This window comes from Anoplopoma fimbria, chromosome 12 (assembly GCF_027596085.1).
Source record: "Anoplopoma fimbria isolate UVic2021 breed Golden Eagle Sablefish chromosome 12, Afim_UVic_2022, whole genome shotgun sequence".
NCBI classification, from domain to species: domain Eukaryota; kingdom Metazoa; phylum Chordata; class Actinopteri; order Perciformes; family Anoplopomatidae; genus Anoplopoma; species Anoplopoma fimbria.
The window spans coordinates 11639753-11779291 of record NC_072460.1 but is presented as its reverse complement, the minus strand read 5'-3'; the positions used below and the strand labels follow the sequence as shown (position 1 = coordinate 11779291).

The following is a 139539-nucleotide window of genomic DNA, read 5'->3' as shown; positions in this document are numbered from 1 at the left end:
GACCTCGACGGTCGCAAGCCTCCGAGGTGGGGTCGATCTGAACCAGTCCTTGGCACTGTGTGCTATGCTCATCATTGATGTGCTAGCAGTGGTCGGGAACTTGGCCGTGATGATTGTCATCACCAAAACACCACAGCTGCGCAAGTTTGTCTTCGTGTTCCACCTGTGTCTGGTGGACCTGCTGGCTGCGCTGGTGTTGATGCCTCTGGGGATGCTGTCAGACCGAATCCTGGTGGACGAGGCGCTGTGTCGGAGCTACCTCTGCCTGAGTGTGTGTCTGGTGAGTGCTGCCATCCTCACCATCTGTGCCATCAACGTGGAGCGCTACTACTACATTGTCCACCCCATGCGTCACGAGGTGAAGATGACGGTGGGGGTGGTGGTGATGGTTCTGGTGGGAATCTGGATTAAAGCCGTTGTCATGTCAGTGCTGCCTCTCATGGGATGGCTGCTCCAGGGAAACCAGGCTGTGGGGACTCCCTCAGTTCTCATTCAGGGTCAGAGACACTGCTCCCTCCACTGGACGGGAGGCAGGACCACACAGCTGCTTTTCATGGTCTTCTTTACATTGATCTATTTTTTGTGCCCCGTGCTGATCATTCTCGTGGTCTACTGCAACATGTTCAAGGTGGCGCGAGTTGCAGCCATGCAACACGGGCCCCTTCCCACCTGGATGGACACGCAGCGACAACGGTCCGAGTCCATCAGCAGCCACTCCACCATGATGGCAAGCCTCGGTGGGACTGGCGCCCGCACCACCCTTCAGAGGGCCTTCAACGGCGGGAAGGCTGCGGTGGTGCTGGTGGCAGTGGGAGGCCAGTTCCTCTGCTGCTGGCTGCCGTATTTCTCCTTCCATCTCTACTCGGCTGTGGTGTCTACCTCTCCCGCCTCACTGGCCCAGCTGGAGGATGTGGTCACATGGATTGGCTATTTCTGCTTCACCTCCAACCCTTTCTTCTACGGCTGCCTGAACCGGCAGATTCGCGAGCAGCTGGGCCGCCACCTGGCTTGCATCTTCAAGCGGGCTGGGCCCAGCGAAGGAGAGCAGCTGCCCAGCCGTGAGGCCTCTATTGAGGAGAACTTTTTGCAGTTCCTTCAGGGCACTGGATGCAATCTGGAGCCCTGCAACTCTCACAGCCGAGCCAGCCCAGAGGAGCCAGAGACTGAGGGCCGTCAGGAATCAGCTGTTCAGCAGAACACGCCAGCTGACTTCCACATCCCAGGGCAGATCCTTGAGGAAACCTCAGAGTTCATACAGCGGCAACAGCGGAACAATGAGCTTCATGTATCAGAGAACTGCTGCAAAACTGTACCAGAGCTGTAGCTGCCTCCCATGTACCGTCTCTTTTGCCATCTATAATCCAATAAATGTAATTAGTTTCATTCATATTTTCTATAATGCGTTGAATTAACTAACTATCTGCAAAACATGATGTCTTCTTTGAGGAATTCAAGTTGTGTAGCTTTTCAGAGAAAGACAAAGCCGAATATATTGTGTTCATCACCTCACTCGTATACCCAACAGTCTGTTTTTAGAGCCACACACGTCGGGCTGTTTTCTGTATGTTAGCAGATGGACACTAAACCTTTGTTATGTTAATCACGGGGTCAGTGGTGTGACAAACATCACATTAACATAAAGAAGTGCTGAAACTCTGGGAAAGCAAAACGTTAGGGGAACACAGTTTTCGCAGTTTATTGAAAACTACAAGAGCCATTGAAAGAAAGTTGCTCAATGAACTGTTATTTTTGATATGCATTTCTTCATTATTTCCTCATTAAAAGTTGGGTTCTCCATCAGACATTAGAATATATGTCCATGTACATAAAAAATACTGTATTTCCAATCTTTTTGTTTGTACTGTACTGGACAAAATGTTCCCTCATTTTTGTGTTTTAAGACTTGAAAAAGCCCCTCGACAATCAGTCCAATTGACTCAGTGATTCAACAGATTCTCTATTTATTACACTTTCATGTCTCCTCATAACACCAGGGAATTAATGCAAACGTGGCTGTTTCCCAGTAGAAAGGAGTGATTATTCAGAGCCATTCTTAAAATCATCTTGAAATATTCATTGTGTTCAACTGGATCATTTCACAGCTGGTGCTGCTGATAGTATTTATAATAAACAGGCTGACACACCAGCGTGTTTTTAAGCATTTTTCATGAGCATCATTATCATGTTTATCTGCTCTCAGTCTTGTGATTATCACCTCCTCACCAAATAACTCGTGATTTCACCCCCTTCTCCTCAAAGAAAAACATTGTGACTGGTTTGGTTTTTTATGCCCGTTCTGGTGTTAAGGATTTAAGCTTTGTAAAAACATTGGTTAACAGCACAGTTAAACTGTCTATTTGTTGACACAAGGGCTGAATGTGGACAGATTCGAACATCGCGACCAGTCCCGTCAACCCGTAATGTCTGTGCTGTTTACAGGTAAACACGGGAGCAGTGTGGGTGTGCTTGTGTTTGTGCTCTAAACAACCAGGCTTGTTGTGGCTACACAGCAGCACACAGGTGAGACAATGCTTACACATGGCAAGCTTTGCCTTTGGCCTCATTTAGGAACAAATGGAAGACTCTGGTGATACTCTCTCTGATCTCAGGTGGAATACAAACAGTTTGCACAAGTCACACGAGAAGTGACAAAAGTTCCAAAGAAAATAACAAGGCACAAATCTCCTACTAAACACATGTTTTTTGTCTCTTTTTATATTTGCTCTCTCTTGCTGCATTCGTCTATTTTGGACTGCCTCATACCGGACTGCTGGCATGATCACAAGACACCCAACACAAGGCGTACAGGGAAGGCTCATATTTTGCTGGGGGTCAGAACTAAAAAAAAAGGCCCCTTTGTACGGAGAAGACATAAGGTTCCTAATTTTCTTGTGATCTGACTTTGTTGCTGACTGTTTTTCAAATGGGGATGTCTTGTCATCTTGTTTTAAAATGTTTATTTTGTGTCAAAATGATGATGCAGTATTGCGAAGCCCAAATGTAATCAAGCACAACAGTGAGCACAAGAAGAAATCACTGCCATAATCCTTAGTGATCTGCAGTATGTATTCATATTTATTTTATTTTTCTTAGTAATTTAAAAAATATATTTAGTATAAAAATGATAAATATTCAATTTATGCAACAAAATAACCACCAGCGTGCAGGAACAAGGGTTTAATCTCTTTAGATAATCTGAGCTCTTCCTCATTGAACATTATTGATCATCTCCTCTTTAGGAAACAATGTTGTAATAAATTCAGGGATATTTGACACAGTCTGGGGTGGTTACAAAGCCCCTTATGTTGATTGAACTCGCCATTCAATCAGCTGGATTTCCGTTACCGTAGCAGCAAAATTGCCCCGACCAATCTGATTAAATGCTTTAAGCTCTATTTCTGCCACCATCTGTTGATTATGCGGACGGAGAAGTAAGCCGTTCTGAAGGTGAATGGCAGATAATATTCCCAGCTTCGGGAATTTCATGGACATTGCCAGCTACATTGTAAATCATCAATTCAGTCAAAATGTTATTTTCCCTTTCATTTAATTTTTTATTTAATTTCCGCTTTCCCCTCTATTTTTTGTACCTGAGTTGGAAAGACTGTTTGGATTCTTCATTATTAAGGTTTATTTGTTTTCCTTGTTTGGATGTCCCTGTGTATTGGTTACCTATCAGTTGAAATGATTAAAGACACAGCAAGAACATTAACTTGAGTGTTGTGGGTGTTGTCATATTTACTTACCAGAAATTTTCGGATCAATACCAGCATCTATAACATGATCAATCCCATCAATCATGCCTTTCTCTCCTGCCCTCTAGCTGCATGTGTGAGTGTGTGTGTGTGTGTGTGTGTGTGTGTGTGTGTGTGTGTGTGTGTGTGTGTGTGTGTGTGTGTGTGTGTGTGTGTGTGTGTGTGTGTGTGTGTGTGTGTTGCAGACAGGTGGTGCAGCATCACAGAAGTGAAATGAAGCACTAAGAACAGGATGAAAGAGGAATGACATTTGGAGGTTGAAGTTTGTCAGTGCACATTGTGGATAACACAGTAACTTCTCGATAACTAACACCCAAAAACACTGACCACCTTAGGGCACAACGTCAGGCCCTACATAATGTAATTACACCCCTATTCAAATGCTTAAGGTTAAAAAAAAAAAAAACACTGGGGATGTTCACTCTTTTTTCAATAAGTGCCCTGATTGATGAATCAAAGCCTTTCAAATATAAATCTGAAATCTAGGGATGAAAAAAGCAAAAACAATAGAAATAGGAAGGAATGCAAGATTGTTTAGTTATGGATTGTGCAACTGAATGCTAGAAATATGCTCTCAATCTTTTGCTTATTTAATATCTAGGTTATGATCAATGTTCAGCTTTTGCATGTGTAGCTTCAGTTGTTCATCACCAGAAAAATCCCAGATTCCTCCATCCTCTAAGCAGCACCCCGGCTCGTCCTCTATTTTCTGCTCATCCCACTTCATACCCTCTACTGTGCTGCTCCCAATCGGACAGAGTGACTCATAGCTTTCATGTTGAGCCGTGGAGTGCGCCTCACGTAGCGCAAAGAAAAAAGTTCAAACAGCCTGACTTTTGTGATGGGCTTCAACACGCCCAGTAAAAGGGCTCAAGGCCAGATGTGGGGGGGCGCACCGTCATTTGCTGAGTCGTTTGTGTTTCTTATAAACTAAACACCTAAACAGAGAGCTTGGATCAATGTTCCTTTACTGGATCCGAAAAGAACTCAAACACTTGAGTTTCTCACTTACTTCTTTCAATCCGGACTCTTCTGAAATCAGCTGTTGCCTTGGTAACCTGCTGCTGATGACAGCGCTGATGGGTTTGTTTGTCAGAAGACTACAGACAGAAGCAAAGACAGAGATTATTGTTACACGTAAAGACATAAAGTAATAAATAAAGACATACAGTATAAAGTAAGTAACTAGTCTATGAATAAATGAGCCATTCTTTTAAATAACATTCGTAATTTTCTTAAAATTAAATTTCAAAAAATTTGAAATAAATTAACCGTTAACCGTATGCACTAACCACATTCAAAAAAAGAGTTTATATTTTGTAAATAACATCTTTAATAGTGGTAAATAAATAATGTCATGGAATGATTTAGTTACAAGCCATTAACAAGAACAAATTTGGAGTTGTGAAAATTCCCTTTTGTTGCTTTCGATCCATTCAGTTTTCGGATTATGTATACATAAATGTTGGAAATGCATTTAAAAAAAAAAAAAAATTGTTTATGAATAGATTTTAATCCAGAGGATGAGTGGTCATCTGGTCCAGTAAGTAAATATATTTGTTTAGCCCAAAATGTGTACTTATTAAATGATCTATGAAGCATTAGTAAATTATTCATTCAGTATAAATAAAGTTGATTTATTTAATTTATAAACCCTGTATAAAGGGCACCTTATTAGGGTTGGTACCAGTGTGATTCATCGCTGCATTGTCAACCAGAAAGCTGCATCAACTGTACAACAAAGTCTATAATATGTACAGTGACTGACATGATGTGTAGAAGTTGGATAAAAACGCTGCACGTTATTAAAATACAATGACATTAAAGCTAGTGTGGAGAGAACAAAATAATATAATACCCTGTTGTGAAAGGCTCTTACAATAGTAACTAGTGTCAAATGAAATGTGTGTTACAAACCTTTTAACTTGCACACAAGTTCACGGTCTGACAGAAATACTGCAGGTAAATTCAGAGTAGTGTGGGATACAACATTAAAACCACTCATGTCTAGTTCACGTCGCTGCATGTTTGCATTAACATGATCGACTCAAAGTTGTCTGTGGATCCAATAGCAGTTCTAGTTTGTAATAAGACGACCTGGATGGATATAGGTTTAAAATAGAGACAAAATATTAAAACTGAACCTGACCTTTTGACCGAGGAAGTGTATCGTTTGGGCCTGTTTGAGCAGTAAAGTGCAGGTGAGAGCAATCAAATGTGCCCCTGCAGTTCAGCAGAAGAACCACTGGGGGCGCTCCTACACCACACAAAGCCCATGCTCCACTGCTGACTTTAAACTGTAGAAGACCGCAGAGGAAACCTTCACACGTGTGTCATGAGCCTGTTTACCACCACATGAAAAATCAGTTCACGAGAGCTTGTGAGGATCGTATCAAACTCCGACTGTTAGCGTTATTTAGACCACACAAGCAGAATCACATATCCGGCAGTCCAGAAGCGACTACATTACCCATCAGCCCCGTGGGGCGCATCGGTTTTCTTATTTCAGTGCCGTTTTCTTGGTTTGCAGCTGGATCAGCTGGATGAACGCGCGGCTGCGCAGGAGCTGCGGACTTGAAGGAAAGAAATCTAATGATTGTTATTGCTAGTTTTTATCTAAACGCGGTGCATTATAGACCTGAGCCTGATTTTTCTTCAATTGATTAATATATATTTTTTCATTTCTACTTAACATACTTTTGATTAGTTTTTCCCACAATCGTAAGTTCTTGTGAGAGTAGGCTGCAAACTTCGGATGATCTTTTCTTTTTTTTTTTTTTTTTTTTTTAACTCTTCGGGGATTTTGTTTACTGAAACCCTGCAGCTGATCGGCTGTACAGACTGGAGTGTGTGGACTGAAACAGTGTAAACTCAGCATCAGACTGTGGCTTCAGTTGGACCGACGAGCCTCCGGTGCCAACGCCTTCCCCCCTCTCTCTCTGTCTCTCTCTCTGTCTCTCTCTCTCTCTCTCCGCTGCTCCAGCTCGCACAGGGCTCGTTTGACGGCGTTTTCCTTCAACTCATGAGCTGCTGAAACCACAATCCGACACTAGAGAAGTGGTGTGAGAGATTCAAAATGGGCTGCACGATCAGCGCCGAGGACAAAGCTGCGGTGGAGAGGAGTAAAATGATTGACAAAAACCTGCGGGACGACAGGGAGAAGTCCTCCAGAGAAGTGAAACTGCTTCTGCTTGGTATGAACTGCGGTTTGATCCGTGAAATCAGTTTAATCGTCATGAATGTTTGGGTACTTTATCACTTTTTCCCCCACTGCAGTGTTTTGTTTTATGACTCTGAACGCTCCTCCTTCAGTTGGTTTAATGCAGCTGTGGCTCATCATGGCTCCACTGACAGAACTTCGTGAACCAGATGTTAGTGATAAAAGGAAAACTACCCGTCCTGTGCTGCCTCAGAGCTTTTCTATCGGTTATGGATCGTTGAAAGGTGCTCAGAGGACACTATTTGGCACTGAAAGTGTCCTCACTTGTCACAGAGCACGACGTAACTCACGCAGGCCTGTTTTACTTCAGTGTACAAACAAAACTTTACAGCTGCAAGGAAATGCTGACCTCTGTCAGACTGTTCAACAAATTCAAAGACCTATAAGCACAAAGTTTTAAGAAGTAAGGGCTTATTTCTGCATTGGTGCTGGTCAGTGTTAATATGCTGCAGCAATTTTACTTAATTTAATTGTTCCACATTATGTTGGTGCCTAAGCAAACAAAACAATGTCTGAATCAGATTAGCCTCATAATGACCACTGAGATCATATAGCTTCATATTATAATAAATGTAATGTGAGAAGTGTCAACCATATAACTTGCTCTTTGTTGCTGTATCTCTACATAGTGTACATCATGATAAAGCTTGTACTGATTTTTAAGGCTGCAGCATGCGATTCTGAATAGCCTATTTATAAATAACATAAACCAATTTCATAAGGCCAGTGACTTTTGATAACTGCATTAACTGCTGGTTGTTACCAACACAAATTTGGTGATACTGTCGCTTTTGACCTCTCATCACAGGTTTTGACCTTAGTGTGGGCGGCATATTTTGTGTACATTTGATGAAACATTTCCGGCACAACATCACAACATGTCAGAGGAACTGCTGTTTGAGAGACAGCTGTATTTTCTTTGTGTGAAAGGCAACCATACTGTTACACTTTTTATCCCACCACAGCAGTTAAGTGATACTGTAAAGGCTTTCTAGCAATCATGGAAAGGGCTATGTGTGGGATTTGAATGTTCCCGACTTTGGCATGCTGACACGCAAAACTGTTAGACAGTTTGTATTTACACAACTAATGGTACCAAAGAAGAATAGACCTGTATTTTGAATTTTGTTTCTGGCAAACTGATGAACTTAAGTCCAATATCCACTCTCTTATAGCTCTGTTTTGTTCTCCACGGGGAGCTATATGGCTCTCAGCTGATCGTTAACTTTGTCCGGTGGTAGTTTAAAAGCGGGTTCTTCAAGCTTTTTCAGTGAAAACAACTGCCTGCTGCAGCTAGAATTGACGCTGATAAGATGAGTAAATTGTTGGCTGTGAAACCAAAACAGAGCTGAAAATGAACAAAAACACTCTGTAGAGCAGAGAAGAACTGCAGTGTTTGGTGATAATTCTCTGAAAGTTCATCACTACAAGCCTTTCAGGGTCAAAAATATTTTATCTCTCTCCAGGGTCCTTACATACTGTTGTCAGACATAATAACAATCTGAGCCTGTCAGCGGCAAAAACAAGCACTCTTAGTGGATGTACATTGATGCTGAGAAATTGCCCAGAGCGATTAAGCGCCTCACACACAGGACGCCGTTTGTGCAATGGGCCCATGCTTTACTTAACGCTGTGAAAAGCCGGTGAGGTGCAAGCCAGTAGAAATAATTTGTGTTTCAGAGGGCAGTGGTGTTGTTGCCACGTTTTGTGTGAAAGTCTCTTTAGATTGCAGCCAGTTTAGCATCCCGTGTACCAATACGTCACTTAGAACCAAAAACATGCAACAGTGGGGAGAAAAATACGGAAGTTACCCTTTAATATAAAGATATTGATTAGAGCACTTAAGCTAAAGCTATCTCTGAGCACTTAAGTGGAATGGTTTATTGTGAAATTAAAATATAGATGGTAACCTCTTACCAACATATCAGCTGAAACTAAGTATAAAAATGATCAAAAAGTTTGAACAACAGCATCTGCTATTTGTTGTATCCACAAAGTTTTGCACTGTAAAAAAGTGTGAGCTACTAGCTGATTGTTCTGATGCAATTGTGATGCAACACTTTTCAGATTTTGGTTGAGACATTGCTTTGTACTTTCCATAAAATGTTATGAAAGATAGTTTACAGTTCATGTCAAAAGAATGATATGAAGAAGAAAACTCTGTGCTTTTGAAATGCTGTGGTTTTATGAGATGGATGACTGACCAAAACCTTTAAGTACGTGAAGTCCTCACTTTTTCTTTTTATTTGTCCTGTAACTATCTTATTAAGGTTTGAAATGTCTTAGAAAGAAAAAAATCCCACTAAACTGATTTGTGTCATTCTTTACAGTATGTGAACTTTGATAGTTCAGGACGAACAAGATTTTTATGCCTTGCAAATCTCCAGACGTGATTAATTCAAGTGTTTTCCTGCCTTTTCCTACTTGGTTTGTGTTCCCGATAGTGGCATTATTCTCAGAATTCAAAGAAATGCAGTTGTCCCTTTTTGTTTGCGGTGACATTTCTTGCATCTTGATCTAGAAGATATGTTGGAAAAAAACCATGCTGGTTAATCTGCTTCCTACCATTTCAGAGCCACTACCCACAACTGTAAGGTGATTTTTATCAAACTGTGTTGTTGATAGTTTGAAGCCTGATTGCGTTGTTTTGTTGTGTGGAGCTATTTTAGGCAGTCGAACCCTGAATGTTATGATAGAAGTAAAACCTGAGGTCACATAGATAGTGGTTGTTGGGTCAGTTTGTTGAGGATAAAGTTGAATCCCAGCAGCAGCTAACTTATTTAACATATTTAAGTTTAGGCTGATACGTCTGGCGGTGTAACATTACAATGCCGGATAAAATCTTGTTCTATGGACACATTCAAGTTCTGACCACAGAGTTGAGGGGGAAGCGATTTTTCCAGGCTGTGGCCTCCACTCCCTGTCTGTGCTGGAGCAGGAGAGTATTAGGAAAAAAAACAAAGAGGAGTTCGACTGCTGCTCTTTGTACCAAACCACAAAGCTGGAGAGCCAACGCACTCTTCCGATGAAAATGGTCTACTATTTGACCCAGAAAAGTAATGAATTCCAAAAAAATCTGCATTTCAGATTCTTGTTATATGAGGCCTGGTTTGGAGTCTGACTCCTGCATGGGTTTGGACAACTCAGTGAACGTCTGTGCAAAGTTGGTTTGTGAACTGGCAGGAAGCCACGGTTGATAATCAGCCAAAAAATTACATGAATGAGAGAGTTGGTGCTGACAGAACTGAGGAAAGGGATCAACACAATTTGTCCTCCCCTCCCCGTCTATGTGAGCGGGTGTTAATCTCTTTTTGGTGACAGCTTTACCAAAGAATTTGTGGATATAATTCTTGTTGGCCGGCCATCTGAACATATTACTCTACTGTAAGCCTCCTTGACAAAATGAATCTGCTAAGGATTCTTCACTGGCAGTGGAAACGTGTCTCGCCACCTTTTAGGGAAACAACAGCATTAAGACAATGTATATTTCTTTTTTTAAAAATGCCACACATTCAGACTCATCCCTGGCTGCTTTAAAAAAGAAGCAGGTATCCATATTTCAAGTTCCACTGCCTGAATACTTCTTCAACCTGCTGTTACTGATAATTATCGTGGTTATATTAGGTAAAAGGTGGCTCTGCTGCCAGTGTAAACTCATCCCACATGTTTATGGAAATAATTTCTCACTGGTTGTGAGTTTGACATCTAATGTTTCATGTGCACACATGTTTTCATGCCTCTTTAATTAAACCTCAGCTAGAAAAAAGCTGATTCTAGAGTGAGTCAACGGATGGCACAGAGGCAAAGCACTGTGTCGCCTCCACTGACACCTGGGTTCAAATCTTAGCTTGAATTGGTTGTGTTTTTTCTGGTTCTGTTTTGATAGCTATATTTGACAAAGCCAATCAATCTTGGTGCAAGATTTCCCCAGAGGCCAACAATGGTTCTGCAGCAGTGAATATGATACTTGAGCAAGAAAAAAAGGTTAGCCTAGCTTAGCATAGAGACTGGAAACAGGGGGAAACAGCTAGCCTGGCAAAGGAAGTCTGCCGAGCAGAACCTTTAAAGCTCTATAATTATCTCTTTATAAGTGAAAAAACAATGCGTTGGGTTATAAAATTGGTCATGCGCCGGCACAGACTCTTCCTGGTGACTTTTCTGTGCTTATCCTTTTTTTAGGATATTGGATCAAACAACCAATTTGAAGAAGTCACTTTGAGCTTTAGGAAACACACAGGATTTTATAGACAATAGAAAAAAATATGCAGATTCATGATTAGGAATCAATTGATAAGGTCCATTATCATAAATACGTTCAATTAAAGGGGTTCTGTTAAAGGGAAATAGGATATCATAAAATCAAGAATCTGTCTTATCATTGAAGAAACATTCTGTGCTGGTTAACGACACTGCATGTTGTGATGATGTTTTTTTTTAGATTGCAAACAGACTTTTAATCATACGTGGTGTGCCCCTCTGCACTCTAACGCCCAGAACAGCATGATATCTGGGATTGTCTCTCCACTGGAAAAACACTGACTCAGACAGAAGCATAACTGTTTCCTGTTTGGCCAATCGCTGTAGAAATACTGTAAAGGTTCCTTGTGTGAAATTATTCCCCCACTCCTCATTATTACACTGGCCTTTATTGCAATGGAGGCTTTGATATCAACTGTGCTAGTAATCAGTTCACAGATGGACAATATTGTGAAAGCTCTCACTTCCCAAAGAGGGGCCTCAGCTCTTCACACTCTACTCATTATTTCCCATCATCCTCACTGTGTTTCTGCACAACCTAAACTCTGGGGTGTGGTATATACATTTTATGATGAGTAGTGAGCATCTGATTCCTCCATGTGACACTTCACAAACATATACTGTACATTCTTCAGGCCATACTTAAATCCCTGCCATTAAAATTCATCACAAGGCTGCTTTTGCTCTGTTGTTTTGACAGAAACATACTGCACATTGTGTGATGCGTGATTGAATTAGATAAGATTAAGTTCAACCTTTATGAAAAGCTGGTTTGATCTAACGTCCATGTGGTAGGAGTCTGAATCTGTCAGATACTGTTATGTGGTGATGTTTTGGCTGCTGTCGTCTAACTATTGTGCCTCTTTTCCAGGTGCTGGGGAATCTGGGAAAAGCACAATAGTGAAGCAGATGAAGTAAGTTACAGCTTCTGGATAACACTACATATGACAGTGATAAACTCCTTTATCCTGTAAGAAACGTTGATGCTTTTTTTGTATTACATTGACAAGAGACAGTTCCTCACTCCCACTTTCAGCTGCAGCCTTGGTTTCAGAGTTTAGAGCTGTGGTTATAAACGGTGCTCATCTTTTAAAATCATGAAAATACTGTGAAAGTAAAGTAGGACCATCATTTCACTCGGCAGTGTTGGAAAGCAACCTTTTTGCACAACATGTTAAACAATGGCCACAGTGGACGGCTGTAGCCTGGCAGGTCCTGAATAGACTCCCCCAGTTCCCACATTAGGCACGCTGCATGCTCACCGAAGCTCAAATTCCAGCACTAATGACAGTGTTGCATGAGATTTTTTTAAATCTGTCATTCGTCCCACATATGTTATAGCCATTGTTCACTCCGTCAACTATTTATCTGGACTCTCAAAACCTCTTTTGGATTTGTTTCTGTGTCAGAATCATTCATGAAGATGGCTACTCAGAAGAGGAGTGCAAGCAGTACAAAGTGGTGGTGTACAGCAACACCATCCAGTCCATCATGGCCATCATCAGGGCGATGGGCCGGTTAAAGATAGATTTTCGGGATGCTGCACGGGCGGTAAGTTAACTACATCCAGTCTGCATTAAATCTGACTTTTAAAGAGCTGCATCCTCATTAACAATATGAATCGCCACATGAACAATGACAGCAACTATTTACTTTATTGGCAGGACGATGCCCGCCAGCTGTTTGTCCTGGCAAGCTCAGCCGAGGAAGGTGTGATGTCGGCCGAGCTGACCAGCGTGATTCAGAGGCTGTGGAGCGATACCGGAGTTCAGGCGTGCTTCGATCGATCACGAGAGTATCAGCTCAACGACTCCGCTGCATAGTGAGGACTTTATTCGCTTCTTTACATACAGGCCCGCGACACAGACTCACCAAGTGCCAACTATAAGCATATTAAATGAGTCAATTCACAGTTGACTGCATTGGGATAAAAAAAAAAAACGTCAAAAGAGCTTAATAAATCGTTTTAGAAACAATTTGTCGATAAATCAGTCAGTCAAATGACAGAAAAATAATCAACATCCTCTCTGTTGTGAGGATTGGCTCTGTACTTTATCATATTGACATTATATTTGACAATATAATGAATATCTTTAGGTTTTTGACTGTTTGACATTTGATGACATTACAGATTGCAACATTATCTGACATTTTAAAGACCAAACTATTAATAGACAAAATGATCTGCAGATTAATTGATAATGAAAATAATCTTCACTTGTAGCTATAAATAAAAGCTGAAAATTCCAGAAGGAAATGAAACTGCTTCAACGATTTATAGGGAAGTTTGAAATTGCATCATCCATCTTCCTACTATTAAACTGGCACAAAACATGTCTTGTGATCTTGTTTGCCTTCTTCTCTAAGGTTGGACAAGTTTGACTCAGAGTAGTTTTCCTCCTTCATGTGTGTAACATTTCCACTAGAGAAAAAAGAGGGGGCAAGATGCGTCTTGTTCTTCATGGTCTTGTGTCAGCTTGTTGTATAGCTTATTGCATTCCTGAAAAAAGGAATAACATGAAGGAGAAGCTGACAAAAAGAAAATGTCTCCGTCAACGTGCAGCTGTTTATGTACAGTTTCATTTGACAAAATGGTTTCAGATTATTATGATAGTCCACCACTGGATACAACTATCCGATGAAGTTCAGTGAAAAATGCAAACACAGTGGTTTGAGCTAAATATAGTCCAGCCTTGTCGACATGGATAAAGCATGGTTTTGTGTCTCTGTAGCATATAAATCTCACTCTCCCTGAAAGAAAGTAGCTCAAGGACGCTCTCTTTGTTTTGAAAACAGCCGAGCTGTCATGGTGCACTGTGTCCACACTGGGAGGCAAGAGGAACCAGTGGAGTTGGTCTGTTTTTACTCAACCACCAAGGGGCCGGTGTTTATCATGCACCAAAATATGAGCCCATATTTAGTATCATTCTGTGGAGTCCTTAGATGTCTCTGTGCAAAGTAAACCACTCAACCAGACATGTGTCCAAAAAACATTTTGTCTTTTTGCTTATTAAAAAAAAACTTGGATTAACTGATTTTACAAAAAAAAGACAAACATCTGTTTTTTTTCGAGGCACATGTTGGGAGCTGTCTGTACTTCAGGTACTGCTGCAGTAAATTTGTTCTATGACATGTGTTTTTTCTCTGGGATTGTCTTCATAAACTCACTTTCTGTCTCTCAGCTACCTGAATGACTTGGACAGGATCTGTCAGCCGACCTACGTCCCGACTCAGCAGGATGTGCTACGTACACGTGTGAAGACCACTGGCATCGTGGAAACTCACTTCACCTTCAAAGATCTCTACTTCAAGTTAGTACCGCTGTTATTTATCTGCTCATGAAGGGCCCTGGCCTCAACATAAGTTATGAAGCTTTACAGGCAGTTGGGGCCTGAGCTGGTTTACTGAATCGGTCAGCATTTAGATGTCTGCATTAACTTTATCACTGGGGCAGGATTCACTTAACAACTTAATTCAACTTGACAGTTATATATATATATATATTTATTTTATTTTATTTTATTTATTTTATTTATTTTATTTATTTTATTTATTTTATTTATTTTATTTATTTTTTACTTTTCTCAAGAGTTTGAGGTATTTTTTCTTTCTAATATTCTATAATAAATACAGGATAGTTTTACGTCTTCATATACAATTTGTGATGAGGGGTCACAATAAAAAGAGGTTTTTAGTCGCTGACATCACAAAGGCTTTTTATTTAACGAATGTTAGGTTGTTTTCCTTTTTCATTATCCATCTCATTATATGAAAAATGAGAAATAGTCATGAAAGTGACTTTGAAGTAGCAAAATCTTGATTTTACATGTGCAGTATCTTGCCTATTTCATACTGTATACTGTATCCATATGCATGTTGGCTATTCCCCCGCTGTCTGTTTATCATATGCTGTCATAATGCTCCTTTCATCATATTGAATAATTCTATAGTTAATTTTTTTGACTGATGCACCTGGTTTCAGATGATTACACTTGTTGTTTCTTTTTAGAAACTGAATATTGACCTGCTGATTTTTGAGCCTCTTTTATAACTCACAAATCCTGCTGAATATGACCCACCTTTGTAGCAATAAATGTGATTACATTTGTTTATTCCTTTTACATAATGTTATCATCTAGCTCCTGTACTTATAAATATTGGTGAAACGTTAACTGTAATCACTCCCTGCCCTGCATGTGTAACCCCATTAAAAAAAACGCTCAGGGTCTTCAAATGTGCAATCACTGAATTGGTGTTGTCTGTTAACAGCTCAATGCAGATTCAGTTTAGCTCTGAGGGACTCAGGTGGAGACAGAGGCAGCCAATACAAACACGTGTGTATGTGTTTCTGCTTGTGTTTGTGCTCTTGCCCTGGATTTACAAGAACACTTGTCCTCATAAAACACGGGTATTAAATTGACATTACAATTAAAATGAGCACATTCACTGTACATGTATTTATGCTGTGTGTGTGTGTGTGTGTGTGTGTGTGTGTGTGTGTGTGTGTGTGTGTGTGTGTGTGTGTGTGTGTGTGTGTGTGTGTGTGTGTGTGTGTGTGTGTGTGTGTGTGTGTGTGTGTGTGTGTGTGTGTGTGTGTGTGTGTGTCACCAGGATGTTCGATGTCGGGGGTCAACGCTCGGAGAGGAAGAAGTGGATCCATTGCTTTGAGGGAGTCACATCTATAATTTTTTGCGTAGCGCTCAGTGATTACGACCTTGTGTTGGCTGAGGATGAAGAGATGGTAAGTGATGGATACACTGTGGTTTAGGTTCACTTCTTGTATCTTAGACCCTGTCTCCATTAACCCAAATTGAAAACGGGGTTTTGAAACAAAAACGATCTCCGTCCACACATGCGTTTCAGCATCGTTTTCGAAATGATTTGCATCCAGACTTGCTCCCCTGAAAACGAATATCATGCGCGTGCCGGTGTAAACAGGAAGTACATTGGTTGCCTGGTTACAGATAATACGATTACAATACTCTTTAATAAAAAAAAACGGTTGTGCTTGATACTTAAGAACTTCCTCTAAAATCTTCCTCCATAAACTCAAACAGGCACATTTCGTGGAAGTTTTAGAAGTTTTATTTTTCAAGCTTAGTTACAACACTGCAGGTCTAACTCTATCTCTCCCACACAGACAGCAAATTTACTTTAAAATGAACAGTTATATAAAATGTAGAATTGAACTTCGCAACAGCTGCTTGCAAAGACAATTAACAGCTAGCTCAACAACGCCTGGAATCAGTTTTCCATGTTAAATTAACCTGGTAGTCGATCGGTAATCAAGGCTGTTGTTGTTGTTCTCTTCCCTAAAACTCCGGTATAGTGTGGATGCTTGGTGCAAATGAAGCAAAAGATACGCGTTTTCATACGAAAATGGGATAGTGTAGACATGCCCTTAACATTTTAGTTGAAACAGGAAAATCACAAGAGGCAAATCATAGGTGTTAATAATAACAATAATGATGGCTCTGTTCTATTCAAATCTCCCATTAAGTTATGACAGTGGGCCATCTTTTATAGCTTTTAAGTGCTGGCAAAGACACAACAGCTCCTTTTCCATTAAGATTCAGCCACTAAAAGCCATGTAAAATATGTTTTATTAGTCTGTATCGTTTACGATGCTCTTGGTACATGTGTTGTTTTTTTTATGTAAGTGTCGTTCAAATTGGAGTAGACACCAGGCCCAACTGGCACTAACTGGCACTGTGTAAAGTTTCAGGGTCTTTCACCCAAAGACCCTGAAACCAAAGGAGCTAGATGAAATTCAATTATCAGTAATTTTATTATTTACACCTGTGTCAAAATGTCTTGTCTGTGAAAAAAGCTGATTATGTGTATCTGCTCTTTCCTCAGAACCGGATGCATGAGAGCATGAAGCTCTTCGACTCCATCTGCAACAACAAGTGGTTCACGCTCACCTCCATCATCCTCTTCCTCAACAAGAAGGACTTGTTTGAAGAGAAGATCGAAAGGAGTCCGCTCACTATCTGCTACCCTGAATACCCCGGTGAGACAAACCCGTGTATTAGTCATTTATGAATTTTTTACTTGATAATGTCAGACGTGATCAGACAAGATCTTTATTTTCTATCTGATGTATCTTAGCATTAACTTCTTCGAAATGTGTGATCGTGCTATCTGACATTTTAACCTGAATTAAGAACAATGGATCTCACTCTGTCCAAGGATGCCGTAGGATTAAGATTCTGCAACAAAACCCAGTTTTAAAGTTGCAGTGTGTGTTGATGAGCATTGTATATAAAATGTCTATTCATGATTTTTGAGCTAATGACATCTTGTTTTTTTCTATTTTATCACCTGTGAATTTCATCACTGTAGCCTATTTTACTTGTCATTTTTTTTAACCCAAGTAATTATAATGTCAGTTATATATTTTTATAGATCGACAAAAATAGTGTATTCCTGGCTTCATCATTTTTTACTTCTTAAAAGGGAGCACCACTTAACTTAAGGTGCTTCTACACCGTAGTCCCAAACCGAATTTAACAGCCGCTTGCAGAACAAAATGACCATCAATAATTAGGAGCTCCCTGTTTGTATTTCAAATGTTTTGTTGATGAATCATAACATTTTTGATTAAAAAAATAAGCTCAACTCAATAGCAAAAAAAACCACAAATATTAGTCAAAAGTGACCAACCAATGGGCAGACTGGAAGTAATCCACAGTTGCAACTGGTCACAGCTTAATTGCATCTTTGTTTTGCTTTGTGTTTATCCCACAATGATAAGATTAATGGAGCTGTTTTCCAGAGATCACGTAGGATTGTTCCATCTAAATTATAACCAACTTCTTTTTATAAATGATCTTTTAAACTGCAGGTGGGCACTCATACGAAGAGACTGCAGCTTACATCCAGTGCCAGTTTGAAGACTTAAACAAGCGAAAGGACACCAAGGAGATCTATACCCACTTCACTTGTGCCACAGACACCAAGAATGTGCAGTTTGTGTTCGACGCTGTCACTGACGTCATCATCAAGATCAACCTGAGGGAGATCGGGCTCTACTAAAGCTTCAGGCCCTTCAGGTCAGCGCACTGACTTTCACCCATTGGACAGTTTTTGCAGAACGCTACAGATATGTGGCAACATGGTGTTGTTGTCGAAGCCAACATTTTAAAATGTTAACTTGTTGCATCACCGCAGAGACAACAGTCAACTCTCTTCTGGGATTTCCATCATGAGTCAGCCTGGCAGCGCCATAGAGTTAAATAGCTTCATAACTATTGGAGAAATGCAATGAAATTTGGCTAAGACACTTATCAGACTGCAGTCATCACCTGAGTTTTCATTTAGTGCTGCTAACATTTTTCAAATAGAGTGCTGCAAGAATGATTTGCAAACCTTTCACGTTTTGTTCTACGATATAAAATGACAGTAAATATCCCTCCCCTGAATGTTGACGTGACTTTAAAAAGGCGGTTGCTAACAAGTGGCTAGATGACACTTCAATACATTATCATGCCGACTACTACACCTTTACAGCCTTGTTGTTAGATTCCCTCTCATGTTACCATCATGCGGTACATTTTTAGCCTGACGTTAGCTTTTTATTTCTACTGATTGCTTTCACTCTTTAAAAATCCTAAAAAAAATCCCCATTGGCTTTTCTTGAAGGAACCAGTTAATGCTAACTTCTGGAGGATGCCAACATACATCAACCCTTCAACACTTGATTCATGACAGGATACTTACATAAATAATAGCCAAACTGTCGAAACACTTGAGTATGACAAAAACGCCACATAATCAATACTATCCACTAATGAAAGTCATATGGTTGGATGCTCTGAAAAAAGCTAGTAAGTTGAATCCTAAATATCCTAAATAATCCTAAATAAGGATAATTTTGTCAGACTGCTTGATATTTCAATTATTGAGATCATAAACAAACTGCAAACAAAATAGAATGCTTACAGTTCATCTGAATTTAGAGAGCTACAGTACAATATCTAAACTTCAAGCCTTTTATACGGTCTTTGCCTCAAACCTTTTAATCATTAAAACTCAGGTGTTCCCTTCCACACACATGCCCGTGTTGCCATGGTCACTTTGTACCCATGAGCCAACATTCAGCGTTTAAAGTCTTCAGCTAACGTCAACAGTTGTTTGTTTTACACAGTCAGTGAGGACGTCTCCAGAATAAATCAGTGATGGTATTTTAAAGAGGAAAAACTATATGAACTCAGATTAAAGAGAACGTTTTGGCATTACCAAGAGAAGCTAACTAGTTCCCATGACAAAACCAGTGTCAAAACCGCTAATAAAACTAACGTAAATATAACCGTTCTTAGCTTTTTACTGTTGTGTGCCTGAAAGCTGACCATTAATGTAGCTACATAACCATAGTTAAATAAGATTTTAGACTTGATGAGTTAAGAAGGAAATATTTGTGTGTAGATGTAAAAAAAAAAAGCTAGCATGCTAATCTTAAAAACACCAAACATTTTAACAGCTAGCTAAATGTAACATTCACAACATTAGCATGTTTGGCACCTGTTACCATGCTAGTGTTGCGCATATTAGCATATTAACATTAGCATTCAGCTCAAAGTAGAGAGGCTCAAAAGTAAAGCGTAGCCTTGTGAACCTTATTACCAGTCTGACTACATAGTATATATATAGTATAATAAGAAGTTTCCATACAACTAATTGTTCTGGTGTCTAAAAAGAGAAAAAGCATGTCCATAACATGTGTTTCATTATTAACAAGCAGTTTATGAATGAAAGTTTGAATGACATGTTTGGGGGCATAGCATTCATATTAAATGATGCATTCATTGTTTCCTGTGGTCATTGGTATTAGTGCTTTTTTTTTCTTTACCTTGCAGGTGTCAGGAGAAGAATCAGAACTTCTGGACTGGTATGTCTTGTCTGCAGAGGGCAATTGGAAAGTAGGTGATAACTAAGGACTAAGCTGGAGGCCACGCTGCATGCAGGACCTAAATTCCACAATTTGGGGACTTGATGCTACAATTATTTTTGTCTTAATAGATGTTATGAGGCAAAGCACACTGAGAGAAAGTGATGAGTGGGGGAGGCTTTTGAAACAATCACTGTGAGAACTGTGGAGTCTTGTCATATTTAAGACCTTTACATCAGTCAGGAGGCTGGCAGGTAAAGCCCCTCTGATGTCTCTGACACAATTATAATTTGTCTGTCATATGTACAAGGACCAAAGCAGAGAGTGTATCAAATCGTTCACTGCATTTCACAGTTTCACAGTGGATATGTAAATTATGTTCACTTTTATTTCTTTTGCATCTTTTCCTAGCTTGAGTCTATATCACATGGCTTTTATTGAATATTTGTATATGTTATATTTTAATTTTTGAGTTGCAGTTATTTAGTATTTCCACTTTTGGATGTGTGAATGCAATAACTTATGTATGGAGAAGCGTTTTGTGTGAGCAGTTTTGATGTATATAGCGTAACCTTTTGGGTCTGGGATTAGTTAGCAAGAGTGTAATGAACTCCGTAGCAACACGGCTGTCTACATAGTTAGTTATTAACTAGACAACATTGTATTGAACAATTTTTTTTATACATGAGACACATCACTGCAAATCAATTTGTCAAGGGAGACTTCATTTCCCTGCATTTTTTTCCATAGGAGTTTGAATATGACTTGTATAAAACACTCAGTGGAGGTCAATATAGAATATTCTTTATTTCAAGGTATTTTTAATCCTATGGATATCAGTGAAGATGTAAATACACACATTGAACATAAAGAGTGGGAAAGTTTGAAATAGCCAGAAGCTGTATTTGTTTTCTTTGGCTGCAGCGATCCAGTAATCCTGAGGAAGTCTGTGGCTTATATACAGAATACTGTAGTGGAGCACTGTTTGGGTCACATCAGTCACTTCCTACACAGAGTAATCCTGGTAGATAACATTCCTGAATGTTTAAGTCTAACTTTTCCGTACTTTGCTGCAGTTGTTTTGGTTCGTTTTACATCATTAAATGGTGGCACAAAGTTGTATTCCTTTCTTTATTTTAAAGACTAAACCAAAATCTTACCACAGGCAACACCAATCAGATGTTCTCCTCTGGTCCAGAATTATAAAGGTCTAGTATCCCCTAAACCATGCAGGGAAGGAGGTCATGCAAATTGAAAATACTATATTTAGACTTTAGACACATCTGTATGCTTGAGCTGAGGGCTCAGTTTGTTCCAGCGACTGCACACAATGCAGCTCTCTAATACGTCCTCATTGTCCTACCTTTTATGTTGTCTCTCTAGTATAACACTCCATGGCAATGTACTGTATTTCTGAACATGAGTTATCACAACATATATTTAAACTGCTTTCAATATTCAAGTTAAAAGGAGACAAGAAGGGATAGATTCTTTAGTGCAACATACTTTTTGAGCCCCATAACCTCAATTTGTGTAAGGTTCAGTTTAAAAGATGAGGCTGTTGATATTCTATGTATCCCATAATAAGACTAAAACAGTGTGTTAGTCCTTCTCTCAAGACTTCCTGACTTCCCAACCCTGTCTGTAGCACTCAGTCCCAAGCCTATTCGTTCCTACCGAAGACGTTACTCTTTTAAAACAAGTCACACATGTATAGTTATTTTATTTATTTTTTTAAGGGCTAAGAAGTTTCCTTAAACTACCACTGTAGTTGTGAGCAAATGTTACTTAAAAACAGGAGTAAAAAATGGTTGGGAGACTGTTCTCTGCTGCGGATTCATACATGTTTGGTGTGCTATATATGGCTGCAGGACAATGTCTGTGAGATTGTATCAAGATAAACTCCAGAAGCATATTTTTGGGAGCAATAGTTTTCAGACAATATTGGAGTTTTTTATGGCTCAGAGGAATAATCGTTGGATAAATTTATCATTGTTTTTTGATTTTCATGGGGTTTGTTGACACTTAGAGAAAAAGTCTGCTAATATTCTTTATTTTTCTATTTGTTTTAATGGTTGCTTGAGTTTCTAAATTTAATTTCTGGCTAAAAGGCCTCAGCAGTACATGTCCATGTCTTCCTCTAAGGGTGATACTGCATCTTTTCACAGTTAAAATCTTGATGGACAGATGGAAATACTAATGAACCACACTGGGAAGAAGCTAGACAGATCTAACGGATTTTGCAGTACTTCACCCTGGAGTTTGAATTAAAATACCAAAACTGAGAATATGCAACATTAAATCCGGGAGCAAAAAAAGTTCATCTTATCAGCTCCACACACTGATTACACTCTCAGTTTTGTCCCTGCTTGCTGTGAAATTTTATGAATCTGTCCCTGCACAATCTTCCAGTGAATCTCAATGTGCAGATTAATTCCTGCTTTAATTTGTCTTTCTCTCTCAATAGGTTTATTGTTAATTAACTTCTATTCGCTGCCATTTCCCGTCTGACTAGAACAGGGAACTTGTACAACAGCGGCATTGTTACTTGAGGCTTTCCTTCAGTGTTCAGAGCTCTGTTTCTCTTATTCCATAAACATTATTGAGTGACTGATTCAGCAGCAAAGAAACAGAGACAGGAGTGATGTTAATGCATCTTTATTTCATGCCTCTACATTTCATAAGAAAGGACAAACTCAGTAGATTTTCATTCCCTTTTCATAATAAAGCTTCATCGCTCTAGTGTTTCACTCTCTCATATAGATTTATCTTTCAAAATATATTGAATAACCTACTCTTATGTACAAAGTTTCTCTACCGTGTTTGACCTTCTGAAATTTATTCATCACATTAACTTGTTATATGAATTGAACACATTAACACTATTTAGATTAGATACATGTACAATTTGGTTTGTCATCTGGATATACTGCAAGCATTGGGAATATCTGAGATATTTGCTCAGCAACTTTTTACAGTTTAAATATCAAGACCACAGAGACTACTGTACTCAAAAACAAAAACAAGGTTGGAGTGTTGCTATTCAAAATATTAATATTTCCCCCCGATTTTATAATTGTACTTATTTTTTACAGAGATTGGTTTAAACGATAAATACAACTCACAACACAGTAGCGTTAGTCGAAAGGAAGCAAAGAGGATCGAATTAGCAACTATTTCATCTTCATACCTTCAAACCAGCAGCGTCTGGTGTGAGCCAAATACTGTACTTTAGAAAACCTTGTAGTAAAGCTGTCCACAACAACAATATGGTGACTTGATGGTTGTTTCAACCCAGTTTGGACGTCGATGTGTTACAGGGATGTAATATTGGAGATGATGTGCTAGGAGCAGTCAAGGACCGGGACCTGGCAAGGAAGCGATGGCGTGAACACAACAAACGTGATCTTCTGTGCTCCAACGATACACTTCTCAGTTAATGCCAATACGTGAGGGGTTAAGGTAGGAAAGGAAGTTCTGCAAAGAAGAGAAAAAACAAAAAATGAATCTCACACATGTTGAAATCACCTTAATCATTTGTAAAATCTGTTGCTTCTGTCTTTTTGAAGATACAGTATGTATTTTGCTCCATTCACAGCTGTATAATTAGGTTGCAAAGTTGCTAAATTGTGTGGTTTGTGTTGGTTCATGGTATGGTAAGAAGTTGTTGCTTGGCAACACAGGATTGCCTGATATGATTCGCTGTACTAGAGTTAAATTGAATCATCGGGGTTCTGCCTCATCTGGACCCTATTACTGTGTATCATCTAAGTCCCTGGGAGGGATGTGATGTGGTCACCGCGCACCTCTTTTCACTCTGGAGCTGCTTAGAAGAGACCGCAACTTTTAAGGTTTTCTTTGATGATGATGTCTGTCACAGCGTTGAACACAATCTCAACGTTCCTTGTGTCTGTGGCACAGGTCAAGTGGCAGTAGATTTCTTTCACACCCTTCTTCATGTTCAGTTCCAAGAACTGCGTCTTGATGTAGCCGCTGGCGTCGTCGTACGAGTTGGAGCCTAAAGAGAGATGAAGGGTGAGAACATGGGAGTTGGTTTCTGAGAGTTTCTGAGTTTTGTTGTTAAAAAGAAAAAAAAGTACCCTTATCCTTAATTTAAGCACACTGCATCTCTGTGTCGGTCAGCTGACATGACACTAGTTTGATATACTGTAATTTCTTGCATCACATAAAAGTGAGGGAGCAACACTGAGCCTCTCGCTGTCTGCAGTTATAATCTCAAGATTCCTCACTTGTTCAATTTAGTCTTCCTTTATCATTTTTACCGATTAGTTTGCTTATCACACATTCTCCTGTGTCAGTCTCAATCAAAGCTGAGGGATGACTTGTTGGCAGCAGACTGTTCCACTCTAACGGCATGCCTGACAGATTGAGTCCCAACATTTTCTTGTTCATCTAGCCTGATATTGTCACTGCTACAACAAACTTTGTCCTGTCATAGCAACGTTTGCAGCAGGTATAGCTAACGAACCACTAAAGCAGCATCAGGCTGTCGGTCTGTCTTACCATCGTAGTCTGGGAAGCAGATACTCAGATGGACTTTCTTGATCTTCTCTTCAAAGAGATCCTTCTTGTTGAGGAAAAGCACGATGGAGGTCAGTGCAAAGAATCTGTGGTTGCAGATACTGTTGAATAGATGGAGGGACTCGTGCATGCGATTCTGAAAAGATCAGAGAAGACCAGGTTAAGTTTAGTCGCTGACATGTCTGTCGTCTCATGCTGTACGACCAGGCGACGGAGTCTCAACTCACCACTTCATCGTCCTCTACCAGCACCATGTCGTATGCACTGAGGGCTCCGCAAAAGATGATGCAGGTCACACCCTCGAAGCAATGGATCCACTTCTTTCTCTCTGACCTCTGGCCACCCACATCGAACATCCTGTTCACCACACAGAAAGTCACAACAAAGTCAGTCCCGGATATCTCAGTGCTGTCAGTTTTCGCTGGTGTCACAGACATTTTTGTTTAGGGCCCTGTTGTGACTCACCTGAAGTATAACTCTTTGCAGGAGAACTGTTCTTCAATGATACCAGTTGTTTTGACGCGAGATCGCAGCACGTCCTGCTCAGTGGGGAGGTATTCTGGCTTACAGATTCGGTCCATTTCATTGAGGTAGCTGATGATGGCAGAACACACCGAACATCAGTCAGGCCTCAGATACAAAATCACCTTTGTCTATAAACATTAAACCAGCTGCCTCTTTAGTTTTACATGTAGCACCTCTACTGTATTAATCAAAGTAGCAGACATGAACTCACTAGCCAGCAGAGTCGTTCAGTTGGTACTCAGCAGCTCGGTCGAAGCCGGCCTGCACACCAGTGTCTTTCCACAGCTTCATGATGACATCAGACAGCTCAGCAGGCATTGTGCCTTCTTCAATGGAGTCTGACAAGTTCTGCAGCTTCTGTGCATTCTCCTGTGGTTTAAATGCACACAGAAAGATCCATCAGCTCTGGCACAGTACTTTAACTATTTCATAGTACGATTTGATGTCAGTGAAAATGAATAATTCTGCAAGTGAATCAGGTGTACATCTTAAAAGTGTCATATGAGACCTGTGCAGAGGATGAGCCAAAATCAATGGCCAGAATCTCCATGCCTCTGATGATAGCCAGAGCAGACTGCAGGATGTTGCCATAGATGACTGCTCTGAACTCCAATTGTTCCTCTTTTGTGTAACCACCTTGATGCAGAATCCTGTACACAGATGAAAGTGTTTAGTAGCATAGGAAAACATTTGCAACATTAGTCCTCTGCTAGGCTGAGCTGATTGGTCATTTATATATCCCTAATATATAAACAAATGTTATATAAAGAGACATTTGTGGAAAGTATATGATTGGTTTTGATTACCACACGTAAAAAGTCCTGCAATATAGAACATACTGGACATCCACTGGAGCTGGTACTCGCAGCACCACCGTGTGGTATATTTCTGACCTCACTCAGCTTGAACACAGCGAGACTAACAGCACAAAACAAGTGCTGACAAATCAGAGTAAGCGGATGTTTGCCCTATTGACCTTTTGCTAAAAGGCTTTACAGCAAGTAAAATGGTCAGAGATTAGGGAGCTTTGGCCTGCTAGTTGTATGCCTGACCTATGAGATTGAAAACAATTTGTATAGCACCAATGTCCTAATAGTCTTTCTTGATTTCTAGACGCAGGGGAAAAAATCGAAGTACATTTTGCTTCTATTTTTTAAAATTGAATGTATTTGTTGAGTATTTTTTTTAAAACAACAAAAATTGAAATTCTGCAAATTCTTTAAAGCACTCTGCTCTCAAGTCTCTGCAGTATTTATATTATAAGTATAAGAATAATAGCAGTAGTTAATGTGAAAGTCTATTACTTATTTTTAGTTTTTAGTATACTTTCAACTCTGGTCTCTAAATTTTTTACAAAGTGCTGTATTGAGTTTAATTTCAGATCGTTGTGTTAACTGCTCAACCTGCAAACTTATCTCTCGTATCTGCCTCTACTTTACTCTTGCTAATTCCCTCTTAGTTTGCTCAAACAGTCCTCCCCTCTTTTTAATAAACTAATGTAGAGTTTATTATTATTATTACACTTATTTTAATACTTACTTCATTTGTTTCACAATGGTGCTTTTTCCTGACTCACCAGCACCTGTAAGAGAATAAAAAGATTAGCAACAACACACATAACTGCTGTGTTTATCGTTGACATGCCATTGAGTCGAAGCACACCGTAAGCCATAAACAGCTATGAATGTGCTTTGATGATGCAGTCAATTTAAGGAAGCAGTCTGGCCAGAATAGACAAAAATGCTGAGACTTTCACCAAAAGTGCTATATATCTGTTTGGTTAGTTTGCAGATATCTGCCTTCATCACATGGGAGCAAAACTCAATGACAGTTATACTAGAGAAACCCATAAGTAACATTTATCTTTATAAAAAATCATGACAATGCTCTTCAAGAAAATCCATTTTGAAGTGTTTCCACAAACCACTGTTTTTGTAATAAAGTTCCCCTGTCTATCTCCATGCAAATAGATGTGTGTCAGCATTAGATCATTCATCAAAAGTAGACCTTTACATCTGCCTGAGTTTGCTTTAAAAACAGTTTCGCTTGTCTGAGCAAAATGTAAATGAGTATAAAATATTAGTGCAAAATTCACACATTCATATAAAACAGACACAGACAGATGCTCTATTACATGCACGTTAGGCAGAGCAAACAGGCAAATATATTTGTGGCTCATGTAACAGACAAAATCAGCTACAGTTGAGAAAAAAGCAGTTTTAGGTGATAAAAGCAAGACAAGACAGTGTTGTCCGTGGACATATTTTTTATGTTTGCATTCATTGCTGATTGTTTCAGCTGCTCTGTGAAATTATGGTGATCATGGAGTTGTCTGAAGTGTTCTGGCTCCCAGTTTCACATGATGCCTTGTGATGGTTTAAAAGAGGACACTAAACTGGCTAAAGGCTCCGCTGACAAGAAGAACCTAATCTCCTCGCAGCACAACAACAAAGCTCTTGCCTTTTTTGTCTTGCTAAGCTATAATGTAGTCTAAATTGGTCTTCCCCAAGCAATTCATGCTGGATTATCAGAAGGTTTTTGTAAATTGAGCACCTCAATCTGTAACATGCCACTGAGCTCCAGTGTGTCGGCAGACATCTCTAAATTTAAGCAAATTCACACTGAAAGTGAATGAGGCAATCCAGACAGGACAAGAAACATGTAGTGAAATGTACCTTGAGCATACATTGTACATTGATGCATAATGCAAACTGTGCTGTTATGTACAATTCAAGTCACAGTTGGATGTGCCAGCTAAAGATAGCAGGCGGATCAGTTGCTCTGTAAGATATCTCATATCACAAAGCAACCTAAACTGTCTCTCTGCTCTCACTGGAGCCACATTGAGCTCGATCCTCACACTTTCAGCATTAGCATTTAAAGACACTTGTGTGGCCTCATCCAACCTTCTCAGGAATAAACTATTGGGTTTACCCCACTAGCAGTCATTTACTACCTGATCTTGTGATCAGGTATTAAAGGTGACACTGTGACGGTATAAGACTGGTTTTCATCAGCTGTGATGATTTAATTAAGAGCGCCTTTATCCTCTCTGAGAGTCATTCTTTCACCTTGTGTTCATTAGGAAATGTGCCTTTAGGCTTTGCAGTGACATTACATATGGGCTTTAGTTAATTAACTAAGTGAAAGGGTTCATATATATATATATTTTTTTCAGTTATAGTATCCAAGCTGTAGCATTTGTCCTGTTCTTGAAAAGCTAATTCCTCTGATTTCATAGAGACTCAAAGGGGCAGACTTGCAGTGTAACACTATTGGAAGTTCAAAGTAACTAACTACATTTAGGTTTCTTTGTTATATAATCTTGATGAAGGTAATACAATGTTGTGAAAATAGTAATAAATCTATTTATTTCTACAACTATTCTGTTTAATCATGTTTGTTGACCCTAGATTTTCAATAATTCTAACGTCCGTGGCAATGAAACACATTTTATACTGTGCAAGTTGAGGGATCATCAGAGACTTCACCAAGTTGATCTGCACTAAACCAGTTAGCTAATCGGATTGACATATCACAGCTGGCCTGTGATTCATTTAGACCAAAGGCTAGGATTGTTTTAAGCACCAAAGTCCTAATAGTCTTTCTAGTATTTCGAGTATTTTTTTTAAAACAACAAAAATTGAAGTTCTGCAAATTCTTTAAAGCATCTCACTTTTATGGTAAAAACACAACTGAAAAACAGCTGAACAAGCTCTCAAGTCTCTGCAGTATTTATATTATAAGTATAAGAATAATAGCAGTAGTTAATGTGAAAGTCTATTACTTATTTTTAGTTTTTAGTATACTTTCAACTCTGGTCTCAAAACTTTTTACAAAGTGCTGTATTGAGTTTAATTTCAGATCGTTGTGTTAACTGCTCAACCTGCAAACTTATCTCTCGTATCTGCCTCTACTTTACTCTTGCTAATTCCCTCTTAGTTTGCTCAAACAGTCCTCCCCTCTTTTTAATAAACTAATGTAGAGTTTAATCCAGAAACAAATCCTCTGAGCATACCATATCTTACATCCAACTAATTAGTGAACAGCTGTGTCAGAGAAGTTTAAGGCACCTCAGATGGCTCATATCCAAGATTGGAAGAATATGCAGCAAATGAGCCAATAAAAGTGAATTATCATTAACTTATGAATACATTACTATGAATTGAAGAATCTGTCACATAAAGTAACTCTCATCGTGAAACTTAGATCCAATCGTTTTCCTCTCAGGGTTCTATGGAAGTTCACTAAAATATCTTCCCACAACTTAGTCATTGTTAATACCTGTGCATTGTCTTATTTATCAGTTACACTTGTTGATTGTTGGCTGACTACTAGACCCCCATTCTACTTTGAGGACAGAACGTTTTCTTCAAACAGAGAAGAAACATTAAAAATTAGAATTAGTTTAGTACTGAATCTTTTAAAGTGAACCCCCTTTCAGTCTGAGCCCTTCGCATCACCTCCAGCCTGGGACAAGAAGGAAAACTTGCAACAAGACTATTAATAAGTTCACTTACCAAGCAGTAAAAGCTTGACTGTTTTGGAGTCCTTATCAGCATCTTCTTGGAGTTGTTTCTCCAACTCCTTGGACTTTTTGTCCTCGGCGCTTGCTCCCGCACCCATGCTTTCTTCCTCCTCAAACTCAAGATCCTCAAGGTAGGAAATTTTGACGGTTGTCTGTGAGCAGGAGAGCAGAAAATCTGGTCGCAACACTAATCGTGCTGAAATGCGATTTCCGAGCGGATAGGGATTGGGAGGGAGGTGCTTGAGCTTCCTGGCTTTGTTGGCCTCTTTCGATTAGGTGATCAGAGAGACTCTCCCAAGGTTCAAATCAATTCAGGAGCTCTGTCCAGCAGAGATCCTCCCTTTAATTCCTTCTGCTTAAACCCCTGACTTAGAAGGTGCCTCTTCCTGATTGGTCAGCCAATCCAATTATCGTAATAAGGGCAATAGTGAATGATGTAAAGAAAAGGAGAAAATAAACATTCTCGAATACTTGGGCTCAGTAAGAGTCATTGATCTAATCAGTTATTGATTTGATTTGTCCTTATACATAAATACAAAATTTGTGTTGTGTGTTTGCGTGTATATATATATACGAAGGAAGAAAGTACACTATATAGCTCTATATATAACTGTTTCTACAGCTACGGTATATACACACTAAGAAAAAGTATAAACTGTATTTCTTGTCATCATAGAACCTCATATATAGATATTTCTTTGGCTAACCATGTTCAAACATTTAGACCTACAAAGGTCTGACTGGGATCAAGACGTCCATTTACATTATTGTGTGGTTTGCAGTCAGAGTTCATACATTTGATCCATGCTGTATTTCCTGTCGGACTCTTGACTTCAGTGTCAGTCACATGGACAAAGCAGGGAGGCATTAACCTCTCCTAAACGTCTTACAGCTAAGACGTTTAAATCCCAGGTGGTGTGGTGCCTGCTAAATAAAGCAGCTGACACTGCTGTGTGCTGGTTAGTGGGGTCTCAGGAATAACATGACCTAAATAAGTTTCCCAAGTTACATCCAACATAACTTAAACTATCTAAAAAATATGAATGTATTTTTCTCAGCCAGAGCAGACGGTTTCATGACAGTAGGTTGAATGTTACGTGCATTAAGCTTGTTGTTGCAGAATTGGAGCAGCTGATCTTTAAGCAGGTCAGCCCTGTGGCACTGATAGGTGGAGGTCAGTGGGCCTTGTCTTTAGGACTGTTACCGCCCTGCGTGTTAGAGGATTTACATAAAGAAACTCTATTGCTGATGTATATTATTTCCAAAAAAGCATATTAGAATCCAGCAGGGTGTTCACAAAATGTTGTTTGGTTTATTTATTACCTTAAATGTCCCACACTTTTTAGTGACGCGTTTTAATTTATCTTCTACTTTACATACTTTTTACATTGCATTTAAGAGTTGTAATCAAAGCATAAATCATTGCTGGTTGCTGAAACATTTGTAGCAAACAAAAAACATCTACAGTAAATTCTTGTCTGTGTGTAGATATTCTTCAACATGCTGTTGCATAAACTGGCATATTAATTAGGAACATGTGATTTTATATATACTGCGATAAGTGTATGGCTTCAACATTTGGAGAATATAAAAAATACAAAAAGCTATGTTTTATGACTAAAGCATGTATGCTATTCATTGATTAGTTTAATTGTTTTCTTTGTCTACTAATCTTCTAATAAATCTAAGATTCTGTTTTTAATGTGTCGTGGTGATTATGGCTAAAATGAAGCAGCGATCACAGACATGTTTTTTGTGTTCAACATCCGCAGTAGGTGTCTTTTAATCAAGCTACAGCTGTTTGACTCCACAGTCCTCTACGTCACCCCATAAAGCTTTTTTTTACCTCCGCACCGTCAACAACCGTGGCCGAAGGCATTATGTTTTTGGTTTGTCTGTCCATCCGACCAATTATCATAAATCTGTGCAATCCAATACCCATACTACCATACTATTTAGTATGCCAGAAAAAGATGAAGTATTTCCCAATACATAGTATTTAAGATGCAGCATGCCAAAAATACCAAGTTGTCCTACTGCATCTGGTTTCATTTAGCAGTATGTAAGCAGCAAGAGTTTCTGGCCATTCTGACCCACTAACCTCCACACTGCGGATTTATGGGCAAGAAGGTCATAGTTGAAGCTGCACTGTTATGACGAGGTAGTATGTCCCAACTGAATGCCTACTGCATGCAACAGTACTTACTTTGTAAGGGCAGCTGCAGTATGAAATTAAAGCAAAAACAATAAGTGTGTGTTTGTGAACACAATGTATATATCAGGAACACCTTTAACATTTATTTTTTTTCAAATTTGGCACAAACGTCCACCTGGACTCAAGGTTGGACTGATTTAGAATTTGGTGTTCAAAAGTCACTGTGACTTCACAAAGAATGTTTTAAGCCATATCTGAAGATTTCAAATGCAATGCTTATGACAATTTCACACAAATGTCTAATAGGATAAAATGAAGACATTTTGCACTGACGTGAATGCAAATTGCAACTTGACTGGTTGCCAGAGCAATTTAACCACAAGGCGGTAATTCTAGTTTATAAAGTGAAATCTAATGAACTAACCGGGAAAAAAATTGTACATGTTGCACATATTGTTCTCAGGTGTTTCTAACTTTCTCTGTACCTTAAATGTAGTAGGAGCAGGTTTAAAAGATGTTGGATCAGACAGTCCAAGTGCCAGTTCACTGACGTCAGGGTCAAATAGGCTCAGTGGGCAGCTAAAGGATTGACAGACTGGAATCTCTGAAGAAGAAAAGTGTGTCATATGAATGAAGGTGAAAACAGAAACAATGACTCCATGAAGTTTCAAAGTGCCTTTAAAATAACTTATTTGTTTCCTGTTTTAAGTAAATTCAACCTTACAGGTGTTAATATACTTGTTTATCATTTTACTCCAGAATTTGTTGTCAAAGTTTAACAGCCGCACAAACATAAAAGAAAACAACTCTAATCATTAACGTTACTTTTTAGATGCAGAAATTGTACAATCAATGCATCAAAAAAAACAATCCCACTTTCCTTTTCATACTGCCTCACTTTCACCATGTCTGAGTCCAGTTCTGTGCTGAGATATTGAGCATTAAACTCAGGTCACTCTGCCTAAGCATATTGTGCTAATTGCCTGGGGCAGGGTGTTTCGGGTCTAAATCCCTGAACGCTTCCAAGCAGGCTAATCGCAGTAGCACATCTAGTGACGGTGGCCAATCTCATTAGGGGGTGGATGGCGTAGCCCCACTTTGTGCTCAGTCCCTATGTCTCTGATCTGTTGACGAGATTACATACAGAGCCACAGATCAACCGGAGAGGCAGGGGCTTAAAACATCGTCTTTTTGGGTGGAGGGTGCAGGGAAACTGAACATGTAAGCCTTTAAGTTTTTTTCAACATACTACTACACATTGCGGTACAGAAAGAAAGAATAAGGATCCTACATTTATTTTTCAAAGTAGGTCCAGCTGGAGGCTCACTGATGCTTCATCCACATCATTAGTAAAGCACCAACACTCATGATCTCAGTGAGCATTTACCAGTTAATGCATCTTCAAACACCTCAAAATACAGCTATAAATACACAATAAAGAGCTGCTTCTCCTGCTTAAATTTGGGGCTTCACTAAGGTGGAAATGTAGAGCCTCTTAGGAGAAACATAGGCTGATAAATAAGCAGATAAATAATCAAAGATTATCGATCGCTGTCAAAAAATCTAATCATTCCCCTGTCAGTATCCAACTAACACTAAAGTTAACTTGTGTTTGATACATACAGATGGATCCTCTTTACTTTCCTCAGTGTGACGTGTGGTGATGTTACTTTGTAATTCCTCAGCAGACTCCATTACAGGAAATCTGAGCTCATGGGGTTTTACTCTACAAGCTTTTCTACAAGTCTGAAAAAGTTAATGAGCGTACTCCCTTTTGATGACTCATAGGGGAAGCTTCGAGACCTCATACTATAGCAAGATGTTGTGATACTCGCTGTTAATCCTCTTACACAAAACATCTTGAAAATCCATCTTAAAGCAACCATTACCTCTACAGAATTATAATTCTTCTAATAATTATAGTTATTTTTTTGTAAGATTTTATGTGAGTCTTACATATATGTATATGCATGAACATAAATGTATCAACCCGCTTCATTTTCAAACAGTAAAAGTGCAGACACTGTGGCATATATACTTGTAAATTAATTTTTGAGATCTACGTATGTATTTCCTAGCTAAAATCAGGGGTCATAATTCAAATGATAAGAGACAGTGGGAAATTGCAAATATGCAGAAAAAAGAAATTTTGAGCATTTAAAGTATTTTTCTTTGATTTCCTTTTTAGTTATGACTTATGCATCATTAGATGTTTTTTATTGCAGATTTAGTTTCGTTGAATTTTGTCAGTATTTCTGATTGAATAAATCTAAACATGAGAACAAGAATGAAGATGAGAAAATGAAAAAAGTTTAATGATAAAAGCTGTAGAATAAAAAAAGAAAATCAAAATTTTGAAGAAGTTTCAGCCTTGTGCAAAACACAGATATTATGCAGAGTGTTTCCTGCTGTTTGTGCAGTGCATGCTGGGATACACAGTAAATAGAACATAATCCAAATTCTCTCCTAATGCTTTCGTCAATGGCTGCATGTATAGATGTGTCTTTGCCATAGGAGGAAGCTGTGTGTCCAAGGTCAACGTTTATTTTCCTGAGGGGGGATTAACCATAGACAGATTAACTTCAGAGGAAACTAGTGAAAAGAAGTCAGATTAAATAGGTCAAAACTGACCTTGATCTTCATTTTTACAAACAGTAGTCTGGAACATCCCCGTGTCACTATATTGGAACAATTTTGGCCTTTTTGTTAGACATCTTGTCTCATTTGATCAGCTGGTGATGTGACAGAGCTTCCATATAGCCCCAGTCATTGATAAGCATCTGATTTTCAGAAAGATAAATACCTGGCAATCTTTGAATAACCCACAAGGTCGTCTAACAACAAGTGTGAAGGTATTTCCAGAATCTTAAAAAAAAATGTCAGCATCTTGATACAAAATAATCTCTCAGCGGCACAATAAAAAGCCAGTTTCCTAAATTGTGACTGTGTTTTCTAATCCAAACAAAGATGGCAGCTGAAAATATATGTGTCCTTGCTCAATTTGTATAGTTCGAACCAAGCTGGAATTGAACTATTACTATTTATCTAGATTAGTGTTACTTTCTATTACTATTAAAACTAAATGTTTGACAAAAGTGTTTATATTTTCATTGTGTTGTCCAAAACAAGCAGGGAGATATGTCATTTTCCGCTTTCTTAATAAGAAGCAGATCATGGGTTTAAAATCTCATGTTTCCATCCAGAATTGGATATGTCTGGTACAAAAATACTGAAATGATTTTTCAATATATTTTTTGAAATAAACAAGATTTAGAGTCATGCTTTTAGCTGGATAAACATTTTTACATTGAAACTTTGTCTTCTGTCCCGAGATCAACAACTTAAATCTGCAACAAAAAAGGTTCCATTCCTATAACACAGCTCAAGTTGTTTTTATAATCACTTATCCTTAAGAACTCATCATAAATGAAGAACACATGGATAGACATTAGTTATTGTTAATGATGCATTAGCTTTAGTAATGATATATATATAAGTACTTCTGGTTAAATTCAGCTCCATATGTAGTGGACTTGTATTCAATAAGACATCATGTTTAAATTTTGGGTTAGAACCGAACATTGACCTACATAAGGAAGCCTTTGTGCTGAGTGTCATGACTATTACGCTGACACTCATGACCTGCTTTAAAAAAAAAAAATGCTTAATTATTCCTGGAACAAAGTATAATTCTGAGGTTATATACTATGTGCCCTTTCAAAGTCCCTAATTTCAATTGAGATTAGTGTTTGGCGATTTTAACACATCTTACCATTTTAGTGATATCACTGGGCAGCACTCTCACTCACATTCACAGACTGCAGTGAAATGATGTACGCCTGTTTAACTACTGCCCCTATAAATACCACTAGAGGGCGCTCGATCCACAGTGCACACACTTATTTTTAAATGTGAAGGATTGTACAAGGTCATTGTTTTGCACTTATATTTCTGTGTTTTTAAGCAAGGAGATGACTCTGATATCTGGGTGTTTCAGGTGATTATATCAGGACTGAATAGCTGGGGGTTTCCATCATCCTGTCATATTTTTCAGTGAGCTCCTCCTGGTCTGTATTCACAAAGGCATTGTGATGTAAAACCCATAAACCCTGTAGAGAGGAAAGATGGATGTTAGGCAGATTTTTGCTCTCATCTGCATTTCTAGTCTCTCGGGAATATAAAAGGACTTCTACTCATCCTGCGTTGACGTCATGTTTATTATTCCTGACAATACTTCAGTCCTTTAATAGTGCAGCAAATTTTTCCAGTTGTTTACCTAAAGATTTGTTTTGGCGTCATTATAATGATTTAAAATCTTACAATTATCTCTCCATTTATTCTTCTTTATATAAAAATATAACAAAAGTGCGTCATAATGAAACTAGAAAATCATCAAGTGACAAAGGGGATTGCATGTTAAAAAAGCGTAAGTTTAGTGTTTCATTCATTTAGATTTTGTCCCTTAATAATTCTCCACTTACACATGATGATAGAAATGATGATGTTTGTAAGGAAGTTATTCATCAAATCTATTGAAATTGTGTCAGCTGCTCCCTGTGAATATCTTCTTCTTCTGTTTATGTTTTCTTTATCACTTAAGAAACTTTTGGCAATCATAGCCTGCAGTTTCATGTTAGTGAGCCGGATTCTAGCTTTTCCTTTCAGCCCTTATTTTCATGCTTTACAAATGACACCATAAGCTAGCGGCTCTGTTAGGCTGTACTTATATTTTGAGTTAAATGCTAACATCAACTCTTGTTAAAAAAAAAAAATGTATTAAGCACGTTTTGACCTGATGTTGAAGCCAGATAAAAAGTCGGAGTATTACCAAAGTCAGTGGATGAACGACTATAAAATGATATGACAATGCATAATGATTTTAAGGCCAAAGTGGTGGAAAGACAGACAGACATTGCCATAAAGCCAGTCAGGATAGCTACAAATGTAACATGAATGTTTTTAGTTCCAGTGTTTTTGAAGCCTAACATTTCTTTTTTCACTTAAGGCTTCACCATGGACAGGGTAGGATTATTATCATGATTATTATTAGTTTTATTAAATAGGAGAAGTCTATTGCACCTAAAACAATTTGTCACATTTCTTTGTAGCGTTTAATTTGACTATCCATTTATCTGAAAACACAACTTTTCTCCCCAATGATTTGCTCAGGATTTTGGTTGTCATGGCAACAGCAGAACTGCAGGCTGCCGTGTGTGTTTTGTACCCTGTGTGTGTGTGTGTGTGTGTGTGTGTGTGTGTGTGTGTGTGTGTGTGTGTGTGTTGTGTGTGTGTGTGTGTGTGTGTGTGTGTGTGTGTGTGTGGTTTTATGCGTGGCAGGGGGAAGCCCAGCCCCTCCATCCAGCCCCTCAGCCTCCATCAGCGCTGCAGCTCAGGCACGAGAGAGCCTTTCGGAGGGGGCGGGGCCTGTGTCGCTGCAGAGGGATGCTCTGCTGGACTAACCAGTCTGGAAAACCCTGCTCACAGGCACGCAGCACACATAAAAACACACACATACACACTTCTAAATACACACACTGCTGACTGCAGTCAAACCCCCTCAAGCTCCCAGCATCTGTGCTACATCTCCTCCCTCTCCTCTCTTTTCTCCTCCTTGCTCCGTCCTCTGCAGCTCTGATTCACTCAGCTCTCCTTTTCCCATCACCGCCAAGCTGAACCACACAACCTGGGATCATGTCCTCCAACCTGCCCCCAGGGACCGCCACCGGGGCTAAAAACAAGTCCCTCTCCCCCTTCAAGAAGCGGGGAAGCCTGCAGTATGCAGCCAGCACAGGTGAGTCGAGGTTGCATGTGGATGGAGGATGTATCTTACATGAAATGAGCCTGAGGTACTGTGGCTCTACACTGTGCATTATCATGTGATTTCTGACTACTAAACCATTATGCTCTGATTTATGATGATTTATCAAAGAAGAAAAGCATTCAACAGAGGAAGACACACTGTGCAATACTTTTTCTCTGCGAGTAGTTTGGGGAAATGCAAACCTGTTGATTGAGGAGGTTTAGCTGAGGATCCTCTCTGTGGAGGAATTCTGCATACCTACGCTGCAGTTTCATGTCAGTGAGCAGGCTTACCGCTTTTTTTTCATCCCTTATTCTCTTTCTTATTTTTATACGGGACACAACATGTATACACGCATTCTCTAGCATCAGCCACAGGTTAATTTACCGTGGGATCAGCCAGTGCTGTATGAAACCATTTTAACCTCGCTGAAATGTTACATAACTCGTTGTTGTGAGGGGAAAACTCATTTGGTCAGTTTTCATGTTTTAACTGTAATGATCACATGATCCTTCATGTGTTGGTGACCCTTTTGGCTTGTGACGCCCTTTCACAACATGTTGCAAGGTGAGAAAATGTACCTGAAAATATTTTGTTATAATTAATGTGTTGCTTAGATAAATGTGATGACAGTGTTTTTCATGTAGCCTGAAGGCAGTTTGTGGCCTAGATAGGATATGTAGGTTGGTACCTCAGGACTTGATCCTCCACTGAATGAGAGGATTAGCCTCCAGCCTGATGTATGCACACGCTGGTCAGCCTTTCATCCAAACTGCAAAGAGTGTAGAATGACCCTATGACGAATTGCCAGCCATAACCCTCCCTCTGTTCATTCTGTGTCGTCTCCTAATCCAATCAACACTGGTGTACGTTTTACGTAACAACATACAAGCGTTGCCTTAAAACATGCTGTATCTTTAAAAATCACCCATGTCACGTTACCACATGTATGACAGACGGTGACATGCTGTGACATTATGATGACTGTCAAGGTGGTCAGAGATTGATTTGTAGCCCTGACAATAAATACAACAGTTGGAGGTCTAAGTGATTCACCAACCCTTCCAGTCAGGGTGCTCTCTGTGATTACCCTAATTTATAGCTCGTAGCTGACAATGGCTATTACAGAAATTGCTCTGGTGGAATAAATATTCACTGAAATGATGAAAGGCAGTATTGGCTTTTTTTAACTGACAGACAGATTTATTTTTCAGTTTTTTTAGATATAGAGGACCACACAGATTTTTCTCTGGAGTTTGATTTAAATGTAAATAGTAATATGTGCAGTAAAAAGCAGGCTGCAGATACACTACCATTTGATTGTATTTTGACGGACTATGAAGAATTGCCAGTGTCTTGTCTTTAAATGCTTAATGAAAACTTGATAAAGTGATTGCAATTATTGAATCTGCTGCAGTCGATCATAACAGGATTATAAAGGGTCTTCAGACACTTTAATATCACTCGTCTGCTTAACGATTGTTAGCATTCTGGAGGAGCTTTATCTTGTGAATCAATAAAGTTCCTTAACTTTTGATCCAATCTAACGGCCGATCAATCAGCACAGCAGAGTGGAATAGACGTGAAGGCTGCAGCTCATCTTATCAGTATAAAAGCAGTTTGAAACACTCACATCTAACCATTTTTTTTTTAAAGATTATGGACCAGCTACTGTTGTCTATCAGACAGCCCTTTGCTCTCTTGTGCAGTTATCGTGTAAAGAGCTGAGGCACAGTGTTGTTTGGTGTTGTCCATATTTAGACATTATTGCAGGGTTTGTGGAGTGAACTCTGCAGAGAATGGCAGTGTGTGAATCACTTCTCTGGCTGTGAGAAAGGTAGTTCTGAGATTAGAGCGCAACCCACTCACCAGTCAGCCTGTTCTGTGCCTCGTGCTGTTTTACACTTGTTGAACCACTTAAATCCGCAACAAGAAGAACGTAGCAATATTTTTTCTTACTAAGGAAATGCTTTGTACAGTAAGTGACATAAACAGTCAATATAATATTCATCAAAAGCATAAACACACTCTCTTGGAAAATATAATTATAATCATCATAAATTAAATTATATAGCACTATAGTATTAAACAAATATATAAACATATGGATTTATAATGTCAAAGACAATGACATTATAACTAATCACAAGAGCACAAAATAAACGATGAATAATAGTTTATACAAGTAAAATATATATTAAATAACTTATTTGTTAAATAAGGGTTCTCCCATATCCAGGACAGCCACTTTACTTAAGTAATTGTAGAAAAATACTCCATCAGTGAAAGCACAAAAGTACTATATAGTGAAAAGTATTACAAGTAAAAGTGCTCATTATGCAACAGAAGGGCTACTGCCATTGTTATATATTATCATATAATCATTAAATTATTATTGCTGATGAGTTAATGTGTAAACAGCATTTTTAATGTTGTAGATTCATATTCTGTTGGCTAGTAAAACCTGTTCCAATCTATCATATTTTATAAACTGGTCAGATGTTTTTCCAGATAAAATTTGTAATCCGAAAATTAACAAGTGATTATAGCTGTCATAAAACTGAAGTGGGGTAAAAAGCACAATGTTTGATAAAAGTATGGAATTACTTTCCACCCTCGGAGGAAAGCAATACTACAATAGCATACAAAACAATGATGGACCTTTGAACACATTGTACTTTGCCCACATCTTGTTTACACCTGTTTTGGTTGTGTCACTCCTTCTCATAGTCTTGTGTCACCACATGTCAGGGTCTGTGTCATGAACAAATACAGTAATTACCGTAGAGAGACCCTGTAGGTTAAATGTTAAGCCTTGTCACTCCCCTCAGTAACGCAAGCTGTACGAATAATGATTGACTGAGCCCCGGGACTCCCACCCACACACACCTTCATCTGATAACCTTCAGTGAGTCACATCTACACTTCATTCTGTTGTTTAGTTGTCTGTGTCTCTTATGAACCAACATCTGGCCTCTAAGAGGTCTCCTGGACTTGTGCCCTGTGGGTGGGACCACCTCTTATTGTATCGTTGTTCATACTTAATGGTGTGGTGAAAGTAGATGTAGAGTTACTTGAAGCCAGCTGCGCTTTGCAACACATCGGCCTGTGGAGAGCCAGAATCTTGTTTGAAAGGTACGGTGTATGCTGCTATAGACATGATATGACATTAAAGAAATATCTAGTGGTTGAAATATTGTAGAGTTTTGTCTGTTGGCTCTATTTATTCTCATAGGAAAATATTAACCTTTTAGTATATTAATCTTAAAGCCATAGTTTATAGCTACTTTTCAGATAACTTTTTATTGGAGCTACAATAAGTCGATTCATTGATTAGGCAATTGACATAAAATTCATAGGCAGCTGTTTTGATAATCAACTCATTGTTGCTGATTTTTTTTATCTTGTGTGACAATAAAATACTTTTAGCCTTTGGACTGTTGGTCAGAAAAAAACAATTCTTATAAATGGTCTTCTAAGAAATTTTTAAAGCCATTTTTTCACAGCAGATTAAATGATTAATCGTTCAATTCATCACCTAAAATCAAGTTGATTGATAACGAAAATAATTATGAGCTGCAGCCCTTAACATTTAATATAAAACATAAGTATGATGCATTGCTATAAATAAAATAGCTCAATACCATATAAGCAGTTAAAACTAATTCAATCTAAACCAGCTGCGTAATCAGATTTTTATTTACTTATTATTTACATGTGATATTTGCATTATTATTGTATCACAATAATAATGCTGAAAGGGACATTTCTGCATAGTGAATACTTATATCTCAGTATAATTTGGAATACAGGACTTTTGCTTTTACTCTAATAATGAAATTAAGGTAGATTCATGCTTTGCCGGCATCTACAGTTAAATTTGTTCTTTGAACACTATGACAAGCTCCTGCTGGTTTGTGTGTTATGCAGCATTCAACCACTAGAATCAATGAACAGCAATCTTGTTTATTGTGCTCCTCTTGAGGCCTCATCAATTTGATTAGATCTCGTGAAAAGCTATTTTGGCTTTAAGTGCCTTGAATAGAAACACGATAATTTAACCTTGAGAGGGACAGCGGTAATTTGCTCGAAGTTGGATTGCGACTCTCTGTAGCACTCAGTGTTTTTTCTGTCCAGTTTGTCAGCAGTGCTTTCAAACTGGATTACTCCAGTTTATCAGCAGCTATCCATGAGTCTAAAAGGTGGAGAAAAATGTGTTTTATTTGGGGCATATGAAGTTCTGACTGTAAGGAGGATTTTAGACATCCGCTTGTATGTATGATATTATATAGAGTTCTAAAACAGCTTTAGAACTATTATGTATCGTTTCCATATTGTCAACAAATCTCATCAAATTAATTGATCTGGTATTTCCAAAGCCTGATAGAGCTTCTTCCTCTTTCTCATAGAGCTCCATTGCTGTCCAACAACTATTAAAGGCAAATCAAAGAACCACACCGGTTACACTGCGTAACGTGTTCCTTCATAAAAATAAACATTGGAACTGTTGCTTATTGTGACTCTATCCCAAATACAAAGTCCGGCTGCTGTTAATACTCACTAGCGCACACTGAAAATAGTCCCCAACAAATTCACTATTTACTTCTGTTTGTGTAACTTTTGCTAGAAACTACAGTACCCGAAATTATTTGGTGTTTTAAAAAAGGAAGAAATATATTTGTGACACACTTTTTAAGATTTACCTCTTTAGTATGAAACAATAGGCTTAGGGCTGAGTACAACAGACAGGGTTGGGACAAAAATAACAAATATATAGACTGTAGCTCGTTTTACCATTTGTAAGAAAAGTGTAAGAAAAAAAGTGCTTAAATAATTCTCTGTAAGGGTAAGAGATGGTTTGGGACTTCTTATTCAGCTTTGAGTTGCAAGTAAAGACAGCTTGAGTTGAACTCTAGACAATATTGAGCAAGAGAAGATAAGATGGGCTGGAATATTGGATACATATCTCATTGTTTTGATCTGCTTGACTGGGTGTTTTTATCCAGATCTTAACAGCATTTAAAGTACAGTCAAGTAAACAATTTTTCATTACATATTATTGAAATTAAAGCATGCAGCTTTTATCCATAGCAAATTTACACTCAGTGTAGAAGTATAGAGAAGAGAAGAGATATGACTGCAGAGAAACCTGCACACACACTGACAGATTTCAAAAACGTCAAATCAGTTTAATGAATTATGAATATGTTACTTCATCAGTTTCAGCATACACACGGTTCTGTGTTTATAGCATGAGAAAGTATGTTCCAGAAATTACTGCAGCAATCATAATGGGGACAATGTGCTGGCCCTTTAATTTAATTCGTGTGAGAGGGCATCGAGGCAAGGTCTTGTTTATTACACGGTCATCTCCCTCAGACTGCAGCTATTCAGTCAGAAAAAAAAAAGAAAAGACCATGACATCTCAAACCTTACCGCTGAGCCAGCACCATTTTATTCACACAGATGACACAAACATCCGAACACATGGTCCCCTCAGCAAAACACAGCACAGAGGATGAAGTAGAGGACAGCGGGGGTGTTGTTGGGGAAACTCACAGCAGGAGGACCCACATCCTCCAGTGATGTGAGTTGTTCCTCCCCCTGCCTCCTCTTCCTCCAGTGGTACATTCCAGATACATGTCAGAGGCATTTAAATGAGGAGGATCAGCTCCAAAGGCAGCTAGTGCAGCGACAGCTGGCCTGAACCAGGAGGCAGACAGAGCAGAGGGGGGGTCACCCACTGGGATGTGAGGGGGAGTTCATGGATCTGCTGGACCAGCTCTTTGTATGTATGACAGGGATAGATTAAAGGAATAGAGGAGATGACTATTTGACTCTGTGAGAGCGTGTTCATGTTTGAGTGTTATTGTTTTGTCATTTGACTGAGTCTTTGAAGACTTTCTTTCTTGTTATCTATCTCCATCCTTCCCTCCCATCATGTTTAACCCATCTGAAATGACAGCAGACGCCATCCTTGGCCGTTTGCTGTTCGGCATGCTCCGTCTGTCTGTCTGTCTCTCTCTCTCCTCTCCTAGCTGCTGGTTAACGCAGGCTCTGAGGAGACAGGTACGCTCCGCTACCCTTGTCCTGTGCAAAAGCACAAATACGCTCTCCTCTCATCCCCACTAACCCTCCCCCTTTTTCCTTTCCCTCTTTCACACTCACTACCACTCTCCTCTGCTTGTCCCTTGACAGCTTTGTGTGAAAGCCCTGATCAGTGCTGTCTTTAGTCTGCTTTAGTGTGTCGATTGATTGCCCCACAAACTAGCTTTCTCATATCTTTTGGAGATGGTGTAAAGGTGCAACTGTGCACAAAGAAGCGGATCAGATCGATACCTTGTGCTGACTACACCTGCAGCTGTAGGATCTGATCAAGAGGATTGTTTTCAGGATTGTTCTGGCATTCCTTTTTTTTATGGTTGAAGTGAAAAGGCTGACGGTAGTAAAGAAATTGCATGAAAGAAGTTTCTACTTGAATACTTACATCAGCCATGAGCAGACATTCAGTTTATGCATCTGCAGAGACCAAACCAAAGATTTTGATTACACACTTGAGAGACGTCAGCTGCTTGATGTAGAGCCATTGAGAGATGCAGGAGTAGGCATCCTTAAGAGGAGCAGAGGAGCGTCGTTAAATCCTGCCCCCCTCTCCTTTCTATGCATGTGCTTGTCCTATAACATAGACGCTCCCTATGTGATAGTGAGCAGCCAGATTTAATTGTTGTTATGTTCAAAAGTGTTTTTGCCATATTTTCTGGAGTGAACGATAAGTGACATGTTTTTTTTTACTGATTTCATAGATGTGTTAAAGTTGTAGAAGCCAAAGTGCTAGCTTTGAAATTCTCGCACTAAAAGATTGGGCCATGTTTTCATCTTTGATCGTATTTGGGGTTTAAAGCACAAAGTGTCAAAAACTCTCAAATACTGAAAGCTGGCTTCAATTGCCTGGTGAGATTTGCAATCTTGTTTCTATATAGTTCCTGAATTAAACTCAAAAGGTAGATTATTTATGGAAATTTTATGTTTGCAAACTGCCTGAACACCTCCTTGCGTTTAGATAACGTGGAACATTTGAGACTTTTTCCTTCTTTTGTTTGATCAAAAAAAGGGGTTTTGCAGGGGAAAAAAGTGTATCATTCAAAGTAAGATACTGAAAAATGGAGGTGATGCAACAGCAGTAGCAATTCCATATTTCTAAAGATATCCGATCTTACTAATAACATATCAAAATTAACCTCCAGTCCTGCTTTGTTTATATTGTTATTCCTGCTTTCTCAGAAGCACTGAAACATTTGAGCTGTGAGTAAGTATTGGTTCTCGCTGTGAGACATTTGCCACAGAGGCTGTGAGTCACTGGCATTTCTTGTGGACTGATTAACAAATCTTCCCGGTCAATGGAAGCAGGTAGACAGTTGTTGACGATGCACGGCCTGCCTGATGGCAGAAAACACAGAGAGGAGAGAAGAGGCGGCAAAAGAAAATGAATCACTTCAAGTATAATCATTCAGACATGAATGTTATTTTGCTTGGACAGGGATTCTTCTTGTTCCTATTAATGACAAGTTTTCTGACAAAGGCCCAGGGGTGAAAGCAGTTCTGTAGAGGAAGTTCCACACTAAGTCTCTTGACCCCTGACCTCCCGTTCCCCTATGGTCTGTAGACTTTCCACTCGTGATCTCATCCCCGAGGACCTTTTACAGTGCACCATCCGGTTTGAGTTACACTGGAGTTAGGGCTCTTTACTCTGTGTTGCTGCTGAAATATACATGCAGTGGAAGTCCCAGAGTAAGCTGATACTATTTGACCTCAGTTTGTGACTCTGGAAGAAGATGTGTTGCATTTTCTTTGCTTCAGCACGTCATTTTACTCTCCAATCCGTTTTACTCAGCTTGCATTTGGTCCTCGTGCTGCTCTCTTCCTGCTTGATCAATAAAAGCTTCATACAACTACATTATGTGGTATATGTTCAATTGAAACATTGCTTACTTTAATTTCTGAGTGGTTTACTCTCAAATTGTGGCGGGATGAGCTGTTATGTAACCATAGATGCTATGATCCAAATATAGCAGACATTAGGGGATTAGCTCCGAGCCCAGCAGGCTTGGCTAGGCTCGGCTTTGCTGTGGCCCCGTATGGATGTCTTTGCCGCTGGTTGTCTTCTGCCCTCCACACCAGTGTCCACTGGTATCACGAGAAATTGATGTGCACCAAACCGACAGCAGAGATAACATCTTAGCTTGCCATTGCATTACACCGACATGCTCCCTCCTATAAAAGGAGGATAGGATCTATCTGTGGCTTGACTCTATGGACTTTGTGACTGATGAGACTGGAGGACAGTTTGGCATCACAGCATGTGTTGTCTTTATAATTCATTCAAGCCACAAATTGTTTCTTATGTATATGTATGATGATTTAACACATGTCCAGTGGAGGTTATTCCATAATGTTTACAGATGACTCAACAGTTGTTCTTTTGCATATAAAAGTTGACTTGTGCTGCAACTAACTATTTTCATTATCGTTAAGTCTGCTGATTATTTTTTTGCAAAATGTCCTTCGTATAGTATTTCCTAACTCCGCAGATGAAGTCTTCAGATGTCTTGTTTGGTCTCATCAGAAGTTCAAAACCCCAAAATAATACATTTACAATCATATAATACAGAAATAAAGCAACAAATCCTATATCCTAACTATATCAATTGTCAATAAATATTTAAAAGTACACCCGCACTACTTTATTAATTAGTACCGTGCGCACATTTAATAATGTTTCAGCTAATACATTCCTTGTAATCAATATGATGGCAATTCAAGGTCTACAGAGAACCCTGCATATGTTGGTAAGTGCACAAACAAAGTTTTGATCTGTGTTTATAATATATATATAAACAAAGTTTTGCATAGGTTCATACTATACATGTTTTACAACCCTTTGTAACATTTTCCTCAAAAGTTTAGTTAAACTCTTAGTCTGTTAAAGTTCTTGCTTATTTTATTTCAAAATAGTATTATGACTACTTGTACTGTTGTTTACGTTTCATATATATTCTTTTCTATATCTACCATCTTTTTGTGTTTTATTTTCCAACTACAGATTAACTCTCCTTGGACATTAACTACTAATATTATTTGTCATTTATAATTTTTTTGATTTGAACTTACTCAAACTCAAAGCTTAATGTTGTAGCTCAACTATTCAACCTTTTAAAGGTCAAAGCATGATTCGACTTGATTATATATACACTGCAGAAATGTGTGTTTCCCTCCGTGTTTGCCAAAGTATTTTAGTCCGAGATACTTGTGAATGTTTTGGCGTTGCTGCCTTGTGGTTCAGGCAAACTTGTTCAGCGTGTTGAGTGGGATGTGTTGATTGGACAGTGTTAAGCAGAAGGTGATAAACAATGCGGTGAGTTATGGCCAATGATTACATCATCACCTCTTTTCTCTTCGTCTGCCTCCTCAAGTGTTTTTGTACCTTTAATGAAACTTTTAGTTGAGTCCTAATCAGTCCAGTTAATTGACCTCTTTGGTATCCTCTACTGTCCCCTAAGAGCAGACAGACTCATACATGCTGTGTTAAATAAATCAGGCTCTTAATTGAGACAGGGCACAATAGAACAAAGACCACACAGACTGCAGGCATCCTACAGTGTGCCCTCTTTCACCTTCTTCTGTGTACGGCCTATAAATGCCCACAGACACCAGGATCAATGACACTCTAGCACACACAGGATGCAATATTTAGCAGGATGATGAATATTTCAGTGGCAGGTGCGTAGTTTCGAGGGAAACCTTAATATCATTGCAGACAGACTGCTAAATATACACCCAGAGGGGAAAAAGAGCAGTGAAGGCATTTTCTCTCCTCACTATTTGTTTCTTACAGACGAATGCTTCACATCTTTGTTTTCCTCATCGCTGCTGACAACCTCCTCTCGAAGCATCCACTCACCAGCCGTCTTTATCCCAAGTCCTTTTTCAATGACCATCCCCTTTCTTTTTCTTATCTCTCCTTTCCATGACAACTGTGTTTGTATAAACTTGAGTCTTGAAATGTCAACAATGGAGGGTATAAGACCTCCACTGTTGTGTAAAGGCCCACTGACAGAGGAACAACAATCTTCTGCAGACTGTTTTGGTCACTGTGAATTATATGTTGAAGAAATGACAAATCATAAAAAAAATCATTCTCCAATCAGAGGGTCGGTGGTTCGATACCCGGCTTCGGCAGTCGATGTGTCCTTGGGCAAGACACTTAACCCCAAGTTGCTCCCGAAGGCTTGCCATCGTTGTGGACTGGATGTTGCATGAATGTTAGTTAGAGTCTGATGGTGGCACCTTGCATGGTAGCCTGTCATCAGTGTGTGAATGGGTGAATGATATGTAATATACTACTGATTGTAAGTCGCTTTGGATAAAAGCTTCTGCTAAATGACTGTAATGTAATGTAATGTAATGTAATGTAATAAAGACAGAGTACTCTCGATAAACTGATTATGCTTGTTTAGCTGATTCATTTTCATGTCTAGCCCTTTTTTTCATACCAGACATTTGCTATTTTCATCTAGGTTGATAATCTCATTGACAGTTAAGAGGATGCAGCTGTTGCAAGCAAAACTGATTTATTAGCTTTTCAACCTAAAATGAGTTGCTGTGTGTGTCTCTAGAGCAACTGAAATAAGGCGTTACTTGTCTGACTATGAAAAGAAGATACCAAGAAATGAATGTGTCGTTCTCCGTTTATTGAGTTTTAAATAAAGCTTGGATTATTCTAAAGGACACATTCTTCAGTACTTCTAAAGATACATAATTTTCTCACTCATTTTCTGAGTTTCCCTTTTTCCCCTCCTCTTTATCTCCAGCTGATCTCCGTGGTGCCCGCCACCTCCTCACTTCTCAGCATTCCTTGCCTGGGATCCCTGTGGCTTTGAAACAATCCATTGACCTGCGTACATCCATGGACGGGAAGTACAAGGAGATTGCTGAGGTTAGTGCTCCGTGAATTATCAACCTAAAAGATTTACTTTAAAATGACTTGTTTGGTAGATGTGTAGACTTTCATAATGTTGATTACTGTGTGTGTGTCCGTCTGAAGGAGCTGTTCTCACGCACTCTGGCAGAGAGTGAGATGCGCAGCGCCCCTTATGAATTTCCAGAGGACAGCCCCATCGAACAGCTGGAGGAGAGACGTCATCGACTTGAGCGACAGATCAGCCAGGATGTGAAGTAAGTGTGGAGAAGGAGGTTGTTAGTTAATATACCAACATTTGTGGCTGTAATTGCAAGCAGACTCTGCTCTGATGATCCGAAAGCTAACAATGATGAGCCTCTCTGTGCTCAGGTTTGAACCCGACATCCTCCTGCGAGCCAAACAAGAGTTCATGAAGACTGACAGCGCCACAGATCTCGAGTGAGTGTTTTCCTGGGCTATAGGCAACAGTTGTGTCATTATGCATTGAATGTATATCTCAAAGTACCAGAATAGAAAAAAGATTAAGTAATTTGTTTGTTGATCTATAATCAGATACATGAAGGAGCAGAGCCAAGCTCCTGACCTGCAGGAGAGAGAACCTGTTCCAGAGAAAGAGTACCAGCGAGTCGCTATCTCTGGAGAGGAGAAATGTGGGGTAAGTCAGAGTACCAGTAATGCAGGGAGAATTAGAAAAGAAAGTATTTCTTACTAGAAGCAATTTGTGTTGTTTTTCACATTAAGTAACACCTTCTCTCTGAAAAGGACACCTTCTTTTTTTATTTTCTTCCACTTGATTCCCTGTCTTGTGTTGTTCTTCTCTCAAGGTTCCCTTCACAGATCTGTTGGATGCAGCCAAATGTGTGGTGAAGGCTCTGTTCATCAGACAGAAGTATATGGGTCTGTCGCTGCAGAGTTTCTGCAGGACCACCGCTCGTTACCTTCAGGAGCTGAGTGAGAGACCTCTGGACCTGGATATCTATGAGGAGGAGATCCCAGAGACCTCATTCACTGCAGGTTTATACGCATGTACTCATCTACACCACCACTCTGATATCCACATATACTGGGCACAAAAAAGATTTCTCAACACTTAACAAATGAAGGCCCTAATTTGTGCTGAAACCATTAGTTGATCAAAAATTATTCTCCAACAACGATGATAATTGATTAAACCTTAAGTATGTATGTAAATTGTAATTTTCTCATATTTGAGGATTTGCTGCTTTTCTTTGTTGTCTATCGTTGCAAGTTGTATATCTTTCGGTTTCTGAGTTATTGAAAATGCTGAAATTTCGGGAAACCTTGAGCTCTCAAACCTTGTGTTGGGCACCTTTCTTTACATTTCATAACACAAAAATAATAATGTTATCAATTTATTTGTGTAGTCCATAATCCTGAATCACATATTTGCCTCAAACTGTTCTGTATAAGACATCCTCTGTCCTAAGACCCTCAATGCGAATGAGGAAAAACTATCGCAAAGAAAATCCTTCCTCCAAGAGATACAGATATGCAATAGATATCCTATCAGTAGACAAAAACTAAAACAAAAAACAGTCAACACCCCTCCCACTTTCCAGGCATGAATACCTACTGTGGCTTTCAGGAAGCATCAAAAAGGCAAAAGGCCTTCTCTAAAGACAGTGTCTGGTTAATCAGTTCTAGGCTGCTGTCGAAACATGGCGGTGCAACATCTTAGACTATGTGGAGGAAGACCTGTTCTCTATGTAGATTCAAAGGGCTCATTCTAAGCTAGCAAAAGCACACGATTCTTAAGTTCGATTCCCATAAGTCCTACGCACTGGTTCTTAAATATGGGAATACAAGTCATTTCCAGTGTCATGTGCCGTACCCTCATATTAAGACATAACCGGGGAAACCCCCAGGTTTCACAATCCATCTGTCACACACCCCTTACCAAGCTGTCACAACGTACAGGCTGTTTAAATCAGACCTTAGTTGCATGTGCGTTCCCACCTCGTTCAGAGCCGTGACACAGTGCGACATTCTGTTTCCTCTCAGATACCTCAATGCACCCACCTGTTTCTAAAACGCACCCCTACGAGAACCAGGACCCTGCCAGCATGCCCAATGATCTGGGTTACGGCTGCAAGATGGTGGATGGTGTCATGCATGTGTACATGACGAGGAACATTATGGAAAAGTGAGATCATTATGATGAATCCCTGGCATGCTTTGTCTTGTAGTCCTCAATGTGGTTGGATGTTTGTCTGTTTTTAGAGTCACACCTTTTGTTGGCAGTTAAGATTTGATGTTGCCAACAGGAGCACAGAGCTGGATCTGCCGTATCCAAACCTGCAGGAGTATATCGCTGATATGAACGTGATGATGGCCCTCATTATCAACGGACCAGTGTACGCTTTCAAATCTCTCTCCTTTTTGAACCATCTGAACCACATTTTAAAACTATCTCAGAAAGTACCAATTACTTGTTTTTTTCCCTCTGTTACAGAAAGTCCTTCTGCTACCGTCGTCTGCAGTATCTTAGCTCCAAGTTCCAGATGCACATTCTGCTGAATGAGATGAAAGAGCTGGCAGCACAGAAGAAAGTCCCACATCGAGACTTTTACAATATCCGTAAGGTGAACTTGACAGCTGTTTCTACTGAGCCTTATCAAAATAGTTTATACAGAACCAGAACTCGAATATATATATATGTTTTTTTCTCATTTGTCTGTTTTTACAGGTGGACACACACATTCACGCTTCGTCCTGCATGAACCAGAAGCACCTTCTGCGTTTTATCAAAAGGGCAATGAAGAAGTATCCCAAAGAGATTGTGCATGTAGAAAGAGGCAAGGGTCAGACGCTCATGGAGGTGTTTGAGACCATGAACCTGACAGCCTTTGACCTGAGCGTGGACACCCTGGACATGCACGCAGTGAGTAACAGCCATAATGAATAGACAAAAAGCCAATCAGTGGTTCAAAAATGTACCACAGTGTTGAAATGACGATAATTGATTTAACCAGACAACAGCATCAGATAATGAGGGATTGTGTAACACTAAAATCTGTTTATATAATATTTTAGTTATTGTGGATTTTTAATGTTTTTACTTATTTATTATTCTTTACTGTGTGATTACTTATTTATAATACTTATTTTGATCTTGTTTGCACTATCCTCTCTGCTGCTGTAATCCTGCAAAGTTCCCCGCTGTGGGACTAATAAAGGATTATCTTATCTTATCTTATTTTATTTGAACCACAGTGTTTCAACTCTTCTTGCAGGACCGTAACACTTTTCATCGCTTTGACAAGTTCAATGCCAAATACAACCCCATTGGCGAGTCCATCCTGAGAGAGATCTTCATCAAAACAGACAACCACATCGAGGGGAAATACTTTGGCCACATTATTAAGGTGCTCACTTGCACTTTAAACATTTCCTTTTGCCACTGATAGCTGCAGAATGAGTGCATGGGCCACTGGCGCCATCTGCTGATTGATTGTGTCACTGCTTTTCAGGAGGTGATGGCAGACCTGGAGGAGAGCAAGTACCAGAACGTGGAGCTCAGGTTGTCTATCTACGGACGCTCCAGAGACGAGTGGGACAAACTAGCAAAGTGGGCTGTCAAACATCGGGTCTACTCCACCAATGTGCGCTGGCTTGTTCAAGTGCCAAGACTCTTGTGAGTAACTCTAGTGGTGGGAAGTATGATACTACTTTTACTCATTTTTTGTTCTCGAAAAGGCTTACAATATTGAGGGATTTAAAATATTTTTTTCACGAAAAATACATTTTTGTTACACGTTTCAATTTTACTTACAAAGCGATGATTATTTTATGTTTTGTTATAGATTACACTACCAAACATAATAGAAAATAGTAAAAAAATGCTCTGTCTCCTCCTTGATGGTATTTAGAGGGTCTGTAACCTTTTGTTTACTTTTACTTCAGTCCACCACTGAGTAAACCTTATTTAGGTTTACAAACACTTATCAATTGCTAAGCATCCTTGAAATATCTGAAGCATACTTTCATCCATACAACCATAATCTCACAAGTCACCTGTTCATTTGAATTTATCTCTCAAAGTGACGTCTACCACACAAAGAAACAGCTGTGCAACTTCCAAGAGATGCTGGAGAATATCTTCATTCCTCTGTTTGAGGTTACAATCAACCCCGGCAGCCATCCAGAGCTGCACCTCTTCCTTCAGCACGTATGAAGTCGTTGCTGTACAATCATGAATTTATATTATTCACATGTAGCCCGAACTCAAAGGGTTTCATGGATCTCTTGTTTTGGTTCCTCACACAGGTTGTGGGTTTTGACAGTGTGGATGATGAATCAAAACCTGAGCAACATATCTTCAACCTGGACAGTCCGCTGCCAGTCAACTGGACAGAGGAGGACAACCCGCCCTACTCCTACTACCTCTACTATATGTATGCAAACATGACCGTGCTGAATCACCTGCGCAGGTACATAATCTACTTTACATTTTTTTATCCGGGAGGCACTAAAACAGTTTGAAAATAGGTTAAACATCTAAGACAAATAGCAGTTTATATGCAAATAATAATAGAACAACAAGCTTTTCTTCCCAAAGGTTCAACTTTTTTGTTTTTCTTATATTTACATTTCTGAAACTCATATAGTAGAAATTTATTACAATTTCACATTTGAAATGTCAGTTTTTCTTTCTTTTTTTCAAATCTTCCAGTGACAAAACACAATACATAAAACACAATTATTTGAGAATGAGAGTATATTTTGCATGTAAATCGTTTGGAATGGAATAGATTAAATAACCTTATGACCTTTACAAGGCAATCACAGGACTCCTTTATGAGAGATTTAAATTTTGAATGCATCCTGAACTAATTTGATAGCAAATTGTATTAACGCCACCTCCTAATTTAAAACAGAATACAAAAACCTTCATAACAAGTAAAATGTTTGCATGTTTGTGTGCAGATAAGCTTCATATTACTGTAGTAGAGGGTAACAAAAAATACACTCTTATACTTAGTGATTCATCGGTTGGAGGGGAGAGCATTGAATGTTTATCTATGCAGACCATTATTTGCCTGATTGTTAACACCTAAAACAAGGCTTAAATATGTTTTCTCCCTTTAATCCGTTAAAGTCACCTTCTGGTATCTGTGTCTATTTTGTTCCAGGCAGCGAGGGTTTTACACGCTCGTCCTACGTCCTCATTGTGGGGAGGCCGGGCCGATCCATCACCTGGTGTCTGGTTTCATGCTGTCAGAAAACATCTCCCATGGGCTGCTGCTCAGGAAGGTGTGGCCTCAGTTTATTAGTCCAAGAGTTTGTGAGGAAATTATAACTCTAATAACAGATGATATAACTGTTTGTTCAGCTGAGTAATACTTGAGCTATAATGTAACTTTCTCAAAGGCTCATGGAAAATTAGGGCTGTGGTATTAATCTACTCCTAGAGCATTGATTGTTTATTACAGCAAACATTATCCCTTATGGTCCTCCAGGCTCCTGTGCTGCAGTATCTGTACTACTTGGCCCAGATAGGTATCGCCATGTCCCCTCTCAGCAATAACAGCCTGTTCCTCAGCTACCATCGTAACCCTCTACCAGAGTACCTGTCCAGAGGCCTCATAGTCTCTCTGTCCACGGACGACCCTCTGCAGTTTCACTTCACCAAGGTCAGTGTACACAGCCAGTCAACCATTATTAACTCATACATTTTAGATATTTAGGCCTTCTGTTAGTTTGTTATTAATCAATGAATATTGTATAAGCAAAATGTAATAATAAAGGTACTTAAGGATAGGTATATATAAGTGAAGAGAAGTTTTTATTTTGTTATAAATGGTTTAGATCTAATTCACTCACTCTAATCAGGCACCTGACACTGACACATTTGCTGTATAATGTATTGTAATTAATATGAACACTGTCTACATGTTTTATTACTGAGTATCGTGGCTTAATTAGCTGACTTTTCCTTCACACCTGTCTTCAATAAATTTGAATTAGACACTTAAAGCTAGGGTTGGTAATCTTCTTCAAAAACATTTGTTTTAATTATCTTTACATCCCGACAGCAATCAATAATCAAATTATAAAAAATGTGGCAGGACTGTAATAAACCCATTTAGTCATTTAATGACTAAATGGCCTACCTGTCTGCCTGTGTGCACTCTGCCCTCTCACTCATTCCACAAGCTGCTAGCTTGACAGATGTGATTACTAATAATGTCTATGTTTGTTCCTTTATTTGAGACTGAATTTCTGGGACCGGTATCAATAAAATATACTTGCTGCTATCACAACTAACTCTAAAAATGATGCCTAATAAACCAGTCAAAGCCACATAAAAAGATTATAGAAAAAACGGTCTGGCCAACCTGCAGTAACACATGGAGACTGTTTAGTTGCAATTAAAATGCTACGTTGTTTTAGAAATCCGTCATGAGGCAGTGTATGCCTTGTAGTGATATTTATTGTGTGCTCTGTGTAGGAGCCCTTGATGGAGGAGTACAGCATTGCTGCTCAGGTGTGGAAACTGAGCTCCTGCGACATGTGTGAGCTCGCCAGGAACAGTGTGCTGATGAGCGGATTCTCTCAAAGGGTATCACTTATCTTAATATCACAAAACATGTTATCAAGTTTTACCATCTATAACTACACCTCTCCCTCTTCGGTCTATTGTTCTGCAGACAGTTTAATTTTCCTCCTGTCCTGTATCAGGTAAAGAGCTCCTGGCTCGGCCCAAAACACACCAAGGAGGGGCAGGAGAGTAATGACATCAGACGCACCAACGTTCCCGAGATCCGTGTGGCGTATCGGTATGAGACCATGTGTGAGGAGTTGAATTTAATCACACAGGCCATCCGCACAGATGAGCTGGAGACCATCGAAGAAGAGGGGAGTCTGTGTATGGGAGCTGGGCTGGGAGAGAAGTGAACATGCACCACAACACAAACACTCGACATTTCTTGTTTTCACATCAGGACTTTGTACAGATTTGCATATATCAACATATCATACCTGTGAAAAGAGAAAAGCTTTGTCACAAGACAATTATGAGAGTTACTACTGTGGCATTGTGAGAGAGGACCTATAATCTGTGTACCCAAGGTGTTTACTTCCTATAGTTTTCTTGCGTACTTCTTTGTGTAAGTTGTCATGGCAATTTCATGTTGTCTCTTTTTAAATTAAGATATTCGTGGTTTGCGACTACAATTTGTCAGAGTTTCTGTACAGAGTCTGTATTTCCTGTACCAAGCATTGAATAATAATGACATTCAAGAATCAACCCATTAATAAAACTTAAAAACTTGATCCTACACTGACTGATTAAAGAAGGGAAGACCATCTGGAACTAGATGGTCTTTATAACCAATGACTGGAATTTGAAATGGTGTGGACCCAGTAAAGATATGAAATACTGCCCTGTATTTCTTAGTATCATATGGCCACATCTTACACAATGCACCTTAAGTTCAAATTTAAGCACAGCTTTAAGAGATTACTAGGTGGATATGTATGCATCACTAAAATAAAACATGTCCCACCACACAAAATAGTTTAGTTGTTGCTAAATATTTACCCAGATGTAACTAAATGCTATCTAGCAAACTCAGCTTACTGGCAAAGCTAATATTAGCAAGTCACAGCAATCGTATACATTTTCCACTTATTCAAAACTAATTCAATTGGCAGTTTACTATAAGTTTGAGAGATTGTTTGTCCTCCAAAAATGTATAAATGAATAGCTAACTGAATAAATAGTTAATGAAAAATCCAAATAAAAATTAGTTTTTGGTGTCAGGAGAAATAATGGCTGAGGTGTACGACAACTGATGACAATAGTATTTTTAGTATCCTGGCTACGGCCCTGACTACCTAACATGATGCAAAACCCTATCAAGAATATTCATATTGCCAAACGGAATTAATTTGTTTGTTTGGTTGACATTTTCTAGAATTAATATCCACAGAACAATAACTTCTGCTGTTAACTGGTAGAAAAATTTGCATCTTCTGTATTCCTACTACTGGTAATGATAGCATTTTTTTCCGCAGCTGTTTTATGTCAAATTGTTGTTATTACAGTTATTCAGTAGAGTTGCATGATGGCTCTTCAATATTTGTTTCCTGTGTGCAGTAATGCTACTCAGTTATAGCATCTTATGATGCATGATCTGTTCCTTCAATTTCCGCTCTTGCACAAGTCCAACTGTTGCCAAATTCATGAATACATTTTTTTTTTGAGAACTGAAAGTAAACTAACTTAACACACCCTTTTCAAATTCCTGCCTTCAGTCTGGGTCCTGATGTTATCTCTGGGGATTCTTGTTGCCTTTGAAAAGCCCTATGTATCCCTCCCGGAGAATAATATGTGCTGTTTGTGATATATTATTTAATTGTATTTGTGTCTAAGAAAAATAAATGTGCACATTGGAGTGATTAGAGCTATTTTTTCAGAAACTGAAACTTCGGGTTACAAAATTCTTAAAAGGTAATAGGATTGTGTGTCCATAAAAGCAATAGAATAGTATGTGGAGTAAATACATAAAATAGATATATATAATAAAAATTATATAATAGTATGACAAAAAAAGTCATAATGTTATTTTATTTTTTTAAGTGATTATCATAATATAAGTCATAATATAGCATGTCGAAAGAGTCATAAAAAAATAACCATAGTATAGTGTGTCAAAAAAAGTCCTAGTATTGTGTGTCAAAAAATATTCAGAAAAAGTTATGGTATTGAATGTTGAAAATATTTCTAAAATAGTCATAGTAAGTGAAAAAAGTCCTTAAAAGTTATAGGATAGTCTGTAAAAAAAAATCTAACAAATGTCAATTCATTTTTATTTATACAGTCCAATATCACAAATCACAAACTTGCCTCAGAGGGCTTTACAACCTGATCAACACATGACACCCCTTGTTCTTGGACCCTAACATCAGATAAGGAAAAACTACCCTGACAAAATCCTTTAAGGGGTAAATAAGGTAGAAACCCCAAGCGAAAACCACTGAGGGATCATTCTCCAAGGATGACATTAAGTGCCATAAAGAATTCAAAAAAATAAAATACAACATAGTCAATCCATATGATAGAAATGATACATGCAATGAGAGTATTAACAACAGTAATAATAGCAGAAATAATTATAGAAATATTATTACTACTACAAATAACAGCAGCAGTGGAATGATAGAATGATAGAAAAAAAAGCTGTAATTGTACCGGTAATAGTAATTGAAATATGACTTATAATAAAAATAAAAGTAGTATTGGGTGTCGTTGAGGGCCACGGCAACAGGCACAAACCCTGTCCAGGTGTAAGCCATTGAAACCTGCTTGGCGAGTACAAAAACTCTGGGGAAGAAGCCAGGTTAGAAACATGTGTTATTAGGACATAAATGCATACAGATAGAGAGGGAGAGGAGAAGAGAGGAGCTCAGTGTATCATAAGAAGTCTAGCTCTAAAGTAGGATACTTGATAGCTGAAAGTTCTGGTTACAATTATGCTTGTGGAGACTCTAGGAAGCATAAGTAACCCTGTACTTTGGGAGCGTAGTGCTTTAGTGCGGCAATAGGGTACTATTAGCTCTTTAATTTACGATGGTGCCTGACCATTAAGGGCTTTATAGGTGAGGAAAGGGATTTACAAATTGATTCTGTATTTAACAGGAAGCTAGTGCCGAAAAGTGTATACAGTAGTAATATAATCTCTTTACCTAGTTTTTGTCAGTACACTGGCTGCAGCATTCTGGATCAAATGGGGTCAAAGTATAGTGTTACAAAAAAAGTTTTATAGTATAGTAGGTCAAATAAATTCATAAAAAGGGCATGGTATTGTATGTCGAGCAGAGGGCCTGGAAGTGAGTGAAGTGATTCATCTGTAGATTCACTCGGGTGGAGTTAAGAGAAGGAGAGGTTATTTTAGGGTTGGTTGTTCCCTTTGTCTGTGCTGCTACGCCAGTAAATTTGTTTGGACAAATGTCTTAGTCTGAGATCATGCTGCCACAGAAGTCAGTTTGTTTGTAATGGTTATGCCAACTCTTTTTAGATGACTTATTATTTATATTCTTGTGAGTTATGACTACATGCCATGCATCCTGATTTAATGTGTTTCTGACTTCCTATCAGATCCTGATATATTGTGTTGGAGTTAGTTGGGTGTTATGGGCTACTAACCTGTGTCAAAGACAAACCCAGTACATAAAGCAAATGATTAATCTGAAAACAGTTCTTTATTTTAGATTACTAAGGCTTTTTTTCAGCTGTATCATGATAATATTTTATAGCTGCTTCTATCTGGATCAAACAGTCATGATGTCTAAATACACACTTATATGTCCACGGTAATAATAAAGGCATGTCTTTGTCAAACTTTAATAATTCTTGTCACAGAATAATCCCAATCAAACAAGTGTTTGCAGTTTAGTCATCAGACATGACATTTGCGTGATAGAAGAAATACTACTGGTATTCTTTTACCATTTACAAGGCTGAAATGAACTTTCATCTCTTTACCTATTACTCTTTGTTTGGTCGCACAATTATTGCACAAAATCCCCCTGATCCCTGGTGTTATATAAAAGCTTTATACAGTAATCCCAGCATACATTCGTTCAGTACAGTCATACGGTAGTTTCCATCGTGGTTTGTGTCTGGACTTGCATCTGTTTGGATAAAACATACAATCATAGTTGCATCGTCATGTCAGGTGGATATACCGGTGTGAAGCAGCTGCAGAGCTATATGTATTCACACGCAATGGAATAACAGATATGTGCAAACAAAATAACCGGTTCACAGTAACGGCAGCCTGATAAACGATGGGTGGGTTTAAAGGCGTGGTCTCCCGGTTCACCCGCCCACCTGCTCCCCCTGTCAGCTCACAGCACCCTGCATAAAGCACCACCCCCCTCTCCACCCACCTTAAAGCAGCTGCTCCAGTCGCCATAATCCACATTTGGTCTCTAAAAGTGATCCAAAAATGACAATGAAACTGGCCTACTGGGACATTCGCGGGGTGAGTGCAGCCGTCGTCTTTCTTAATGAAGTAGCGCGTTGTGTGCAGCTTCCGCCGGAGATCCAGCAGATCCCGATTTAAAACGACTCCTATCTAACTTGCCACTTAAACTGTTACACTCAAAGTGTGCTTTGTGAGCATACAGCAAGTGTTGCCGGAGCATCGTTCGGTTAAATGTAATGTAATCGATCAGTCCGCTGTTGCTCACAATGAGTGAACAGATCGCGTTTGCTAAGCTTCTCATTTATCAGCAGTAGCGATACTTCTGCGGCCCTCAGACAAGTAGAGCTGCTCTTCCTGGATGACCAGTTAAATCAAAGTTATTTTAAGTTAGGAACTGTTAATGGGAAATGTATTGTAAATAGTTTACCAATACACGTGCTCATGCGAGTAAGGTTGGATAACTTCTTGCAAGTGGTAATACAAAATGTAGCTATCTCTAACCGCTTAAACCATACAATGTGTTGTTTGTTCTGGTCATGTGTTTGTTGTAAGCAGGGGCGCCGAAAAGGGGGGGTAAAGGAGACGGATTCTAGGGGCCCATGATGGAGGGGGGCCCAGAGAGGCCCCTAATGATGATGAAATTATAATACAGAAAAAATAATGACACTAAGTTATTAACTAACATATAATCACACATGTTTTTTCTTTCACAAATATGGTAATGATAGTCAAAAATACCATTAAAATGCATAATTGTATGTAAAATAGCATCAAAAAATTTTGCCGCTGTGTTGGGGGCCCTGTAAAGATTCTTTTCATGGGGCCCAAAATCCCTAGCGGCGCCCCTGGTTGTAAGATACAACAAGATAATGCTTTATTAGTCCCGCAGCGGGGGAGTGTTAAATGGTGTGTTGATCTTTGAATCCTTGAACTTGATAGGCTGCATACCTTTTTTATTTTCTCTTTGACAAGACTGCAATCCTCAATGATTAAAGTTGATCGCACAACAAAGCAAAACTTTGTTGAGTCTGCACCAAATGTCTGCGCTTTTACCTGATAAACCGCTCATTTCAGATTTTTGACACACTATGAACATTAGTGAAACAATAATTGACGTACGTATTGATTGTCACCTACAGTGGATATAAAAAGTCTACACACCCCTGTTAAAATGCCATGTTTTTGTGATGTAAATAAATGAGACCAAGTTAAATCATGTCGGAACTTTTTCCACCATTAATGTGACCTATAACGTGAACAATTCAATTGAAAAACAAACTGAAATCTTTTAGGGGAAAAAAAAAAAAGTAAAATAATGTGGTTGCATAAGTGTGCACACCCTCTTATAACTGGGGATGTGGATGTGTTCAGAATTAACCAATCACATTCAAACTCATGTTAAATAGTAGTCAGTACACACCTGCCATCATTTAAAGTGACTCTGATTAATCCCAAATAAAGTTCAGCTGTTCTAGTAGGATTTTCCTGACATTTTCTTAGTTGCATCTTACAGCAAAAGCCATGGTCCGCAGAGAGCTTCCAAAGCATCAGAGGTACCTCATTGTTGAAAGGTATCAGTCAGGAGAAGGGTACAAAATAATTTCCAAGGCATTAGATATACCATGGAACACAGTGAAGACAGTCATCATCAAGTGGAGAAAATATGGCACAACAGTGACATTACCAAGAACTGGACGTCCCTCCAAAATTGATGAAAAGACGAGAAGAAAAGTGGTCAGGGAGGCTTCCAAGAGGCCTACAGCAACATTAAAGGAGCTGCAGGAATTTCTGGCAAGTACTGGCTGTGTACTACATCTGACAACAATCTCCCGTATTCTTCATATGTTTGGGCTATGGGGTAGGGTGGCAAGACGGAAGCCTTTTCTTACCAAGAAAAACATCCAAGCCCGGCTAAATTTTGCCAAGACTTACATGAAGTCTCCCAAAAGCATATGGGAAAATGTGCTATGGTCTGATGAAACCAAGGTTGAACTTTTTGGCCATAATTCCAAAAGGTATGTTTGGCGCAAAAACAACACTGCACATCACCCAAAGAACACCATACCCACAGTGAAGCATGGTGGGGCAGCATCATGCTTCGGGGCTGCTTTTCTTCAGCTGGAACCGGGGCCTTAGTCAGGGTGGAGGGAATTATGAACAGTTCCAAATACCAGTCAATTTTGGCACAAAACCTTCAGGCTTCCATTAGAAAGCTGAAGATGAAGAGGAATTTCACCTTTTCAGCACGACGACGACCCAAAGCATACATCCAAATCAACAAAAGCATGGCTTCACCAGAAGAAGATTAAAGTTTTGGAATGGCCCAGCCAGAGCCCAGACCTGAATCCAACTGAACATCTGTGGGGGATCTGCAGAGGGCTGTGAACAGGAGATGCCCTCGCAATCTGACAGATTTGGAGCTCTTTTGCAAAGAAGAGTGCAAAGAGAGATGTGCCATGCTAATAGACTCCAACCCAAAAAGACTGAGTGCTGTAATAAAATCAAAAGGTGCTTCAACAAAGTATTAGTTGAAGGGTGTTCATATTAATGCAACCAGGTTATTGTAAGTTTTTTATTTTTCCCCCTAAAGGATTTCAGTTTGTTTTTCAATTGAATTGTTCACGTTATAGGTCACATTAAAGGTGGAAAAAGTTCGGACATGATTTATCTTTGTCTCGTTTTTTTACATCACAAAAAACCTGGCATTTTAACAGGGGTGTGTAGACGTTTTATATCCACTGTATATATTTCTTTGGAATAACTACCTTTTAATCAATTCATGGCTAATAGATTATTCAATTAAGATGTTTGCACACACAACTGATGTTGATGCTGTTTTTCAATGACAATGTCAATTTATGTCATATGCTCACATCCATGTGTAAATCTCAGAGCTCAAATGTGTTCATATATATGTATAAGCTAAGAAATCGATCAACCCCTCATCTCTGGTTTTTGTACACTCGCACAGCTTGCTCAGCCTGCCCGTCTGCTGCTGGAGTACACTGGCTCTAAGTATGAGGACAAGCTTTACGTCTGTGGTGAAGGTAACCTAACAATTCAACAAACAGTTGTCATAACTTTAACCAAAATAGTGTCTTAAGTGTCCATACATCATACCTACTTAATCATCATAACCCACATTTCTCTCAAACATAGCTCCCAACTTTGACAAGAGCTGCTGGTTTGATGAAAAAAATAAACTTGGAATGGACTTTCCAAATGTAAGTGAGTTCAACTTGTGAATATAAATTAAAGTATAAAGCTACCAAATACAAAACACAAACTAATAATGGTATTTATAACATCTCCCCATAGCTGCCCTACTTGGTGGATGGAGACAGGAAGATAGTGCAGAGCAATGCTATCATGAGATACATTGCTCGTAAGCACAATTTGTGTAAGTGTTGTGTGTTTATTCCACATATTAATATTTAGTTTAATGTCAATTTCCATTCATATATTTAGATTGTGTCACAATGAACTTTGTTCTCCGTTTAAAAGAAGGAGCCACACAACTATACCCTTTTCAGGTGTAGCATCTCAGTCTTTATTCCCAGAGTTCCTCACTTAATCTGATTTTATCACAGGTGGAGAGACAGAGGATGAGAAAGTCCGTGTGGACCTCTTGGAGAACCAGTCGATGGACTTCAGAAACGGCTTCGTGATGTTGTGCTACACTGACTTTGTGAGTACTACATAACAAGTTGAACTACACTGAATGTGTCACTTTACCCCTCTATGTCTCCACTAATGCAAACATCACCTCTCTGAATTCAGGACAAGCAGAAGCCAGGGTACCTTGAGAAGCTGCCTGAGGTACTGAAGCAGTTCTCAGATTTCTTAGGGGACAGGAAGTGGTTTGCTGGTGACAAGGTATGTCAGAAAGCCATTAAACGTGTACTTCATGTGTTAGGTTGTGGCACAGTCATTTTAAAAGCTGCATTACTCAGATTTGTTTTAAGCAACAAGCCAAAAATGACAAGCTATGACATCAATTACATGCATTTGACATATTATGGCCTTATAAACTACATTAGCATTTACATTTGGAATTGTTTTGATGAATATAATTAAGTATTAAGCTGCTGTATAGTTATAAACCTTTGGAGCTGGGCAGGCAGCATATATATATTTGAGTGGACGATGTGAGACTGAACCAAGCAGTACATCTGTGGGGTGAAAAACCAAAAACGTGAGATTAAACAGATCATAAAGCTGAGGGAGAATTCAATTTTTTTCAATTCAGTTTATTTTGTATAGCCCAGAATCACAAATTACAAATTTGCCTCAGAGGGCTTTACAATCTGTACACATGTGACATCCTCTGTCCTTCCCTCACATCGGCACAGGAAAAACTCCCCTAAAAAAACCCTTTAACAGGGAGAAAAAAGGAAGAAACCTATGGGAGAACGACAGAGGAGGATCCTTCTCCCAGGATGGACAGAATGCAATAGATGTCATGTGTACAGAATGAACAGCATAACAGAGATACAACACATTCAATGTATATGACATAAATGATTCATATAATAAGAGTAGTAAGCAGAGTGACGAAGGAAAAAACAATTAAGACTACTTATAATAACAGCAGCAATTATTATAGTAGAATTATGAAATAGGGATAGTTATATTTAGAGAGAACTGCAGAGTTGGGTGATGTAAAGTGGAAGGGGCCGCTAATAGTGAAAAACACTCGAGTCATTTGACTGTTTGCTCAGATAAAACTATATTTGTGCAGTTATAAAGTCTCTGGTTTGAGTCTATTATTTTGCTTTCAACATGTTTGTAATTTATAACTTTTTTCTATAACAGATCACTTTTGTAGACTTTATCATGTACGAGCTGTTGGATCAGCACAGGATGTTTCATCCAACGTGCCTGGATGACTTCAAGAACCTCAAAGATCTTTTAGACCGCTTTGAGGTGAGAACACTCAAATTTTGTTTGTTTGTTACAAACTGCACATCCAACACTTACCACTGAAGGTTGCAGTCAGGAAATGGAAAGCCCTGCACTATAGCACCTTTTGTCTTTATCTGTGCAGCTGTGATATTCTCTGTATGATGTCTATAGGTAAATGTTGTATATGTGGAGGTGGCTTTGCAAAGTTATTTTTTAATGTCTTTGTATTTTATCATATAATCATAGGCTCTTGAGAAGATTGCTGCCTACATGAAGTCAGACAGATTCATGAAGACTCCTGTCAACAACAAGATGGCCAAGTGGGGAAATAAGAAAGAGTAAAAAGACTGACACCTTTTTAAAGGAAAATAACAATGTTCACAAGTGCAACTAAATCAGTAAATCGTAAATACAAGACTAGAGAAAATAAATAGTTTTAAGTAACTTTTATTAGCTGGTTGTGTAGGTTTCAAGTCCTGTAATCACATTTTACACTTTTCCCAACATATACATTCCTGTTATAAGAATAATTCAATTTTATTTGAATCAGAATTGTGTAAAAAGAACAAGTTTGAATTGATATTTAGACAAGTAAAACTTTAATCTGAGTAAAAGCACTTAATTTACGAATTACATTTGGATATTTTTTTGTTGGATTAAAGTGAATTTTGTTCTGATTATGTTTCTTTCATTTTGGGATTCAATTTCAACCACACCTTCTGTACAATACATGACATCTAAGCATCAATTAAAATAAAATATAAGGTAATTCAGGTAATTTTCAACCTGGACCCTATTTTCCCACATTTTGTCTACTGACTAATTGTGCAACAATTTTTAGAATTGGTCGAGTATTGAGGGAGAATACTGTAGACAGCAGCCTCTCACTTGCAACAATGTTAAAATATCAGAGCAAGCTGCCATCCACTAAAAGTGCTTGAATTGGCCATTGACAGATGTGTTGCCAGAAGACAACTACTAAGCTTTACTTGGTGTTTTTACCTAAATATTTGCAACGCCATGGCTGAATATATTAAGATAATTTTGACTAGTGGATGAGGTCTTTGAATTAGATGGCACATTATATGCTATATATAAGGAAGAGCTCCAACAAATTGAGGACAAGGAGAGATGGGCAACAGAACCAGCTGCCACAAAGATATGGAGACGGGTGGAGTTCCTGTCAATGCTGTGACCCTACAAGGCCCACAGAGGAAGAATGGTGTGAAGAGTGGGACCTTACTGTTGCTAGATATTCGAATTGCAGAACAAGGCTTCTACTTATGCAGGGCTTGGACACTGCCAGAACAAGAAAAGCAAAGGGAACATATTTTTTTTGTCGTCAAACACTTCTAACAACAATCTGAACATGTCAGTGGCAAAACCAGCACTTTTAGTGGACGTATCCTAACATTGACGCTGCACAAATGCTCTCACATTGCTCTCACATTGCTATTGTTTAGCAGCTGCCTGTTACTGTGTTATCCCTCAATACATGACAAATTTAAAAAAATGTCCCCATTAGTCACTTAAACACAAAACACGGGAAAATAGGTTATGGGTTAAAAATGACCTAAGTTACCCTAAAATGCAGCAGAAGTAAATGTACTGTATTTTTACCATATGTTAATTGGTTAAATGTAAATATTAAAGAAGAAAAATGGTGTTCAATTGAGCAAATCTATAGTTGCATATTTTGGTTTAATCATTTAGGCAGACTGCAAAATTTACTTGAAATAACTATAAGTACATTATGAGTAAAATATATTGCAGTAATAATTAATTTGAGTAACTTACAATTATTGCTGGTGATAAATTATACAAGATATACAAGTTTCATTCAGTAAAAGCACTTTCCTTTAAATAACAAATGCCGAAAGCAAAGCATCTATGACTATAGAATTAATTAGACACTATAATTACGGATGTTGATCTGTGGATGAAAAGCCAGGAGAAAACAAACTAAAGTGAGGTGGGTCTTTAGTAGCGTCCGTTGTACAGGCCTGATGGTTCACTGGCGAGCTGTAGGGAACAGGATCAAACATTACTGATGTGCTGCAGCTGGATGTTAGAGTGTGCGTATCACGTGACACATTACTTACCGCAATGGCTGATTTAATGGCCTGCAGCTGGAAGAAGACTTTGCCTCCTTCCTCGGGACAAACTGTCCTAATCTCATCCTTGGTCATCCCCAGAAGCAGTGTACCATTCAGCACCCCGAGGCTGGTTGCAGTGCTGCAGATGAAAAGACAGAGAATATCTGACTTCAGCATGCCATTCAAGTCTTATTTAAAGTAAAAACGTGTTTAGCTCACAGCCGGTCTGTGCATTATTACACTCACATTTTGGAGAAACCTTTGTACTCCAACCAGGCTTTGACGTCTGCAGGTGTGGAGGCCATGTCCAGAGTAACAGGACTGCGAGTGTCCCGCTGTTCAGAAAGGAGAGAATAAAGGGAGGGAATAAAGTCACGTGTGAAATTTTAAGTTACTCAACGGAGCTACTTGTGTAACTTGGCTCACCGGTAGATCTTCCATGGGCCCGTCGCTGTTCATGGTCTCCAGAACATTCTGAGGAACGTGGCCTTCTTCGTTGCGGGCATTGCGAACAAGCCACCATTGCTTGGATTTCTGAACCACCTGTGAAAAACCCAAAGAACCAAACTTCTCAAGCTCCTAAATGTTGATACTGGCAGTAATGATTGTGACTGCTGTAAATAGACAAACATTTTTATCAAAATTTTAATGAAAACAAGGCTGTATCCAGACAACTGGAGTATTGAAGTACAATATGTGAAATTTAGCAACTGCTTGCGTTGGGCAGTGATGGAATGTAATTAATACCTTCTTGTCCAGTGAAAACAAAAGAATAATTAGATTTTTTCTGATAAACTGAAGAATAGAGTGTTCCATTATTTCTTAAGCTAAATAAACTATAAAAACGTTCCCGGAATGTCACAAAGCTGAAAACAGATTTGTTTTTCTGATCTCATGAAAAGTTTACTTTTTAAGCAATACATGGTTTTCACATGAAAGCAACACTGCAAACACAAGTTGATCTTATAGAATATGATGCATTACTGTAGATTAAACTACCCAACAGTTAATAAAGTAGTTTACATTAGCACATTCTTAAACAACTTGAGATACACATTAATGCAGCAGCAATATTAATCCATTTAATTATATCATATATAAGAGTAAAACACTGACAGAACATTTTCCTGCAGTATGAGTATATTTACTTTTGATACATAAAGGTTATTTTGCTCATAATACTTTTACTTCGGTAAGGTTTTGAAAGTAAGACATTTACTTGTAGTGGAGTATTTTCACAGTGTGGTATTAGTACGCAGTAGGCCGCGACCCGGCCCCGGATAAGTGGAGAAAGATGGATGGATGGATGGTATTATTACTTTTCTGAAATAAATGCTTTTAATTCTTTTTCCACCATCGGCGGTCTGTGTGTCTACATCTGTTGTATATTTTTATTTCCTCTGGAGACGAAAAGCCTATTTTAGATTTCTGAAATTTGTTATTAATTTCACCCTGCCCAAGAGGAAGCAAACCTGATTCCTGATGGTGGCAGATCAATTTTAAGGCCCTTACAGTAAACTGCTCCAAACATGCTTGATATAAAAAATGTTTTACTTTCCAATGTTCACTATGATTTTAATCTACAACTACAAGCAATCATTGCACTGGGTTGGACAACACAAGCATAAAACTTGTATATCTGAGTTAAAAAGGTTGTTGTGCCATATTTTTCATCTCACCTGAACAACATCACCCTTCATAAGGCTCAACTCTTGGTTGTTCCTGGCCACGAAGTCGTAAATGACTCGCATGTACAGGGGTGGCTCACGGGGGCCTCCTGAGAAGCGCTGGCTGCTGCTCCGGCTCATTGGACCGTTCTGAAACGGGAGTGGGGACGGCATGCGTGAGAGGGACGGCACACGTGAGGGGGACGGCACACGTGAGGGGGCGGGCGGCTGCCAGCCATCGTAGAACTCTGGGATGTAAAGTGGGACATCATCGTCTGGCCATCTAGATCTACGAGGTGACAGGAGGGGAGGAAACTGTCAGTCAAGTTACAACAACGAAGGAAGGATGTAATGCTGAAGTGAACTCTTAACTTGACTTCATGCAACATTGCTATTAATGAGCTTTTCAGACATCTCTGGATGATAGCTTTGAGATAATTCAAGCATAAGAAATTTACCCAACAAAAAAACACAGTAAGAAGTGAGGTCCTGGCATGTGATTTAAGGGGTTTGGATCAGAAAATATTTTGGCACCACTTTAAAATGATGCACCCTTTATGGAGAGTTTATAACATTAGATTAAAGGAGTTTTGACATTTTTGGACTTGCCAAGAGTCAGATAAGATTGGTACCACTCATGTCTGCACGGTAAACATGAATGTGGTTCCAGCACAGTTTAGCTTTGCACAAGCACTAGAAACAGGTAAACAGATGGCTAGCACAAAGTTGAAAAAATTATATTTATTTGTTTATCCTCTCTAAAATGCAGCTATGTATGCTAAAACGGCTTAGGTGGTCAAACAGTCCATTGGAGTGGTGTTCCTGAAGAACAGCTGATATAAAAAGACAACGCAAGTGCCATGCTGGAGGGAAGTTAAACCAGAGGGATTTTCACAACCCGGCAACTTGTTCTTATTAATGGTTTAAAACTGATCATTAAAGCATTAGTAAATTAAACACATATATCCCTTCACTGTAATTCCTTTAACTAAACTTAAAACTGAATTTAGCAGTAGTTTTAATTTATTCCTGTCTTTCATTTTTTCCATAGCACATGAATGAAGCATTAACTTTGACCTATATTTACATAACTGCATATACACACACACCACGCCCAGGTTGGGGCGTGTCAAGGCAGGTGACTCTTACAATCAGAGGGCTATATATGAGGAGGTAAAAAGCTGTGTTCGAGGGTTGTAAAGGCCTCTCTACCTGGGGAGGTTCCAGCTGTCTCCAAGAGACCTCCACAGGCTGTCTTCCTCTGGGTCGACGACCTTACTCAGCAGCCGCAGGGCCGCCTCCGTCAGCAGCGGTGAGAGAACAGTGGGAGGAAGGTCTGCAGGATACTGAGGCAGTATCTGTGGGAAAATGAAGAAAGTAAGTATCAACTGTTGTGCCTTGAAAGTAGAATACGTTCAGAAGAGCTTACCGAGCCTAAACTAGTGAAGAAGATGTGGACATAGTCAGGAGCAGTAGGGCTGGTTAGTGTCCCGTCCAGCTGGCCCTGTAATACAAAGAGCTTTTCAATCACACTCCACTGCTTTCTGCTGCAAATACACTCAAGTCAACACATTGGAGCGTTCACAAAAACTATTTCCAAAACCACTCTGGTGAATTTATAATCTGTGGAGACGTTTAAAGAGGGATTTACCAGCAGATTGAATCCATACTTGACTTTCTGCAGATAGTAGATATATTCCTCCCAGGGTGGCAGACTGGGAGTGGGTGCTTAAAGAGAGGGGAAAAAAAACATATAAGACACAAACATCTGTGCTATCTGCTTATCAGGACCCATAGGAGGTCACTTCTCCAGTAATTACTCCCATAACAAGATGTGCCCTAGATTACCAGTTTTCTTAGATTTTTTTTTCTTAAATGCTTTTTTTTTCTTCTTGTCCTCTTGAGGTAAAGAGGGGGTATTTTCTGCAGCGGACACTTTGCCCATGAAGATCTCCAAATCATTTATAACGTGGTTTAAAATGTCCTGTGAAAAGGAGCACACACATGACAAAAATCATTCTACAGCGTATAGGAGCTTTCTAAAAATATGTCATGTGGGAGCATGTTTTTCTTTGATCATTTATCAGTGATATCATCCACTACAAATAACTTAAGACTGGCAGTACTGACTCTGTTCCTCTCTGTGTCCGTTTGCACAGCGACCTCTGGTCTGCTCTGTAATTCATGAAGATCAGGACTGTACATTGTTGCCTCTTGTGGTGCGTCAAAACGTGGAGGCAGCATATTTCCTACAAGACAGCAATATGAATTGTTTGAAGACAGATATCAATATTGACACAGGCCAAAACATTCTGGATACTTTATTTCTGAATCCATCTTGTTTGCGCAGAACACATCCATTAACCTGAGTTTCTCTTCCATGAAGAAAATATTTTTTAAAATATATGCTTTCAGTGCATGCAATCATGCTGTACCTGGTTCTCTGTTCCTCCATTGAAGGGGCGGGTGGTCCGGTGGTGGTGGGGTCCTCTCTTGCTGCACAGAATGAGGCCCAGCTTGCCGGAAATTTCCTGGCATTTGTTGCCCGATTATATTTTCAAGATCAGTCCTGAGAACATCAACGACAGACAGCTGTTAATGGATTATTTACCGTTCAATTTTTTTCTCATGAATGTGATTTCATCTCCCTTTAGACAGTATTCATGTGATGTGATGTTGTACCTGATGTCAGACTGGTCTCTGCGTGGTTCCACAACCTCACCTCCTTTTTGGACCACCTTATCCAGATCACTCTTGACGAGCCCCGCCTGGTGACACCAACAAAAAACATTATTATGAAATAGTGATACTGGTTTCAGAAAATGGCCTTGATTTGAGAGAGTGCACACTACAACATGACTACCACATCCTCCCTTCTCTGGATGCTTTCAGGAGGTCAATTTTAGGGTGAACTGTGACTCACCCCAGTCTCCTCACACTGGAACATGAAGACCTGGGGGATGCGTTTGTTGCGTTCTTGAACAGTCACTATCAGCAGAGAGTTGTAGGCGCAGCTATCCAGCACAGCTTTGGTTTTCAAGATGGAGCTCAAAGGCAGTGACTCCAGCTCTGCCTTCAGAATCAGATTGAACAGGACAAACATTATAACAACAGAATTACACAGTTAATAATCAATATTGAAAGTATTAATACAAAGAAAAAAGTGGAGAAAAATGGTCACGATTCTGTTTTCTCGTTCTTTCTTTTTATTTTCTAATAAATCTAAATGTCAAACACTGAACATCTTTTTCTGTCTTGACCACGGACAACGATGGAAATAAGTCTAGGAATGTATGCTTCTATCTGCAACAAAGTCTGATATGTTCTATTTTTTTAACATATTTGAATGTTGTTGATTCGCCAAAAAACAAATGCTTGTAGATTTACTTCATACTCAATGACAAATGAACAAATACTAAATATACTAAAAAATATATAGTTTTGTCAGCAGCATTTCTTCTATCTTTTAAGATTTTTCATTCTCTTTCTTCCTTCTACACACTAAACCCTAACTTAACTTTACTAAGCATCGAATTGTATATATAAACAGCAGAACACAGGATAAATATTGTAATGTCCACATACGTTTGACCATGTGCCGTACATGTTAGAAATGTTCTGACGCGTGTGACTACCAACCTTGGTTTCAATGTCACTGAGCACTAGATATCCCCTCTGAACCTCCATGATCATCTCCTGAGGCCACAGACGACCTTTGGCATCCAGCCTCTTGAGCTTGGCCAAACAGTCGTCCACGTTCTTCACCTCCTGGCCGTCCAGCTCACAGGTGAACAGGTGCTGTGGAGTCATGTGGAGAAGTCATGGATTAGGACAGCTATGGGTTTTACTATGTCTCCATGCTGGTCGATATTTTCACACTGATTCACCTCCACTCTGACGTTAAAGTTGTCAGGATGTTTGTTCAGCGTCTCGGAGTACTCCTTTCTCTGCACTGATGTAAAGACAATGGGTTAAAAATATGTTTGACACATTTTGTTCTCACAAAAAATGAAATATAGCTAGATGAGATGGTTGTTTATGCCTGAGCATACTGTATATAGATTTTCCACTCGGTCTGGACATGTTGTTTGTCTGCAGTGGAGCACCCTTGAGGTCATCTTGTTGGAAAGCTCGCCTCTGCTGAGGGAGGTCCTCCGGTGAGAAACCCCTGAGTATAACAAAAGCACGATGATTTGAAAGATAAACCAGCTTACCACAACATTGTGGTGTTTTATCATGAAAGGGTGTGAGCAGGGGTTTATAGTGCTGTAAATAATGTAATTAGTGCTCAAAGACTTAACCAAATTAGTTCCAGTGGCTGGGGAACCTGAAAGTGAAATTAAATGTACTAACCTCGGGGCATACGAGAACGGTCCGCTGTTTCCAAACATTTTTAACCTAGGTCCGTCTTTTTTGGAAGAGTTAATACTTCAAATTGACAAGAATCCCTTGGAGTCCCTCCACCCTGTAAAGAAAGATGTTCTGCCAAAACTAAACCTGTTTCAAGTGAAGCAAGGACAGATGGTTACATAGACCCACTCACATAACATACAAAGGGTTTGTTTACCTGGTGGGGATATTTACCGATTTGACAGCTTAAAGCAAGACTATAGCACATTTTAAGGACAAAATATCACATTCTTTTTACAAGTAAAAAGTTGAATTCAAGCAATAAATGACACCTTTTCTCAGTTAAGCACTCTCACCCTATATTGTATATTGTGGTGGCTGATGTCAGCTAGAAGAACCCTTTTTGTTTACACTACATATTAGTATTTAGCCTTATATCGTGATTGCTAGTGTCTGCAGTACAGCAAAAGTTACATAGCTTTGAAAATAAATACCCTAATTTAAAAATAAGTAAACAGAATCAGTGAGGCACAAAGAGCGAAATTCCCAGTCACTAAACCGTTAGTAATTCATGGTTAAAATGAGCAAAGATTCAGTAATTATTAATCTGTGCCTTGAAGACTTCACATGGCGACTGGACAAATGTAAATGGTAGAGCAATAAAGGGAATTTTGAGGCCAAGACAAAGAGGCTGTTAACACCTGCTCCAATTTAGAAATACAAGTAAACTCCTTACAACACAGTGTTTAAATCAATAGTGACATAGCCTCTGGATTAAATGTAGGCTGCAAGATGAGTTTCCTTTCAACGCCACACACTTTCTACAAGAGCAAACACATTTCTATTTCTAAACGAGAGGTTATGCCACAAACGCTCAATATTGATTTAACCTCCTTTCATTACAACTTCTAGTAAGCTTTACGTGATGTAGTCATTACCTGTCAGCGTAAGATCTGCTCTGGTGTCATCTTTCCCTTCTTCTAAATTGTTTTTCTACCAAGCAGCAAGCATCCACTCCTCACACAGACTACAGAGGAAATTTATTTGACTTCCTGCTTGAAGTCACCAGGATCAAAGTGCATCGATCTGATGGGAGTGACGGATCATGAGGCTTGGCCCAGTTTGTCATTTGAGGATAAGTATTTGAGGTATGGTGAGAGGCAACGTATCTGTGGCGCATTATGAGTCCAAAGGTTTAGGAAAAGCTTCACAGTATCTCCTTCAAAGCGATCAAAGGTCTTAAGTGCTCTAGAAAATGCCCTTATGCAAGTATCCAGCTGAAGCATAATCTTTCATGGCAATAAAAATGGTGACAGTAAATATATTCCACAATCACAAATAACGTCACTGACTAAACATATAATCAAAAGGTGAAATGAAGTGTTTAAAGAAAGAACATAAATTGAAGAGGAAAAAAAATAACTAGCCAGTTAAGTTGAATAAGAGAACCATTTATTTTACCATCAGCTGACGTGTAAATACTGTACACACCCATAACATATTGACAGAGACAAATAGTTTATTCTGTAAAGAAAAGTGAACGTCTCGTCTTGGGACCATGAGTTGGGGATTAGAGAAGTCTTCTTTGAAGACTTGACAGTTTAGGCCATAGCTCTGCTTTGAGTGGCCTTGGCCAGAGCCTTCAGGTCTGTGATGCACTTGGCGATGCTCTCTTTCTCCTAAAAAACAAACATACACACATCAATGAAGCCCTTAAGTATCACCTTGGTAATGTATGTACAAGAAAAGTAAATCACAAGTCAGTTGGATAACCTAAACACTTTTTTCACGGTGAAAGATTATTTTATGATATTGATGATATTATGATTATCATTTTTATTTTTAACAATTTGTAAGAAAACTCCCTTTTTATTATATTTATAGCTCAAATACATACTATCTATCCATCCATCTTCCTGACAAGTAGGTCTGGCTATCGGGCTGGCAGCTGAAAGGAAAAAGCTTAATGCCAAGCTCTGGTTCATACTAATTATGATGTTAAATCGAGTATATAGTGTGTTCCACCAGCACATTATGTGGATTATATGTACGCAAGAAATGTGCAGATGTATACTAGATAATCAAGAACTTCTGAGTATGCAACATGAGCTTGCTAGACATGCTCAACTGCCCCAAAATGCATTGTGGCTCTTTAGATTGTCCAATGGCGAACTGCGGGTCTTACTGTTAAAATAATTAACCTGCTTGATAAAATAATTATAAATAATGGCCATCGACGTTAAGGTGGGAGTGTAGAGGAAAATAACGCGGCGTGTAAAATGGACTGTAGAAAACCCATTTAACACCAATATAACAATTAATTAACCTTAATGTAATACTAGAATATTAATGTTGAATTGTGAAAGGACTGAACCCGAATGAAAATGTTTGATTAGAATCGGATTTGGCCGTTCAATATAAAGATTTAACTAATTAATAATTTTTTTCGTATCAGGCAGCCCTAATTTGTGATTTAAAAAACGAATGAATTCAACAGTAGGTCAAACGGGTAAGCCGTAATCATCACAGTCATGCAGAGAAGACGGAATGATGGAGTTTATTTTGTTGTGAACTGGTTCCTGGTAACGGCATAGTTAACTGTCTATGTAGTAGGCAGTACATACTGATTGAATATGCAGTACAAACTTAGTGTTAGACCAGTTTATCGTAAAGGAGTTTCAAAACACTATCAAGGTTTGATATCCAGCCATGACAATGAAATGTTGGATCATGAAAACAAAGTGGCCCTGATCTAAGTTGTTTATGAACGAATGCAACAGTAAAGCACTCTTTTCACACACGTTAAGACCCACACTGAGAATCATCATGCAACTGGAGGCTACGGACAGTTTGACCCAAAAAGACTGACCTGCTGAGGAGTGATGCTGCTGACGACACTCTTCCTCACCCAGTTGACCATGTGCTCCTGCTCCATCCGCACGTGGAGATTCTGCAGTGCAACTTGGTAGTCCAAGCGCCTCTTCACCTCGTTGTTCACCATGTGTAGCCTCTCTCTGTAGTTGGTCTCCAACAGCATGGCCACATTGTTCTGAGAGGAAAAGAGGAGTCCATGCAGTTCTTGTAAGCACACTGTGGGAATATCTGGTCTACACTTGGGTTGCTATAATGTTTGCTTCAAAGCTTCAACTGTTGCAGTGGTAATCAACGTCTAAATCGGTCTTTGAATGCATCAGAAACTTTTAAAAAGGGCAAACAGTCTATGCATTACCCTTAAAATCCCAAGTAGCCCATGAAATAAGGAATAGTATTCTCACATTGTTCATGCATCAACATTAACTATTACTAGTTAGCGTTAGACAGATAGGGCTGTTTGTTCTTTGTGGAGGGTGTGTGTCGCTGCGCTGTCCTTGGCATTCAAACACAGCACAGGAGATCGATACCCAGAGAGTCTCAACATAACCAGGTCTGTTATTCAGTATGTTGGCATATTCAATACAAACTGCATATTTTTAAATCAGACTGGAAATATAGATTATTGCAGCTCCACACATTCATAGCCATGGCAGGTTTATTTGGCCACTCTGATGTTGTTGCATTTCTACTTGTTGCCATCAGAGGTCGTTAAATGTCGAAGATCACATAATGACGCTTGGCAGCTTGTAACAGTCAAAGTAAATTGTTTTGTAAATATGAAGCAGTATATTATGAACAGGGCAGAATATATTGGAAAATAAAAATGGCAAAGTCTATGCCACTTACCCTCTTAGCGTCGAAGAGCATTGATCTTCCCTCAGCTCTCCACTGTTCCTTCTTCTCATCCTCAATAGCCTGAGCCAGGCTGGCCATGGCCACATCCTTCACCTCTTGAGCCTTAGCCACTTTTTCCTGCAAACACACACGCACAAACACACAGCAGGATTACAGGGATGCTTACAAAGACCAATGATACTTGAACAGTAAGCTCTGTACAAAAAGAAAACACACTACTCTGATATCCAATTATTAACCAAAAAATAGACAACTTACCTCGTTCAGTTTGTCAGCAAAAGCTGCCACACTTGGGCCAAATTTCTTGATAGCATAGATGATGACGCCGCCGATGGAAGCAGCAACAAAGGTCTCATGGTTGACAACGTAGATTTCCTTGGAAAGAATGTAGAAGAGGAGGCCAGTGCCCAGCATGTAAGGTCCTAGTGAGGAAAAAGTAACATTTTTAATTTCTTTCATTGTCAATTAAATTATATTCATGTAGCAGTTTATGTTTGATGAAAAGTTGGTGGTCCTAAACCACCCATGGCTCTGTCTCACAGACAGAGTCAACATTTGTAGTATAGGGTCAGGGTAAAGTTGCTAAGTTGTATTCATTTTATATTAAAATTTAAAATGTAATCACATCAGTACTACAAGCATTCATATAAACAGTAGAACTGCACATGCAGTGTGTTACTATCAGATGCATTGCTCTTTACAAAACACGTCAGCTTTCGACTGTTACACTGATGTCTAATGAGAGACCAGGCATGTTTTACATTACACCATAACCATAAGCCTTGTGTGCTTACTGGTCCTAGAGTCAATACTAAAAACGGACAAGTCGCATTAAGCTTGTAAGCACCACATATCTGAAGAAACTCACAGAAAACTTGAGTTCTGCTTCAAATCTCAATTATTTTAAATCATGGGTTTAAGATTTTTCTCTTTGCAACTGCATTATATTTAATTTGGGCCTATTTAATCATATCTTGCACGTACAATTACTTATCGAAAAATTGTACATATTTACTTACAGGCATGATGCTGCTTTATGAAACTAAGGACAGAAGACTGAAGTCTACTCTGCTTAAGTGTTTGAGCTCATGGGAGTAAATAAACTTTTAGAAAAATATAAAAATGTAGGTTTGATAAAACTGCTGTTTACGTGAGGGAAAAGTATGGCGGTACTCAAATTTTCAGTGTTTAAGTTGAAATAACTGGAAATAACTGCTCTTGCTTCTGACTACTGACCTGTGACTCCAGTTTTGGGGTACAGGAGCTGGAAAATCTCTTCAGGGAAGATGCCATGGCGAACTTTGCCTCCTTTCTCTGGCAGAGGGGGCACTGGGGCCAGACTCTGGGACGATGTGTGCAGGGAGCGAGACGCCTGCACCAGACTGTGGGAGACAACATATTAGCTTGTATTATGGATGTAGAAGATATTGTTGTTGTAAAAAATGTATGTCGATAACAAATACAGTAAAATACTTATTCTAAAAGACACATACCCAGCTCCAAGGGGGCCGCTGCTTTTCAGGGCACTGGCTGCAAACAGAGGTCACAATGACATAAATTCAGGGAAGCAAATAATTGTTATTTTCATTCATGTTTAAATCAGTTTGTTATTTGCATGTTTAACAGCTCTCTACAGATGTTTATTCAAAAGCTGACCATTATAGCCTTTATTAGGGCAATGTTGGATTGATAACCAACCTGTGCCGATGTGAGGGAAGGACAGAGGATGTCGCATGTGCACAGATTGTAAAGCCCTCTGAGGCAAATTTGTAATTTGTGATTCTGGGCTATACAAAATAAACTGAATTGAATTGAATAACAGGACTGTTATTTTAGTGAAACGCAACTAATAAACTGGCAATGATATATATATATATAGAAATAACTTGACTGTACAAAGACAAAGGACAACAGAAACCTAGTTACAGGACGAGGTCATTTCAACACCTGATGATAGCACTGCAGCAACTAAGCTGGCTATAAAAGAACAACTTGTGAACGCGTTAAAACTAAAAACGTACTTTTGGAGGATTTGTATTGTGAAGCCAGTGGAGTTTAACCTTCTACTACAAACGTAAAGAGCACAAAACCGACCACTGATAGCTGTCAAAAGGGTGACATCTACAGGCGTGCAGAGCTGACGCTAGCTAAAGCAGCTAACGTTAGCTAACGTCATCCAACCTGGCCAAACGAACTAGTATTGATACCTGATAGAAATACAAGAAATGCAACACAGTCAAAAGCCTTTCCAGTTACTGTCAATACAAATATATGCAATAAATGAACTACAGTTTCAGATCTTAAACCTTGCTTGTAGCTCCCTAAGCTAGTTAAAGCTAGCATTAGCACGTCTCTCATTCAATGTGCGGCCTTCACTTTACCCTTCAGCTTTACATTCACTACAAACTTATGTTTCTCCTGCTTGACAGTTTATGACAGAGCCAAGTGAGTTTAATTACTCAATAAAAGCCAGAATATTGCATACCTGACACGATAACCAGCCTGGACAGCATGTTTGAAGGATGAAGAGACAAGTTCTTGCTACACTGGGCACCTTGTATCGGCCTATCCGTGCCCTTCTGCAGAGAGCCACAAGGATGGCGGAAACACGAGATATCCTCATGAAGTATCGCGAGAGTAGAGTAACGCTCCTATTTTTAGAGTTGTTAAAGGGAGGAACCACGATATGGCGCTGTACTCAAAGATACTGCTCTGAGGTTGAATTTGGGTTAAGTTAATAATGATATGAAAGGATGTCATTTTAGGTTATACGTGATGCTAAGATCCATTGTTTTGGGTTAATTCATCTTGAAAGTAGTCATGACTTTAATCAAAACTTCTAAGAAGTAAATATTAAGTCAGTCAGCTGAATGCAAATAAATAGGCCTCCAGTAAATGATGAAGCTAATGACATTTACAGCTTATCAATTTACTTTAATGAAAAATCAGACTGCTGTTATTAAAAATGTATGCACATTTCCATGAGGCAACCCCCCCCCCCCCCCCAAAAAAAAAACACACCTCTCTCTCCCATGTGGTGTGTTTTATCCCAGACTGCATGTAGGGGTAATAATCAAGTCTGTGTGTAATCTTGGGGCCCACCCGTGTTTGGCATCAGTTTGATGCGAGTGGCTGGTGAGATAGAGGAACATATGACGCTGTGGTTCTCTTCACTTCCTGTAAAGTTATGCTCAACAGAAACAGCTACATGTGAAACACAGACAAAACCCCCGGACACTATTTTAGAAGAGTGAGAAAATGGATGACTTCTCAATCACTTCATGAAGACATTTCCCCGTTGAATGGGATGGCATTGTAGGTAAGATCTGTCATGGTTTTTCTGCTTATTAAGCAACATTTTGTCTTTATCTTGCACATTTTTCCCTCCACAACCTTAATCTCCACTTTCCAGAGCCTAGTCTGTCTTTGATAACTCTGATACTCAGTGTTAAAGGAGCTTTCTGATAATAAACAACAACAATGCAACCACTGCAACGTCTACATTACATTTACTGTTACTACAACTAAAAATACTACTTTACAAGCCATTGCTACTGCTTCTAATACAACTGAGCGGCATGGTTCAAGTAGAAAATGCATTTCTGAACACAGAGCATCCTAAATGTTAAATATACTGTTAAGGTTTTGCATTTTGCTTAATTTTAAGCATACTGCTCACATACATTTGGAGCCCAAACACTAAATTCCTGTCTTTATTTAAATGGCCCTTGAGATTAGAATATCAGGGAAGGTGTATGAGAAATATAAAGGGATACCACCGAAGTTTTAGGGCATATGTCAAACACCGTTTTCCATGTAAATGAAATAAATGTTATTTACAGCTTGTGTACTGTCGGAACTGTCATTTTCACCTTAAACACATGATTTACAAATTCAACTTCTTATAACATTCAATCCACATCAGTAGATTGTATGATTTCAACTCAAATGTTTACATGCAGTATTTTTCATAATTACAATGAGGATCACAATTATAATTAATTTCATGATACATTGTCTTTTTTCTAGGCTCGAGACACTGTAACAGCCAGAGGGGCTGCCATGGATGCCCTGAATGTCAGCCGTATACAGCTCTCACCAGTGAAAAACTTTGAACAAGTAGTGGACATCAGAGCAGTGAAACGTGAACACCTGCGAGGACGCAACAACGTGACTTCATGTCGCAGCCCTACGAGAGAGATTGACACAAGACTGATCAAGAATGAATTGAAGGAAAAGAGGCAACTTGAGTTTCTGAGGAGGAGATCAGTGAGCCCAGAGCCATGTGGTTTGGATACTACAAACTATTATTCAAGGAGAAAACCTTCACCGAAGACATTTTCAATGAAACAATACAGTTCATTCAGCAAGTCAGAGACTATGCATACAAATGTCCAAAATACTCCAACCGCTAATGGGAGGCATACAGTGAGGATTTTAACACCAAACAGTAGCCTAACTGAAGGCCCAAGCACCAGCAACTGGGTAATATCCTTTGACATTATTAGTGTTATTTCACCAGATCCATGTTTAATCTTTCTGCATCCACAGGAATAATACCAGCATCATCTTTTCTCTCCTCATTTCTTCAGGCTTCATTATGGACAGAACAGGTAACACTTATGAAGCAAGATAAAGTACATGCAAGGAAGCAAGAATCTACCTCCACACCAGCAATAAAGGAATCAAACCAGCACCGGGCAAAAAGCACTGATAAAAGAGAAAATAGTATTAATGGTAAACATCTTGCCTAGTTGCATAAGATTTTGACCAGACTCTCAAATAATCTTTCATTGGCCCACTAATAATGCTGTTTTTACTTTCTCTCAAAGCTCAAAAGACAACCATCAAAACATTCATCCAAGCAGAAAAGATTCACAAAAAATTCTCCGTCCAAACTGAAAAGATACAGCGAGAGACCAGTGTGCAGACAGAGTGGGTTGAATTTAAATCTCAGATTTGATATCAGAGGCCGCTTGGATAATGTTTGTATTTCTATAATGAGATATTTTCTTCTTTGCAGGTCTGGTTTTGTCACTGTCAAGGAGTCAGTAAGTAACTGTTGCTTTATTAAATGGGTTTTAAACTATAAATAGCATATTTGAAAACTAAGATTTGATAAAATGTAACTGTTTTTGATGTCTCTTATCTCACACATAATAGGATCTTCAGAGGTTAACTGACTACTTGCAGGTAAACATAACAATTCTGCTCCAAATCAATTCTGTGCTGTTGCTTGTTTTTTTAACAGGACTGCCACTTTTGACAGATGAAATAACACGTTCTTGCCATAATGAATGAAAAGCAAAATTCATAAGCCATAAAACTCTAATATTAGCAAATGCTACATAAAGGGAAGTTTGTCACTTAATGACTCTTCTCTACTGTGTTCATTTTTTCTGAAGTTAGTGTAGCACCACTCTGTGTGAAGTATACGCCTGCCTTTTAATGTTTGAGAAGAAAAATGATATAATTGTTTTATTTCAGGGAGTACAGGAGATGGTGATGTGGCGAGCATATTTATCAGTCTAAAACCTTAACAGAAGATGCTGACTGACTTAAGTTACACTCTGTGTTTACACAATGTTGTAGCTCGCTCTCCTCTGCTGTCTGTTTTCTACCAGGAGGCCCTGTGGAGAGAGGAGGCCGTGAAGAAGAAGATGGCAGCCCTCCAGGAAAGCACGTTAAACCTCATGAACTCCTCGAAGAAAATATGGACGGTAAAACACTGCATCAGTATGCACAGGCTATCATCAAGCACACTGCCAGTGTGTCACAGCTTCAGTTTCCAAATACCAAACACATATCTCTTGTTTTATGAGGTCATGTTGTTTTGGCATTATACTGAAAATGTCTTTGACAAAGTGGGGTATGGTGGCAGCTACCTCAGGAAGGCCTATGCAGTCTGTGGTTTGGCGCTTCCTGCTTCTGCTCTAACCTCCTGCACAGGAGGAGTGCAAGCTTTCATTCTTATACAGGAAGGGTGTGACAGTCAGCAGCTATAGGTGCTATGAATCTTGATTAGCTCTCTTTTGGTTACTCTAGCTGTAATGAATGACGGGGAAATACTGGTGTTTCCCTTTTTTGTTTAATTTGTTATTTTAATTTGCACAGCTGTGTAAATAGAAGTTGATTTAGTTTAAATAATTCATACTTTTTCTTTCTTACTCAGGTATGTTATCATTAGGCAACTTATATGTTATATATGTTTTCGATTTCAAAACAGTTTAGTGCTGCAGCACATGCAGACTTTGTGATTTTTCTTGAGGCTCACTGATGCTGCAAGTTCCCTTTGTGCACCAGTGAGTGTAGACAGTGAAAGAACATACTGTCACAGATTCTGGTAGATGAACCATTCAATTTCCATATGCAGGCTACAGCGTGACAGTCAGTCATTTCCTTTCTAACCCACACAGGCTCGCTGCAGCGAAGACTTGCTGAGAAACAAGATCAAGGCTCTGGAGGCGCAGCTGCAAGTCTGCCTGCAGGTAAGAACAGCAGCTGGTGGTAAAGACGCAACCGCTTGGTGTTTTTTTAATCTTTTTTAAAACATAATTTCAATGCAAAAACCCAAACATTTTGTCCTTCCTAAAACAGTCAACCTGCTCATCAATTTCCCTCTTCTCTGGTTCTGGTAAGCATTTGTAGATTTAACTCAGCAGTGTTGTGTCCTTGTAGAAGTTTCCCAAGGATGGAGTGAAGAAACTGGTGATACAGATGGAGAAGCAGAAACTGGTGTATGAGGAGAAGGCCATGGTTGCCCTGCAGAAGGTCACACAGGAGAAAACTGAGGCGCTCATCAAGGCTGAGACAATGCAGGTCAAATATCTTTTACCCCAAATAATTAACATTTCTATTTGACCATGTTAAAAGACACATTTATTTCATTGAGTTATCATTTTTTGCTATCAGGAAGCGCTAATTACAGCAAAGGCAGAGGCATTGAGGTGGCAGAGCCTTTGTGAGGAGCTGAAGCTGAGCTCTGGACAGCTTAAGGAGAACCAACACCTCAGTGATGAACAGCTGCAACAGCTGCACAGCCAAGTGGAGGTATGGCAGTCTGTGACCATGTGGATGGCCAGGAAGTTTCAATGAATATGGTTGTGACAAACGTGTGTCCTGTGCAGCTGTCCAGATCCAGGGAGGCCGAGCTGAGGGAGGAGTTGGTGTCATTGCAACAAGAGAAGAAGGAGCTAAATTACAACATGAGCCTGCTGGAAGAAGACAATCAGATTTTAAGAGAGGAAATCCAGAACCTCAGAGGCAAGACCCTTAGACCTCAGAGTCATGTTTTTATACCGAGTACAAAGCAACATGGTTCATTTATTCAAACTGTTTTCTATCTCCTAGATGGCAGCAATGAGAGCCAGGACTCCATGATGCAGGGGCTTCTGACGTCAGAGGAAGTAGAGCCACGACTGACGGCGAGGAGAGACTCTCAGGTGGAGGAGCAGCTCCGTCACACTCAGGAGAAACTCCAACTCAAAGAGAGTGAGGTGAAGTTGAGATATCACAGTGTACTGTAGAACATTCACAAGCTAAACCTTTTGTTTGAGTTGGTTGTTTAACAAAATAAGATATTCATGAATTCACACTAAATGAGTCAAAGGTGATATCCCCATCATTTACGATTTCTACAATGTTTGCACTGATGCATAATGATAATTTAACTGATCTTTATTGACAAAACAGATAAATTAACTCAGCTTCCACACTACTAACTACCCTCTTCTTCACTAATACATTTCAAATGAGTGTCATGTCTATTTATAAAAATGCATTTATATTACTTGCCCTCCTTCTCCCATTTCCCTTCCTTATGGTGTGTGTGTGCACAGTGTGAGGAGCTGCAGACAGAGCTGCATGCCATGGAGCAGGAGTGTCAGTCCAGCCAGGCCCGGCTGTCGCAGTGCAGGGACGAGCTCCGGCAACTCAGCCACCGCGGCAGGAGATCGGTGAGCCGTGCGTGTGTGTGTGTTTTCGTGTGTGTGTGTGTGTGTGTGTGTGTGTGTGTGTGTGTGTGTGTGTTTTGTGTGGGTTGAAGAGAATTTGAAACTAAATGCCCTTGGTATACTCAAATGCTAATTTGCAAGTATATATATACACATACACACACACACACATATATATATAATTTGACATTTCTTCCCTCTTTGTTTAGACACGGTGTGGCTCCTGGTGGAAAGTGTTTATGTCCTTCCTTCTTCTCCTTGCTGTGGCGGGGGTTGCCATGTTGTGGTTCTGGCATCCTCCTTTCAGGGAGCAAGTTGAAGACCTGTACTCAGACATAGAAACACGTATTGAGGACTATCTCATGGACATGGCATCTCCTCAACACTCGGGCTGTTTTAGACCGATATGATAATGTCACTGCTCAGGAACATTGAATTTTTTGTTGTTTTGTTGCTTTTATTTTAAAATGCATAGGATGTAGTTCGTTGAAAATGTTGTATTTCATTCAATTTCAGATTTGGAGCTCAAAGTATGGGATAAAATGTTGTGTTGACATCTGTAGGATGTTAGCAGAAGTCCTAAAGCAAGTGAACACTTCCAGTGTGAAAAATGTCTTTGTAATGTTTACAACAATGGAAACATGTTTAAGCAAATGTCACAAGTTGGCTGACGTTAATAAGAGTTTAAGAAGTTGTGTGTCAATAATATCAACACAATAGTCAGGAGTAGGAGCACAGGAAGTATCCTTTGTACTGTAAACAGCTTGTTTGGCCAAAAGCGCCACTTTAATTATTAAAAAGTTTAAAAAAAACATAAAAATCCATTTAAACAATGACAAAACATTCTTCTTTCAGCTGTTACTCTCAGTCAAAAAATGAAGGAAGAGTAAGCAGTCAAAAAAGAGCCATTAGAGTTTTACGTGATCAGAAATAAAGGAATATTGTTGCTATTACAAATGTTACTGTTTGTCGTTTTTGTTTTTTTAAAACATTTTAAATCCTTGTGAGTGGAAATCAAATAAAGTGTAATCGGTTGGAGTGTTGAGTTAATGGTGGGTTAAGTGTAAAGTAAGATATGTGAGATCTCCATTAGTGAAGATATCGTAAAGAAGGACCACTCTTAAGTTGGTCAGATTCAAGGTTGAGTCCTAATGCATCTTAAACAATCATCATCCACCAAACAAAAGTTATTTCCCTTTGAGTGAGATCTCGTCCTCTTTATAGACTTCATATTCCGGTGTACCACTGGACTCATCCATACATACAATCTAGGATCTGGTATAAAACAAAAATGATTGTCACTGCAAATATCAGAGGGAGAACCATCCCCATCACAATTAAGACTGCACCAGAGTACAGCATTATTTGTCTCAGTGCTGTGATGGCTCTGTCTGGTAACTACCAGCTGCTCATGTGAATGCTAAAATGACCGAAATGAATAATATGCTGTAAATGTTCATGAAACTGACAGGCATGACACATGGTACCATCTATTGTCTGATTACACTCAAACCCAGGGACAAAACACACTATTGTTCTTTGTATTCAGTGGTTTTAGATGTTCCAGATAAAGCTCCATTCTCAACAGGCACTGACACAGCACATCCCCCACACAGATCTCCCACACACACGTTTACCTGCATGTTCCCCAAATACACCACAGCTCATTGAAGAGATGGATCTTTGCTGGACCGAGGTCAGTCTCCTGTTGAAACTGGCGCTGAAGGTAAGAGGCTGCAAAGTAGGTGCTGATAAGTGAAGAGGTTTTTGTAACATATTTCACAATATGACTGGGAGGATCTTGCAAAACTCTCTTTTACTTACAGAGAGATAATCCTCCACAAGATGAGGACTGCAGTTCTGCTGTTTGTCGTGGGTTTGTGTGTGTTGAACGTCGCGTCTTCCCTGAAGATCTGCGCCTTCAATGTTCAGAGCTTTGGTGAATCAAAGGCAAACAACAAGAAGGTTATGGGGATTCTTCTAAAGGTACTGTGAGTGTACAACAGCTAGAACAATATCCACGCAGCACTAGATAAGTGATAGATCTTTTTTTCTTATTTTGCTCCCAAGATTCTTTCTCGGTGCGACTTGTGTCTCATTCAGGAGGTCAGAGACTCTAAAGGAACAGCAATCCAAGCTTTGGTTAAGGATCTCAACAGGTACAAGCTTTGTTTGATTCAAAAAGCGAATCTAATGCTAATCAAATGCTGTCACAACTGTCAAAGTTGTGTCAGAGGCTTTACCAAACAATCTGGTGAAGCCTCTGTCACAACTACAACTTTCAACTTCTCATTGATATGGTTATCAGCAGGTTTGACAAATCCAACTCATACTCCTATTTGGAAAGTAAAAGACTGGGGAGGAAGACTTATAAGGAGCAGTATGTTTACATTTACAGGTAATTTAAAATCAAACACGACCTATTGCCCATAATGATCAGACTAACATGAAATCCTTAACGTTGTCTTTTTCCTCTCTTATCTTCTCCAGGAACAATGTGCTGACGGTCAAAGAGCATTATCAGTATCCTAAAGGAGAAGGAGAAGGAACCGATGAGACAGATGTTTTCTCCAGAGAGCCTTTCATCGTTCGCTTTCACTCCCCAACGACATGTACGACGAAACAAAAGGGATCCTTGGAGTTATACAGAAAAAGACATGAGCCACTATTTTTCCCAGCTATGATCTGAGGACATTTTCAGAAAGATAGACTTTATTTTCCTAGTTTTTAAAAACCTGGATGCTTGGTGGATATCGACACCTTATCTACGTTTTTAAAAATCCTCTATGACTACTGATGATGAGATGAAAAAAACAAATTTTGCAGAATGATAATTGCAGCAGAGTTCAGGCAGTCAGAAACCAAGCTGGGTTCCTCTTCAACTTTTGAAGTATCATTATCTGTTGAAATAACTGGCATAGTATACAGGGATGTTAATAATCAGGGTTATCTATGTTCCATGTGAGAACAGTATATGTATGATCATACCATGTGAGCAAAACCAAGAAAAGACTGAAGTTTATGTCCTAAATGTTTTTGTTTTTTTGGTGGTTGTTGTTACTTTGCAGTGGTGAAGGATTTTGTCCTGATTGGGCAGCACACCTGTCCAAGAAATGCCATGAAGGAGATTGATGAGCTGTATACTGTCTTCAAAGGAATTTACAAGAAGTGGAAGACTGATGTAGGTTAAACCATCAACACCATTTAAATACTGTATATTCATATATTCTTTTCAGTTATTTGGTCATTTTTTATCTTTATCTTGGTCAGAGTTCCTCTGCTTAGCTTTAAATTTGGTTTCTCTCTTCCACATGTGACAACATTTATGAGTCTGTTGAACTTCCCCTTTTGCCTCCTTTCATTCACCCAGAATGTGATGATCTTAGGGGACCTTAACGCCGGTTGCAGCTACGTCACCATCAAGGGCTGGAGAGCTGTGCGCTTGAGGAGTGACCCCAAATTTCGCTGGTTAATTGGAGATGAGCAAGACACTACTGTCCGTGAGAAGTCGCACTGTGCCTATGACAGGTCAGTGACTGCTGAAAACTACATTACATAAAGTCACTGAAGAAGTGTTCAACAACTAAATGCATTTATACTCTTTATAATGATATTAAGATTGCTGCAGTGTAATGTCATATATATACAATGTGGATTTTACAGGATCGTTGTCCACGGACGTGAGATTATTTCCAGTATAGTGCCAGGTTCAGCTCAACCGTTCAACTTTAAAAAGAATTTCCACCTTACAGAGGAGGAGGTAAACATGTCATATATACATATAACCTTCTTTAATTCAGTTCTATACCTAAAATGAACTTTAATCAGGTTCTTCTTTTTGCACTTTTAGGCTCTTGAGGTGAGTGATCATTTTCCTGTTGAAGTTGACCTGAAGCCTAACCACCGCTACCTCCTCCGCAATGAGCTGTAGGACAACCAGCAACACACCAGAATGATTTTAACTGATTTTGTACTGGATTTTAGTTGTCAAAATAAATCAAGGTTCCAACAAAATATTCACTGACAACAACAGTTCTTTTTTAATGTCTCTAACTCATCACCAAAGTGGCACTGTACTCTCAATTATATTAGACACCATAAACATGAGTTGTTTCAGCATGAAGGAACAACTGCTGCCGTTTATATTGTGCATCTGAAACCGAGACCACATCAAAGCTGACATCATTTCATGAAGGTGAGTTCCTGAAGCAACGCAAAACATTACTTTTGTAATTTCACTTTTAGAGGGACACACACATTTTGAGCATCTTCAGTTTTATGGTACGGCTAACATAATGTAGACATTTCTAGGTATATATTTAACCAAATATATTAGATTTAATGTGTAACTTATGCAACATCTGTTTGACAGGAAGCCACTTCCAGCAACAGCAGATGAGAGTTACTTCGCGCTCTCTTCCTTTCTGAGAAGAGATTATCTGTGGCAGTAATGTTTGTCTCGATATAACTCGTACTATAGACATTATTGTTTTCCCTATTTGAAAAGATGGAACAACGTTTTGCTGATCTACTTAGTGATGCTTTTTCAGGTAAGAAATACGTCTTATATGCCGTAGTACTGTGGTATTTACTTTTCTTTTCTTTTGAAACTAGTTATGAAAGTATTTAATTTTCAAATGATGATGTTGTCACAGAAACAGCTGTTCCATCATTCCCTGATGAAGATTTGGATTTTGAGAATTTAAATTTTGACGAAAAATCTGAGGCAGACAAAACAGACATCTCTGAAGAAAACGTACTTACAAAGGAAGACGGGGCTCTGCAGCAGGAAGCAACTGATCAAACTGCAGTTTTGTCTAGCATGGAAACTAAAGATATAAACACAGCTGAAAATGTTGATGAAGAGCAGTGTCATGATGAAAGCGAAGACGAGGATTTTGAAGGTGTAGGGGTCATGAACAGGGACAAAACAACTCAGGAAGATTACACAAGCTCAGATGGAGAGACTGAGGAGCTAAGCTCTGGAGAAGATGAAGAGGATGAGGAAGATGATATGGGAACAGGAGAGAAACCAGGGGATTTGTTGAGGTCGGTTCACTGCAGCGACGAGTTTTGCGATGTTAATAAAGAGGACAAGGTCTTTACTGAGGGACAACCTCTGGCCCCGGAGGGTGCTGAAAACCCTCAAGTTAGAAACAAGGAGCAAGGTGAGAGCGAGAGTGATGAGGAGGTGTCCTATTTTGAGAGAGTCCCTGAACGTGGCAGTGAGATGATGATAAGAGGTGACGGGATTGAAGAGGATGAGCAAGAGAGGGAAAAAGAAAAAGAAGAAGACTTGTGTGATTCTGAGCATGAGGGCATGAAAATCGAACAAGAAGAAGATGTTCTCGCTCCGTGCTGTGAGCAGGAGCTTGAAAATCCTTGCGGACATGGCCAAGCGAAAGCAGATTTGGAGTTTCCAGAAATATCAGTGCAAAATCTACAGGATCTAATTGCTGAAGTTGATAGTGAGAAATATGGAGAGAAAATTAAGGATTTTTCAGGGGAGGAGCACCAAGATGCAGGTGAGAGCTTTGCAGATTATCCCTCAGACTTTTCCTCATGCGAATATGTAGAAGATGGAGGCAAAATTCAAAAGAAGGATCACCAGTCAAAGGCCTTGGCTTCTACATCCAACAGTGGTTCAATTGCAAAGCAGAAAACCTGCTTGGAAAGTGCTGTGACAGATGCAATGTGGATGGGAAGAGCTGAGGACACCGATGAAGAGGGGGACGGGTATCTGTACAGCAAAGATTTAGAGTTTGATGCCAATGAGTTTAGGAGCCTGGATGTGGCAAATGGAGAAAAAGAGATTGTGAGCATATCTGCCGATGCAGCTGTAACAGGGGTTGATGATGGAGGTGCAACAGGTGAGAGTGATTCCTACAACTCCAGTGATGATGAGGTCCAAGAGAAGAGGAGTGATGAGGAGCTCTTTGATCGTATGAGTCTACAAGATCTTGAAAGCAACAAGCATCTGGAGGAGACTCTCAGTGGGAGCAGTGCAGCATTTTCTGACTACTACAACAGAGTGGATCCAGCAGGTTTCAACATTCATTGGAATCTAGACGTGTTAACAGCTGATACCCTTCTGTCTGAAGACCTGTTAACCACAGAGGACACAAATGAAGTGGAAACACCGCTTTCAGATGTGACTCAGCGTCCTGCAGAAGACGGCAACAGCTACTCAGTGGTTCAGAGAGGGGATGCAAAAACAACAATCCCCTCTAACCAGGGATCGCTGGATGATAGCTTCTTCTTCAACACTGAACCTGAACCCTCTGGGATCATGGAGACTGGACAGTTGGGAAACGACGAGTATAAAGACGACAGCAACTGGGAACAAGAGCAGGAGAGAATCAAGGCTTTCTACGAGTTTTATGATGACAGCGACGGAGAGAACGAAAGAGAAGGTGGGTGAAGATGATGACGGGTATAATCTTTATATGGAAGAACGTTTTCAAACAATTTATCAGTTTCCATTTGTGCATTTTTACAGGGAGGCAGATAAAAGTTCAGTTTTGTGCAGATCCATTGTCTCAGGTCATTCACTATGAAACTGACAGGTAAGCAGGATTCATAGTATGTATTACACACAAAAACTACAACTTGAGCTAGGAAAGATCCCCAAAAAAACACAACTGTGTCTGCTTCCTTGATTCTCAGCAGTGACAGAGCTTCACTCAGCAGCTCCACAGAAGGGGAGGAGGACCTGAGCTCTGCAGAGACATCTGAGGTTTGCATGTGGACACATATCAGCACACATATTTTAAAAAAACATAAACATGAACACATAACCTAGATTTCTTAACCACTTTGTCCTTGTACAGGAATTGAGTGAGGTTGACGACACCACGGAAATGTCACAGGCTTGTGACCCCCCAAACACTCAGCTACCAGAGCTGTGTGTGTTGCCAGATATCAGCAACACACACACATGTGTCCAACGGAACAGGAAACACAAAGTGTGTACTCACCAGATTTTACCTGACATTCACTTTGTTCATTTTTATCCTGAATTGTTAACTAACTCTTTCCTCTCTGCACTGTCCTTTGTTCCTGCAGTGCTTCAACATGCTGAAGCTGACACTGAAGATGGGTCTGGTGATACTGACGGGACTGCTGATGTTCTGGTTCGCCACAGACCAAGCGGGCTGGTTCAGCCATGTGTCGTTCTTTTAGGTCAAAACCTAATTTGTGGTCATTGAAATTTCCTGACATGCTTATATGAAAGAAAAATCCAAAATGACAATATTTTCTTGTAAAAATGCAATGTAAAGTGTGAAACATTTAAACTTGTGTGCTTATTTGCTTAATAAAGATCTATCTTTGTTTAAAATGATGCTGATGTATTTGTATGAACTGTAGATAAGTCATATTCCTACCTTTTTTTGTAAGTAATGTAGATTACATCAGGGCTAAATAGGCTCAGACCTAAGGTATCTAATGTGGTGGACAATAACTAGTTTACTTATTTAAGTACTTTAAAGAGTTAAGATACTTGTTCTACTTGAGTATTTCTCTGCTTCTTCTCTTCATTATCACAGAGGGAAACATTGTACCCTTTTACAGAGTATCTGACAAATTTTTGCATACAAAATTTAACTTAAAAGATACAACACATTGCTACAGTTTGAACTATGTAACAGTATGTAAAGTGGTTAAAATGTGTTGTTTATTAGTGGTTAAATTAGTATTTTTTTCTACGTTAATGCATCTGTAATAATCCAACTCTCGTGTGGGCATTTCTGCATAGAGACATTTTCTTTTTGATAGTTACTATTATCCTGTTATCACTGTTAGTAACAATAGAATGAGCTTACTTATTTACATATGCTTACTAACTACCATCAGCGTTAGTGTTCATTAATAGAGTTAGCCAGCTGGTGGCGCTGCTTTATATGTGGACAGAAACCAGACTCGAAACCATAAATGGAGAATGTGTCCAACGGAAACCGCGTCACATTTGACGGAAAGCGCGAATGCTTTCTACACCTGGGTCAACAAAGGAGGGCGGGGTTACCCTCCTCTCCATGCTTCTGAACTAGCGTTCGACTCCACACGGAATTACCCCTACCGCCCGCGTGACAAAACGAGCTCCTACTGGTCATTTCAGGGGGAGGAGTTAAGATTGTTGGTCTGTTTTCTTTGGGGGGCAAAAGAACCGTACAGCCTAACCGAAACAGAAACCACAGGACAATAAGTCATCACAGAAACTTGAACGAATAAACCAAGTCGAAAAAAAATGTCTTCGCTAAGAAGTAAATCCGCGCAGGACATCAGCGACCTGCTGGATGAGTACGGGATAAAGCACGGGCCTGTGGTGGGTGAGTGGCTCACGGTAACGCTCACTTTGCGCCCGTTTTTGAATCAACGTTTAAGCCAGCTGACTCCACAGGCCTCCCCGACATGTGCACACACTTTACTCCTCTAACAGGGATATCAGTCCTGTGTGTTTTTCTTCTTTACACTTGTTCTTTATGTCTCAAATGACTTGTTTTCGTTCTCAGACTCCACCAGAGGTCTGTATGAGAGGAAGCTGAAAGAGGCCATGGCCAAAGGGAAGAAATCGAGACCATCTTCTGATATGACCTACTACAGAGAGGAGGGTACCTGCCATGTGTGCTTTCATCTAACACCTACACTTGAATACTAAAGCTTCACTTTAAGTCTAATTATATATTGTCTTACATTCCTCAGAGTGTTTATCATTTCCTCCAAAGGATTAAATAGAACATTGCCCCAAAATTTAAGCAATATATACCAAGATATTCAGATGTTTAGTGTCATAACCTCAATGGGACATACCTGGTAAAAAACTTTACCTAACTCCTAACCCTAAAGATTGGAAACGTAATGCAGCTAACACAGGCTTATGTCTAAAGCCAAACACGAGATCATCAGGAATATTTTCTCAGACTTTAAAAAGCTCCCTTTAGAACCACAGAAGACATAAAACATGTTTTATGAGTAAAATCTGTTGAGTGTCCCTTTTTAAAGAAAAAGATCTACATTTATAACTGTTATATAGTGTACTGTTACAAACAAATTCTAAAGTTGTGTCCATTATATAAGAATCATAAAACAATGCAAAACAACTGGAAACATCTGTGCTGCTATTGTGTTTTAAATAACAAGAGAGGATGTTGATCAGGTGGTCCACCACCAACTGGATGAGTTCTTAACTGTATTAATGAACAGATGCCTTTTGTTAAAGGCCGGCAAAATATACTTAGGTAGCAATTATTGTACTTGTGTGGACCCCTTAAATGTTGCAAATGTGTGGGCAATAGTGTAATGAAAATGTACACTTGTGCTGATATTTAGCCTCATGTTTGTGTTCTCATTTCAGAGGAGGAAGTCACCTATGAATACAGGACACCTGTAAGTAAATCTGTCCCTGCTGTTTTTAGTTTTATTATTTTTACTCTCCTAATAAATAAATAAAGATAAATATTTGATTAAGACTGTTGGTAAACATGTCCTTTTGCGTGACAACTACAATTTGTTTACAAAAATTGTATCAACAGTGGGAAATTCAACAGGTAAATCTATAACCTGTCATTATTATTGACCTTGAAATTAGATATTGGTGCATCTCTACTACAGTCAAATGTAATTTAAGTTCTCTGTTGCTATGGGCTCCTAAGCTTTTAGTTTGATTGCCCAGTGTCTGAGAGATGTTTTTATCCTGATTTTGACAACAAAAAATAAGTTAAGTCAATTATACTTAGTATATTTATACAGACCTGATCACATGGGTCTATGAAATAGGACTTACTGCTCATTTGTTTTCTAATGTCCTATGGAAGGGCCACAGATAAATATATAAATTAAACGTAATGTTAATTAAATGAAGGGACAGTTAAAGACTTTGGGTATGCAATTTTTATATCAACACTGTTTTGGAACTTTACTAATTCTTATCACTGCTTCCCATTTGCAGGTGAGGAGCGAAGGTGCAGGAGACAGGTCAGTTCTCTTACAAGTCCTCTATCATCAGCTTTAAACATTTGTTGCCTTTCTTACTTTTCAGTAAATCAAATCTAACTTTGTATTTACTTTTCTTGTCTATCTAGTGGCTCTTACCCGAGGTCAAGACCAGAGTGGAGTGAGAGGGAATTTGAACAAGAGTAAGTTATAAATATATACATCTTTGCAGTAGTTGTTGGTGTCTCGGTTGGTGAGAAGTTCCAACATGTGCTCTGTTTTATGTCACCCTCTACAGGCAATCCTACTCAAACTACTCAAGGCCAAAGCCTGAAAACAGAGGAAGGGATTTTGTTGATGAGTAAGTGTATTTATACAAGTTATAATAGTGTCATCAGAATCTATTTAGGTTAAAATTTGCAAATTTGTTTGGGTCACCTTTTTGACTTACTTCAGTACTGTTTTACACTTCACGCTACTCCATACTTCCAATACAATTAAGAGGCAAATATTGTACTATTTACAAAATGTATTAGACAGCTTTTGTGACTGGTTTCTTTAAAGATTTTGATTTTACGTACAAAATGTATGAGCATATAAAATATATTGCAGTGTTTCAGATAAAACTACCTAACAGCTAATAAAATATTTACAGTACCAGTCAAAAGTTTGGACACACCTTCTCATTCAACTACTTTGAAGAATCTAAAATATAAAACATATTCTGGTTTGTTGAGCATTTGTTTGTTTACCACATAATTCCATATGTGTTCCTTCATAGTTTGGATGTCTTCAATATTAATCTACAATGTAGAAAAAAATTAAAATAAGAATAAAGAAAAACCATTGAATGAGAAGGTGTGTCCAAATTTTTGACTGGTACTGTATATGAGCATCACCTAGATTAACTACAACAGTAAAATGCTACGCACACATTAATGCATCTGTAATAATAACTGACTAATATAAACTATAATGGCAACACTCACTTTAACTTTGACATTTTAAGTTTTAAATTATGCTATGTACTTTTACTTTAGTGGTATTTTCATTGCTCTCTCTCTCTCCCTCCCTGTGTTGTAATCTGAGTTTCTACTTGCTATCTTGACATATCCGGGCCAGCTGCACTTTGTATTAGTGCATGTTTGTGCATGTGAATGCCGCTCTGCACTGCTCTCATACAACATCTTATAATGCCGTCCCGACTGACGGCGCCATGATAGAGAGCACCCAACCTCCAGTTCCCCTTTAGGTTAACACAGTGAGCTCTGTCAGCACTTTAGCTGTTGCTTGCACTGAAAGCGCTGTTAGCATCGTTAGCTGCGAGCAGTCGGCGCAGTCTTTGCCATGTTGAGTAGAAAGGCAATAGAAATTCTCCCAATCCTGTTTATTGTACCTTTTAATTTTGTAAAGGATCTGAAAACCTCCTTCACCACTAATTTATTGTTTAGTCTATAAAATGTAGGAAAGTAAAAAAAGAAGTGCTCAGAGAAGCCCAGCAAAAGTTTCCTAGAGCCCAATGTGACAACTTATTTCGTCCAACTGACAGTCCAGAGCCAGAAAGATGTGTAATTTACAAATCTAAAAAGTAAAAGATTTTCAAAGGACTTGCTGTTTTTAAAGTTGTGTCAAAATGACATAGATTATCCCAAAAAGTCTGCATCGCAATGTTGTTCAATTATAATTTGAGGAGACAATCTCCTCATTGTTGCTTAACCAAACATTGTTAGAACCATGATAACAACAAACGTAGCACTATTTTGTGATGGAGAACTTTTCTTTTAATGCACTAAAGGATTACTTATTTCCTTTCAGGCCCTACATGTACGACAAACCATCAATTTACAGAAATTCCTATGTGAAATCTACACCCATGCAATCTCAAGATGCTCCGAAGGCACCAAAGTCGTCTCGCCTCATCCCTCTTTGGGTTCAGTTTGTGTTCTTCCTGGCTGTGGCCGGCTTCCTCTACCTAGTTTTTTCCAGCATGGAGACAAATGAATCCCTCAAAGGAATAGAATGATTATTATTTTTTAATTCATGCTCAGTTTGTGGGGATATTATATATAATGGTGCATTTTAATTGGATGAATGTATTTTGGTTAATGCCTTTATTTTAGACATGGCTGAGATTGGGCTTTATGCAATATTTTTATGCTTTATAGTTGCAGTTTGCTTGCTTGCTTATGTTGATCCGTAAAATTGTCTATCAGCATTACTGTATGACCACTACTAGAAAAGATGAGGATGCTTCTTTAGAAGAACCTTTTCTTCCTCTTACCTGGACAGTTTCAGTGTGATCTGTTTTGGAGATCATCATCATCCCCCACTGGTGTTCCTCTTGCAGGGATAAATATTGCAAGAAATAACATTACATGTCCAGATATTATGCCACAGTTGCATATTACACATCCACTGATCTTGATTTCAGCGATTTAAGGACAGTGGATTATCATAATAAGATGTCTGATATTTAGAAAGAGACATTTTGATGTTGACTGAGTTTTTTTGGTTCATAAATAATCGCAAACTGCCATTCAACCCTCTTTTATTGTTGTTAGCCTCAGTCAATAAAAATTTCGCCATATTTTAATTAACTTTTAGATATATTTCTTAGCATTAAAATTCAAAAGGACAGATTGTGTCCATATTTAAAATCCAAATAAACATCTAAACTCATGTCACAGTGCATTTATCAATCTGCAATTCAGTACCAAAAGCACAACAATGCTTCCATTTGTCAGTTATCTGAAATAATAATAAAACGGTACAATTTTCAGACCAGCTGTTATACAAGTGCCTAAGTGGTTTTGTAGACATAATTGGGATTGAATTGTTTTTTCAGCATTTAATAAGTAGTAACTTTTTATCTTGGGTACAAAATATGAAAGAAATTGTTTATACAAGCTGTTATGACATGTGTATGTTTTTTTTCCAAGTAAATATATTACACATTTGTATTATCCAACCTTTACATTCTGTAGAGTTTGATGTGATGTGTTTTGTATTGCTGTCACATAATTCAAACTATTAAAAGAGCTTGCATATGTAAACAGTTAAAGCGCCTAGTAATTTTATTCAAAAGTAACAAAAAATGTTTAAGCAATGGAGGGTATAAAAATAAATAAATTATATTATTTATATATTATTATTAATGTTAAAATAATTTTCATCTTATGTATTTCAATCTGATGAAATAATTCAACCTACAGTTCATGCAGGAATATCGGTAGATTGTCAAACAAAACTCATTGAACCCAGAAGCTCCAACAACAGCACGTTTTAATCAGCTACAGCTTCTATAAACTTCAAGTGCAGTGATTTACATATTGTAAATGACATAAGATGCTTTGGGTTAGACCTAAAATACAAAAAAAACATTTTCTAATCCTTTAAGGATTATTGATCTGTAGAAGCGAATACATAATAAGCTAGTGGAGCCTTTAGTGTTAAATACTGAATGTTTTCAAAATGCATTTACACAGACCTGAGGGATCCACATCACAGTGTCCCCAGATTAGCTTTTAGTTGCAGTTTTCCACTCCATACATCTGGCGTCATGGCAGTAGCCAAATCTGAAGTCTAGCTGGAACCCCTACAGACGTTGAACTGGAAATGATCTATACTGTCAGTCTTCTGCGGCTGTTAGCTCACATCTCATCATAATACAAGGCTTTAATGCCAATCACATCCATTATTTCCCAGCACCACTAGCTTTAAGTTTGGTCTGATTTGGTTCTAATTTAGTCCAATAAAAACTGCCTGATCCAGACTGGACTGGGTCCAGGTGGTGCCTCTTTCCAGAGGTGGATGACCGACCGGGCTGTTTGGTTCTGTGTTCTGTCTCCTGCCAGCTGAATCCACGATGGACGCAGAGTGAGCCCCCTGACTGTCCTCCCACTTGTGATTCTGCGTAAAGAATAAAACAAAGACTTGACTTTAATTAAGTAGTGTTGCATAATTATAAATATGCCTACAGACAATGACAAATTAAATATTACAGTGCCAACAAAAAGTATTCACCTCTTCTTGCAAGTTTTCATTGAAATAACATTGAATCCCAGTAGATGTAATGTGGATTTTTGACACCAACAAGAAAACTCCTTTGTCAAATGAAAACAGACTACAAAGCTATCTAAATAAATAACTGGAAATATTACTGGTGCTTATTTATTTTTAAAATGGACCTAACCTTTGTGTGGTCAAGGGGTTTCAGTTGATCATAGTATAAATAAACCTGTACCACTTGCGACCAAGTGGGAAAACTCACATGATGAAGAAAACAGAACACTTCAAGGATAAGGAGAGGATAGGATAGAATGGTGCATTGAATGTCAAATCAGATCCCCTTGTATTTATTGTTATAAAACATGAAAACTTCCTAGAAGGATAAATACTATTTAATAGGCACCTTAAACTCAGGAATCATGACCTTTAATACCTTTAGTGATCTGGTTGCCTGCATACCCCGTCATAGCTTGTTAATTGATAAGGCAACATAAGTGTTATCCACACCTGTAGGCAGAAACACATCTATTAGTCTGGGCAGACAAACATCACATCTCTGTTTAAAGCTCAAAGGCCTTTGATGGACAAAGGAACTTACAGGTTCTGGTCTCTCGCTCCAGTTCAGTGGGCTTCTTCTCCTTGTTACACAGCACCTTGGCCACAATGATTATAACGATGACGGCTACAACAAATGTCAGGCCGGACACAAGCCAGCTGATCACCATTGGACTCAGTACTGGATCTGGGTCTGAGGATGGGAGGACAAGTTACATACAGGATAGGTTTTCATAGATGGGATTTCATTTTTTCAGCTAAGTGTTACAAGTATAGTTGAAAAAGTACAGGAATATCTGCATAGAATCTAAATTATGAAAATGTATATTTTAGTATCCTTTTTTTTTTTTTTTTTTAGGCACTCAGGTTTTTAGGCACCACATACTATAATATTATACGTGTCACCTCTGATAGCGATAGGCAGGGGTTGGCTTTCTCTGGAGACGAAGGTGCGTCCACCCAGCTGGACCCGATACAGGCAGTAGTAGTATCCCTCATTGGAGCTCTGGGCGTTGGGAAAGGTGAAAGTGACGGATGGGGTGAGGGCAGGCAGGGACTGGCGCACTGTGCCGTTGGAGCGGATCAGACGCAGCTGGAAAGAACCTCCAGGGTACTGCTGCGGGGTGGAGCAGGTGATGTTAAAATTGTGGCCTTTAATGACGGAACCAGCCGGGGCCTCAGTCGAAGTGTTGAACCAGTGTTGGGGAGTCAGGAGTTCCACTGTGATCATTCAAAAATGAATTTGATTGGTTATGGTATACAGGGTAATACAGACGCTTGATCAGGCTAAAAAATTAATCTTGAAAAGATTTGAATTTGTTTAAACCCAATTTGGGCCTGAACTTTAAAACTATAATTTTCCGTCTAACCCTTAAATAATTTAATAAATTATCTGAAATAAAATGGCCTTTTTCGGTGTGTAACACTCAATATTTTTTGTGAAAGTCATATTAACAACAGACTAGAAAAATCTGAACATTGGATGAAATAATGCCATTACACTGCCAATATCAATTATGAATATGGAAAACTGAAATTAATGAATCAAAATAAATCAATGATAAATAACATGCAACACAGCAATGAAACAAAGAATTACAATACAGAGTAGCTTAAAAATAAAAATATGTAACAATAACCTAAACTCAAATGGTCCACTTGGAGCTTTCACCAGCATCTTACAGTCTTCCTAAACAAATGGAGGTGGTGAAACGTAAACCATCGTGCTTGTGATTATTATTTTGTGACACGTGTTGTACATTACATGCTGGATGTTAGGAGTTAATCATTTCAATCAAATTAAATCGAAACATATTCAATGCAAGGGACTTAAAATAAATTCAAATCTAAAATAAAAAATGTGCTATAAAAGTTATAAAAGATTAGACGATGTGGTTAAGACTCACCAACAGTGATGTTTATAGAGTTGCTGGGTGGAGAGCTCAGCAGCTGAGAAGGGAAGCTGCGCTTGATCCTGTACCGACAACTGTAGCTGCCCTGATGGAAAGTCTCTATGTCGGACAGTGTCAGCTCCACTTTGGTCTGGGTCTGGTCCGCCCTCTGTGTAACCAGTGGGGTAGACACTCCATGCTTGTACAGGTGGAAGTCACTGAGGTGGTGACCCAGCAAAACACTGCAGCCAAAGCGAACAGCCTCTCCAGGAGAGAACACAGTGTGAGGTGACAGGAGTGTGAGGGTGGGCATTAAAAGGGTACCTGTGAGTAAAGACAGAAATTATAAAATGTAAACAAGGGTAGTGAGTAATCTCAGCGGAGATAGGTCCTCAAGTGATTTTTGAAGACGGAGTGGGATTCTGCTGAGTTTGGTTACTCATTCCACAACGGAGGGAACATACAAGAAAAGAGTTTGGACTAAGACTTAAGATTTCCAGAAAGAAATGTATGCAGTCTGAATTTGAATTTGTATGCATACATGTAGCCTCTATGAATCAACCCAGCAGAAATCACTCAACCATCTGGTACTGCTACTTGGTAGATAAAATGCCTCAACAGAGTGGACTGTCACCTGAGCATCTCACCCCTGCATCTGTCTCATGGGTGCAGTAGGCATAACTGTGGAGGACAACAGCACAGCGTGTCAAACTGGACTCGTGTCCGGAGCACTGGACATGCCGCAGCCAGATCTCTCCACTGCCTGCACCAAATACTGCACCGTGAAGGGCCGATTCAGCTAGGCCACAGCCCAGCTCCAGGCACACCACATCGGCCTCCCGAAGGTCCCAGCCATGGTCGCAAACAGTCCCCCATTGGTCATGGCGGAGTACCTCAACTCTGCCAGAACACTTGTTCTCCCCGTCAATTAGTCTGACCCCACCTGTGGATCAGAGAAGAATCACTTAGAGACAGAAAATGTGTGAACAGCTATGGATCCAGTAGGTTTATATCAATCCCAGGCATACCAAAAGCTGCAACTCCATCCCACAGAACACTTAACAGGCCTGTGAGGAAAGAACAAACAAAAAATCCATTAAAAACGTCAACAATAGCAACTACTAAAACTCAAACTATTACATTACACAAACTTAATATGATCTAATACAACAGTGCTGCTTTGATTGCTCTTTATCAGTGTTTGAGAAGTGTCAATCCAACTTTATAGTCATTGAGATGATTTACAAACTAACTATATATCCACAAACTAATGTCTACACAATAACAATAATAACATCATAACCTTCACGAGGGTAACATTCATAACAGGGCTGCTGTATGACCCATTGGCTGGTCCTGCGTCAGAGTTGGCGTCGGCTGACCAACCGGCTTAGTCAACCATTAATAGCTGCCCCGGCTTAGCCTTACCTGTTAAAGGGATATGGAGGAGACTCAGCATGGCTCCCCTCAGCCTTCCATCGCGCGGCCGGGTGGGAAGGATGCCCGTTGTCGTGGTGATGATGCGGACAGCCGTTGGAAGCTGCTGAACGAACAGAACATCAGTTAGCTTGTGTGCTACAACGGTTCAGAGCGGCTAACCCACTAACGTCCACCTAACGGCTTAAACCAACTGGCTCTGTCGGCGCGGGGGTAGACACGTGCTAATGCAGTGGCAAACGGTTCATTCTAGTCCCCCAAACAATGAGTCCAGGTGGTTGTCACCGTGTTATGGACGTTGTCAGGATAACGTTACGAACAGAGAATGACTCACCGTTAGGCCGCCATCGTCACATTAACCGCTCTGGAGTTCCGGAGCTGAGCGGTGGAGCGGTTCTCCCTGCGGCAGACAGAGGTCACCACAGCCGCAGCGCTGCTCGCAATCCTATTAGTTTCTCCTTGGAGATACTTGGGAGAGGGCAGTGGCTACAATTACCCACTAAATCTTTTTTTTTATTAATACCATAATTTAAAAGTATACACTTGATTTATCCAGCAAACCAATCTATCGCAATTTCAATAGACCTACATAAAGTAAAGGGACACGTTGCATTGTCAATTCAGAGAAAATAAATCATTTATTCCTTTCCATTTGTGTATGTTTGATTGTCTTTTCGAGGAGTTATGATTTGATTTATACATGTTGGACAGGCCGTATTTAATTGGCTTTTTGCTTAAACGCATTGCATGTAATATCAAAGAAATACAAAAGAAAAATCCACAATCCTTGTTTTGAGCAAAAACATACATTCATAAACGTAAATGATGAATTCTGAAGTTAATTGTTCTGTTTGTACCTACTTTTAGCATTAAATAATAATTGTATCTTGATCATAGACATAAAGGCCTGATTACAAAGTTACAGCCTTATTAGTACCAAAACCCTGCTTTGTTAGCCTACTATTCCTGTACCATGACTTGGCAGGGAAACACTGTCAGGAGAGGCACAATAAGGGATTGTCAAACTAAAAAGACAGATTGTGGTTATAACATTTAGTAACCTTTACTTATGAGGAAGTGGAAAAACAGCAGGAGGGATTTTTCACAACCTGGCAGCCTGAATTTGTAACAGTGTTGTAGGCTAAACATTTCAGAGTGTGGGAGGAACAGCCTTAAAGGGTAACACCTCCGTCACTGTTGTAGACGCAAATAGCCACACCATTCAAATAATTATCTACAACACAATTCTCCTGCTGCAATCCTCCCACTTCCTCCCATTATTTTGTCATGAGCCTATTCTTCCCAGATGAAAAGGGCAATGTGGATGAATCAACCAAAAACCACATCAGAAGACATATTTGCTGATTCATGTCTGAGTTGTGAAATCGTTTCACACACCAAGTGACCAACCCAATAAAATGTTCCATGGCATTTTATTTCTTTTCACATTTTCCGGTTAGAGATGACTAGGCTTTCCTAGGCCCAGGATGTTTATTCCTTCCTTCTTTGTTTTGTAACCAAATGGATTCGATTTGCATTTTCAGTACCTCATTTGTGTCCGTGATCGACCACAAGTCATGTCCTCTGAAGCCCTGGTCTGGAGAGCTTGTGAAGGCAGTGGGTGAAAATGAATCCTGCAAAAATAATAGATATCCTGAAAACCTGTTTCCGTCTGAAAGAGAACCTCAATTTGGCTGAAGATATATTTTCCATTCAAGCCACAGAGGCTGAAAAGCCAAGATGTTGGGAGTCGTAGAAATGACCGAATCTGAGTCTAGACCGCAATCAAATCCAGAATTAGTGGCAGGACTGGAACATTGTTGACTCGTGATCCCTCTGCAACTTGACAGGCGTGGTCAGTTTTACAAAAAATAAGAGAAAATTGTCTAGATGTATAAAACTTTACAGTGACTTAAGTCTGCCAAAGGTATCTTCACAATTCAACACTGACTTTAAGGTAAATACTTTTGCATTCACTTAATATTTGCACTTAATTTAGCTCAATGTGTACACATTACCTTTCACCTTGGCATCAAACAATGATTTTTTTAAATATTGCTCAAGGTCATAACAGATGAGTGTTTTAAAACTAAGCACAAATGTCCAAGGGGGTAAATATATTTTATAGGCATATGTGGAAGTCTTGTTTCCACATCTGCGACTGTATGTTAAGCAGGAAATACTGAAAAAGCGTAACACAATCTCAGCAACCTACATTAACTGGGGAAAAAAGTTTTGATGTTCAGTCAAAGCATTATTAGTCTACCATATGTAGCATTTACTGCACATTTGAGGCTTGAGAAATGAATTCCTTTAAGAAGGGAATCCTCCCAAATCTTGCCATCATCACCAAATAAAAATGCTCACTTAAATTAAGTCAACAGAATATTTCAACTACCAATTGATTTTGTTTCTTGATGCATTTTATTGAGCCATTGGTCAAATAGGCATCCAAGTTCTCATTATATTGTAAAAGGTGACTTTTTTCCACAAAGAAAACATACAGATAAGTCTGCATATAATTATATATATTTAGATATATATATATATTTATATATATATATTATTGAAAAATATGATACATTTCTCTGTAATTCAAACTTCAAAACCAGTGAATTTGTGAAACAGAAAACTCAAAATGATTTGTAGTCATTACATTTCAAGAAACAGCACTATTAGTAGCACTTCATCTGAATTATTTCCCGTCATTAACCAAAAGAGTCAACCTGTGCAGTCATGTGTGTTGGTACATTTACCACCAATAAAAGGAGACAAACAATGTCATAAAACAAAACATAAAATAATTTAGTTAACTTAACACTAGTCCTCTAAGAAGATGACCTCTTTCACAGGTTTGGAGTTTTAATAAGTATCTCGACTTCTTCAGTTGTTTTGATAATGTCCGAACAACAAGCTTTCAATAAAATAATGTGTTTAGCTCTTTGGATAACAGTACAACCTGCTTCAGTTCCACCATAAAAGTCTCTGCAGCACCACATTTAATAAAATGTATGTACTGCAATTTTCAGAAGTCTTTTGCCCAGCATTTTGGGGGTTCTGTGTGGCATCCACTGCTTGTCAGGATCCCAACTTTCCAGCCTTTTCTTCACTTTGATTCTCCCAGAAGATGGACAATGAGTTCATACGTGGAGAGGACGATGGCTGTGTTAGGGATTTGTCTAATTAGCTGTGGAATGAGTCCCCTATAAAAAGCTGCATAGCCTTCTTCCACCGCTATTAACCTTCCGGTCTGGAAGAAATACTTGTACTTGCTGCCTTCCTCACGCAGCCTTGTCCGAATAACCTCTGTGGAGACAAAAAAAATGATGAGTCATCTAAACAAATACATCTCCCTAACTTTAGGTTGTTGTGTTGCAAGAGACAAACAATGGATGTTAGTGTTTACCGTGTGGATAGGCTATGCAGGATGCACAACCCTTTGAAAAAGCAGCTGCCATCATCAGACCCAGGAAGTCTGATGCTCCTTTCTCCTTTTCACCATTTGAGGAGGCGAATTGGGTCTTGGCGAGGTGTTTCTTCAGTGTCTCATAGATGAGGAAGCAGATCATGGTCTCCGAGATGCCAGCGTAAGATGCAGTCAAACCTCGGTAGAAGCCCCGAATCCCTTCCGTTTTGTAAACATAGCGTGCACACTGCCATGCATTCATCTTCTTCTCGCCTCTGGCTCTGAAGAGTCAAACAGGTCAGCCTCGTTAGTGACAAAATTGTATTTGGTTTGGGTTGAAAATAACTATCCTAACTGTTAATGATCATCTTGTTGTTTTTTTTCTGTTCATTGTCCAAGTTATTATTCAACCTTCAGCCCTCTGAGGAAGTATGTACCACCCTTGAGTTTCATTATGAGTTGAATGAGTATTTAGTCTAGTTGTAACTGAATTCGGTATTTCGTTCTGCAGGACAGGTGTTCTTCACAGGGAGACTGAACAGATCTGTCCCTGAGTCCTCACATGATACTACTGCCCTGTACTCTGTAATGTAAATATAGACTCTTCTTCTGCATGCAGGACAGTGCGTCAGCACTGTGTATTTATGGAGCCGGGTCACACGCTCAGTCTCCCAAACTGCATGACCCAAGGACACTGTCACGGAGACTCCATTAAAGGTTTCTGTTAAAGGTCATTTTAAATGGAGTAATTTACCACCTGCAAAGTCCCTAAAATAAGTCAGATTGGTCTACACAGCTCTAACACAAAACACATCAGCTAAAATATAAGAAAATATATACAAATTAAATTACGAGTGTACACACTTTTTCTCCAGCTGCATTCTGGTCTTGACCATCCAGACTGGGTTCATCAGAGAGTTCGTAACGAAAGCTGCGACCAAGGGGCAAAATAGGTGCATTCAGTTTACAGTGCAGTTTAACATAGGATTCATTTTATCCCTTCAATTCAACTCATTACAAAGCTGTAAGAATAGACATGTGTGCTCTAATTGAATACAGCAGGATCACAGAGCAACAGCATCAACATCTGTAAAAAATACTGCAGTTTATATATTAAAAAAAAAAGCACGTAAACATATTGTTAAGTTATCCACAGGGTAGACAAAGCATATGCTTTAGCAATATTATTTTTGCTGGGCCTTGAATTGCATTACATTTTACAGTTGATTTATATGTATGTTATTTAACAGCCGTTTTATATGCATGTTCCAAAGGATAAAATGCAGACTGCTCACCGGCAACACCAGCAGACGACATGTGCACCGGTCCACTATTAGGGACGAACAGCCCATTGAACGTCTCTTTAGATTTTGAGTATGCAGCAAAGTAAATGGCTCTGAAACACAGAGAACAAACTGGTGAGAACTCTGCACAGAAGCAGCTATGAAGGTTAGAACAGTGATTAAATGAATGCAATTCAATATGTGAATGTGTTTTTATAAACAACTGGGCATTTCTGCACAATATTCCATTTGGACTTGTGTTGGCCTTTGACAGGAGCGCATCCAGAGCAGTCCGTTTCCCAATGCCTGTTATCTTTGCTTGGCTTCTGGAACAAACTGCCGCTGCACCAGAATGGGCTGAATAAGCACTGGGCACCACAGATGCCCACAGAGCTGCCCTGAATGTGAGCCTGTCCATGTTGGCCAGTGGAATTACTGGGCAAAGGATCATCCTGCAGCTATTCATTAACCATGGGGAAAGCATACGTAACCCATGAACCTTTTCCGTTTAACAGGGTCTCAAAGTCTAACTCAACATTTTATGGCAAATCCATCAGGACTGTTCATTTTACAGTTATATAACTATTGTTAAGAAGAGTTTAGATTATCAACCACGAGGTAACGTGCCAAAGTCTCGACTATTTGTTGACACTAAAAAATAAACAAAGGTGAAAATGAAACTTAAGATGAACCAACATAATACTGGACTTTTGCATTGATTTAAGGCAGCTCAGTTATTATCAAGCCATCATCATAACTATGCATGATATTTTAGTGTGGCAGAGTTCAACAAACGGTTAAACTAAAAACTCAAACACAGTTCCTTATTTGTTCTTCATCTGTTGTGTGTTGTGTTTAGTTAAGTTTGATCAAATAGAAGTAAAGTGGACTTTTGTTGACAGAAGCTGTAGCCTACACAAACCAAACAGCTGACTCAAACTCTGTGAGGCGGGGGAAGCCATTACAACAGCTTCCTGTTTATCCAACCAGTTAATGCTTTCAGCCATTAAAGTTAAAAATATAAACCCAGACTCCTTTTTTGTTGTCTTTGGTTAGCGACTCTGCATTAATGCACACTGAAGTGTCCTGCCTCATAAAAACAACAGACATTTCTGAGAAACCACCACTCTGTAGCCTTCTTGGCCTCATTTCTAACCTGTACCCCAAAGGGCAAGAATCAAAAACAGAGACTGCTATTTTCTGGTCTTTGTTAAATAAAATTGTGATGGGTGAGGATGGTGGCGAGATTGAGTGTAGTGCAGACACTGATTTAACTGTACCTTGAGGGGGCAACACCAACAAGGTTTGGCCCCAGACCACGGAAAAGTGATCTTGGTCCCTCTTTTTCTAGTATTGACCTGAAACAAAAGAAAACAACCGTCAAAACACCATTATATGAGTTTAAATATATACACAGGTTTTATTCATATACATGTCAAACTATCTCTACATATGTTACAGAAAAGGTCTGTGTAGGATTATCCCCACCGGTTCTATTATGGGAACGAGTTTAAAAACTCCCGCAACGAAGTGTCCTGCCAGTCCCGTTCACTCGCGCTGGTTTAACTAAGTTTATACATGAAACCCAGTACTGTCTGCAGTGACTTGTCACGTAAGCCACTTCCCCAAAAGGTTTGTTTTATTAAGCTCTTTGTAGGGAGTGAACATCAATCGCCAGATGTCAGTGTAGGTATGTACGGTGCTACGCGGGCGGGGGGTGTCTGTAATACAAAACCTCGTCTCTCAAGCAGTGTTCCCGCATTCCACCTCTCTCTCGCTGATACTTGAACACCTTCTCTCAAACAACAATGAGTTTAAAAACAATAATAGGGTTTCAATATCGAGGTTTCAGTGACTTGGAGAAGGGGTTTCATGTCCGGAAATATTTTTGCATAAATATAAGACAGTTCTCCAACAGCTCTGAAAAATGAATTTCCAACAGCTAAGGCAAGTTGGAATTACTTGCTAAAGATCTAAATTTACAAGAAAAAGTGTATTATGTGTACATTTTGGGGGGCTTTTGAAATATATATGCAATATGCATATTGATATCAAACTTAAACAGCTAACAGCCACAGCTGACCAGTCCAGACATATTCAGTTGATGGCCCCAGTCCACTAAGTGTTATATTACTCAGACCGAGCACTTGGATAAAACCTCCCCTTCTTCTTGGCACACCGGGGCTGCTTCTAGTTCTTCCGAAGCTAAGCAAGGTCATAGAAAGGTTGCTTTCATGGACACCACAAAAAAAACCGTGTACGTGCTTGGTGGGACACAATGTTTTCTGTGCTGCCCCAAACAGCTTGTTAAAGACACCAACTACAAGCGTCCAGACCCTCACTTTATGTAAGATTTGAGGCCTGAATTTTTTTAATACCACAAAAGCAGATGACAGGCTGTCCAAAGTTTTCCATGGACTAAATCAAAAGAACAACAATAGACTTAAAACAAATATTCCAAATTAAAAAAAATATATACACATCAGTTATACCTAAACATTGAGGTCTTTGCTGGGTAAAACTCAGCAGGCAGTCCCTTTTAGAACTATAAAAGGTAACCAGCTTTCTAATATGACATCCCTTCAGGGTAGTCCCACTAAAGAGAAAGTGCACCAGCTGTGAGGATGGAACACTTTGAACATTTGTTTGCAGGTCGAAAAATGCAATTACCTTAAAAAACACATAAAAAAACAAACATCTTACCGGAGGACCTGAAGCAGCCCCGGAGAAACTGTACCCGGTCGAATAACTCCAGTGCCGCTCAGGGTGCCCAGCTGGACCTGGAAGATGGGTCGAAGTGCCAGACCAGAGGACTGCAACCGTGTTTTCAACACCTCCAGGGGGCAGGTCACGATGGCTCCCACCGTACCACTACATCTGCAAATTGATCACATAAAACAAAGTTATGGAATTTACAAGCAAATACATAGTAGAGTGGTTCTATTATTTGCCAGGATACTCAAATCAGCTTTGACTGAGGAGAGTGTTATCCCATCACAACACAGCTGAGGAGCTATGGTCATGTGCAATGAACAATTATGGTCAAAGAACAGTCTCTGGCTCTGCAATGGAAAGACTCAGAGTTAACTGAACACATCTGGTGCAGAGGGTTTTATGGCTCAAACACTCTAATAGCACTCTGACAGATTAAATTGCCTGTTTTAGGATAGCACTTGTACTCTACTCTACAAGCATTAATGAAGTTATGTACAGTTATTAATGGTACATCCTTTATCAACTGTGTCCTTAACCTTGTCAGTGACATGCTTAGAAGTTTGGAAGAGATTAGGCTAAGCCGATGTACTGTTTGTGCTGGGGGGACAGAGTCAAACATCTTAGCAATAGAAACACCTTGACCTAAGTACATCACTGATTATTAGTCACCTGTCCACCCATTGTTCTATTATTTAGAGAAGGATCCATACTACGGATCCGTATTACATGATGTTCCACGTTGCATAACCTAATTTGAGAAACAAAACCATGTAAGCATGATGTCACAATGCGTTGTTGAGGCCATGACCTGTGACCACAAAATTGAGAAATCTAGTGGGAAGGGATGCAAGAGGGTGGGCCTCTCTGAAAATGACCGGTGTGTTTGTGAAATAACATTGTGTGCATTAAGTGTCAGTGTGGTTACCAGAGGCAGGAATACGAGCTCGACTGGTTTTCTGGGTTTAATGTTACCTGGAGAGGTAAACACACACGTTGACATTCGCCAATGATGTGATTCAGGCGGCAAAGCGGCCCACATCCTCAGCAGACTCATTTCACATTTAAAAAAAAAATAAAGTAGTTTTATGTGTGTAGCCAAAATGAGTCAAGACTGCGGTTATTTAACTTGGTAACCTACAGACTCATCATTACCATTTCAAGGGTAAAATGGCGTCATGTTACAGGCCAGTGCAGTTTTTAAAAGGTGCTTTCACAGCATCTGGAAGCCGCGGCGCTCGTCGTACTGTCGCGGGCCTTCGTGTCACATAATGAGGAGTTCAGCGCTTTAACGTTACGTAACGTCACCCCGAAGGACGTCTTATAAAGGTTAGCACGAGCGACAGCCGCGTGACTGCGCCACGTCCAGCCTTGTGTGTCTGATATTACACACAGCTGCGTCCGTTCAACGCGGTGCAGTGCTGCACATCGCGTCGTTACTCACAACCTGAGACACTGAGACATAGACAGAGACAGAGACATGGTCAGAGACGTGGACAGAGACAGAGACGTGGACAGAGACAGAGACGTGAACAGAGACAGAGACAGAGACGTGAACAGAGACAGAGACTGAGACTGAGACGTCAGAGACTGAGACGTGGACAGAGACAGAGACGTGGACAGAGACTGAGACGTGAACAGAGACAGAGACTGAGACTGAGACGTAGACAGAGACAGAGACTGAGACGTGAACAGAGACAGAGACTGAGACGTGGACAGAGACAGAGACGTGAACAGAGACTGAGACGTGGACAGAGACCCGGCTAGCTAGCGGCAACTTCCGCAAGAATGTAGCTCTGCTAACCGAAACCAACCCGGTGGAGAGGACTCTTTGTCCCCGATAACAACGTTATGTAAGGCCTGGTTTGATAACACGAGCTTAACCCACTAGTCCGTCTACTCCTTTTACACCGGAAATCATATCCTGGGTTAAACCCGGCAGATCGTGCCATGCTAACGCGAGCTAGCTTGGATGCCTGTTAGCATGGTGGCTCTACAACGCGTCTAACTAATGTAACTAATAACTAATGTGACTAATAACTAATGTAACTATTAACTAGTGTGTCTAGCAGACGTGCTGCATTAGCCTGTGCGGTCTTCCTCCGGTAGCAGCACTTACCCCCCGGCGAAGAGGTTTAGCAGGGTGTCTTTCTGAGGCATCCTTTTCCTCTTCAAATAGCCACCATACTCGGGTTGTACCGCTTGTTAAAATGGAGTCTGAATCAAAGAAAGGGTAGAAGAAGAAGAAGACCGGCTTTATGATCCCCGTGTGAGCGCGCTGCGGTCCATCCGTGTGTCTCTGGCCGGCTCGGTGGCGCGGTGCGGGTGACCTGAGGATCGGCTCACGGTTTGCGTCAGTGGGCCGGACGGGGGCGTTGTCCGTGACGTCAGGACATGTGCTCATCCACCGTGTGCTATTGGTGTTTCTTCATGTTGTTTGACAAATTATTACCAGCAACAAAGCTTGAAAAACAACAGGAGAACAACACTTTGTTCCTCCTGACCTTGACCGGTTTCAGTGTTGACTTTCATTCTGCACCGTTTACAATCTTACATAAATAGAGTAAATGTATTCAGAAACTGTTTCTTAGCCAAATACTGTATTGTTTTTTTATTTTTTATATACACTTTATATACACTTTTATATACACTTATATACACTACACTAGATAAATAGATTGAGACATAATGAGAATAAAAAATTACACTTGGTAAAATACATTTCAGGTTTCTAGTGTAGTCTGGTTGGGGACCAGACCAACTGTCTTTTTTGACTTTCCATCAAACTTTTTAACTTATAGGTGGCTGTTCATGCTCTGATAAGAAATGGATTGGGAGATTAAAAAAATAAAAAATATGAGTATAAACAGACTCATCTTTTCAGAAAGAAGATCACAGGACCACAAGGCCCTTGATTTGAATTGGAATGGAAATATGACTCCACGTCTGCATTTGTGCCATAAGGGACATGTGATGTTATGGTATGCGCTGTACACCAATGAGTGGTGAGTAATAAAAGCTGGTATGTAACATCTTTGGCATTGTGTCAAAACTGTCTCGTCCAACCAGCTCGTTTGCTATCTGTCCTTTTTGTCCTACTTGAAATCATAACACATAACACACCTCATGTGTTCACAGTGTAGAACTACATTATAATGTATAATCATGTAAACAAACATGTGCTGGAGCAGTAAAGTGCATTTCACCTATTGCATAAAAGGTTTTGGGTGTCCTTTACATGAGTTTTACCAACATGAAATGCTTCTGTAAATGAACTTTCAACTGGCAAAAGTATTTTACAGTGGTAAAAATAACTATGTACATTTACTCAAGTATTGTACCTAAAAGTTACTGTGAAGAACTATTAAATTAGTTCATTAATTAGTCTCAATTCAATACAGATCACTCAACACAAGTAAACAAGACCACCAGCGAAACAATTGGCCATTTCTATATCAATATTCTTAATGCTCAACATTTGTGCCACCATGGCAGATGATAAGCAAAATCAGACAAAATTACGCAGGTTCACCAGAAACTCCTTCAGTTCAGACTTAGGCGGGGCCTTGACCAGCGACCTGCCTGAGATCTGGCTTAGCTGCAGCCTTCGACTCGCGTCACATGCTCCTCCTCCTGCCAGGAGCAGAACTTTGCTTCGCTGCTCCGCCGTCTCCGCTGAGAGCCAACAACCAGGACCAGGACTGCAAGATGCCTGCTAACAGACCCTGCTGCAGTAAAAAGAGAGATTTTCTGCTCAGAAACAGGACTACTTTTGTACACATGGACCTCCAAAATCAACACAAACTTAAAGTTCCCTGTAGTAGCTTTAAAATGACAATATGCAAGTCTTGGCCTACAAATAAAAGGAGCAAGGAGTACTTTTGATATGATACTTTAAGTACTCTTTTCTAATAATACTTCTTAAGATCAGATAAGATACAACTTTATTTATCCTGACCAGCAGTTGCAGTACAAAGTGGGAAGAGTGCAAATATAAACAGTGAAAAATATAAAAGTCTAACATGTAAAATCTCAGATGCAGAACTTGTGATGGAGTACTTCTACATTGTTGTATTTTAACTATTTCTTAGGTAAATTATCTAAATACTTATTTCTGCTCAACAATGAGACTGGATGATCCTGACTGGTTGTCATGGTTATATAGAAGTTGGAAATGCTGACCCCATGTGACCAAATATGAAACATACAACTAGAGAACAGCTCTGCCTTTTGCTTTATTTCTCTTGTCACTTAATTTACCTCTTTTTGTATTTTATTGAATCATTGTAGAGTTGTTTTTTAACTACTTGCATTGTTAAGTTGCAGCTGCAATTAAGATACGATTGGGGTTGCTGGGTGTTCAGTAATCACTGTTACTTTGAATCAGCTGCTGAATCTGCGTGTGTGTGCGTGTGTGTGTGTGTGTGTGTGTGTGTGTGTGTGTGTGTGTGTGTGTGTGTGTGTGTGTGTGTGTGTGTGTGTTTGTGCAAATCAAGTTAGTTGAAACTTATCCTGTGCCTCATATCAAAAGCTTAACCATTACAGGGATTAGAGTGCCTCACTTACTGTATCAGTGAAACTGTCACAATGGTTGGAGACGGGTGCAACAGGGAAAGAAACCCAATCCCCCCCCTCCCACTACTCACGCCAGTATTTGTTTCCACTGGTGCTTGGCTAAAGCACAATTAAATGTATTTCACTTCAAAAGCTTATAACTTGTTTGACTTCCCTTTTATGTTATTTCAGTTTAAGTCTTATAGTTTAATATTTTGATATATTTTTTGATTGGCATCATTCACTGACGATGTATTTTACGATACAAAGATGTGGCAGTCAAGCTTAAATGGTCTCTCTAATATCTACTGTGATATTAACTCTTTGGTTAGCATTATTTTAAGGTTTAAAGTGTGATTACAGTGTGTTTTTAAAGTGTGCATGCTTAGTTCTTTCCTTGCAATTTAGTGTAACCCAATGTACCATAATATCCCTGCGATTGAGATACTGCCTTTTAATAAGCTTATAACATTTTTGAGGAGATAGTTCTCGACATTTATTTCAAAAGTGTATTGTATTTATTACCTGTTGTTGGGTAACATTTTTCTAGCTATTTCCCACCCAAATGTACGAGAATTTTTATTTTTTTATTTTTATAAATTGAATCTATGCATGAAATGCACTATAACAACTGTAAATAAAACAGAAGCAGCAAGCACGAGGGAAACTTGTTTTAAAGCAGAGGACATTTCCCAGCAGCCTTCAATTATGGCTCAACATCTCACTGACTTTCAGACAGGAAGGAGTTTCCTTCTGGAAAGAACATTAAAAAGAGTCCTCCTGTACTATTTATGGTCACACTGTTAGGGGTCAAATATTTCTGTCCCTGAAATGTGTTTTCCATCGACTCTGTCTGGACTTAAATATGGTTGCTTGGTTTTGTATAAATAATAGTTTTGTGTTTGTGCGTTTGTGTGTGTGTTCAACTGTACTGCCTGCCCGTTTATGCGTGCACTGAAACTGTTACAGTAGTTGGATTTTATTTTACGCTTATAATTTAATCATGTCTTAATGCCTTTTATGTCTTATGTAAAACACTTTGAATTGCCTTGTCGTGAAATGCACTGAACAGGGAAAAACATTCCTTGCCAGGTTAAAGACCTCTTTTTATCACTTATTTCTCTTTAATGTAGAATAGACCCAATTCAACTACTATAATGGTGACATGTTTAAAATTATAAACAGCTGCTGATGTCAACTATTAGGGCCTATATCATTTAACTCTTGCATTCAGCATTCAATTGCTGTATTTCATGTCATCATATAGATTGACAAGTTTATTTGAACAGAAATATATATATATATATAGTCAGTGTTTATTTGTATGGTACTTTTCATACCACCATTTTTAATTCCTCACAAAATATAATATATAAAGGCTATTCTATCTATCATTATATATTGCAATAATAGTAAGTGTATGCTCATCTGACAGATCATAAAATACAGCGATGTAACAAAACAATGGACAGCTGCTTCAGCTGCGCCATGCATTATATTTAATTGACGTCACTTTAAAATGACAACTCAGAAACAAGGATCTGTCATCTGAATTAAATACCTGTTGTCTCAACTCTTTTGTCCTTGCCTCTTCTGCTTGCATCTCTCTTGGGACAGACTAAGACACGAGGAGAGGAGGCTAGGAAAGGATTCAACTTAGCATTTTGAAAAGCACCCCAGGTACTTATTGCCAAATTACAAGCTGCCTGTTCTAATTGGCCTTTTTTCCACAGCAGACATGTTGAAGTGTCACAGTAAGAAAACCACAGGTGTTACTAATGTACATTACCAGGAACCCGAAACTGCTAAATGGAATTCTGCCAGTACCAATCAACTTTAAATACTGTATAAATTCCTAATGTACCTCCTAATGTAATTTCACTTTAGTTTTGAAACTCCCATAAACATTTCAGGTTTTATACTACACCATATTATCTTGTGAAGTCATCATTTGAAGCATTTAATGCTTTTGCCTAAATACAACTATTTTGTCCATCCCCTGTAGCTTGTTGACGTTTTCACAGTGGATTTCTGTTCAATGCACAATATACAATAGTTACTTTGAAATAAACTTTAATAGATACATACAAACAAATCTACAGCAAGGAATACAAATAAAATGGAAGCTGCAATCAAGGAAAACAGAGTGAGGCACAGTGTGTTCACATCCAGCTGAGTGCTGAACAAGGACAACGTCTGCACATTTAAAAATACTAGTAAACAGGTCTATGATATGGCATTTGACAAAATATTGGCAAACTGATCTTTTATTACATTTGTGGAGGACTTTGTAGATTGTCTTTTTCTGTTGTTATGGTGCCTTCAATCTGAAGCTTGTGGATTCAGGCACAACGCCATCTACCTACATAGTGTTTCCCCTTTACATGTCATATAACACAAACATTACATCAATAGTTCTCAGCTTTGTGCCAGTGGGACCCAAGAGTAGCAGGTTTTCATTACAAAGAACCACTTCAGTGGATATTTCATTGGTTAGTTTCTGTTCTCTGGCTGAATATGTGCAAACCAGTGAGATCAGCTGATGGCGAGACTGGTTAAATAAAAAAACACAAATGAAAAAAAACAGCACTCTTGGGCCCCGACCGCATGTGGAGGAAAACTACTGCACTACAAAAGCAGGAGTGACAGAAGATTTTTTTTTTTTTAGAAAATATGTTGTGATTGTATTGAAAAAGATTTCCTGCAGATGCATGCTACAAATAATCACAGTGACATTAACCTTACGTTAATTATTTTGCTGTGGATGTTCCTGTCGGATGCCTTGATGGTAAGCAATGGGGCACACTTCCATAATCGCACAGAAACCTGAGTACAGTGAGAGGTCGGAGCTGCTCTACAGCTGCCTCACAGTGCATTGATCCACACTGCACTACAGACTCACCATGGAATGGTCAGCATCTCCTTCATGTGTTGTGTGAACCTCAATTTTATTAAGTATCTATTTAAAAACCATGATTTCTAAAAACAACTAGGATTTCATGTTATAATAATCAATTTGAGAGGATGTATAGAGGTGTGTGCTGCCACCTAGTGGTCAGATGCGGGAAGTGCATTGTGCACCAATCTGAAAGTCTAATTTCCGTCACACAATTGTGTTTTAGCACAACCAATAACACATCAGTTTAAAAGTCTACGAGATACAAAATTCATAATTATGAAGTCACAGCAGAGATGCCGACCACAAATGCCACATTAGCCTTCAAACTGGAGGAGGTACACCAACATGGTGACCGTCAGGGCATCGTCTGGATCAGCATGTGCATAGTGCTCAGTGATTCCTGATTTTATAAAGTTTGAGAGTACATTTGCAAAGAGTTATTAAAAACAGGATAAGAAACTCAAAAGGTGTCCACCCACTGACACAGAAGCATACTTGTTAAAGGCTGAGTCAGTCCAGGAGGCTTGAGCAATGTTGTCAAACGGGTTCAACCCAAGAGGAATCCCAGAGAAGCATGAGAAGGAGACGAGGGTGCGCCGAGTCTGTTGTTACCGTCGGCGCCGTCATTGGTAAAGCAGGTAGTTCTTGAGAGAGGCCGGCAAGGGCAGTCTATGGATTTCACCCAGACGGTCTCTTCCTAATGCCACCCTCACTGAACGCCTACACAGGTCCATCAGAGAAAGGGGTTCAGCTGGGGGGAGACAAGAGGGAGGGGGGGGAAGAGGAGAAGCAGGTTTTTTGTGTTAGCAACGGCTGAATCTCATGTCAGGAGTGTTTTAATGCCAAGCTGAGCGGCACGGTGTCTAATGTGTCAGACAACAGCTTAAATAAAGTAAACACAGAGGAGTAGTAACCGGCTATAAAACGGGAATTGAACAGTATTATCCTTTATCCTCTATTGCCATGAAAAACACAAGAGTGTTTGTGGGCCTTAATGTAGTTTCTGTGCAAACTAACCAATTAACCATAATATATTCACAAATCATTTACAATAAATGTTGCTCCAGTCAAATTGACGTTCAAAATTTGAGCCGTTTTGTGCTTTGAAGTATAGGATAGAATTGTGAAAACTCTTGATAAATGAAGATGTTGGCTTCATTTCATGCAGCCTCCAGCAGAAGAAGGATATTCGAGGAGGAACTTCACACAGATGTGAAATCCGCAAGTAATCAAGTAAAGAAAGGACCAATATTCCAGGAGGTTGTATTAACACCCCTGGGTGCTGCAGTGGATCTCTCCCTCTTGCTCCGAGTGTGTGTGTACTAGGAGAACCTCAAACTACAGATAATGAAATTCCGCAAATGTCTGTATTGTAGCTCACATAGATTACAAGGTAGGTTAACACATCAGGTAGTATTCTCTATAATAGTGCCTATAATTAAAAAATGACATTGATGTGAATTTTGGTAATCTTCTGATAATAGGGGAAAATATTTTTTGTTTTGTGACTGCTTGTCAGAAAAATGTTAACGTGATGGAAATTTGGTTGGGTATCAAAAGATTACCTATATTTTATGATACAGACTGCATTCAACATCACCATATTAGATCTAGGATTTCCCCTTTTACATCAGACAGTAAGAGCAATGTCCTATAAAATTGAAACAGGCTTTTATGCATATCATTGCATCTGTAATGCTTGTTTTCCACAGGCCTAAACTAGGTCGAGGGATCTGAGCTGAACATAAAAATCGAATGAGCACACAGCACTTGGGACATGAGGGTAGTACTGCATGTTTCGATAAGCACATACGTTTCCTCATTTAAAGCTCATGACCCTTTCAAAGTGGAATAATTAGCATTAGCCAAATAAAATCTCTTTTAAAATTTGTTTTCTCTTTGTACACGATGATTAAGGACCAGTGGATGTTTTTAGGCCAAAAGCACGAACATATATAATAGGAGCGCCACTGCCAAGTTAAAAAACAAAGGCAAAGTTCAGTTAATGAGTTAGAAAGAATAACAAGTTTATACCTCAAAGACTAAATCTAGGGGAGTTCACAGTAAGATATCTTTACACTGTTAACTCCTTACTAAGATCGGGACACAGAAACATCATTCACATAAGAGAAAATGGGATTCATGGATATGTAAAATATACATTTTCTTGTATTCTGGACTAAAAATCAAGAATACAAGTAATGTTATGTTATTACGGGTAGTGCCTTACGTAATAGCTGGAGAAGCCGCAATAGTGATGCAAGTCAGCTCTATGGTAACTGTCTGCAGGAATATGTCCTGCTTAGACAGTACGACAAACCCCCAACTGTCCCGCCTTTGTTTATTGCATTATTAAAAGCTGCCACTGGTTGTGTAAGAGCTGGACACAAGACATCACGGATTGCAAAGCACTGTTGCTGCAGTGAGAAAAGAGTAACAGAATATTTTTGAAACATTTACGGTACTTACGATCAAGTCCATTTATGTACCGGATTCTTATTTCACAGTGTCCCCACACAGCGCTCACCACAGGGTACAGCTTCCTGCCCTTGAGTCCTCTGAATGCCACCCCTAGATAATGTCCATCCACTATGTAACCCAGAGTCCCCTCATCCATGTCCAACACTACTAAAAGGGAGTCTGGTATTATGAAGGTGTCGTCTGGCTCGAGAAAGGCCGGGTAGGTTTTTCCTGGGTGGTTCTTGCCGTCGTGGTAGAGTTTACTCCTGCACAGGTCCCAGCCCCAGGACTCGGCGTTGCTCCCTACCAAAGCTGTGTAGCCCACCGAGTGTAGCGGGGCGTCACTCGTAGCCACTCCCACCACAGCGTGCGTGCCCCTCTGACGCATGGCCCAGCTGATCTCCCACACATGCAGTCCCCTTGTATAGCCAACGCGCCCCCTGATGGCGTCCGTGCTCTGCGCCACAGGGTGCCTGTGAAACACCAGCTTGTTGTCGTCCTTGACGAAGATGTTCAGGGAGCGGTCGTCGTTGTTCCACGAGTGCTGGACCTGAACGTCTACGCCGGCGGGTGGCATGTCCAGCAGCAGATCCAGTCGAGACGGCTTGGTGTGACTCAGGGCCTGTAGCTCCAGCTTCAGGGGGCTGAACGCTGGATCCCGCATATCAATGGTTTTAATGCCACCTGGGACTTTTTGACCCATGCTCCGGATGGTTATGGCAGCTCCCTCTTCCTCCTCCTCCTCCTCCCCCTCCCCCTCCTTGAAGACTTAACGGGGGGAGTAATCAGCCTCAGACCCTCTCATCCACTGTGCTCATGCAACCCAAGCAGCAGGTTTGTGCTTCCTCTCGTCACTAGCTGCAGACAGTGAAGGTCACACCAGGTGTTGTTCAAAGCCTACCTGGAGAGATTATCAGAGATGAAAGCAGATAAGACAAAGTTAATTATTAAGTTATCCTAGTAATTACTTTTTTAACCAGGAAACATTAGATCCAGATCCTACAAAACAATGACAAGGTAAACATAAGCGACATTGCAAGCCAATCCTCATCATGCCCTTTGAATGTGACAAAATGGTACATCTGCTGCAATTACATCATACTGCAGTTATTGGAAATGTTACAGTGCATGTTAATGGTAAATGCACACATTGATTCATCAGTGAACAACAACAACGGATGTTAGCTGCCAGGCTATTAAGCAGCATCAAAAGTGGCTTTATTCTCATATGATGTTTAGTGTATAGAACATAAAGAAGGCAGTGTCTGGCAGTAAAATCTGAGATGTAAACCTAAATACCTAAATTTACACAGATAACATTATCATTACACAACAGGAAGAAAACTTTCATCTGCTGACCATGGAAAAGATGTACTATCAGTGTGACGCATTTTATCACAGCGACCTAAAAGGTCAATCTAAAGTTTTAAGCAGCCAGATTTTATGGACACGTTTCAATACCAGTTGAGTTCACTGTACTGTTGAGCCGACCAAGACCAACAAGTTGTTGCCGCTCAAAAGTAATTAAAAAATGTGCTATTGATTGAAAAGATTATGTATAATGCATTGGACTACAGAGAATAGACTTGCCTTTTTAAATCACAATGTCTGAATGAAAGGCTACAGTTCAACTGTGCCTTAATATGAGCGTATTTACCCAAAGTAAAGACAGCATGCATTATCCAACATTTTGACATAAATCTCTTAAAATGTACTTTCAAGCATGTTTGAATTAATTTGGTTTTTGAGTTTGCTTAGCTTTAACACATTCAATTTGCATGAATAGAATTTCACAAATGTGAACTTGGAGACTACACATGAATAATCCACTAGTATTGACCAATTTAGCCCTTTGTGGCCTCATCTTCAGACAACTGCAGACCTACAAAAAGACCATAAACATGGCAGGGACACATTTTCATTTAAATAGTACATTATCCATAGATCCAGCAGCTGTACAATATCTAGATCCATCAACTAGTACACAATGTCTGATAGAAGAGTAACATGCTACATTGAGCCTTATATTCTCATCACCAGCTTCTACATAGTTTACAAAACAATCATTTCCATTTAGTGTTAAGAGCTGTACATGCCTAACTGGTAAACAAGCATGTTATTGCGTGCTAAGTGACTGATTGAGGATTAGAGTGCACAAACATGAAAAAAAACAACCTGATTTGATTAGTTGTCCTCAATTTTACACATTACTTCTTGGCAAGCTTTTTCTAGTCAATCCTAGAATTTGTGATAACATGACATCTCCAAACAATCTGGAACAGTAATCAAGCAGCTACAACATAAAGCGCTTGCAATTCTGAAGGAGTGGACTACTTAAGACTTTTTTACTCCCTAAAATCGTGTAATTTTATGATATATGTGTATGTGTGTGTGTGTATACAAATATGTACACACACACACACACACGTGTATATAAATATATGAAACACATGTTAAAAAAAATAAATGAAAAATAATAAAATAAGATCAACAGGTTTTATAATTGTCATCTAAAAGTATTGGTTTCTCAAAAGCTAATGGACATGGAAAGCAAACAAAAGCAGATCCCATGCTCTCAATTGGCTGACACGTTACTCAGCTACTATTCCCACAATCTCCAAAAATAGGAGGAAAAAAAAGAGAGAGGGGAAAAAAACTCCAGCCATGTCTTATTATATGGTTGTCTAGTCAGAGTGCAACAGGAAAACCAGTAATAAAAACGTCTGGCTTAAAATAATAATAAACGTTCTATCGTGTTTGAGGGAGACACTGCGGGACCACAGCTCCTTTGGGGCAGGAACAGTTTCAGAAACTGAACAATAAAGGTCTGTTGAATACCTGCTGTGCTTTATTTCACCGTCTCCATGAAATAGACCACAGCTTTGATGGGGCATTTCATGTGGAGCCTGAATCCAACTGTTGAACAACCACTTACAGCTATTTTTTAAATTTGAAAATTTGAAACTTTAACCCATCTGAATGCCAATAAGACTACATCAGGTCAACAGTCGGGCCGTTATTTTAATAGTGACCTGTGACTACTGCTGCTCTTTGGTCTTCATACTTCTGCCAGTGTGTTGCTGCAAGGCTGAAGAGAGCATTGTGTAATGTGGAAAACTGTGCTGCTGGGAAGGCCACTCTAATTGAATTGTAGACAAGAGTTCATTGAGAAGTGCTTTGGCTCTTCTTTTAATGCAAGTAAACAACCATTTAAATGGGTCATGTCTCTACAGTGATTGGAAAACAGGAGGGAAGAAAAAGCGAGCAGCAGGGGGCCAGAATCTGAATGTAAACAATCTGTTTTTCAATGCCTGTCTAACATTCAGAGAGAGTGAAACATGTTCATTTGCAATTTCTTGTACTTTGAGCCAGGAGTGTACCATTCCTCTCCCTATAGCAAAGTCCAACCTTACAGTGCACAAAACACGCTCAACTAAATCAAACTAACAGAACAATAAAAGGGTCTTCCTACGTTTAGCTCGGACTTCAAAACAAACACACCCATTAGTAGTACAATAGGTGGCTTGTGGAGGGATATATTTGGGCTGGGATCCTGGCCTGGTTGGGGTTCCTGGGCCCCTGGTTTGGTTAGCAGCTTATTAAAATGCAGGAGGAAGGGCTCGTAGGATCTGCTAAGCCAAGGAAACACTTGTCTCTATTGTAAGACCCAATTTAGAGCGGGCCCACCTGAACTTAAGCCCCGGCTTGTTTGTTGACCTGCTGAGTATACAAAGCTCACGGTTTACCAAAGACAAAGTCATTCATTGTGCGGATACAAAGCAGTTATGCAGAAAACTGTTGGAGAATATAATACAGAATTTTCTATGTCCTATTAAGAAATGAAAACTATGTTTGAGGAATGAAACGGGCTTAGTTGACATTTCTTTGTTCGGTTATGAACAGGTCATTTTGGAGGGTGTAGTTTATTGTGTATTTCAGTACACTCAGGTGGGTTTTTTTGGTCTAGACTAACTGATTTAAATTGGTTGGAAATGTAAAAATATCCATAAGGATGTACAAAATATAAAAAGAGAATAGTACCAAGAATTACAGCCTCTAAGATTACCATAATGTTGAATCAGCAGCTTAACAGTTTCAACTAAAATGTATCTTAATGGAGGTTACCATGTAAGCCTCTTGCTAAAGGTGGTGTCAGCCCTCAAACACTTCTACCTGAGTGTGAAGGCCTTCTGGAAAACTTAACCCGTAGTAGCTTGTCACGCTAGCTAATGAAGAAGCAGCCTGTACTCAAACATGAGCTCGAGAGGCAGGCAGCCGTGTGCTCCTCGCGCAAGGAACGTCCACGCGCGACTACGAGACAGGAGCAGCGCGTGCATCGAGCGTCACTAGCCGTGGATTTGGAACATGGGTTCTGTTTGACGTTACCTGGAGCTCGAGCGCGTTCGAAACGTTAGTTACACAACAAGCAGCCCGACAGCGTTAGCACCAACAGCCCCACAACACGGCTAACGCTGACGAGCAGCGAGGACGCACCGAGCCGTCCACCGCCCAGAACTGCTCGTTTGGGAGGTGACAACCCGTCACGGCTGTGGTTTTCGATATAAAGTGTGTAAATGTGATGTAAAGAGACGCACAGAAACTGAAACAAGCGCTTCGGCGGCCACCGTACGAGCAGAAAACAGGGAGAGGAGCAGCGGGGGAGAGCGCGGCTAACCTTGTTAAACTGGGGAAACAACAGAGGATGAGACGGGACAGGCTTCAGTGTTTCCCCGAGTTACTCCATCGTAGCGTCCCGTCCCCTTGTAGTCTTACCTTTGACCAATTCAGGCTGCACATGAGCTAGGTGGAGTGATGATGGCTGCTCTGTACCATCTCTCGCGTCACGTGATAAAACGCTCCCAGCTGCTCTCCATTAGGACCGCCCTCTGCCGGCCTGCGACCCGAGGGAAGCCAGCTCCACGTTGGCGCCTCGCTTTATGCGGATGTTGGGTTTGTGTGTGTGTGGCGTTGTCAATGTATTGAAATAAATTAAAAAACACATTTCAATTTACAGTTGACATGTAGCTTTCATTTGCATATTTATATTTTTAACTGAACATACAAATAGAAAATTTCCCTCAAAACCTTTCAACATTTTTTTAATGTTGAAAGGTTTAATTAGCCTTAAACGCATTGTGGCAGCCAGTTGGCTATATTAATAAATGACAATACAAATAATAACAATCATAAAAAACCATTGCACCCCGATTAATGCCATAATTAATACTAATGTGTTGTTGATATACAATCAACTCAGACTGTTAAAAGTGCTCATGTTCAGAAAGTATCAGAAAGTATTAAAATACTAGTTACGTTTATATTCACTTTCTAAATACACACACATATGAAAAAGTTGTCTTCACAGCTTTAACTCAGAGGGAAATTTGTTTTTAAATTAATAATAGCTTTAGGTTGTAGTACTTACTGTACAAAGATAGATAGATAGATAGATAGATAGATAGATAGATAGATAGATAGATAGATAGATAGATAGATAGATTTATTATTTATTTATTTGACAAAGATACAGGTCAACACAAAATGTAACACACCTAGTTTCGACATACATTGCATAAAAGCAGAAACTAAAGGTCAAATCATGTCTTCCACTGAAACGCCTCCAATATAAAGCTGACTTCAGTGCAGTGCATCACCAGCACAGATTGTGGAACCTGAACTGCCTTTTACAAAGAGCTCATATGTTGAACAAGTCAGGTATGACGTCACAAACCCACTGTTCATTCACCTCATTGTTAGTTTGACAGTAGGACAAAACCTATTACAATAATTTGTGGTGAAACTGTAAAAAGCTGCTTTGTGTTGACACCCTGTCTGTGGTACTCTCTCTGTTTATATTTCTGTTTTCCTGTTTCCTTGTGTCCTCTTAAAATGTATTCTTGGACAGAATAAAGCTATTATTGACTGTCCTACGGGCTTGGATGTGATGTGCGATGGTGAAGGGAGCCATAATTGATAATTCCCACTCCAGTCTGTCACACACACACACACACACACACACACCCATATGACTAACTTCAGCAGGGGTATGACACAATCAGCAGCACCAGTGAACCATGATTGCTCACACAATGACATACTGGGGCACTTTGTTGTTCCAATTGACCTCCAGGCCATTCAGTCCCTCGCTGACTCGGTCATCAAAAAAACTGCAGAGAATGACGTTGAGACGAGTGAAAATCCTAAACATCAGTTACTGCTGCTTAGTGAGTCCAAATCATACTCAACTGACTGACACACTGACCCCAGGGAAATGTCAAGTATTGAAACTGACAAGGATAAAGCACTCAGCACACGACCTTCATGTGCCGCACAACTGATGAAGTCATTTCTAATCTTTCAAGCAAATATCTTCAGTAACAGTAGCTTCTTTACGACAACGAAGTTCATACATAAATGGGAATGGAACCAAGCACATTTTTTCCTGAAAATAGTGACCCCAGTAAATTATTATAACTCCTGTTTAATTTTGGTTTGTGTACAAACACTAACAACTATAAAAGCCTGCTCAGATTTCCCTCTAAATCTGCAGCTCTATGTGAGTCACAGCATACACATGCACCAAATTGCACCTTAGTGTTGGGAAATATAAGGACACTGCTGCCATCTAGTGGTTTCTCTGGAACAAACACCTTCTAGAGGTGTAGAGCCTCACATTAGATTATTAAATCAGTCTGCATTAAGCTCTACTTCATTCATTTATCACTCATTCAGAATAACATTCCTTGCAAAAGCATAAAAGTTGAATGTGATGGCATACGTGCTCATCAGTCCATGGTTGACTGCTGAATGAACATCCTCCTTCTCCTCACCTCCTTAACTTCAGCACTCTTGCAGATTTTCCCATTTGGCATCTGATTTCTCTACGACAAGGACTGGAATTAATAGGACATTTAAAATGACCTTATTTGTCCACTGTGTGAGGCGTCTGAAGGTAATATGGCTCGTTTTACATCCTTGGTGGGGAACATAGCTTGGAGGCTTGAATTACCTTCCCCTCAGCTTGTCTCCCGGTGAAAAAATCCCATTTTCTCATGCAGTGATGGCGCAATGTGCTGAGCTTGGTGATATCTCCCTCCCCCCCCACAGTTGAGGAGGGGAGCGTAGACATGCTTACTGGCTCCCTTTTAGAAACCATCATTTCAGCAGGATCGATAGTAAGTCCCACTCCACGGCTGGCAGAGTGCACTGCCTCTGTAGGGGGGGTTGGGATGGATGGTGTCGGTGGGGGGTTATGTGTGGACAGCTGCACCAAGGCAAGTCCGAGGAGCACTCGCAGCCAAGGAGAATGATCGCATGCTGCGTCAGACACTCGGCTCCTCACTTGTTCCGGGTTGCAGTTTCTGAGAAGGGCCAGTGGGTGGACGCTGTCCTCAAGTGATGGTTACAGTTGCAGGCAACATACTGATGAAGCCACAGAACTGGTTCATTCGTCAGGTACTTCATGTTCTACGTTTGTTTTGCCTCTTCCCTGACTCAAAAATCTGCATTAAGATGAGTAAATATCTGCAACCGATGCAGCTAGCAAAAAACTCTCCCGGGGCCTTCTTTTTGAATCGTCCTACACCTCTTTGACTGTATTGGAGGTTGAGCACTCACACAGATTCATGCTGTAGGTGAGAGGACCTCTCATATTTCAGTAGATGGCTTGCAATATAAGACCTGTGCAGTCCAGCGATTAATAAAAGATTTATGGCTGTCAATCTTTTGACAGCTATAAAATTAATCTTCAATTATCAGAGACGTGTGCATGGACAGTAAGGTTTAGAAATGTATTCACTCTGGGATTATTCACCTCTTGTATTTAGTTTTAACCTTAACACAAACTGTATATCACACTGTTTTTCACAGTGGTGCTGTAACTAACCATTATTTTTATCACAGTTTAATCCCTTAACTATTTTCTAAATTAATCATTTAATAATTTAGTCTATAAAATGTCATAAAACAATAAAAATGTCTGTCACAGTTCCTCAGACACATAGTTGACATATTAAAATGTATGGTTTTGTCAAACTCACAGTCCAAAAAACCCCAAATTAATTACATTTAAAACAATATAAAATAGAGAAAAGCTTTTTTGTTATCAATATAGTTATATATATATAATATAATAGTATTTCAGCTTTATTGACATGCAGTTATGATATTTCATAACATTCCAAAAACTGAAATATATAACAATAATTATTTTTACTATTAAAAGGATATAATATGGTAATTTGTGCAACGTGTTTACAATACAGGTCGACATTTCTATAAAGAAGCAGCACTAAAAAATGTACAGGCTTGTGTTTACTCACTCTTTTAGCGGTGTCTTTGTATGTACATGCGTCAGCAAGCATGTATTTAGGGTGTACTGTACTTGTGTGACTTTGAGAAGAGCGCTTGAAGGTTTAGTGAAAGGAAAGGGTGTCAGTTAAAAGAGGTGCACCACTGCGGGGCAGAGGGATGTGGATGGGACAGGATGTATGGTGCAGTACGAGCATCCCCTCTGCTCAGATCGCTGCTCATTTGTCAAGCGGCCTGCAGACTTGAGTGGTGCATTGCTGCTAAAACACAAAGAGGCAATCAGCAGTGGAACAGCACACCTCCGGGGGAGGGGTCCCAGGTGGACGGGAGCCTCCTTGGGTGATCTGCAGATTAAGGGGTCTTTTCTTCAGCACACGCCGGAGGGTCAAACAGAAGGTTTTTTTTGTCTTTACAGAAATATTTCATATTGAGGGACACTTTTACAGTGAATAAAAAGGAGCAGCGCATCTGGTATTAATACATCCATCCGAAAGCCACAGAAAATGTTATTTTTTTGTTTGTTCTACTTGCAGTTCGTTGTCTAAACTCTCTAAAGCGCAGCGTTCCCTGAGTACTGCAGGGAAATGTATTGTTACATTTTACACTTCTAAAATAAAACCTCACTTTTTTCAGATTTGATTTACGTTTGGCTCCCTTAGACTCTGTCCTTGCATATTAGCAGCACTGAGATCCCCTTCATACTGAGACAAGCGGAGAAGTCAAGGTCACAGTGTTAATGGTGGCCTGGTTCTGCTGTAGGATGTGGCAGTAGACGGGCAGACCCACAGAGCTCATCCTGTGGAGCAGAGCCAGAGACAGAGCCCGGAGGTGACCGGCCCGTCTGTACTCTGGTAGGGTGAAGGCCATCCTCAGCTCACACAGCTCGTCAGACAGCATCCACGACACGGGTCGGCCCTTCTCATCCGTCACACAGTGGTTTGGCAGATGGCGGATACAGTCTCTCACGTGGGTTGAGGCTCTCCTGGCTGCCACCGTAAGGCAAGCGTGTGTCGACGAGCTCCACGTGGGACTCATCCAGAATGGAAATTGGCAGCGGCAACACCCTCCTGGTCGGCAGAGAAGAATGTGAACAGAAAATATGAAGATGAATCAAGAAAATGCATATCATAGTTTATATAGCTGCAAAATATAATGGAGCTGCCTTATACTGAGGTCCTGAATATATTTCAGAAACTCACTCTTGCCAGTTAGTATTCTCCGGGCTGTGGTAGATGAAGGTGTTATAACCCCCATATTGTATAATATCAAACCCACTGAGAGGCGAGTTCTCTGATGAGATGACAATGTGAGCTTGGTATACCTTTCAGAGACACAAAAGCAAAGTGATGATTTGTTATAATTTACCTCCATCATCAACTCAGTTCATATACAGAACACCAATCTGATGCCAGAGCTCCCCTTCCCCAATTTTATTTTTATATATATATATATATATATATATATATATATATATATATATCTCACACTGCATATTACTCATTGGAATACTGTTTATATAACATAACGTGAGTCGGTTGAACGCAGTGACTGAAAGAACTGAACTCAAAGCAGAGACTCAAAATTGTAGCCAGAGACAAGACAATGACAAAGACTGTTGTATTTAGTATAGATTAATTATGATACCTGATCCACTTAATAAGTATCAGTATCTGCGCAAATATTATTCCAGCATATCAGATCGGTGCATCCCTAATCATGGCAAATAAAATTACATATTACAGAACCGTCTGATTGAGAAAAAAAACACATATCGTGCAGTTTTGCTTGAAAATATATGATTGTATTTGCGCTGATATTAAAACTGCCCGCTGTGTTGCATCATATTGACTTAATAAGTTTATACCTTAATGGACAAACTGCAGTTTCAATGCATTTACTATTTGCAAGCACAAAGACATATAGGTTTGATAATGAAAGGCTTAATATTTTAACATTCTAAATTTAAGTTTAAAGAATAAACCTAGTGATATTTTATGTTTCTTTTTGTCAACAGCTTCCATGAAAGATAATCTGAATAAAAAGTATTGTGAATATATCCAAAGACTAATATACAGTGGGTACGGAAAGTATTCAGACCCCTTTAAATTTTTCACCCTTTGTTTCATTGCAGCCATTTGCTAAAATCGAAAAAGTTCATTTTTTTTCGCATTAATGTACACTCAGCAACCCATCTTGACAGAAAAAAACAGAAATGTAGAAATGCAAATTTATTAAAAAAGAAAAACTGAAATATCACATGGTCATAAGTATTCAGACCCTTTGCTCAGTATTGAGTAGAAGCACCCTTTTGAGCTAGTACAGCCATGAGTCTTCTTGGGAATGATGCAACAAGTTTCTCACACCTGGATTTGGGGATCCTCTGCCATTCTTCCTTGCAGATCCTCTCCAGTTCTGTCAGGTTGGATGGTGAACGTTGGTGGACAGCCATTTTCAGGTCTCTCCAGAGATGCTCAATTGGGTTTAGGTCAGGGCTCTGGCTGGGCCAGTCAAGAATGGTCACAGACTTGTTCCGAAGCCACTCCTTTGTTATTTTAGCTGTGTGCTTCGGGTCATTGTCTTGTTGGAAGGTGAACCTTCAGCCCAGTCTGAGGTCCTGAGCACTCTGGAGGAGGTTTTCTTCCAGGATATCTCTGTACTTGGCCGCATTCATCTTTCCTTCAATTGCAACCAGTCGTCCTGTCCCTGCAGCTGAAAAACACCCCCATAGCATGATGCTGCCACCACCATGTTTCACTGTTGGGATTGTATTGGGCAGGTGATGAGCAGTGCCTGGTTTTCGCCACACATACCGCTTAGAATTAACGCCAAAAAGTTCAATCTTGGTCTCATCAGACCAGAGAATCTTATTTCTCATAGTTTGGGAGTCCTCCATGTGTTTTTTGGCAAACTCTATGCAGGCCACAGTGATCTTTGGGTTCTTCTTTACCTCTCTCACCAAGGCTCTTCTCCCACGATTGCTCAGTTTGGCTGGACGGCCAGGTCTAGGAAGAGTTCTGGTCATCCCATACTTCTTCCATTTAAGGATTATGGAGGCCACTGTGCTCTTAGGAACCTTGAGTGCTGCAGAAATTCTTTTGTAACCTTGGCCAGATCTGTGCCTTGCCACAATTCTGTCTCTGAGCTCCTTGGGCAGTTCCTTCGACCTCATGATTCTCATTTGTTCTGACATGCACTGTGAGCTGTAAGGTCTTATATAGACAGGTGTGTGCCTTTCCTAATCAAGTCCAATCAGTTTAATTAAACACAGCTGGACTCCAATGAAGGAGTAGAACCATCTCAAGGAGGATCAGAAGAAATGGACAGCATGTGAGTTAAATATGAGTGTCACAGCAAAGGGTCTGAATACTTATGACCATGTGATATTTCAGTTTTTCTTTTTTAATAAATTTGCAAAAATTTCTACATTTCTGTTTTTTTCTGTCAAGATGGGTTGCTGAGTGTACATTAATGCGAAAAAAAATGAACTTTTTCGATTTTAGCAAATGGCTTCAATGAAACAAAGAGTGAAAAATTTAAAAGGGTCTGAATACTTTCCGTACCCACTGTATCTTAGTAGACATGTTCCTTCTGTACAATGAACAGAGCTACTGTAGTTCATTTAGAGTTGATCCCACATACATCGCCCTACAAATGCTCATTAGCACACCGAATGTGTATTAATCCATGGGTGAAAATAGTTCTCAACAAAAGCACTCCTGTTTAAGTTACGTTTGCTAAGACTACACTACCAAGTTGTTTTAGGAAATGACTGAGCCTTTTTAAACTAAAGTATATATTTGTGAACTCTCTGTAAAAATCTGTCTCTTTAAATCTGTCTAAAATACTAAGAAACATGCTCACAACCATGAGCTCCGTTGGTTTCCGTTCTTCATTCTGCCACACTACCTCTGAATATGAGTCCGTTCCTCCAGTTTACGACTCTCTCATTAAGCAGCAGACTTCTCACAGATCCCAGGTTCTTGCTGAAGACGGTGCAGATTTCAGGTATCGTCCCGGAACTGCTGCTCAAATGCTTCACAGGCAGATACAGACATCAACAAGCCACTCTGGAGGAGCCTACGAGTTCTCTTTGTCCCTCTGTGCCATCCCTGTGTTTGACGGTAACAAATGGCAGTAGTGAATGTAGGCCAGGAGTCAACACACATCTCCAGATGACACTGAGTGTTGTGGAGTATATGCAACATTCCTCCAAGAGCCTGAAACGCAGAACATAATGCAGCACGGAAGAAGACCAAAATAGCAAGCAGCTAGTAATCTACGCAGATGAAAATGGCACAAATAAAACTGGAAACTATATTCAGTAGAATGGTACATTTTCTGTTAAACACAATCATTGTTTCTGGCTCACAATCACACAAATATTTATATTTTGTAAGAAAAAAAAGGAGCATTACAGTGATGGACTGTGGCAGTTCCGTGTAAAGCATATTTTTCATCAAATGAAGGTCCTTGATCGCTTTTAAGATGATCATTTTGTTTTGTTTTTCACTGTAAACTTGCATACGCCTAGAATTTGTTCAGCTTAAAGATAAGAGTGCTATTCAGCCGTAATATTTATGGTGTAATTTAGCAGGTTTATAGCTTTAAGGCATCTACATACTAGTGCACCAGATAAGATGAACCCGAAGTCCAAAGTTTTTATTCTCTATTCAGAGATATATTGACTTAACCCGCACTACAATATGTAAATTTAACTGCGGCCAACTTAAATATATGAAATGCTGAAGAGAGACCCACACAAAAACACAACTTACAGAAGAATTTTACAGTTTATCTTGAAATATCACTTAGGAATGCTTGAAATTGATGTTCAATGTCTGTGAAGGCCTAATCAAGGCTGCCGTCTCCCTGAGTAAAAGCTGATCCGTGCGTTATGCTTTGCCTCAACACCTCTGTACAGAGCAAACTGGCTGCTGCTGACACCGACAGCTGACGGAGCGGCTGCTCATTCGCCACAACAGAGCAGCCAGCTGTCAGAAGTTCAGACACTCACCATAGTGTCAATCCATCACAGACCTTTTTACAACTAGTTAATTCATACTGAGGGAGAAATTGATGACTCCTCGCACTTCATATGATTCACATATTGATCATGGTGAGTAATGTCAGGAGTGATTTCCGTGCCAGTTAAATAAATTATATCTGGGATAATTCATTTTGAATCAATTCACAATTCTGAATTCAGTTTTTGTGCTTACAGTCAGTTCTGTACATTCACGTTGGACCTGTTCTGCTGGTGACAGTGTACCTTTTTCACTCCACTAAGAAGCATCGGTGCAGCCAAACACACCACGCATCCTCTCCTACAAAATCAGATTCCATCATTCAGTCGATCTCTGTGCCAGACTGACTGAAGTGAGCAGAGGGAGAACGATTTTTGTGTCGTTAATTCATTGCTAGCTAGCCTCGATTACCTCCTCTGACTCTATCTGCCATTGTCAATCTCAGTTTCCCCCCCTGAGAATATCCTTTATAACCACATAATCATTCATGCACACCAAAATCCTTTTTTTATTTTACATCTCGTCAGATTTTCAGAAGTGAATTCTGCTATGCGGTACAGCCAAAAGAAGAAAAACCTCCTCAGCACAGCTTTTAAATCTACCGTTTCAAAAGACCCAGGAGTCAGTCGCCAGTCAAGGCAATTCTCCTCCTTGACTGAGGACTGTCGAGAATTAGACTGAATTGATGTGTAAACCAAGCAAGCTGCTGAGCTTGTGAATCAATGTGTCTATTATCTTTTCCGGACAGATCAATGGGCTAAGGAATGGGCTGTGAATGGCAAAAAAAAGATGCAAACTCACCAGCCAATGGTCTGACTTGACTCCATTATCTGCATGTGTAAAGAGTGCCCATACTAGATTTATTTTTTTAATCCTTCAGATGAGCATTATGTCAGGTTTGTTATAGCTCATGTCTGATAAGACAATGATTATGGCCTGCTATGATCCCAGGAACAAAAAAAACAAACCAATCACCTATTTAGGTTAACATTTCCGATCGACCCACAAAAAAATGCTTATCGTCGGGCAGTTTTCCCAGCACTTAATGTGAATCATAAACATGAGTGAGAGTCGTGTATATACACATTCAATGAACTGCAAAGATGACTCAACTTCAAACTTCTACATTCATATGATCTATGAGCCCTAACACACATTTACACACTCTGCCCTTGGCTTTGCTAACCAGAGAGAATATTAAGAAGAGCGTGGAGCTAAAGGCGATGAGGGGACAGTATAGCCAGGTAAAGCATGGGGAGGTAATCTAATAGGACATGTAAAAGGGCCCCTCCTCATGGCTTATTCATCACAGGGGATGCCATTACTGAGAATGGTGCTGGCTATGTGAGGGATATGCTGGCGGGAGCATTTTCCCCGGTGTCAGAGCACAGAGGAGAGAACAGATGCGGCGAGGCTCTGCAGACCGACGCAGCAGCAGCAGCAGCAGCAGCAGCACTGCATGCAGATCGCACATGCAGAGGACGATGCTTCGCTCTCAGCTGATGGATCATTTGCATGATGCATCCCTATGATTTATACTGACGCTGAGTGATATGGACAGCCTCATGCAGCTGATCCACGGTAGTCCGAGCTATTCCATTATATGAGTTTTGCCGATTCAGCAATCTGTTCCAGCGGTGGCGTATCTTATACGGGCAGATATACAGGCTAATGAGGGAGAAAAGCCTTCATATATAAAACACTAACTCTAATGTGCCTAAAACAAGAAAGCACACGTCTTGACTTGATGGATTCAGGGTTGATATGAGTTACATCGAGATCCTTATTTTGCGCCAGAGGATGAAAGATCACAGGGTTCAACTGGGGGCCCAGGCAGAACAAAGTCATGAAAGAAAAAGCCCTGCTCCTGCAGTGAGAAGCAGAGAGCGCTGCACTGCTGCAGAGGCTGATGCCTAAAACACGTTTATAATGAAGTCACCATTATCCATACAAAGCCCATGCAGCACATCGCAAACGCCACCACTGAAAGCTGGGAAGGGTACTACCATGTGCATTTTTTTGCGAAGTAAAGACATTGCAGAAAGAGAAGCTCAACCTTATTGGCTGACTAAATGATGGATGATCTCACTCCCACAGAGTTGTGCAACGCGCAAAAGACAAATTTGGTTGGTCAAGATATTTCTATATTTCAGCGCACTGCAGAATAGCACCAGTAGAGCAATGCACCTTGGGTAATGAAAGGCAGGTAATAGGGATTGCAGATTAAGGACATTTCACTTTATTTAGGGAATTTTGCACCTTTGAGAATCGTGCAACTTTGAGCGAGTGTTGAGATAGCAGCTTTTAGATAGCGACATTCACCAACTGATTGCATGATTATTACTAATTTGTCGAAATGTGTGGCAGTTTGTGTGCAATAATCCCGGGGCGCGCCTCGTGTTTTCTACTTTGTTGACGTACTTGATTGATATATGATTCTTAATGATTGCTTATGGGTAAAAGAAAGTAACCACATATTTTTTGTGCGTCACAATGTGACAAACAATCATTTTTTTTCAAAAATAGTGACCAAGTCTGTTATCTTCTTAAATTAGCTTGAAGCAATGTCACCTTTGCGACCTAAATTGTCAAATACATCTTTTTGCAAGTCATACCTGAAGAAATCCTTCTAGAAAATTAGATATCAGACATACTGTGACAAGTTTCAAAGCACACATCACAGAGGAGATGGCCTCTCTGTGTAGCAAACTGTTCCTCATTGAGGTTTGAGCACACTCATATCTCAAAGCAGCTTTTGCTGTAGTGTGAAAATGAATAAAAGGGGATGGAGCGTTATGTGTGCGTGGAGGGGGACTCTCTTGTGAGGAGTCCTTTACACTGAAAATTCTCTGGGGGTTGCGGGGGGAGGGGGGTTGTTGCAGAGGTGGACAGAGAGAAGAGGAGGGCAGACTGAGGATGTGCACACACACACACACACACACACACACACTGACCCTGGAGGTTGCATTCCCCTTTAAAAGTCCCATCCCACTCAGATACGCAGAGCTCATGCAGGATCTGCTGCGGCAGTGGGGGAACACTGCTGAGCTGTGCAGTTTATGCTGCCAGCAAGCGTGCAAAGAAGAGGAGGGGGAGCGAGCGCGTACAGGAGGAGGAGGAGAGAGAGAGTGCAAACAATGTCATTCTGTTCAGGAGGCAATGCTGCAGTCAACTTTGCAGCGCCATGAAAGGCACATCACCAGCAACCAAGAGGCTCAGAGTGAGTGCAGAGAAGTTTTCCTCCTCTCCGCCCGGCGTGTGTGATGCCATCCGAGACTCATCAGTGGGTAAATATTTTCTCTCTTTCCTTATTTACCTTTAATATTGTCTTCTTCTGTGTCTACCTCTTTCATAGAATGGTACACTTCTTAAATCAGCCTTATTGGATGTGTATATACGTACGTTGGTTTGTGTGCATGCCTGCGGTGTTGAAGCTCCCGGCTGCTTCTGTCTCAACATTATCAGCCTCCTCTGCACCAGTAATAACCAGGCAGCAGCCAGCCAGCCAGCCAGCCAGCCAGCCAGCCAGCCAGCCAGTCAGTTAGCAGTCAGGTTCCACTGCTCCCTCATCCATGTTTAACACATGGTACAGGCTGGAAATAGCAGTCGGCGTGTCAGATAGCGGCCGGGTTAAGAAGACTCTGCATTTGACACAAGGACAAATAGACTAACCAGGACGCAGAGAGTTTCCTCCACTAGAAGGGACTTTCATCTTTGCTGACTTAGCTTTTAGAAAAGTACACATAGTCCCGGCTCCATACTTTTTTTCTGGTGCTTGTGGGTTTATTTATCTGCATGTGTTTGTTGTAAATATGGTGCTGGGCACCGGAAAGAATGATCTATTGTATCAGTGGTCCTGAACAGTGGGTGTCAGTACGCTGAAAATGGGGGAATGAGGCTAGAGTGGCCTGCATGGGACAGGGGAGCTGTGGTGCAGTCATGAAGTTGTGCTGTAGCTACTTTTCTGCCATCCTGAAAGTGGATACCAGGGCAGAGTTTTAGAGAGTTTGTTTGTAGTGAAGTGTTTTTTTATTTGTCTCTCAGAGCAGAAATACTCTGGGTAATATCTCTGCAGCAGCAGCTCAGATACTCTTTCTCTAAAAGTCAGTGTTACCGCTTTTGTCTTTTATGCCATATTGCACTGTCTACGCTCAAGTGCGAGCCTTTTCAAACGCTAAAAAACGACGTATTAAAGAAAGTCAGTTTAAAATTTTGTCTTGGTCTGCTCTGAGTTCACCTCAGGTAACTGTGCTAAGACCTTGAAAAAGCCAGACCTGCGTTGTCAGCTTTGTGAGGCAGAAGTCCAAAGCATCTCTGGGCCTTTGGATTTCTCCCCACTGCAGGCAGGCGAGTGCGAGGAAACAGAGTGATAGCTAACTGTACATCGGGTACGCGGCACATCCGGAGCCTGACATCATTTTGGAACATCTGCAGTTCTCCTGCTCACACTTGCACTGAGGGGGGGTGCTGCACTACCAGCAAAGGAAATTGCCGCACTCACCTGATGTTCCTTGCACCTCACTTCTGCCCTCCCCCCACCTCCCGCCCGCTCTCCTCCTCTTCCCTCCCCCTTTCCTCGTCTCCAATTTCTCCACTGTAGTCTCTCTCAGAGGTACAGTTGCCCAGCACAGCGCCTCACCGGCATGCTTTGCACCTCTGTGATTCTGCCTCCTCCTCCTTCTCCTCCTCCTCCCTCCTCCACTCACACCCTCTCCCCTACTGAAAAAGTATGCAGCACATGCTCTCACCATCCTCCTTGAGCAATTTGCCTGAGTGACTAGAGAAGGGGGAGAGAGATAGAGAGAGAGAAAGCCAGAGCCAGTGAGCCAGCAGAAGAGCAGCAATCCTGCAGTGTCCTGCAGCAGCTGAGTTCCTGCAGCCGGGCCTCTAACATCACACACGCACACACACACACACACACACACACACACACACACACACACACACACACACACACACACACACACACACACACACACACACACACACACACACACACACACACACACACACAACAGACAGACAGAAACACAGGGATGCACATCATTCTCTCTCAGACACAGACAGTTCTTCAGCCACGTGAGACAGTGGTGGTAAATGAGGGAGAGCAGGCCGTCTCACTCTGGACCGGACGAGGCTAAGTCAAGAGACAGAGGATAAAACACACACACACACACACACACACACACACACACACACACACACACACGCACGCACGCACGCTGCTCATGAAGCTCCATGGGGAGGCATGAGAGAGATTAGTTAGTTGCCTCCCCCCACCCCCACCCCCGATGGTGCATTGTCCCGTTCCAGCACTCCAGTTCCGATGATGTAATCAATGCAGCAAGCTTTGAACTTGCTGGGCTAGGGGCTCCTTCCCCCCCCACGACTCCTTTTGACTAACACAGATGCAAGTGAAACCTCACCTGCAGTCTGTGTCCCAGGTAGGAGGTTGAATAAATTAATAAATTACACTTTTATGTGACGAAAATAATTTCCTGCGAGTGGGGCAGTTCAACGATTGTCCATATTTCACTCTTGTTCAAACAGATAGCTCATGCTTCCATAAATTAAGAACCAACTCAGTTGGTGAAACTACTGGTAGCACTTTGTCAAAACGCTGCTGAGCAGTGCAGTGCCGCTTCAACCCTTCCAATAAATGAAAGCAAGTATCTGCAGGCAAATACGCCTCTTCTGCTCTTTTACAAAGTTGTACAGCTTCTTTAGTTGCTGTCAGCAGGGAAAAGACAAACATTCAAGCAGCAGCAAAGTGGTTTGAGTTCTTTCTGGATGTAACATCATAGTGACTTTGCTGTTAAGGTCATCAGTCCTCTGACGGGCTGCAGCACCAGTGATGTACAGTACAGGGCTTCAGAGATGCTCAGGCAGCCAGACTGGGACCATATTGTAGCAGGTGAGTTTTGCTGAGCTGGTTCCTGCCGCTGCACCCAGAATCTGCCTAGTGATCAACTTCCTCTACAGCAGTGATGAACTGGCATCAACCCTCCTTGCTTGCATCAGAGCAGCTCTGCATAATTAGCACTCATGGACGGTGATGATTCTGCACATTTGATACGGTTGAATGTGTCAGTAGTTAAATAGGATGAAATGTACATTTGTATATATCTCTCTCTGATGGATCAGATAAAAGGGTTCTTCCTCGGGTACACTAATGAGTTGCTTTTTTAAATTAATATTTGACATTAAACATCACAGATCTAGGAAAACATTAATATTTCATGGGTTTTTCGTATCTTTGCTAATGCATTCCTTAAGATGTTGTCATGTAATTCATAGTGATGAGCTTCATCTGTAATTGATATGGCCTTAACTACTTTGGTTATAAGATGATTTGATGAATCAGCAGCATTCATCCGCATTCTGTGCCGGTGCCCGGTTACGGCTTCTGTAAACTATTAATTCTGCTGTGATATAAAGAAAGCAGAACCTCTTGCTGATAAGAGAATGAATGAAAAACATTACTGCTTTGTATTCATTTGACTTGCATCCTTCCAGCTTACCACTAAAGACTGAGGACTTTGCATCAGCCAGGAAAGAAAGGCAACATTATGAAGTGCTTCCGCCTTCTGGGCAGAGAAAAGAGAAAGAAGTCTTTGCCTGCAGGCAAACTATACTTCTTTATGATCTATGACATCGCAAAGTTGATCTGACAAGTCAGTCCAATACAGCAACGTTCTTCTCTTCTTGTCTTTTTCAGTCAGTTGCCCTCATCCCTGACATCATCTCACCACCTCTGATTTTGCGAAGAAACCTACTTAACCATGTCACCCCCAAAATTGATCTTAATGTACCTTCAAACAATAACTCCTCCATGTGTTAAAGAGCTCAAAGTAAAAGCTGTGCATGCTAACTGATTGAAGCAGGCTGAGTCATGCTGGGGTTTTTTTCTGGGCTTCCCCCCTCTCTGATCCTCTGCCCCTCCCCCTCCTGTCTAGGAGCAGGCTCATACACCCGTCCAGCTGTTGGTGGCGTGTTGGAACATGCCTTGACTTGTTGTACTGCCTGAGTGAAGCAGAGAGACACAGCAACAGGGAGAGAGGGAAAGAGAGGACTGGCTTGTGGTCAACAGTTTGCCAGTGTGAAGTGACCCACACAATAAGAGAACCCTACTGCACCCGTGGACTGACTCCTGCTGAGGTCAACGCCAGAGTGCGCTCCCTGGACACGAGCCTGGATGGAGGAGCTCTGCTGCTGCCTCTGTGATTGGTGAGTGTTAAAACTTAGTAAGGATAAAAAGCCTCTGAC

The 139539-nt window shown here is 39.8% G+C and overlaps 14 protein-coding genes across 21 annotated transcripts in view; 7 read left to right on the top strand and 7 right to left on the bottom strand.

Moving 5' to 3' along the window:
• gpr61 (G protein-coupled receptor 61) overlaps positions 1–1324 on the top strand; it is a 1419-nt gene extending 95 nt beyond the window's left edge. The window contains exon 1 of the mRNA XM_054609980.1: positions 1–1324. This exon is cut by the window's left edge and continues 95 nt beyond it. Within this exon, the coding sequence (XP_054465955.1) occupies positions 1–1324 (1324 nt within the window).
• A 4985-nt stretch (positions 1325–6309) lies between these two features.
• gnai3 (guanine nucleotide binding protein (G protein), alpha inhibiting activity polypeptide 3) lies at positions 6310–21232 on the top strand. The gene is made up of 9 exons (XM_054608370.1): positions 6310–6949; positions 12104–12146; positions 12642–12783; positions 12897–13054; positions 14415–14543; positions 15844–15973; positions 17092–17245; positions 18080–18287; positions 20091–21232. Exons 1-8 carry the CDS (start codon positions 6832–6834, stop codon positions 18268–18270), a joined length of 1065 nt encoding a protein of 354 aa, XP_054464345.1. The 5' UTR covers positions 6310–6831; the 3' UTR covers positions 18271–18287; positions 20091–21232.
• Positions 21233–23949: 2717 nt separating this feature from the next.
• gnat2 (guanine nucleotide binding protein (G protein), alpha transducing activity polypeptide 2) lies at positions 23950–29815 on the bottom strand. The gene is made up of 8 exons (XM_054609958.1): positions 29710–29815; positions 26729–26771; positions 25698–25839; positions 25401–25558; positions 25130–25258; positions 24892–25021; positions 24647–24800; positions 23950–24140 (listed from the first exon to the last, which is right to left on the bottom strand). The coding sequence occupies exons 1-8, from the start codon at positions 29813–29815 to the stop codon at positions 23950–23952; spliced, it is 1053 nt and encodes a 350-aa protein (XP_054465933.1).
• An 18778-nt stretch (positions 29816–48593) lies between these two features.
• On the top strand, positions 48594–55736 carry ampd2b (adenosine monophosphate deaminase 2b). 3 transcript variants are annotated; one of them, XM_054608994.1, is made up of 17 exons: positions 48594–48665; positions 48774–48904; positions 49020–49088; positions 49203–49305; positions 49475–49664; positions 50673–50792; positions 50929–51025; positions 51124–51253; positions 51358–51552; positions 51905–52036; positions 52142–52305; positions 52713–52839; positions 52938–53101; positions 53804–53924; positions 54131–54304; positions 55123–55233; positions 55353–55736. In XM_054608994.1, the coding sequence occupies exons 1-17, from the start codon at positions 48636–48638 to the stop codon at positions 55566–55568; spliced, it is 2274 nt and encodes a 757-aa protein (XP_054464969.1). In that variant the 5' UTR covers positions 48594–48635; the 3' UTR covers positions 55569–55736. The 3 variants fall into 3 exon arrangements, with proteins under 3 accessions (XP_054464969.1, XP_054464968.1, XP_054464970.1); XM_054608993.1 differs by having other exon boundaries at positions 50673–50814; positions 50936–51025; XM_054608995.1 differs by having other exon boundaries at positions 48621–48665; positions 48777–48904; positions 50673–50814; positions 50936–51025.
• Positions 55737–59552: 3816 nt separating this feature from the next.
• LOC129099543 (glutathione S-transferase Mu 4-like) lies at positions 59553–65187 on the top strand. Its single transcript, XM_054608804.1, has 8 exons — positions 59553–59662; positions 62577–62652; positions 62765–62829; positions 62924–63005; positions 63196–63293; positions 63386–63481; positions 64421–64531; positions 64757–65187. Exons 1-8 carry the CDS (start codon positions 59627–59629, stop codon positions 64850–64852), a joined length of 660 nt encoding a protein of 219 aa, XP_054464779.1. The 5' UTR covers positions 59553–59626; the 3' UTR covers positions 64853–65187.
• Positions 65188–65806: 619 nt separating this feature from the next.
• eps8l3b (EPS8-like 3b) lies at positions 65807–73648 on the bottom strand. Its single transcript, XM_054608803.1, has 18 exons — positions 73562–73648; positions 72627–72770; positions 72326–72441; positions 72161–72225; positions 71913–72071; positions 71197–71346; positions 70956–71041; positions 70709–70842; positions 70404–70522; positions 70122–70257; positions 69925–70001; positions 69703–69777; positions 69486–69631; positions 68286–68562; positions 67033–67149; positions 66853–66941; positions 66613–66745; positions 65807–66532 (listed from the first exon to the last, which is right to left on the bottom strand). The coding sequence occupies exons 2-18, from the start codon at positions 72662–72664 to the stop codon at positions 66491–66493; spliced, it is 1959 nt and encodes a 652-aa protein (XP_054464778.1). The 5' UTR covers positions 72665–72770; positions 73562–73648; the 3' UTR covers positions 65807–66490.
• A 405-nt stretch (positions 73649–74053) lies between these two features.
• Positions 74054–78969, bottom strand: atp5pb (ATP synthase peripheral stalk-membrane subunit b). The gene is made up of 7 exons (XM_054609239.1): positions 78838–78969; positions 77846–77882; positions 77589–77734; positions 76611–76774; positions 76344–76469; positions 75493–75672; positions 74054–74302 (listed from the first exon to the last, which is right to left on the bottom strand). The coding sequence occupies exons 1-7, from the start codon at positions 78863–78865 to the stop codon at positions 74225–74227; spliced, it is 759 nt and encodes a 252-aa protein (XP_054465214.1). The 5' UTR covers positions 78866–78969; the 3' UTR covers positions 74054–74224.
• A 518-nt stretch (positions 78970–79487) lies between these two features.
• Positions 79488–85266, top strand: LOC129099835 (TRAF3-interacting JNK-activating modulator). Of its 3 annotated transcripts, none has more exons than XM_054609237.1 (14): positions 79491–79667; positions 80382–80837; positions 80945–81089; positions 81185–81287; positions 81376–81403; positions 81516–81545; positions 81977–82072; positions 82769–82840; positions 83031–83171; positions 83265–83402; positions 83480–83615; positions 83703–83848; positions 84191–84307; positions 84514–85266. In XM_054609237.1, the coding sequence occupies exons 2-14, from the start codon at positions 80415–80417 to the stop codon at positions 84712–84714; spliced, it is 1776 nt and encodes a 591-aa protein (XP_054465212.1). In that variant the 5' UTR covers positions 79491–79667; positions 80382–80414; the 3' UTR covers positions 84715–85266. The 3 variants fall into 3 exon arrangements, with proteins under 3 accessions (XP_054465213.1, XP_054465212.1, XP_054465211.1); XM_054609236.1 differs by having other exon boundaries at positions 79491–79671; XM_054609238.1 differs by lacking the exon at positions 84514–85266 and having other exon boundaries at positions 79488–79671; positions 83703–83843; positions 84191–84281.
• Positions 85267–86146: 880 nt separating this feature from the next.
• Positions 86147–88459, top strand: dnase1l1l (deoxyribonuclease I-like 1-like). 2 transcript variants are annotated; one of them, XM_054609280.1, is made up of 8 exons: positions 86147–86290; positions 86375–86463; positions 86616–86702; positions 86795–86916; positions 87373–87485; positions 87675–87832; positions 87968–88064; positions 88155–88459. In XM_054609280.1, the coding sequence occupies exons 1-8, from the start codon at positions 86150–86152 to the stop codon at positions 88233–88235; spliced, it is 888 nt and encodes a 295-aa protein (XP_054465255.1). In that variant the 5' UTR covers positions 86147–86149; the 3' UTR covers positions 88236–88459. The 2 variants fall into 2 exon arrangements, with proteins under 2 accessions (XP_054465255.1, XP_054465254.1); XM_054609279.1 differs by having other exon boundaries at positions 86613–86702.
• Positions 88460–88560: 101 nt separating this feature from the next.
• On the top strand, positions 88561–91646 carry LOC129099863 (uncharacterized). 2 transcript variants are annotated; one of them, XM_054609278.1, is made up of 6 exons: positions 88561–88854; positions 88960–90717; positions 90804–90870; positions 90974–91040; positions 91135–91269; positions 91370–91646. In XM_054609278.1, the coding sequence occupies exons 1-6, from the start codon at positions 88812–88814 to the stop codon at positions 91484–91486; spliced, it is 2187 nt and encodes a 728-aa protein (XP_054465253.1). In that variant the 5' UTR covers positions 88561–88811; the 3' UTR covers positions 91487–91646. The 2 variants fall into 2 exon arrangements, with proteins under 2 accessions (XP_054465253.1, XP_054465252.1); XM_054609277.1 differs by having other exon boundaries at positions 88564–88854; positions 90971–91040.
• A 5853-nt stretch (positions 91647–97499) lies between these two features.
• si:ch211-150o23.3 (uncharacterized) lies at positions 97500–102117 on the bottom strand. The gene is made up of 9 exons (XM_054609629.1): positions 101960–102117; positions 101617–101728; positions 101217–101255; positions 100823–101131; positions 100204–100512; positions 99203–99517; positions 98841–98990; positions 98676–98749; positions 97500–98143 (listed from the first exon to the last, which is right to left on the bottom strand). The coding sequence occupies exons 2-8, from the start codon at positions 101645–101647 to the stop codon at positions 98706–98708; spliced, it is 1197 nt and encodes a 398-aa protein (XP_054465604.1). The 5' UTR covers positions 101648–101728; positions 101960–102117; the 3' UTR covers positions 97500–98143; positions 98676–98705.
• Positions 102118–104050: 1933 nt separating this feature from the next.
• slc25a33 (solute carrier family 25 member 33) lies at positions 104051–111450 on the bottom strand. The gene is made up of 7 exons (XM_054609171.1): positions 111146–111450; positions 109018–109191; positions 107595–107672; positions 106327–106427; positions 105896–105962; positions 105032–105312; positions 104051–104931 (listed from the first exon to the last, which is right to left on the bottom strand). The coding sequence occupies exons 1-7, from the start codon at positions 111184–111186 to the stop codon at positions 104732–104734; spliced, it is 942 nt and encodes a 313-aa protein (XP_054465146.1). The 5' UTR covers positions 111187–111450; the 3' UTR covers positions 104051–104731.
• Positions 111451–115652: 4202 nt separating this feature from the next.
• Positions 115653–123832, bottom strand: spsb1 (splA/ryanodine receptor domain and SOCS box containing 1). 2 transcript variants are annotated; one of them, XM_054609155.1, is made up of 3 exons: positions 123615–123832; positions 118949–119840; positions 115653–117230 (listed from the first exon to the last, which is right to left on the bottom strand). In XM_054609155.1, exons 2-3 carry the CDS (start codon positions 119640–119642, stop codon positions 117103–117105), a joined length of 822 nt encoding a protein of 273 aa, XP_054465130.1. In that variant the 5' UTR covers positions 119643–119840; positions 123615–123832; the 3' UTR covers positions 115653–117102. The 2 variants fall into 2 exon arrangements, with proteins under 2 accessions (XP_054465130.1, XP_054465131.1); XM_054609156.1 differs by having other exon boundaries at positions 123713–123832.
• Positions 123833–127945: 4113 nt separating this feature from the next.
• On the bottom strand, positions 127946–131415 carry LOC129100416 (glycine-N-acyltransferase-like protein 3). Its single transcript, XM_054610035.1, has 3 exons — positions 131354–131415; positions 131153–131274; positions 127946–128313 (listed from the first exon to the last, which is right to left on the bottom strand). Exons 1-3 carry the CDS (start codon positions 131413–131415, stop codon positions 127946–127948), a joined length of 552 nt encoding a protein of 183 aa, XP_054466010.1.
• Positions 131416–139539: the final 8124 nt, after the last annotated feature.

Excerpts from the sequence above, each read along its gene's own strand:
- gnai3 (XM_054608370.1), top strand. The coding sequence starts at position 6,832 with ATGGGCTGCACGATCAGCGCCGAGGACAAAGCTGCGGTGGAGAGGAGT. Across the intron at positions 12,147-12,641 it reads ACAATAGTGAAGCAGATGAA|AATCATTCATGAAGATGGCT; the intron begins GTAAGTTACAGC and ends TTTCTGTGTCAG. Across the intron at positions 12,784-12,896 it reads TTCGGGATGCTGCACGGGCG|GACGATGCCCGCCAGCTGTT; the intron begins GTAAGTTAACTA and ends CTTTATTGGCAG.
- gnat2 (XM_054609958.1), bottom strand. The coding sequence starts at position 29,815 with ATGGGTGCGGGAGCAAGCGCCGAGGACAAAAAGTCCAAGGAGTTGGAG. Across the intron at positions 24,801-24,891 it reads TGGTAGAGGACGATGAAGTG|AATCGCATGCACGAGTCCCT; the intron begins GTGAGTTGAGAC and ends TGATCTTTTCAG. Across the intron at positions 24,141-24,646 it reads CTGCTTCCCAGACTACGATG|GCTCCAACTCGTACGACGAC; the intron begins GTAAGACAGACC and ends ATCTCTCTTTAG.
- ampd2b (XM_054608993.1), top strand. The coding sequence starts at position 48,636 with ATGGACGGGAAGTACAAGGAGATTGCTGAG. Across the intron at positions 48,666-48,773 it reads AGTACAAGGAGATTGCTGAG|GAGCTGTTCTCACGCACTCT; the intron begins GTTAGTGCTCCG and ends GTCCGTCTGAAG. Across the intron at positions 51,254-51,357 it reads ACTTTTACAATATCCGTAAG|GTGGACACACACATTCACGC; the intron begins GTGAACTTGACA and ends CTGTTTTTACAG.
- LOC129099543 (XM_054608804.1), top strand. The coding sequence starts at position 59,627 with ATGACAATGAAACTGGCCTACTGGGACATTCGCGGG. Across the intron at positions 59,663-62,576 it reads CCTACTGGGACATTCGCGGG|CTTGCTCAGCCTGCCCGTCT; the intron begins GTGAGTGCAGCC and ends ACACTCGCACAG. Across the intron at positions 63,294-63,385 it reads TGTTGTGCTACACTGACTTT|GACAAGCAGAAGCCAGGGTA; the intron begins GTGAGTACTACA and ends CTCTGAATTCAG.
- eps8l3b (XM_054608803.1), bottom strand. The coding sequence starts at position 72,664 with ATGTTTGGAAACAGCGGACCGTTCTCGTATGCCCCGAG. Across the intron at positions 70,843-70,955 it reads AGAGACCAGTCTGACATCAG|GACTGATCTTGAAAATATAA; the intron begins GTACAACATCAC and ends TGATGTTCTCAG. Across the intron at positions 67,150-68,285 it reads TGAAGGGTGATGTTGTTCAG|GTGGTTCAGAAATCCAAGCA; the intron begins GTGAGATGAAAA and ends GGTTTTTCACAG.
- atp5pb (XM_054609239.1), bottom strand. The coding sequence starts at position 78,865 with ATGCTGTCCAGGCTGGTTATCGTGTCAG. Across the intron at positions 76,470-76,610 it reads TTGCTGACAAACTGAACGAG|GAAAAAGTGGCTAAGGCTCA; the intron begins GTAAGTTGTCTA and ends GTGTGTTTGCAG. Across the intron at positions 75,673-76,343 it reads TGCTCTTCGACGCTAAGAGG|AACAATGTGGCCATGCTGTT; the intron begins GTAAGTGGCATA and ends TTTTCCTCTCAG.
- LOC129099835 (XM_054609237.1), top strand. The coding sequence starts at position 80,415 with ATGGATGCCCTGAATGTCAGCCGTATACAGCTCTCACCAGTGAAAAAC. Across the intron at positions 81,090-81,184 it reads AAGAGAAAATAGTATTAATG|CTCAAAAGACAACCATCAAA; the intron begins GTAAACATCTTG and ends TTTCTCTCAAAG. Across the intron at positions 81,546-81,976 it reads GGTTAACTGACTACTTGCAG|GAGGCCCTGTGGAGAGAGGA; the intron begins GTAAACATAACA and ends GTTTTCTACCAG.
- dnase1l1l (XM_054609279.1), top strand. The coding sequence starts at position 86,150 with ATGAGGACTGCAGTTCTGCTGTTTGTCGTGGGTTTGTGTGTGTTGAAC. Across the intron at positions 87,486-87,674 it reads ACAAGAAGTGGAAGACTGAT|AATGTGATGATCTTAGGGGA; the intron begins GTAGGTTAAACC and ends TCATTCACCCAG. Across the intron at positions 88,065-88,154 it reads TCCACCTTACAGAGGAGGAG|GCTCTTGAGGTGAGTGATCA; the intron begins GTAAACATGTCA and ends TTGCACTTTTAG.
- LOC129099863 (XM_054609277.1), top strand. The coding sequence starts at position 88,812 with ATGGAACAACGTTTTGCTGATCTACTTAGTGATGCTTTTTCAG. Across the intron at positions 88,855-88,959 it reads ACTTAGTGATGCTTTTTCAG|AAACAGCTGTTCCATCATTC; the intron begins GTAAGAAATACG and ends ATGTTGTCACAG. Across the intron at positions 90,871-90,970 it reads ATTCACTATGAAACTGACAG|CAGTGACAGAGCTTCACTCA; the intron begins GTAAGCAGGATT and ends CTTGATTCTCAG.
- si:ch211-150o23.3 (XM_054609629.1), bottom strand. The coding sequence starts at position 101,647 with ATGCTGAGTCTCCTCCATATCCCTTTAACAG. Across the intron at positions 101,132-101,216 it reads GGATGGAGTTGCAGCTTTTG|GTGGGGTCAGACTAATTGAC; the intron begins GTATGCCTGGGA and ends TCTGATCCACAG. Across the intron at positions 99,518-100,203 it reads CTCTATAAACATCACTGTTG|TGGAACTCCTGACTCCCCAA; the intron begins GTGAGTCTTAAC and ends GAATGATCACAG.
- slc25a33 (XM_054609171.1), bottom strand. The coding sequence starts at position 111,186 with ATGCCTCAGAAAGACACCCTGCTAAACCTCTTCGCCGGGGG. Across the intron at positions 109,192-111,145 it reads CTAAACCTCTTCGCCGGGGG|ATGTAGTGGTACGGTGGGAG; the intron begins GTAAGTGCTGCT and ends ATCAATTTGCAG. Across the intron at positions 106,428-107,594 it reads GTTGGTGTTGCCCCCTCAAG|AGCCATTTACTTTGCTGCAT; the intron begins GTACAGTTAAAT and ends TCTGTGTTTCAG.
- spsb1 (XM_054609155.1), bottom strand. The coding sequence starts at position 119,642 with ATGGGTCAAAAAGTCCCAGGTGGCATTAAAACCATTGATATGCGGGAT. Across the intron at positions 117,231-118,948 it reads GTACATAAATGGACTTGATC|CTGAACCCCTTTCTCTGATG; the intron begins GTAAGTACCGTA and ends GTCTCCCCCCAG.
- LOC129100416 (XM_054610035.1), bottom strand. The coding sequence starts at position 131,415 with ATGTGTGTTGACTCCTGGCCTACATTCACTACTGCCATTTGTTACCGT. Across the intron at positions 131,275-131,353 it reads TACCGTCAAACACAGGGATG|CAGCAGTTCCGGGACGATAC; the intron begins GCACAGAGGGAC and ends GAAGCATTTGAG. Across the intron at positions 128,314-131,152 it reads CGGACTCATATTCAGAGGTA|GGTGTTGCCGCTGCCAATTT; the intron begins GTGTGGCAGAAT and ends GCCGACCAGGAG.